A 137534-nucleotide genomic window follows, 5' to 3' on the forward strand; every position below is an offset into this window, starting at 1 on the left:
GTCCTTCTACATGTCTTCTGGTCCCCTTACTGCTCCTCTTCCTCTGCCAAGCAAATCTCATAGCTCTCTACAGCCTGTCAGCTGTGGCAAGTTTCCATATATTTGTCTACATATCTATACATTCTTTCTAGGTAATTTTATCCATTCTGGCCATTTTCAATCATGAGTCCCAATTCATATACCTAGATTCAGATTCGAGTCCAACTGCCAGTATGGTCTCTTGACCCTACCTTTGTGCACACCTCGCAGGCTAGCTTACACCCAGGCCTATTTCATATGTTTCTCTTTCCACCAGCCAATATTCCTGGCTGAGTGACACAGGTATCCCTATTCGCTGTTCCCCATCATCTTCCCTCTCTCTACATGTAATGTTACTACCTTCTTCTCTAGTATGTTCCCATCCTAGGTAAGTTTCTTGATATCTGGTTACCGATGATAGGCATAACACACAGGTTGCTGAATAAGTGAATTTATTCAACTTATAATTTTTTAAATCTGCATGGGTATACTTAACAAGTCATTAATTCTAAACTAGTTTGTCTTCAGAACAAAAATATGGGTATATTCGGGTTCACTAACTTTTATCATTTATTACTTTATTCTTGTTACAAATAGAATTGCAGATGCCCTGTAACTAGTAAAATAGCCACTGGAAATGTTTTCTTGGTTTGCTATGATAAGTCACAGGATTGGTAGAATATGTGTTTGTTTCCGTAGGTCCCATAAGTACTGTTACACACTCCAGATCCAGTTTCACATAGAAATAAGAATAGTTACTATTCACTGACATATTTTTACACAGAAAATTTAGTGTCCTCCTTCATATTATCTCATTGATTCCTCCCCAAAACCTGAGGTAAACTATTACTATGCCCGTTTTATAGATGAAATTGAGGATGAAAGACACTGAGTTGTTCCCAAAAATGAGACTAGTAAGGAGCAGAGCAAATTTAAATCTAGGTGGAAGTTCAGAGAACTTGAGTTCTTCAATACTGTGGTATATGACCTTTTCATCCTTGAAAGAGGATTTGCAGAGAATTTGCATTCAGTATGCCAGGCATCACCAGTTATGGAGTGGAATAAACCTTTTGATTCCAGGCAGACAAAACTAAACAGACCAGTTCTCAGGGATACAAAGTCTAGACTGGCTGTACAGGAAAAACGAGGATCAAACAAATCCTGGCCAAATCATTACAGCTAGCCACACTGAATGGCTTATCTCTGTAGGAAAGAGCATGTGAGCAAATAAAACTATGCAGTGGAAATCCATTAAAAACCTGAATTCAGTCTACACTACTTTGTGTCCTGTCTTCTTTTCATATGGCCTCATAACCTTTTAAATTAACCTCAAGAACTACTGTCTGTTCATCAATGCTCTTAGGCTAGAATGATATTGCTGGCTATATGACTTTTAAATGCCAATAAATTGTTCAGTTTAAAAAAAAATCTCATGAACAGAGTGGCAAGGGGTTAGAAGTATTTGAGAGGATCCTAAAAACCCCTTGGATGATAGTGGTGAAGGATGGGTGGACATGGGGTAGTTTCTGTATCTCGCCCATCTTGTTCCTCTAGTACAGGATTAGGTAGACAACTGTGAATCATCAGAGGGAAAGGCAGAAGTGCGTTTTTTTGGTTGTTTTTTTTTTTATATAAATGTCTTGAGGGCCTTGTTCTTATTTCATCGCTTTGGTAATAATCTTTCAAATGCCTCATATCTTTAGGAAGTAAGACTTAAATGTTAAAACATCAGCAGTCGATACATGTCATAAATGTATAGTTATCTCATCCTTCAATATCTATGGTGGATTGGTTCCAGGACCCCCTTGGCTATCAAATTCTGTAGAACTTCATGGGCCTTTATATATACACATCCTCCTACACACCTTAAATCAACTCTGGATCACTTATAAAATTTACCAGTGTAAATGCCATGTAGTTGTTATACTGTATTTAGGAAATTCTGACAAGAAAAAAATCTATACATGTTCAGTTATAGATGTCATATTTTTCTCCCAAATATTTCTTATCCTCAGCTGAATTCATAGATGTGGAACCCATAGATACAGAGGGCTATGTGTGATACCCCAAATGGTATCACTGAGACTAATTCTAACAATTCAATAATACTTACAACTTCTATTAGCATGCTTACCTATAACTTAACTTATAAAGGTAAACTCATATGCTTCTGGAAACGGTACTCATTTCAGTTTAAGTACCTCATATGTGGTATATGGTAAGTGTATCTCAAAACAGGTACTAGGACTATTCTGCATATGAAGAAATATGAATGGAAGGGGTCAATCACTGGACATCTTGAAACTGTGCTGTTGAGGTCTGTTCCCCTCAGGCATTTGGAGGCAATAATCTTCCTAACAGAGGCACATGTGGACTGACCTTTGTATACCTCAAAGGAGACCACAGGGAAGAAGTAATGCCAACAAACATTCAACAAACAGCAGAGAGACACAAATACTAACAGAAACCGATTTATAATATTATTTATTTGTTCCTTATCCTGTCTTCAGAAACCAAGGGAAAAAAAACTGAGTTTCAAGAGTGTGGAAATCTAGTTGGCCTCACCCATAGCACAGTCTCCTCACTACAGAGCACCATGGATGTTCAGTAAACACTGGGATAAAACAAATCCATTGTGGGGAAATGGGCCAGTCACTGCTAAAGATGTATGTGCCCCACCACACCCAGCCCAGGAAGACCTCAACTCTGACACACAGGTAAGATGAATCCAAAGAGGTAAAATCTACACTGATTTTTTTTTTTTTTTGGAAGGGGGGAGGATAAAACTTGCTTAGGCTGGATGGAAAAAAAGGTTACCAGTGCTGAACTTTTAAATGTGGACTCCTGACCTGAAATGTATTTCTCCCTATACTTAAAACATGTGGCTTTACCTTTCCTTACATTTATTAAAACAACACTGTGCCATCAAGCAAAATAACTCCTACAGGTATTACTGGAATGGGGTCATATTGCTTCAGCCTTAGTGACAGAACATACGGGATTCCAAAGAAGTTACCTGTTGAATAAAAGTAACTCCTAAAAGCAGTGGTTTTGTTATAAAGCAAAGTCAAGAAAATTGCCACACTCTGATGGAGACAAGACCATTGTGAAGCTAAGACTTAAGAAAATAATTTTAAAAGCTCGAAAACACGTGTAACTCAGGACTGAAGGTTTCACGTTACGCAACACGAGTGTCAAGGGAAGGATTTCCACCCTCATGACTCATACTTCTGTTACACAAAGTTTACTGGATGTTTCCTTCATTTTAAACACATATGAACCTAAACGTATTCGGTGACGATGCATGGTATCCACAACATAAAAACACAAGAGCTACCTAAAGCTAAGCAGAATCACTTCAATTGACACCACCCTTCAAAAACGGTAAGTTACTCCACCTTTTCGAAAGCATAGCCACGAAGAACACTTCTTGCCCCAAACTATCTGGACCCGTACTTCTCTTCCTCGAACTGCACCCTGACTGCCCACACCCGGAATGGCAGCAAAATCCCGGGGAAGAGGTGGCAGAAATCATTCCAGAGTGGGCCCTGCACCGCACTCACTCGCCTCGCCTCTGCCCCATTGAGTGCTGATGAGACCCCCCATCCCAGGCCACCGGGTCCCTCCAGGTGTCCCTCCTTTTCCCAGATCGTCTCCGGGATGATCGAGCAGTCCAGGGGGGGCTCAGGCTGACCCACCAGACGCTTCCGCCGCGCCCCCACCCAGCACCCCGACACCCGCAGGTCCCAAACTACACAGCTCTCTGGACTACAAGGTTTTCACCGACTTTATTGGCTCCCGACTCCGACGGGCCTCTCAACGCCCAGGTCCCAGCTGGATCCAAGACCCCCAGCGCGTTCTCAAACACTGCGGGACGGCGATGGAAGGAGGCCTTCCTGGGGACGTCAGCTCCTCGGTGGTGGCGGCGGCGGCCTCGGGGGTCACTTGCTCTTCACCTTCTGACTCTCCGTCTTCTTGGGGAGCAGCACGGCCTGGATGTTGGGCAGGACGCCGCCCTGAGCGATGGTCACTTTCCCCAGCAGCTTGTTGAGCTCCTCGTCGTTGCGGATGGCCAGCTGCAGGTGGCGAGGGATGATCCGCGTCTTCTTGTTGTCACGCGCGGCATTGCCCGCCAGCTCCAGGATCTCGGCGGTCAGGTACTCCAGCACGGCCGCCAGGTACACCGGCGCGCCGGCGCCCACGCGCTCCGCGTAGTTTCCTTTGCGCAGCAGTCGGTGTACTCGGCCCACCGGGAACTGCAGGCCTGCGCGCGACGAGCGGGACTTGGCCTTGGCCCGCACTTTGCCGCCCTGCTTTCCACGACCCGACATGCTCGCCTTGACTAAAACTCCAGCGACGGTGGAATCAAAACCAATCAAAGCCCAAAACACAGCGACTGAACTCCCTCCAGGAACGCAGCGTACCACACCGGAACTGCCTGGACAAACTCTTTGCTGCCACTAGGCAGCGCCTTCCCATTGGGCGCCGCAATTTCCTCGTCTCCGGTAGCCAATGACAGGCAGGCTCCGCTCCCAATTAGCTCGCTAGCAAAGGGCCCGCCTTCCTAAACCGTCTCCAATGAAAAGCGCAAATTCCTACTCTTCATTTACATATTTTCTCCTATGAATACCCCCGGGCTGACTGCGCTTAATGGATGGTGTGGTTACAAAGTTCATTCTGGTTGCCATGGGAAAAAACTTTCAAGAATTAAGGAAATCCAACCACGCACTCCAGAGGCTGAGGCAAGAAGATCTAGAGTTCGAGGCCAGCCAGGGCTACTGGACGAAACTGTCTGAAAAAAACACCAACAACAAATTAAGAGCTACTCAGTATGCAAGTGGGACGCAGTGGAGGTGCCCCAAGCAATTCAGGTTGCTGTGTACTCCAGGTGGGATTTCTCATCTACTACAGCATTCTAACCAGGCAGTTCACTGACTTCAGAACCTGTGCTTGTAAACAACACTCCTCCAGCAAAATCACAGAATTCTGAGTTCTGCCTAGCACGGGCCGCGTCACCTGCTCCTTTATATCTTGCCTACCAAGCTTACAGTCTGGGGACCTGACTGTAGCTGGCCACATGTACTGTCAACTAGACCAGATGACCATAGTCTCTGCAAAGTTCTGCTGCTGACTGAGGGCTGGTTGTTTTCTTGTCAGGCTCTCAAAACTGGAGTGATGGGCCAGACAGGAATGCTTTCAGTACTGATGAAATGGCCAAGCTTGCTTAATCATAACATCACTTGGCTTTGAGGCTAAACTAGTTAACACAGGAAAGGCCACACACACAGTTCAGTCCTTGAGGCTGCTCTGGCTGTCTCCTTGTGAGGCAGGATAGATGAGACAGGGAAATTATATTATTTTAATAAATATGAAATGGGCTAGGCACAAACATTGGAACCAGAAAGTAAAAAATAAAAAACCAGACAACTAGCCTCCTCCCATCTCCTTTTAAAGTTACAAGAATAGGGAGCCTTAAAGGGGCTTCCTGCATCTGTCTTTCCTCTTTGAGATGTTAAGCTGAAAGGCCCCTTGGATGAGTAGAGGGCCAGAAACAATGAAAGGCATTTCTGGATAAGGAAAGTTTGAAACACCTATGTCCCTGTGTTTTGGGTAGGCCTATATGACATCTCCATGTTTTGCCATCCAGATCAATTATCTGAATGATAGTTGTAAGACTAGAGGGACGGGCCACCATTTTGAGTTTATACATCCATTTCCTGCTTGGGAAGCAGGAAATACTGTTCCCTTTTTTCTCATTTCTCCCTGCTTTTATCCTGTTATACTAAATTCCCTTCCTAACAAACTTTACTATCACTTTCACTACATTTTTGCATCTTGTCTGACTTCTTCTCTTACCCAAACACAAAGCAAAGAGCTGTGCTGACTTTCCAGTACACCTGTAGTTGCAGGATCAAAGCTCAAGTTCTCAGGAATGTCAGGAGAGCAAACAGAAGAAGTGACTTTTGTCTTGGATCAGGGAGACAGGAAGGCATCCTTACAAGTAAGCATCTAAGAAGACATGAGGAGCAGGCTCCTCAAAGAAGTAAAACAACAGAACTCTCACCAAGATGATAAAATGCAACTGCCTTTATCTTAGATAAGGGAGACAGGAAGGCATCTTTGAAAATGAACATCTAAAGAGACATGAAAAGCAGGCTTCTCAGAAAAGTAAAACAGCAAACCTCTCACCAAGATAACAAAAGGTAGCTATAAAATGTAAATGGTGGGCCTCAAGGCCACAAGGAGCTAACCAGACCCTCCTGGTATGTCCAGTTTGATGAGGAGGGGGATGACCAGGCGATGGGGGTTCAGCAGGATTCAACTAGATGACATCCAATCACACTCACAAATGTAGTTTCAAGGTAGGATAGGTGAACCTAAGCCAGCAGAGCCCTATATCATCTCCTAGACTCCAGCTGTACTACTGCTTAGCTTTCCTAAGCTCCTCCATGCTGGGAGCTTTTGCTGTCCTTTCAATAAATCTTCAGCTTTCTTTACTCTGGGTATGACATCTTCAATCCTCCACTTTGCCCAAAAACAAACTTGGGATCAAAATTCTTCTTTCAGGTATCAGGAAGACTTCTGAGGAACCCCTGGGTCTCCTTGTAGATAAACCCAGAGTCTAAAGGAAACTTTTTCTATATATCCAAGTTGCAAACCCATAACATTTGAAACAAAATAAGAAGTTTTTAAAATTATTATTAATTAGAAATTGCTTTCTGCTAATTCAATGAGGCACTTTCATTTACCTCAACATTTCTCACAATTATACAATTGCATGGCAAGGTGATATAAGACTAAATATTTACTTATTAGCATAAATACTTAGGGCTGGCAGAGTGGCTCAAGTGGTAGAGTGCATGTCTAGCAAGTGTGAGGCCCTGAGTTCAAACCCCGGTACCAAAAATAAAATAAAATAAAAACTCTATGTGGATTTAAGTAAGGATTTAAATTAAAAGTGAAGTAAAGCACCCTCTCGCTGAGGTTTTATGTCATCAGAATAACACGTCTGTGTCCTTACTGTCTAGCACACTGATTAGCCAGCAGTGAGGACTCAATAAATGTCTTTGGAGTTGGAGCGGTACATTGCCACAGTTAAGTTGGTCATCCTGGTGCCAGACTACCTGCTCCAAATCCTGGCTTACCATTTACCGGTGACTTTCAATAAATTATTTAACTTCTATACCTGTTTTAAAGTGTTTTGAAGATTGAATATACCAGCAAGCATCCAGTAACTCTTAAACAGAATAAATGAACATAAAATCTCGTTTGCAGTTTCTGGCAAGAAATTCCTTGATAAGTTCTGTACACTAGCTTATATTTGTCCCTATATCACGGAAAATTCTTCACAGAGTTTGAAAACTTATTATTCTTGGATAAGGCTCTTTTTTTATAATTGTTAAATAAGAATTCTAACTGAAGGCAAGGATTTAAACATCACGTAGTAAAGTTTGTTTATTCAGGATTTTTACCCCCAATCATTCAGTTTTCTTAGGGCTCTTTTAATTGATCTTTAAGAGAGAGAAGAAAGAAAAAGAAAGGAAAGAAAGAACCTTTATGGAGATGGGCAAGGATTGAAACAAGTATTTTTGTTTGTTTGGTGGGACTGGGGTTTGAACTCAGGGCTTCACACTTGCAAAGCAGGTGCTCTACCATTTGAGCCACACTTCCAGTCCTGAAACAAGTATTTTAAGAAGCATCTGCAAGTATAATAAATTTTTGCCATAAAGTCAAGACTGGGGTCAAAATGGCCAATTAACTAAAATATTCATTCCTCGAGATGCTAATTAAGTATCTGGGAAATAATTATGAACCATCCTGTAGATACTGCTGCCCTTTAACAAAATAAAACGTCTTGGGAAGACAGAGTCCTGTCTATGAGGACACTTCTAATCGGTTCCTTTTCTGTGCATTGATTCATGCGAGGAAGGCAGGCCCTGAGAGCCTCTGGCTTGGGTTTTTGCAGTATCAGTTATCAAAGCCACAGTTAGGGGATCCACTACTTTACAATACTTTGAATTTTCAAATCAAAGTTGTGAGAATGATAGAAGGATTCAAATGATAGAAGGAATTTGCAGTAATTCAACTAAGTATCTAGGAAGAATTATTTGGTTGAAAAGCAAATACAGTAATGCACATTCCGGGCAGGAGAAAGGGAGCCAGGAAAGTCTGCAAACTGCACAGAAGCAGATGAAAGCAAAAAAGGAGGTGGTCAAGTGCCAGGCAGGAAAGCTAGACTTAAAATAATTTTAATTTTTCTCTCTCCTTGGCCACAAAAGAAAGGGGGGGGAAAAGAATCACTAAAATATTTCCTCTTCACCCAGTAGTTACTTAAAAAGAACCACATCTAAAATTCTGTAAAATAACTGCTCTAACGTAAGATCTAACAAGGTGTAAAGTATTTCTATTGACTTTCACATTAGTTCAGAAGTATTAAGAGATTAAGCATTTCGTTTGGCAAAATAAAATAATTAGCATGTGCGAAGAAGGCAGAGGTTCAAGGAGCAAGCATAGGGCAAGGCTATTTTTAAAAATTAAAAAAGAAAAGCAAACAAAAAAACTGGCCTTGCTTTGCCTACTTCTTTGGAAAGACTTTGTAGGCAGGAAAATCTCTCCAGAGGTGGGGCTTATAGCTCCGCCCACTTCCTTGTTTTCAAACAGGTCCGCTCCAAGAGAATATAACCCCTGCTCTCTGCCTCACCGACCAGGGTGCTTTGTCTGGGTTTGTGGTTGTCTGAGGGTGAAGATGTCCGGACGAGGCAAAGGCGGTAAAGGACTCGGGAAGGGAGGTGCTAAGCGCCACCGCAAAGTCCTTCGCGATAACATCCAGGGCATCACGAAGCCTGCGATCCGCCGCCTCGCCCGCCGCGGGGGCGTGAAGCGCATCTCGGGGCTCATCTACGAAGAAACGCGGGGAGTCCTCAAGGTCTTCCTGGAGAACGTGATCCGGGACGCGGTGACCTACACGGAGCACGCCAAGCGCAAGACGGTCACGGCCATGGACGTGGTGTACGCACTGAAGCGCCAGGGCCGCACTCTGTACGGCTTCGGCGGCTGAGCGTGAGCGCGCAGCGCCCTCCATATCTCAAAACGGCCCTTTTCAGGGCCCCAAAGCGTCTAGAGAAGAGCTGTGATCAGTCAAGGCTCGGCGATCAGCACGGTGTCACCTTGCTGGTCTGCTTCGGGCTCCGTGATAGGCAGGGAATGAAAGGTAGTAGGTTTCTGGGAGGGAACCTGTAGAGGTGCAGGGCTGAGCCTTAAAGCCCTCACTGTAAGTGTACAAAAGCGTATTTGCCTTAACAGACAATCCTGGGCGTCCTGTCTCAGATGCTTGTATGTAAATTAGGGTGGCCGGGTTGCTGCTTCCCATTGGATGAAAGCACCTGACGTCGGAGGGGGCGGGCCTTCGCCGTGAGTCTGGTGGATCCTGGCGCCCGAGAGTCCGCGCCATCCTGCGGTCACCCCGTGCACGTGGGCGACGCCCGGGTTCCCCTGCAAGCTCCGGGTCAGCCCTTTGCCGGGCTCGGTCCTAGTAATTTTGGTGAGAATGCTGGCTAGTAGTCTATGGAGGAGCGCGATGGCGCCCAACGGCCACGCGGTGTGGCAGGTGGGCTTGGCCTCTCTTCTGTTAAGGTTTTAGGTGCAGCTAGACTTGTGAAATGCTAACAGTGTTTCACTTCCTAAGTAACCCATAATGTCATTTTTATTTTACCCCAATTATAAAGAACTTAAAGTTTTAGGTAGTTGGGATGTTTTCCTGTTTTAGTTTGTCAACATTAATTTTCAGTCTTAAATTTAGACTGGAGGATGAGAACTGTGCAGTTTCTTTTTCTTTCTTTTGTTTTGGACATTGTTGAAGTCCTGTGTGTGACCAATATTTGAAAATGTTCCTGGTCAAGGAAGGCTACTATGTTTGAAAATTTGTCAATTAATACCTATAACTAGTATTGTTAATTTTATGTAAATATATATGGCTTTTTGGGGGTGTTTTTGTTTTTGTTTTTGTTTTTGCGGTACTGGGGCTTGCTCAGGGCCTACACCTGGAACCAGTCCACCAGCCCTTTTTTGTAATGGGTTTTTCCTTAGCGCCACTTGAATATTTGCCTGGGGCTGGCTTTGAACCACCACCTTCCTTATCTCTGCCTCCTGAGTAGCTAGGGTTACAGCCGTGAGGCTTGTTAATTATGGTTTTTAAAGCAACTATAATTTTTCTACTTGATGTATGTTGCACCTCATAGTATCACTTCTGTAATTTAAATTCTGTCCACTTATCCTTATATATTAAATAATGTTTTTATGAGTTTGTGCCTAAGTTTTAATATTTTAGTAGCTTGGGGATGTAACTTTGTGATTGTTTGGCTTAGCATGTGTGAGGCTCTGAGTTCCATCCCCAGTACCACAAAGAGAAAAAAAAAAAAACAATTTTAGCACCTTCACAATATTGTACTTTTATAGGTTGTTCACATTGATAAGTTTTTGACTTTTTTTTTCCTTTGGGTATCAATTAACTTGAATTCCTATTTAAAAATATTTTAATCTTAACCACAGCTGCTGATGATCTAATTAGCGTGTTTATCACCCAAAAATTTTAACAAGTTATTTTGATTATTTGGGATTAATGTATAAAATACCTATTAAAATCAAGGGGAATAACAGTTTAAGAACTTTTTTTTTTCCTTTGGTGGAACTGCGGTTTGAACTCAGGGCCAAGCGCTCTACCACTTGAGCTCCTCCACCAGTCCTCAGTCATTTAGTATCAGATTTTGAACTGAGTTTATACTTAGTAGGATGTGGGGAGATTGTAAATCTAGCAGAGGTCAGAACGTCCATAGTCCCACTAAGGAGGCTGTCTTGTTTCTCTCCACTGTAAACTGCAGCTTGACACAGGCTCCTTTCCCTGCAGGGCCTATCTTTGTTTAAAAGCATTCTTTCACAGGTGTGAGGGCCCCAGCTAAGTGATCCCCTTCAAATTTCTAGTTGCTCACTAGGTGAGGTCATTAGGGGCAAAAGTACCTGTCTACTCAAACCGCACACATTCCACCCCTTAACTACCTCACTTTCCCTGCCGGGATCTGAGCCTCTGGATCTTAAAATTTTTCTAGCAGGAAGCCCCAATTGCTTCTCATTCACTACTTACCCTCAAGTGAGTTCATTCCGTTTGGGTTAATTTGTCACCAATTCAAAGATGACTCTCAAGGTTGGTGTCTCTCACTTAAACCTCTTTTGTAAAATTCCAGACTCATATATTCAGTTACCAGCTTTTTTTGATTATTTGGTTTTTAGGTCCCCTCCCCTAAACCCACTGGCAATCAAATTCAGAACCTTGCACATGCTAGGCAAGTGCTCTACCACTGAGCTGCACCCCTAGTCTTTTTACTTATTTTGAGACATGGTGTCCCTATGTAGCCCAGGCTGGCCTCCAACTTGTGCTGCTCCTGCCTCAGCCTCTGGGTGTGCCACCATGCCTTCCTTTAGCTCTTTCAAAATTGCCCTTTTTTTTTTTTTTTTTCTCTTTTGGTGGAACTGGGATTTGAACTCAGTATTTGCAAAGCGGTGCTCTACAGCTTGAGCCACACCTCTAGTCCTAAAATTGCCATTTATTTTTACTTTTATTGTTTATCCTTATTAGGAGTCTTGGAGATTAATGAGAATATGTGAATTCACAGCACACTTTCACTTTCTCCTTTTAGTGTTTCTTTGTGTAATTTAATTTTAATTTTTTTTATCAAACATTTATTTAGGCTTTAAAATGCTGTTGTTCTACAAAACATATGAGAATTCCCTGCTGCACCTCTCCTTACCCAAACTTCTGCTCTCAAGAAATCAATAATTTTTCCTTCTGTTGGTGATCCTTGTATTTCTGAATAACACTCTTGGCCTGCTAGGTCTAAACATTTTAGTTTCAAATAATATCATCTGTTAACTTCCTACCATGGAGAAGAAGAATTTATCTCTCCTTCACAGCTTTCCCCCCTGCCTACCTAGGAACTTTTCAAACCCTCACCCATCAAGCATAATCATTCTGAATATTTAGCTATGTCAATATTCAAATGTTTACGTCACAGATGTCATGATTAAATTTCTCATGTAAAATTTTGCTTAATAGTTACTGTTCATGATTGGTCTTTAAATTCCCCAGTAGAAGTGAAAATCTGCCTTCGTGCATTTAAACATATTATGTAATCTAAAGATTTAATTTTTTTCTGAAGCTCTCAGTGTTCTTGGTTCAATCTGGATGGGCTGGTCTTAGGTCTTTTAATAACTTGCGTATTCAAAAGGCTTTCCTTCTCTCCTCGTTGATGACATGATTTGGCCAAGTATGGGAAAATCATTTTCCCTTGGAATTTGAAGGTCTTTTTCTGTTGTCTGATAACTTCCACTAAGCTATTACAAAATTCAAATTTTGTTGGGGGCCAGTGGCTCCTGCCTGTAATCCTAGCTACTCAGGAGACAGAGATCAGGAGGATCATGGTTCAAAGCCAGACCCAGCAGATAGTTCCATGAGACCCTGTCTCGGAAAAACCCATCACAAAACAGGGCTGGTAGAGTTGCTCAAGGTGTAGTTCCTGAGTTCAAATCCCAGTACCACAAAAATAAATAAAATCTCTAATTCTTTGCATGTGATTTTTGTTGTCTGATTGTAGTTCATAGGATTGTATTTTTCCTCTGTGCTTTGAGCTTTCTTTTTTTTTAAAATTCATTTATTCATATGTGCATACATTGTTTGGGCCATCTCTCCCCCCTGCCGCCCACCCCCTCCCTTTCCCCCCTGAACTGTCTTAATTTTTTGTTGTGGGTCTTCATTTATTGTGCAGGTTACTTGGTGGGCCTATTTCTGATTGATAATTTTTTGTTTTCTGTACTCCCTCTTAATGGAAGTTTGTTATTTATTATATTTTCATCTTTTTTGTCTGTCTTTTCCCTAATTGTAGTTTCAAAAAATATAGCTTTCATCTTCCTAATTAAATATTTTAATTTCTATTGTTTTTCTTCAAGAACTATTGTTTTGGTTTTTGAATATTGCTTTTCAAGTAAAAAGGTATTTTTCCCTTATTTTACACTTGCCACAATATCACTTTGAGGTTCTGAGATTTTATTTAAATGCTTTCTTTTGCTCCCTACACTTCTGTTTTTTTTCTGAGTACTTTTTCTGCTTTGACCAGTACATTTCATGATGGAGTCTCCCCTTCCACTGCCAGGCAACATTTAAGATTCCTGCTCTTTTTTAGTGGTGAGGTTCTGAAAAGCTGATTACCAGCTTTGTGCTTAAGTGACTACTTACTAACCAGTTTTACAGGGTAAGGGGTAGGCACCTGTGCCCTCAGTGGTCAGTATCATCAGCTATCAGTATTTACAGAATTGTTTTGTTTTGGTTTTGATACATCATTTTCCTTTGAAAAGAATACTCCAATCTTCTGTCTGTAGAATAATAAGGCTAGATGTAAACAAGCCCACATTGATCTGTCAAATGGAGCTCAGGGTCTCATTTTTCAGTGTGTAAACTTACCTTCTGCCTTTCAGTTCAACTCCTCGCCCTCTGCTACACTGTTTGGAGCCCTCTGATTCAGCCTCTGCACAAAGTAAACCACCAGTCTCTGGTTGGAGTATAGCTGGGGGTGGGCATAGCAGGCTTGCTTCTCAAGCCAACTTTAAATCAAAGCTGATTTTCAGCCCTATCCACATCACCACTTCAGAAGCACTGTGCACTTCCTTATTCTGACTTTTTTGTTTTTAACTTTGTTAACTGAGTTCCTCAATGCAAATTGATTTTTTTGTTTTTGTTTTTAACTTTGACTTGCCCCTGAGCTTTCAGGATGCATAGCTTTCATCTTTTTTTTTTTTTTTTTTTGGCCATTCTGGGGCTTGAACTCAGGACCTTGAACTTGCTAGGCAGGTACTCTACCACTTGAGCCACTCTGCCAGCCCACCTTTCATCTTTATTCAGTTTTCTAAGTAATCTCCTTGTGTCCTTTTTTTCTCCAATTTTGTTAACCCCTCTGGTCTGCTGTTGCTTCCTTCCTGTTTTTTATTTTTTTCTTTGCTAGTTTGTGCTTTTTCTTTTTTAACCCATGCACTGTTATTTTAGAGATGAAGGAGAAGTAACCTTAGACATTTAACTCACAGCATGTAACTAGTAATTTATATTTAATCTTCAATTCGCTTTAATCAGAGTAACAGACTTCTGCCTAACATTTTATCAGATTTTTACTGTCTACCATTATCAATAACCTCCTTACTGTGGAGATTTTTCTGTTCCTGTATCTACCTTTATTTCACCCTTTGGCTTCCTTATCATCATAATTTAGGGCCCTCTGACACAGCTCAGGGCTTTTATCATTCCCCTTCTGTTGCACTGGGCACAGCTCCTATTACTGTCCTGATTACATAGGACGTAGAGTGTATATTTGGATAGCTGGCTCTGTCTTGCTTCTCTAGGCAGGGGATTTAGCTATACCCAGAGTTTAACACTATATGCCTGCTACTTATTAATGTTCCTTAAGCTTGTTGAATGAAAACTTGCCTCAGGAAGTATGACGGGATACAGTGCAAATCCCAAATGTCCGTGAACCACACTGTGTTTAGAATCAATTCAGAAGCTTCAGAGACCATCCTGATAGGTAGCAAATAGAAAGATAAAGACCCTGGCCCAAGTACTGCACCCAAGGCAACAGGTAGACCAGAGGCTGAGAATGTCACACAGGTTATTTAATTTTATTTGCTAAAGACCCATCCTAGGATCAGATGGAGCTGGGGCTGAGACTTCCTCAACAGATATTACAGCTCCAAATGCTGATACTGTCCATGTCATGCTAGAGATGACCTGCTTTCAGTCTATTGAGTGTGTACTCCTTTCCTAATGATCTTCACTGTCATTTTCACTGTATTTTTGTGTCTTGCCTGAAGTCTGGCTAGAGGAAAGAACCAAGATTTTGTATCATACTTTTGCAGCATAATTGGACTTTTTTTCCATGGAAACTGTGAGAAATATGCTCACCTGTCCAAACTCAAAGAATGGACTCAGAGGCATATGGAGTACAGTGCAAGTGAGACTAATGGAGATCTTGCAAGTTGGGGTGCCTGGCAGAGCAGAGACACAGGAAAGCGTTACAATAAGCATTATATTGCCCAGTGCACAAGTCCCTCCCCAAGTTCCTCATTGGCTGGGTAATATGGGGTTTACATTCTTTTTACTTATGTTGCCTAATTCCTATTGGGTTATTTTAAAATATGCCTCTTGGGACTGGTCAAATTTTAGAGGTGGTATTTGCCTCCCTTTGTGGTGGGAAGGTCTCCATGTGATAGGTGCCTTCTGGCACATACATACTTACTACCCATTCCCTCTATCATGATTTACCCCTCCCCGTTTAAGTTCTCATATCAGTTGCCCCTCCCCCAACATCCACAAGCTGATGCACAAGCAAGCCCAGAGTTAAATGCCTTGCCTTGAAAATGGATCACCACTGACTTTATTTCCAACAAAAACACAAACACTGTTTTTTGGTTTGTTCTCTGATTAAAAATAAAATAGTAACAATGAAACTTGAGCACTTCACTTGGTTAAAATGTTTCCTAGAAGAAATGGCCTTTTGAAAAGGAGGAGTCTGATGGTCACTGTGGGCTCTGTTCTATCTCTTTCATCCTCTTGATAATCTGTTTCTATCAGATGTGCTGTTTTGTCTGCCTTGGGCCATTTAGCTGGAAGATGTTAATAAAATTGACAAAGACACAAAGCTAGTAAGAGGAGCCTCAGTTTAAACTCATATTAGTTTTGTAATTCATTTAGTTTTAGCTCTTCTTTGTAACAGAAGAAAATGGGTTTTTTAAAGTAAACAACTGTTAAAATTAAGTGAACCAATAGTCTTTCAAAATTTCTGTTTTTGTGGAGCCAGCCCTAAACTAAGGCACAGCAGAGCTGCTTAACAGAAATAAAATGCTAATATGTGAGCCACACATATAATTTTAAAACTTTCTGTGACCCATTTTTAAAAAGTAAAAGATAAAGATTAAAAAGAAACAGATGAAATTAATCTTATTAATATATTTTACTTAGTCTAATATGCCAAAAATATCAACATTTCAACACCTAAACATTTGAAAAATCATTAAGGCACTGCATTTTGCATTCTATCTTTGCACTAAATTTTACAAATCTGGTGTGTATCTACAGCATATCTCTAATATTTGCCAAGCATTTCTTTTCTTTGAAGACAATATTGGAGCTAAAAGTATAGTAAATCTTTGCACAGTTCTTCCACAAGTTGACTAACAAGCAGAGGCAACACAAGATAGAATTCATTGCTTTCTGATTCTTTCAACAATTTCAGTCTTCCATGAGTGATAACATTTGCATGTGTGTCCTGAAAGATTTTGTTATGTACTGGTGTCAAGGGTCTTTGCCTTCACAGGCCAGGGAACTGGCTCATGAGGCAGCTGAATGATGAGCTAAAGCCAGTATATGAAGTAGGATTTATTAGAGAGAAAGGAAAGGCTACAGCTAGAGCACCACAGCAGAGCCTGGAAACTGATAACTTGCTGCTCAGGTGAAGGCTGGGGTTTTTATGGATGTTTAACTCTGGGTTAGGTGGGGTTTTCTCATTGGCCGTGGATTCGTGGGCTTTCTCAGGTGAGCTGGTTTGGTTTGTACCTTCATTGGGGGAGGGGAAACAAACTTGGGAGCATTTTGCTCATCAGCCCTGTGGCAGATCTATCAGACCCTATATTTTTTCTTTAGGATGCGAGAAATGCAGTTTACCACTTCCTCTCAGAGTGCAGGAATGCAGGCCTCTAACTCCTTGGGATGCAGGAATGATATGGCTCTTGGGGGTGGAGAATGGGATACTCATCTGCCTTAGGTCTCCAGACCCAACAAATCCCCTCTCTGAGACAAGTACCCAACTGCTGTTGGGGATAGGGAAGATGACTCATCTACCTGCTTCGTGCTGACAATGGGGCTCTGTGGCTCTGCACAGAAGTAATCATCAACATATTGATGAGGGGTGGCCTCTGGGTAGTGCCAACCTAATAAGTCTCTGGTTAGGGCCTGTCCAAAAAGATGAGGGCTATCTCTAAACCCTTGTGGCAAAACTGACCAGGTTAGTTGCTGTGAAGGGTTAGTGGAATCTTCAAAGGCAAACAGAGGCTGACTGTCAGGATGCAGAAGAATGCAAAAGAAAGTGTCCTTTCAGTCTAGTACAGAGTATATTGGGCTTTTGAGGATATTTGAGCCAACAGAGTTATAGGAATTGGGAACAATTGGGTGGAGGGGATGACTGCTTCATTAATGAACCAGAGGTCTTGAACCAACCTCCATTTATTTGGCCCCTTGTGGGTAGCAAGAATAGAAGTATTGTAGGGGCTGGAGCAACTAATTAGTAGCCCTTGTTTTTTTAAGGAATTTGTTAGGTAAAAGGCCTTGTCATTCCTCAGGCTTGAGGGGGTATTGTTTTGGTGTGGAAACTGTGAGGGATCTTTGAGTTTTATTTGAATAGGAAGGGCCATTTTGGCTCACCCTACAGTCATTCCATCAGTCCACACTGTGGGATCTATTTGTTCCTGAAGGAGAGGGCAGCAGAGATAGTCGCTGGGGGTGGGGAGAGGGGTATTTGAGCCTTTAGTTGAGATAGTAAATCCTGTCCCAGCAGGGGCACTGGAGTTTCAAGAACTATGAGGAAAGAGTGACAGAAGTGGAGGTCTTTCCAAAAGCAGGCCAGAGGCTGGGTAAAATACCACTCTAGGTATTGCCACTTATGCCCTGAATGATTACCTTGTCATTGGACTGGGGACCAGGGAGAATGGTAAGACAGAGAAATGGGTTCCACTGTCTAGCAGGAAGATGACTTTTCGATTCTCTACCATCATGGTTACCCGAGGCTCCTCAACATTGATGTTAAGAAGTGGAGCCTTCACAGGAGGCCCCAGAACCCATCAATCCATAGGAGGTGGCACCCCGCCTTCCATCTGGAGATGGGAGCACTTAGACCTCTAGTGGTTACCTTTGCAGAGAAGGCAGGGTCCCAGTTGGGGGCAGAGCTGTCTCCCAGGCTGTCCCCTTTTAGGGCATTCTCTGCAGAAGTGCCCCTCCTGTCCACAGTTGTAGACCCCAGTCAGGTGGGGCCCTTCCTGAGAGCTGCAGTGAGGTCATGGTGTCTCTTATCTGTTTCTCTCCTTTTAGTAAGGTCCCGATGATAGTATACACAATAATAGTATACAGACGTGGCTAGCTGCATTAGTTGGTCCACTGACTTTTCCCCTTCAGCCACAGACTTTTGGAGTTTTCTACAAGTATCTGGGGCTGACTGTGTTAGAAATTTATCTTTGAGGGGAACCTCTCCCACCTGTGACTCTGGGTCCACTGTGGTATGCTTTCTGATAGCTTCCCTAAGACACTGTAGAAAGGTAAGGGGGTTTTCTTCAGGGTTTTGTTGTACTGCTGTCACCTGGGAATAGTTTAGAAGTTTGACTTTGGCCCTTTTTAGCCCTTCCACTATAAGATGGATGAAGTGGTGTCAACACCATTCATCTTCCTCATCATTTTGATTCCATTGTGTGTCTGCCAAGGGGACTGCCTGTGCCCCTGTGGGTATAGGCATATTTATTTCCTCATTTTCAGGTGCCACGGGTATTTGGGCTCATAAATGAGGAAAGTCTGATCTAGTAGAAGCATAATATCCTTCCATGCCAATTTAGAGGTTTGGATCACAGAGAGAAAGGCTTGGGTGTATTGCTCTGGGCATCAGTATAGCTGCTCAGATCTTTTCTAATCTCCCTTAGATCTGATAACTGGAAGGAGACATAGACTTGCCCTCTTCCTACCATTGCCAGTTGAAGGGGAAAGCACCCATTAGGAGGTTCTGAATATTGGGGTGGCTTAGAAGGTATGGCAAAGGGTGGATCATTGGTAAGGGGCTTTTCTGGTCCTCCTTCCCCATGTTCATCCTGTGGCTTACAAAGAATGGCCAGCATTTGAGTATCTAGATAGCAATTATGGAGCCATTCTGGGTGGCCTCAGATGAAGGAAAAGTTGTATGTAGGGTACAACCCACTTTTTTCCCTTTTTACAGAAAAGGTCTAATTGGAGTATGGTATTGCAATTTAAGGAACATGACTTCTCTTGGTCATGTATGGGATACTGAGGCCGAGCCTCAGTTCAAAGAAAGATGAGGGGTTTTTTTGTTTGATTTTTGTTTTTGTTTTTTTTGAGGTTAGGGTTAACGGCCTTCCAATGTTTCAGTAGACAGACCAGCAGGGACCGCTTGGGTACTGAGGCCAGAAGACTGGAAGGGGCAGGTCCCATCTAGAAAAACAATAACAACAACAATAACAATGCAGTGAGAAAAACTCCAACACCCTGCCTTTTAGCTAACAGCAGGCAGCCTTGTTAATAAAGGCTACCTTTTTAACAAAGGAATACATTGTCTGTAAAGTTAGAGAAGGGCATTCAGAGGGTGTCCCAGGGCAATCACAGTGCCACAAGGGACGACTAGTGCTAATATTTGAAGGGAAAAACATTTTTATGCTGAGGCCAAAGTATAGGAAATATTAAGTAAGAAGTTTAGAGACCATTTTGCTGTGCCCAGGAGGTTACATTAGTGCTTTTTGGGACCATAACCCTGAGATAACAATTGGCTTCCAAGGGGTGGGTCCGGCCGAGGTGTGTGGTGGGGCTAGGAGCAGGGCTTATGAATGGTGCCATCACTCTCCCCCACACCCAGGACAAGGCTCCCTGTCTGCCTAGGCTTGATCCTGCAGCTCATCACCCCATCCCACTTTCCATGTACTCAAGCCTGCATGTGTTTATTTTTCCTCTCATCCCGTTTAGAGGGAGTGGAGGTGTGTTGCAGCCACTGCCATGTGTGGCTGGTGGCTTTGGATATGTGCCAGGCCCTCTCTATGGATTCTCTTAGCTGTGGCAGGTGTTGCCATTGTGCCCAGTGGCCAGCATCCCTGTGCACGAGTGTGCCTGTTTTCCCTCATCCCCTTGTTGGGGAAGAGTTAAGGCAAGTGTGGCAGCTGCAGTGTTTTGTAAGTGCCTCTGCCTCTGCTGATGCCTAGCAGCTGATTTAAAGTTGCTTTGGACCGGGGTCTGACAAACTAGGTGTGGGAATAACTTAAAGTTCTAAGGTATCATGGTATGGGTTTTTCGTGGGAGGCCAGGGTCCCAGTAAGCCCAGGGAGGGGAAGGCAGCACAGAGATAAAGAACAAGGCATGGGACTGGGAAGGGAGAAAAATGGCTGTAAGGTTTTTTTTTTCTGGTGTCTGTCACAGGGGATGCAGGGATTTTTTCCAAACTCACTGAAGAAAGAACCCCACTGCTGTTTAGAACAAAGGGGTGAGGCCACTCATCCTGAACTACTCCAGAAAGAGGAAGGAGAGGCTGAGGATTGTGGGAAAGAGAGTTTCCAGGCTCAACGCATGAGGGATTATTGGTCACCACGGCTGCCCAGGTCAATCCTGCCGGAGGCAGTACTGGAGCACTGGAAGCGAGGGGTGACCTCCGCTCTCAGGCCATGGGAACTGTGAAGGAAGTGTAGAGATCTGATTGTCTGTTTTCCACAGACATGGCTGGAGGGGTCCGAGACTTAGCTGCCTTTGGAGGCTCAGGGCAGGTCAGGAAGTTGTATCTCCAGCCTTCGGGTGACACTAGGGAGTGCCCCCACCAGAACACCTTCATAGCTTGAAGAGAAATTTTCCTTTCCACTAGCTGTTTTCAGACCTCCTCTTAAGTGGGTCAGATCTTGAAAGGGAGAGAGTGTAAGGAGGGAGGGAGATGAGAGTTGAGAGGAAAACGCCTCGGTGCACTGAAGTCTGGCTCCGCCCACATAGCATTGGCAGTCTGGTGTAAACCCTGGCCGATCCCCAAGTTCCCGGGTTTTGCCTGCCTTACAGCTGGAATGGGCTTGGAGCTTTTCCTCAGGTTCCTGAGGGAGAGACCCTCCTTAACAGAGAGAGAGAGAGAGAGAGAGAGAGAGAGAGAAGAGAGAGAGAAGGTCAGCCTGGGAGGTCCACCATAGCTAAGCCGAGAGGGAGGGTTCTCCTGGAAAATAGACTCCACTGGAGTGCTGGACAGTCATGGTCACATTCCTAGGCAGCCTTTTCCAGTTTGGCACAACCTATACTGACCTCAGGTGAAAAGTTGTCCCTTTGTGCATTGCCAAAATGTTACGTGCTGGTGTCAAGGGTCCTTGCCTTCACAGGCCAGGGAACTGGCTCATGAGGCAGCTGAATGATGAGCTAAAGCCAGTATATGAAGTAGGATTTATTAGAGAGAAAGGAAAGGCTACAGCTAGAGCACCACAGCAGAGCCTGGAAACTGATAACTTGCTGCTCAGGTGAAGGCTGGGGTTTTTATGGATGTTTAACTCTGGGTTAGGTGGGTTTTTCTCATTGGCCGTGGATTCGTGGGCTTTCTCAGGTGAGCTGGTTTGGTTTGCACCTTTATTGGGGGAGGGGAAACAAGCTTGGGAGCATTTTGCTCATCAGCCCTGTGGCAGATCTATCAGACCCTATATTTTTTCTTTAGGATGCAGAAATGCAGTTTACCACTTCCTCTCAGGGTGCAGGAATGCAGGCCTCTAACTCCTTGGGATGCAGGAATGATATGGCTCTGGGGGCGGGGGATGGGATACTCATCTGCCTTAGGTCTCCAGACCCAACAATTTTAACTGCATTTATGACAATTTTCATGGTTTGCTTCAGTGAACTGGGCATACATAGTTCCAATATGTAAAATAGATATAAGGGAATTGTGTTTAAAATTCCAGTAAATCCAAGCTTTTGATTAACATAGCTGGAGCATCTTCTGTTGTGACACAAACTAAATTTTTGAAGCACAAAAAAATTAAAAATAATTTTTAAATATCTGTACCACAAGTTCCATTTTTAGACTATGTACTGACTAAATTTCTTCATAAATTTGGATGTCCTTTGAGACAACAGACACTCAGATGACAATTTGGTGATGATTTTTGTCACATGACTTGTCTAAACATAAGAAGCCAAAGAAAACTACTTGCAAGCCTTTGAAATTTGAATTAACTGATCTTTGGTGTGAAAGAATGGGTTTTCTCCCTATGGACAATTGTGGCTTAATTGGAATTTTTTTTCCTGGTCATCACATTTCTTTTTAAGTCAGTGTTGATCTCAGCTATAGTAAGCCTCTTGAATCCTGACTGGCATCCCGGGCCCAGAGGCCTAGGGGTGCCTGGTGCTGTGCTTCTCCAGTCCCCACCCTCAACCCCCATTTTGTCACTAGACACCTCCCTGTGAGTCCCTTCCAGTAGTCACAGGGGCTGAGCTGGCAGCATCCCGCTTGCCCCACCCACTTCTGCAGCTCAGAGACACATGTCATCGGCAGGAGCCTGTGTTCAGCTCAAGGTGCCTGGTGACCCTACGTGGTGATGTCACTCCAGTCCAAAGAAAGGAGCTGGTTGTTTTTGTTAGCTTGGGTGGTCTTAGCTGGGGAATGGTTTCTGGTATGTTTTAGAAAAGTGAGTCCCCAACTATTCCCTTCTGAGGCCTGTGGAGTCCCCTGTCTAATGACCTGAGAACCTCAGGGCTCCCTTCCCCATAAATGGGGCAGGGCTTGGGACCCCCCAACCCATCCTGGGGCAGAATGGAGTGGTAGTGCCTCCCAAGCCCCCATAGGCTGGGAAAAGATCGTCTCCCCAACATGGCTCCATGGTTCATTCTGGAGGCACTGGGTCAACTGTGGGCCTGGCAGTAGGGCATCTGTCTGTCTGCCCACAAAGGCCTTTGGCCCCACCCACCCGCAGATGCTGTGTCTTCCCAGGAAGGCAGCAGGGAGGTCATTACTGGGGTCTGATTAACAAAGAAAAAGCAGAGGTAATTAAGTAGAGAACATGTTGCTGGCGTTGCAGTGGTGATGGCTTTAGAAGCTCCAGGAAGGACAGTTTTATTTTTTATTTTGAGCTCTCAAGCATGTGACAGAGTTGGAGGGGTGGGGAGGACTGACAGAGGGAAGCAGGAGCCAGAAGAGGGAGGGAGTGTGTGACTGGGGGCAGGGAAATGATCCTCAGAAGGGAGAAAGGCAGGAGGGACCATGGAGGGGGTCTCTGTTTCATGGAATCTTGAGGAAATGAGGCCCAGATATAGTAAGTTAACTTATCTAAGATCAGAGACAGTAGGTCAACTTATCCAAGATCACAAATAAAAACTGAATTTACCCAAGATCAGAGACAGTAAACTAACTTATCTAAGATCACAGGTCATAGTAAGTTAACTCATTCAAGAAAACAGGTCATAGTAAACTTATTCAAGATCACAGGTTATAGTAAGTTAACTCATCCAAAATCAATGGTCATATTAAGTTAACTTATCCAAGATCACAGCTAGTAAGTTAACTTATCTAAGACCAGAGACAATAGGTTAACTTTTTCCAAGATGAGAGATAGTAGGTTAACTTATCTAAGATCAGTGACAGTAGGTTAACTTATTCATGATCACAGATAATAGCTGTATTTAGCCAAGGTCAGAGATAATATATTAACTTATCTAAGATCACAGGTCGTAGTTAACTTATCCAAGATCACAGGTCATTGTAAATTAACTTATCCAAGATCACAGGTCATAGTAAGTTAACTCATCCAAGATCACAGGTCATATTAAGTTAACTTATCCAAGATCACAGGTCAAAGGTGACAGAATTAGAAAGAATGGGAACTCCTGCTCCATGTCCTGTCAATGTCATCCCCACACTGGTGTCCAGCAGCAGTTCAGGCCCCCCTCTCCAGAAAGCCCACCCTGGAGGGTGAAAGAAGACCCCACTGAGAGCTGGTCAGCAACACTACTAGTACCTTTTCCCACCTGTACCCCCACAGATGGAATCACAGTCCTTCTCCACAGCCAAGCTTCTCAAACTGGGCCTCAGACAACACTGGGGCATGAGGTGAGTGAGCCAGGATTAGCCACCTTTCTTGGGAGCACTGACCTACTTCCTTAAAATGGAAGTGAACCAGGAAGTTTGCAGAGTACACTATAGGGACTAGTGAGAGCTAGCTGGGACCTTTTGAAGACTCAGGCCCTGAGTCTTCAGTTCCCACCATTTGCTCAGGCTTTTTGTTGGCAGTGTTTTTTGAGGCAGGGTCCTGCTATGTAGCCCAGGCTGACCTTGAACTCATGACCCTATTGCCTCTTGAGTGCTGGGATTGCAGACATGCACCATCATGCCTGGCCTTTAATTGCAGATTTTTTCACTTTCTATGAAATTTCTTGTTAATGTCTTTTTCTCATAATTTGCTAGCAAAATTTCTAGAATGGAAATAATTTATTTCTCTTTCTCTCCATCTGAATATTAATTTGCCTTTTATTGTGCAAGACTATTGATTAAACTTAAACACTCAGGTTCTTTAAAATTTTTTAAATATCATTTTCAAATTTAATTCTGATTTTATCTGACAGGTTATTAATCGATTCTTTTTTGACTTTTCGAGAGAAGACATTTTATCAAGTTCACCATTTGTTCAAATGGCCTTCATTGTCCACTTGGTTATCTTGACATTTTTTACATAGAGGGTTTTTTTTTTGGTTACAGCAAAATGCAATTGCTTTTTATTAGGAATTTGTGATATTTCCGTCCAGTCTGTTTTATTCTTTACTGTTTCTGTTTTAGATTCTGCATCTCCACTCTATCCTATGTCAATCATTATTTCTTAATTCTCTCAAAATAATTAATATTTCAATTTATCAAATAAGATTTAAATAAAAATGAATGTAACTCCTGTTCCCTGTGTAAGATACCCAAATAATTAAACAACATATGTAGAGAAACACTCTAGAATTATCATTTTCTTAACAGCAACTGGATTAGTGGTATTTGTGTGTAACCTACAATCAAGGCATATATCCTACAAGAAAACTACAGCATAACAATAATATTTTCTGTCAGAATTGGCAAGCTCTTTTGCTGTGAAAATCCATTTAGTAAATATTCCAGTGGGTCAGATATCTTTTTAGTACAGATCCCCTGAAGAGAAGAATGGAATTCAGCAGCAGGGAATATAACCTTTTGCTGGAACATATATTATGACCATTTTTGTGGCTGTTCTCTTAGTTGTGAGGCAACATGTGACATTATGGATAGCTCTTGTTATTGAATTTTTTTCTTTGTGACAATCTAAAATTTCAAATCTGTGTATGACATCTTTCCTAATTCTGCCACGTTGACTTCCTGTACTTCCACCAAAAGATACTGCCTCAGTTTATTTGGATAGAGGTCTGAGTTCAAGCCTGTCTTTTCATTGTGCCGAGTGAGTGAACTGAAAATATAAACATTAAGAATGATATTTGAACTGGCAGAGGAGAAACAGTGATTAACTTTGACACCCAGCACAGACACATAACTCGGGTCAAAACAACCACTTAGGACTTACCTATAGTAAGAACAGGGTCTCTCAGAGGTCCAACCATTTCTTCCCAGGGTCGTGGCGAAACAGGCTTTCAACTATGGAGGAGATAAAGGGAGACAAATGACTGTGGCCATTAAAGGAAGAAGATTTCTGATATTTTCTGAATGCCAGAGGCTGGTCACAGAGCAGAAAAGGTGCTGGAAGCCCTTTGGAACTCAGTTCTGAGGATGCTATTGTTTTTCTCAGGGAGCCACTGAGGAGGAAGTCCCTTTGGTTAGCATGCTGTTTTTTTCAGTAAAAATGTTTTCAATTTATTTCTGTCTCCAAAGCAATTGAAGTTTACCAAAATGTTACTCGAGTGGTCTAATTTAACATCATACTTTCTGAAAATGAAGCTAAGTATTTCACGTAGCCTTCTATTTTGAGAGTGCTAGTTTGATCTTCCTTAGCTAATGCTTTTAACTTTCACAAGGACATGGTACATAGAACTCAAAATACTGTTTTACCTCTTCTTTCTTGAGTTTCACATTCATTCAAAAATCTTTTATGAGCCGGGTGCTGGCAGCTCATGCCTGTAATCTTAGCTGTTGGGAGGCTGAGATCGGGAGGATTTTGTCTTCAGTCCAGATTGGGCGAAAAGTTCAAGAGACCCCATTCAACCAGTGGGCATGGTCATACACATCTGTCATCTTAAGGTATGGCAGAAATGTAAAATAGGAGGATGGTGGTCAGGGCTGGTTTAGGCAAAAAGTGAGACCCTATCTCCAAAAAAACCAGACCAAAAGGGATGGAGGTATGGGTCAAGAGGTAAAGCAGCTGTCTAGCAAGCATGAAACCTAGAGTTCTAACCCCATTACACACACACACACACACACACACACACACACACACACAGAGGAAAGTCTTTTATGCCTAAAAAAACACCTGGCTTGATGTTGAAAAATTTTAAAGCTTTGCTCTACATATATTGTTGAAGTTCATAAAAGAAACAGATTGGACCACTATAGAATGGGAACATTATAAAGACAGAGCAGTTAGATATCCAGAGAGCCCAAAGAGAGCTGTCTGGGTCTAGTAACCGCTTCAGCCATTATGCACGCTGCGTAGCCGAGTGTGTTAAGGCTGGAGTGCATGTTGTACTACAAGCAAGTGCATATAAGAAAAAGAATATGCTGAGCACCTTGCAAAATACCTTAACCATGGTGTGAGCTTCTTCCTTCCTGTGAGGGCAGAGTTATTGTGGAAATATAGAAACTTGGGATAAGACATATGAAGTGACATGTTTAAAACTTGATCCTACCAAATGTTTCATATTTAACGAACCCCCACTGATGGGATTTGCAACATCTTTCCCCTGACAAGCCCTTGCATGGCCTGTCACTGACTGCTTTACTCCAACTGCACTCACAGCTCTCAACCCTAATGCCATCCCAAGAGCGGTAGCCTCACATTTAGTGGAACCTTGACAAAGCCACAGACAATTTATGGCAGGTGACTTCTGTGAAGGCTCTGAATTCAAATCCCAGTATCAGTAACAAAAAAATATAAAAATATTGCTGCCATAATCAGTAGATTATCTAAAATGTAAGTTTAGTGATCAACAGATGAATGGATAAAGAAAATAAGGCCTGCATATACCATGGAATACTAGTCAGCCTTAAAAACAGGGGAATACTAGAATACTATTACTTACAACAACACAGATGAACTTGTGGGATATAAATAAATAAGCTAAAAAAAATAAACTGGGCACTGAAAAACAAAAACCAAGAACATACATGAAGAATTTTAAAAAGCTGAATTCATAGAATCAGAGTAGAGTGATGGTTACCAGGGGTTAGGGAGGAGGGGTTGGGGAGATGTTGGTTAAAAGATACAAATTTCAGTTGGGAGGAGTAAATTCAAGAGCTCTATTGCAGAACATGGCAACTATAATTAATAACTTTTCAAATTGACTTATAGCCTCATAATGTATTATCGAAAATTGCTAAGAGTAGATGTTAGGTGTTCTCACCACATTAAAAAATGGTACATATGTGAGATAATGCATGCGTTAATTAGCTCCATTTAGCCTTTCTGCAATGTTTACATATTTCAAAACATTACATAGCGCCCCAAAAACATACACAATTTTTGTTTCTCACTTTAAGATAGTAAAATATTTAGCTGAGAATGGTGGTGCACACCTGTAATCCCAGCACTCGGGTGGTAGAGGCAGGAGGATTATGAGTTTGAGGCCATCCTGGGCTACATAGTGAGACCCTGTGTCAAAACAAGACACCAAAAGTAAAATAAAATGTGATTATGAGAAAAAAAAATTTTTAAAAGATAATGTGATGTTGGGATCACTGGTCTGGGTGTCTCAGCAGCACCTTTATGCTGGCTTCATCTCAGGGTGGTCTAAGATGGCTACAGCAGCTCCAGACATTTCATCTGGACACACATACCCAGAGACCATCTCTTCCCTTATAACCTTTTCCAGAAGTCTCTAGAAGATGTTCCCTTATGTCTCATAGATCATAATTGTCACATGACCATCCCTAAACTGATGGCTGCAAAGAGGGGGGCTGACCACAGCTGGATCAGTGGATCAGGGCCCCTCCTTGAGCTGGAGTGAGGCCATGCCTCAGAGAAGCCCCTGCTCAGAGATAGCAGATACCTGAATAGACTGTGGTTCTGCCAGGAAAAAGGAGGGGTGGGCCTTAGGGTTGTTGCAGTTATCTTCAGCAGTAAAGAAATCACATTTAAATGGCTGCTTTAAAAAGTCTGGCCAACTTTCTCCTTCTCCAGTAATTTGGGGATCTTCCCAGCTGGCGTTTTCCCTGTATCATTTATAGTTTTATTGTGAACACCTTCCCTGAAGCTTTCTCCTGCTGCCAGCAGAAAGTGGAAGGGAGAAGAGCAGGTAGGGTCTGGGCCCCACTTGCCCTCATTCAGTGCTGAGGAAAACCCCGTCAGATCACCAAGAAGCAGCAGCAGAAAGGAAAACAGGTGTCTTCATCCCCCACCAAACTTGCCTGTCTTGTACCTGCCCCACTTTTTCTGGGATCCTTGCTTGATTAGAACATCTTATCAGAATGAAGCTTCTCATATCTATTAGTGGCTTTCTCCTCATAACTAATAACTGTACTATGAGAAATATAAAACCCCAGCGTCTTGTACTTCAACTTGAAGAAATATTTAAGGCCATGTTTTGGAGCAGTGGACTTTTCATGTCCCACAAGATGCCTGTCTCTCCTGCATATAGTGCTTACATAGCATACTGTTACTCTCCATATATTGTTTTTATTGTTAGCATTATTATTAACTGTCAAAACAAATCAAAGCAAAGATAAATCTACCTTAGTTTACATCAGAACTGATAAAATCAAAGTTAACAAAATGTACTCAATTGCAATGGGATTTCTGCTAGAGGTTAATGCATGAAAATATTTAATACAGAAAAAGCAGCTACACAGGTCAAACACATCTTATTTTTCATTGCAATATGTCACATTTAACAAAAAAAAGTGAAGGAACAAGAGTTTCCATCATAGTTATATTAGTTAATATTATTGACATTATATTAGCCCAAAATTGTTTAGTTTCCCACAAAATACTTGGTCATGAATAAAAACTTCCATTACTAGCTGGGCACCAGTAGTTCATACCTATAATCCTAGCTACTCAGGAGGCAGAGATCAGGAGGATCATGGTTCAAAGCCAGCCCAAGAGAGCTGGTGGAATGGCCTTGAGTTCAAGCCCCAATACCACATAAAAAACAAAACCTTCCCCTACCTTAATTTGATCCTGAAAAAGCTTACATAATCTTAAATACCTAAGTTGTGTGATTAATAAAACATTCATTTTGTATGTCAAAATAATTTCCTGTGCCACATATAAATCAAAGGTGATATAACATAAATTCTTGATACAATAAGAGACATAATGTATTGTTCACAATTTAGGTATTGCTCCAATATGGTAGAGAAGACATACAAATAGTTTTGCCCACATTCCTTATTACCCTGCTCATTCCCTCAGAACAGTTTTGCACTGGGTCATCAGTGACACATACAGGTTAACCTCCTCTCCTCTTCTCTTCCATAATTAGACACTAGCTTCTGCCATCTCTCGTCTCTAACTGTTTGTGTCTCAGTTAACTAAATTCCATATAAAGATCATGAGCCCTTCCCATTTATGAAAGTTACAGACAAAGTATCTGGAAGCCAAACTAGTATGGAAAAAAATTAAAGATAAAATTCAATGGCATACTTCCTCTTCTAGGAAAAAGATGTATGTTTCTCTGTTCTTCCTAAGTCTACCCCAAATCTTGGACACTATATAGAAAACAAACTCAGAAAGTTGAAGAGAAAAAGATCAACAAAGGGACTTGGAATCCACTGAACAATGTGGTGGTGAGTTCCCTCAGTTTTCTTTTTGCCTCATATATCCCAAACTTTGAGCCAAAGAAGTTGGCCATCTGGAGACACTAACAGGTGCAGACAAAGTGAGCCCCAACAAAAACCCACTCTCCTCTCCAGAGAACCAGGAAAGAGCAGCTTAGGAAGACAGAAATCTGTTAGACAATAACAACTCAACTCAAATACTATCGGGAAAAAAATAAGTGCAGCCCTACCATCAACACTCAGCAAAGGCTGAGCAGAGAGCCCAGATTTCCACCCTTTCCTGATTGTAACAAGGTGCCCAAAGTCTCCTACCCCTAAATGGTATATCAGAAAAGGCCATGTAGGGAGCCAGAAATGTTATCTTTGCTGAGGTAATGAGCTTCCCACCACTGGCCAGGGGTGGTGACAAAGGAGCCCAACTGGAGAATCACAACATTCACAACCACTCAGTGAAGCCATGAGAACATACTTTCACCACAGTGTCAGGAGAGATCACAGAAATAGCTCCAGTTCCAGCCATCCAAGGAGTTACCAGCGACAACCTAGTGAGCAGATAGAATTCCCACCCTTGCACAGGAGGAATGAGGAACTCCCACACTGGTGTCCACAGAGACCAAGTAGTAAATAAAGCTAGACTTCTACCTCTGCCTGGCAGTAATGAGGCAGTGCCCCCTCCCTGTGCCTACCAGAATGGTGTTCCAGGAAACCAAGCAAAATATTAAAATAATACCCAGAATCTCATAACATAATCTAAGCTCTCATCTCAAAAACATAGGAAAGAACAAAGTAAACCTTAAACTGCACGTGGAAAGAAATAATAAGAACAAAAGCAGACATCAATGAAGTTGAAAACAGAAAGGCCATATAGAAAACCCATATAACAATGGGGTTTTTTTAGAAGATCAGTAAAATTAACAAACTTCTAGCAAAACTGATAAAAAGAGAAAAGACACAAATTACCAATGTCAAGAATAAAATAGGAGGTGGCACTTCAGACTGTACAGGAAAAGATAATAAGGATATCAACTCTTTACACAGAAATTTGACAACTTAGAAGAAACAGAACAATTCTTTGAAGAGCACAAACTACCACCACTCATCCAAAATGAAATGTATGTTGATAGATCAATAACTAGTAAGAATATTAACTTCATAATTTAAAAAAAGTCCAGAAAAAGTTTCATTCAAGAATTCTACTAAACATCAAAGAAAAATCAGTGTCAATCTAGTCAATCTTTTCCAGAAAATAGAAGAAAGATTTCACAACTAATTTACTCTGATATTACACCAAAAACAACAGGAGGGAGGGACGAAGGAAGGAAGGAAGGAAGGAAGGAAAGAGAAGAGAGGGAGGGAGGGAAGGAGGAAGGAAGGGAGAGAAAGTTATTCCCCTACTTTCCTTTACCTCAATTTTTTTCTTCCTCATCTCTTTCCGTCTTCTCCTGCTTCCTTTCTCTACCTAAACAATCATTATCCCCATTCTCCATGGATTGTAGATAATGTCACCAAGGAGCTTGCTACATATTGTGTAAATAATTGGACCAGCATTGAATCAGTGAATTTGTTATTACTAATTTATACCACCTAGGCAGGGAACAGAAATAGCACATCAACCTAGCTAATGACTAAGCCAGTCATAGCACAGTAATTGAGTCAAGGAGAAGATATCAGTTGATTAAAATCCCTCAACTTGCCACTAAGTGCCAGGAGCCTGCCACCACACACCTAAGTGAATCCTAGGCTCCAGCTCCAGCCTCCAGGTGGCACCAGGAGGCTTCTTTCCCCACAGAGCACAGAAGCCACCACTACACCACTACACCACTATCTCTGACAGCAAGAAAAGCCTTGCTCCCTCTTCAAAGAGCAAGAATGACAGATTCTCCACTGAGGGGAGGAAAGCTACAACCTGCTACTCTTCAGGCAGCACCAGAAGCCCTGTTCCCCCAAGGTGTGCAGAAGCCAAGCACTTTGCACTGCACCTCCCTGCAGGAGAGTCACGTCTCTTCTGTCCAGAAGCTGGAATCCTAGCTCTCCACTAAGTGACAATCCGCTATGCTGGTGCTAGGAGGCCTGCCCCCTACAGTGCACAGAGACCCAGCGCTCCCCACTGTGACTGCAGGAGAGCCCCTGCACCCCTACCAAAGAGTGGGGACTACAGCCCTCTTGATGAGGGAAGAAAAAGAGATAATTGGCACCATCACAAGGATCCTGCAAGAGGTAACACTGATGGAGCTCCAGGAGCAAAACAAGCCTCAAAACACCAAGTATAGGGGCACAAGAGATTAAAACCATAACCAAAAACAACTCCAGATGCATAAATCTCAACACAGAATGAAACAGCAAGACAACCACTCTCCATCAAAAGCCAATTTCACCACAAAGTATCCAAACACCTACATAGAGGAAAAGTCATTAAATAAATAATTCCAAAAAACAATAGTAAAAATGATTAACGACCTCAAAGAAGAAACACAAAAGATAGTACTTGACCTCAAAAAGGATGTGAATAAACAATTAAATGAACTCAAAGAGAATACAAATAAATAGATGAGTGAAATTAAGACTATTCAGGATATGAAAGAGGAAATCAATAAAGATATGGAAACCCTGAAAAATAATCAAGGTGAAATAAACAACTCAATATCCCAAATAAATATTGCAATGGAAAGCTTGGAGAACAAAGTGGAGCAAGTTGAAAATAGAGTATCAGGAACAGAAGACAAAGTATAGGAATTAGACAAAACAGTAAAAAATCATGAAAACATGCTAAGAAAATACAAATGGAACATGCAAGATATCTGGAATACCATGAAAAGACAAAACTTATGAATCATGGGTGTAGAAGAAGAAGTGGAGATACAAACTAAAGATATTGAGAATATATTCAATAACATAATAGCAGAAAAATTCCCAAACCTAGAGAAAGAGAGAGTCATCCAGGTTCAGGAAGCTTACAGAACACCAAAGCATCAAGATCAAAAATCATAATCAAAGATTTTGATTATTGCCACTAAGTGTCAGGCACATTATAATCAAAACACTCAGCACACAGACCAAAGAAGGAATTCTGAAAGCTGCAAAAGAGAAAAGACAAGTCACAAATAAAGACAAACCCTTTAGAATAACAGCAGACTTCTCAACTCAAACTCTAAATGCAAAAAGGTCATGGAAAGACATAATTCAGGCCCTGAAAGAAAGCAACTGTCAACCTAGACTAATCTACCCAACCTAAACTAATCTTCCTAATTGAAGGAGAAATTAAAACCTTCCAAAACAAGGAAAAAAGTAAAGGAATTTGCAACCACCAAGCCAGCACTGCAGAAGATACTTAAAAGACTTTTACATATAGAAGAAACTGGAGTGAGACAGTAAGACTCAAGAAAGAATAAATCCTTTTGAGAAGCAGACAAGTAAATAAGGAATAGGTAAAACTAAACAATAGGGGAACAAAAATGACTGGAAATAACAGGCCCCTCTCAATATTAACACTGAATGTAAATGGCCTCAATGCCCAATCAAAAGACATAGAATAGCTTATTGGATTAAAAAACAGGACCCAACCATATGTTGCTTACAAGAGACTCATCTCACTGAAAAAAATAAACACTGGCTTAGAGTCAAAGGGTGGAAAAAAGTTTTCCAACCAAATGGACCCCACAAACAAGCAGGAGTAGCTGTACTCATACCTGAAAAAGTATATGTCAGACTAAAATCAATCAGAAAAGACAATGAAGGTCACTTCATATTAGTGAAAGGAACAATTCATCAAGAGGAAATATCAATCCTTAACATATATGCACCAAACACAGGGGCACCCATCTACATAAAAAAAAAATTCTAATGGCCTTAAGAGCACAGATAGATGCTAATATGTGATAGTGGAAGACCTGAATACCCCACTGTCACCAATAGATAGGTCATCCAGACAAAAGATCAACAAACTTCAGAGCTACTCCATGCATTGGACCAAATAGACATGGTTGATATCTACAGAGTATTTCACCCAACAACTAGGCAATACACATTCTTTTCTTCAGCTCATGGAACTTTCTCCAAAATAGATCATGTTTTAGGATACAAAGCAAGTCTCAACAAATTCAAGAAACTGAAATAACCCCTGCATCCTATCAGATCACAACAGAATAAAACTAGACCTCAACAACAAAAGAAACCCCAGAAAATATTCAAACACATGGAGACTGAACAACACACTGCTGAAAAACCAATGAGTAACTGAAGTAATAAACAAAGAAATCAAAAAGTTCCTAGAACCCAATGAAAATGAAAATGCAACCTACCAGAATCTGTGGGACACAGCACAGGTTGTGCTAAGAGGAAAGTTTATAGCAATCAGTGCCTATACTAAAAAAAACAGAGACCCCTCAAACAATCTAATGATGCACCTTAAGCTCATAGAAAAACAAGAACAAACCAAACCCAAAATCAGCAGACAGAAATGATAAAGATCAGGGCCAAGATTAATGAAATCGAAACCAAACAAATCATACAAAGAATCAATGAAACAAAAAGTTTCTTTGAAAAGATCAATAAACCCTTAGCCAACGTGACAAAACGGAGGAGGGAGAACTCCCAAATTAATAAAATCAGAGATGAAAAAGGGGACATAACCACAAATACCAACAAAAATTCAGAGAATCATTAGATAGTACTTTGAAAACTTATATTCAAGTAAACTGGAAAATCTAAATGAAATGGATAAGTTCTTAGACACATATAGCCAACCAAAATTGAACCAAGAAGATATTAATTACCCAAATAGCCCTATTACAGTGAACTCGAAGGAGTAATAAAGAGTCTCCCTACAAAGAAGAGCCCAGGACCTGATGGATTAATGGCTGAATTTTACCAAAACTTTAAAGAAGAACTAACACCAATACTCTTCAAATTTTTCCAGGAAATAAAAAGGGAAGGAACACTACCAAACTCATTCTATGATGCCAGCATTATACTCATTTTGAAACACAATAAAGATGTAACCAGAAAAGAGAATTATAGACTGATGTCATTAATGAATACAGATGCACAGATTCTCAACAAAATACTGGCAAACAGAATCCAACAACACATCAAAAAGATCATACACCATGACCAAGTTGGTTTCATTCCAGGGGTGCAAGGATGGTTCAACATACATATAAATCCATAAACATAATACAGCATATAAACAGAAGCAAGGACAAAAACCACATAATCCTCTCAATAGATGCAGAAAAAGCCTTTGATGAAATCCAACACTCCTTCATGACAAAAGCTCTGAAGAAACTAAGAATAGGAGGAATGTTCCTCAATATAATAAAGGCTATATATGACAAACCTAGAGCCAACATCATACTAAATGGAAAACAACTGAAACCATTCCCCTTAATGTCAGGAATGAGACAGGGCTATCCGCTTTCTCCACTCCTATTCAATATAGTTTTGGAATTCCTAGCCAGAGCAAACAAGAGAAAGAAATAAAAGGGATTCAAATAGGGAAGGAAGAAGTCAAACTATCCCTATTTGCAGATGACATGATCCTGTACCTAAAAGACCCCAAAAACTCTACCAAAAAAAACTACTAGAAATCATAAACTCTTCCAGCAAAGTAGCAGGATACAAAATTAACATGCAGAATTTACAATATCTTCAAAAACAATAAAGTACCTTGGAATAAATCTAACAAAAGAAACCAAAGACCTTTTCAATGAAAACTATAAACCGCTGAAGAGAGAAATCGAAAAAGATGTCAAAAGATGGAAAGATCTTCCATGTTCGTGGATCGGTAGAATCAACATTGTAAAAATGGCCATACTACCAAAAGCAATCTACATGTTCAATGCAATCCCTATCAAAATTCCAGTGACATTCTGCACAGAAATACAAAAAACAATCATGAAATACATATGGAAACACAAAAGACCTTGAATAGCCAAAGCAATTCTAAGCAAAAAGTCCAAAGCTGGAGGCATCACAATACCCAACTTCAACTATACTATAAAGCCATAACAATAAAAACAGCATGGTATTGGCACAAAAACAGACAGGAAGACCAATGGGTCAGAATAGAAGATCCAGATACAGACCTATGCATCTATAGCTGACTGATCTTCGACAAAGGAGCCCAAAACACACGATGGGGAAAAGACGGCCTCTTCAACAAATTCTGCTGGGAAAACGGATACTCACATGCAGAAGACTGAAACTAGATCCCTGTCTTTCACCCTGCACCAAAATCAACTCAAAGTGGATTTGAAACAACTCCATGAAGCAGTAGGAAATACACTGGAGCTGATAGGTATAGGGAATGACTTCATAAACAGAACTCAAAAGGCACAACATTTAAGAGGAACAATGAACAAATGTGACTGCATCAAACTAAAGAACTTCTGCACACAAAGGAAACAGTCACCAGACTCAAGAGATAGCCCACAGAATGGGAGAAAATCTTTGCCAGTTACTCATCTGATAAGGGACCAATATCCAGAATCTATGGGGAACTCAAAAAACTCAGCCCCCAAAGAATTAACACCCTAATGAAGAAATGGGCACATGAATTAAACAGGGAATTCTCAAAGGAAGAGGTACAAATGGCCAGTAAATACATGAAGAAGTGTTCAACTTCCCTGGTTATAAAAGGGATGCAAATCAAAACAGCACTTAGATTTCATCTCACCCCAGTTAAAATGGCCATAATGAAGGTTAATAACAACAAATGCTAGCAAGGATGTGGCAAAACAGGAACCCTTATACACTGCTGGTGGGAATGCAAATTAGTATAACCTCTATGGAAAGCAATATGGAGATTCCTCAAAAAACTAGAGATAGAACTGCCATATGATCCAGTGATACTGTTCCTCAGCATGTACCCAAAAGAATGTAAGACAGGATACAGAAGAGACACCTGTACACCCATGTTCATCACAGCACTATACACAATAGCCAAGCTCTGGAAACAACCCAGATGCCCTACAACTGACGAATGGATCATGAAATTGTAGTATATATACACAATGGAGTTTTACTCAGCCACAAGAAATAATGACATGGGATTGATTTGAAGCTAAATGGATGCAATTGGAGGACATAATGTTAAGTGAAGTTAGGATCAGAAACACAAAAGACACATGTTTTCTCTCATATGTGGAAGATAGAACCAAAGATAAACATATACACAAAAAAAGCATAATCATATACAAACTCAATCATAGAACATATTTGTAACAGTGGAGCTACTCTATGGAACTTGGGAAAATAGAGAAAGGAAAAGACAATGATAGAACATCAGTAATAGTGTATTCCATAAGATGTGAGGGTAGAGGATATGAGGATATGTATTGAAAACTGTTGAAAAATGGGGTCGGAGGTAAAGGGGTAAGGGAGAATATTCAAAGGGATTGAACAGACCAAAGTAAAGCACACCCACAGTGAGCATACATTGAGACACCCCATTAAATGTCAACTCAAACATTAATAATGAAAACTAGGACTATAAAATAGGCACAGTGTGTGCAGATGGAGGAGAGATACTAGTGAGGGGGAGGGTGAAGGAAGAAGATTAAGGTGACAGTATATGGTTGATGGACTTCATACACCTATATGAAACAGAATTAAAAACCTCTTGCAATTGCATTAAGTGGGGTGGGGGCGGGACTCATGGGGAGAGATGATGGGGGCAATGTAAATAACATACAATATAAGACTAATTGGAATTGTTACTACAAATCCCCCATGTGTAGTGAATATGTTCTAATAAAAATTTATTTAAAAAAAGAAAAATCAGTGTCAATCTAGTCAACCTCTTCTAGAAAAATGAAGAAAGATTTCACAATTAACTTCATAAATTAATTTACTTTGATACTACACCAAAGACAACAAGAGGGAAGGAGGGAAGGAAGGAAGGAAGGGAGGGAAGGAAGGAAGGAAAGAAGGATGGAAGAGGGAGGAAAAATTAGGAAGGAAGGAGAGAGGTAAGGAAGAGAGGAAGAAAGAAATGAGAGAAAAGGGAAAAGGAAGAGGAGGGATGGAAGGAAGGAACAGGGAGAGGAAGGAAGAAAGAAGAAAAAAGGTGAATGAATGGAGAAAGGAAAGAAAAAGGGGAAGGAAGGAAGGAGGGAGGGAGGGAAGAAAAAGAACAGAGAAAGGAAAGGAAGGGAAAGAATGAATGAAAGAAACTGTAGTCTAAAATCTCTAGTGAACTAGATGCAAAACTCTTTAACAAAATATTAGCAAATAGAGAAATAATACAAAATACACAAAAAAATAGAGAAATACACAAAAAGAATTGTATACAATTACCAAGTGAGACTTATACCAGAGTTGAATAAATGATCATTTTTAAAAATAATTAATGTAATCTATCACACCAATAGAAAAATATATAATATCAATTGTTGCAGAAAAAGCATTTGACTATAATCAATACCCATTAATAATAAAAATAATTTTCATGAAATAAGAAATAAGGGGGAATTTCTTTAACTTGATCAATGTTACATTCCAAAAATCAACAGCTAACATTATACTCAATGGGAAAAGACTGAATCTCCACCCCCTACAATTCAAAGCAAGGCAAGAGTATCTGTTCTCAACTCTTTTGTTCAACAAACTTCTTCTTTTTTTTATTCATATATGCATACAATTCAACAAACTTCTAATCAGTGTCATAAGGAAAGAAAAGGCATGCATATCAGAAAGAAAGGTATTAATTTGCTCCTACTTACAAATAACATGATTATTTAGGTAGAAAATACTAAAGAATGTACTCTTTATTTTCCGAACTAATAAGTGAGTTCAGTAAAGTTATGTGATCCAAGATCAACACGTGAAAATTCTAAATACCAGCAACTGGTATGTGGACACAAAACCCAAAACACAGTATCATTTATGATCATTCAAAAAAATCAGTATAAATTGAATAAAATATGTATTTTGTATGCTGAAAAATCATAAAATTGTAATGAAAGAAATCAAATAAGATCTAAATAAATGAGAGATATACCATGTTCATGGGATAGAAGATCCAACATACTAAAGATATCAAGTCTCCCCAAATTGATACCCTAGTTAAAAGTAATTTATTTCAGAATGTCAGTAAGTTTTTTTAAATGATAAAATTCTAAAATTTATGTGGAACTACAATGGAACTGGGATAGCTAAAATGATTTTGACAAAAAATAAAAGAATCAGTCTACCTGACTTCAAAACTTCTTATATAAGTAGAGTAACAAAATTTATAATTTGTTTGTTAAAGGCAGAAAGATAGATACATATATCACCATAATAGAGTAGAGAACCCAGAAATAAACATACACAAATAAGTCCAATAGATTTTCAATAAAGATGTAAAAGGAATGCAATGGAAGACAGTCTTTTCCACAAATGCTACCAAAACAATTTAATTAATAAATTATGATCCTCTCTCACTCCTTACCCAGAATTAAGTCAAGAGGTACCAATGTCAATTAATAGTTTGATGTTTACTATAGTTTTGCAAGATGTTACTATTGGATAAAATGAGTAAAAGAGCTGGGCACATTACAGGTATCTGTGATCCTAACTACTTGGGAGGTGGAGATCTGGAGGAGTATGCTTGAAGCCAGACTGGGCAAAAAGTTTGGGAGACCCCATCTCAAACAATAAAAGCTGGGTATGGTGATTGTACACCTATCATCCCAGCTACACAGGAGACATAGGTAGGAGAATCGCAGTCCAAGGCCGGTCCCAGCAAAACCTTAAGACCCTATCTGAAAAATAACTAAAGTAACAAAGGACAGGGGTTGTGGCTCAAGGGGTAGAGCACCTGCCTTACAAGTACACCAGCCCTCAGTTCAAACTCCAGTACCAAAAAAAAAAAAAGAGGACAATATTTGAAAAAATAGTAGTTGGCCCTAGCCAGAAATAATGAAATAAAGTAATTCTCATAATCAGAATTACTAGTGAATAATAATTATTTTTAATAATAAAAATAAGTGTATGTTCACCTAGACACTTTGTGGTAGAACTACAGAGCCCGACAAAGAGGAACGATCTGAAAAGCCTGAAAGAAAAGGTAGGAATCAGGTATACAAATGGCTTTTCCCCACATCCTGTGTTGGGACTTGAAGCCAGGGCACTGTGCTTGCTGAGCAAGTGCTCTACCACTTGAGCTACACTCCCAGCACTCACAAATGGCGTCTTGACAGGAAGAGGAGCAAAGTACCTAGGGTGCTCTTTAAACAAGCTAATCACAAGAAGTGTGTCTCTGTGAGGTGCCTTTGAGCTGAGATCTGATGATGGCCAGGACAGCAGGGGGCGAGTTCCAGTACTTAAGTGGACCACAGTGAGCGAGGCAGAGTGGCAGGAGATGAGACTGCAACGTGGCAGGATAGTTGTCATGTTCTCAAAGTGTGACTCACCCTTGGGTGAGATCCAGAGAACACTCAAAGGAGCTGACAGGGTCAAACTGTACCCTATGACTGTAAGAATGTGATTGGCCTTTCTCTCCATTGACAGTAGTGATAACAGGATCGAAACGATGGGTAAAACTTCTGTAACCTCAACACAAATCAAGACCAGTGTACCAGGCTCTACTAGTGGTCACGATATTCTTCACCTGCCACATGCATGATTTTGAGTCAAAACTGTATTAATTGCCTTTTTATGGAGACCATTTTTCCTTGAGAGACAAATTGTGATTATTCAGACTTGACTCTGGCATTTTCTTAAAAATAAACCAAGGGAGCCTGTTACTTCAAGGAACTAAACCTACAGTGTTTGTTGCCAAACTTCAAGCTTGCAGGGGAAAATCAAATTTCAGAAACCTTGGATCTGCTGCCATGAGTTTCGTGTCATCCTGATTCTTAAAGAGACTTTTCTAATGAGATAATAGTGAAATAACAAATGCGGTATTTTGACAGTGTCTAAGAAAAAGTGTCAGAATTTGAAAGATCAGCATAATTTAGTGGAACAAATTAATAAATGCGTGATATTAAAATCATGCAAGATTCATTCAAATGCAAGACAGCCCAGCAGATTTTAATGCATCAGAGTCTTGATAGGATTCCAGATTTAAAATCGCAGCAAATCTTTAAGACACTGTCATTTGTCAAGTTGGGGTATAGTATCAAAAAATGTCTGCAGTTTCTGAAAGGACTTTTGTCAGCTTCATAGTTGTGGGAGGCCAGGTTTTCTTATATATTGCAATCTTCAATTACAGAAACATTAAAGAGATTTATAAAACTCCTGAACAATGTTACTCTTCCCATCATTGTTTTGTTTTAGAAAATTGTTATTTTTCATTAAAATATATTTGTTAACATAAATATCTTTGTTATTTAAAATAAATTAATATTTAAACATTTAAAATTTTCTTTTTCTTTTATTTATTTTTCCCTTGAGACTGGTCTGGCCATGCAATCAGGCTGGCCTCAAATTCATTATCCTCCTGCCTTAGCCTCCTGAGTGCCAGGATTCCACAAGCATGCACTATCATGCTTGGTGCTCTTTTTTTTTTCTTTTTTAGTAAAATAAATATTGATAGATCACACATAAAAGTTCTTGGGGTCCTCAGTAATATTTTCATCTTTTTCTCAGTAATTTTAAACAAGGTATTTTGAATTCAGAATTTTGAGAACTGCTGACGTAAAATTACAAGCACCAGTTCTACTGAAAGACAGCATAGTGCAGTGCTTCAGAGTATAGACTCTAGGGCCAGGGATGTACCTCAGTGGTGGAGTGCTTGCCTACCATGGACCAGATCCTGTGTTCAAGCCCCAGCACCACAAGAAAACAGAGTTTAGGCTCTAGAGCAGATTACTTAGCTTTGAATCCCAGAACCAGAACTCAATTCTTGTTTCAGTGCCTAAAAAATAGGAATCAGGAACCCACATCACAGATTTTTTTGTCATGATTGAGTTAATTTATATAAAGCATTTAGATTATGTTTGGCCTTTGATAAAACTCTGTGTTCTTATTACCACACTAGATAAAATGGGAAGGCACTGGGAGTTTTAGGAAAAAGTAGTGCATAAACTGACTTAGTATTTTAAAAATCTGTTGACTGCTGTGTAGGGGACAGAAGCTAAAGCATGGACACCAGTTAGGAGGCTCATCCGGCATCCCAGGCAAGAGATGGATGATGGCATGGGCTGGGGAGATAATGGAAAAGCAAAGGGTGGATTTTTTTTTTTTTTTTTAGAAATGTTGTGGCAGCGGGGGTGAGGGAAAGAAAACAATGTATGATGACTCCTGGGATTTTGTTGGAACAATAGGGTGGGATGAGGATTCCACTTCTTGGGACACTGAAACCTAGAAGAGGAGCAACTTACAGCAGGGTGCAGTCCTGAGCTCTGCCCTAGATGTGCTGGGTTTTGAACCTCTACTCCACATCCCCCTAGAGCTGTCAAGACACATTGGATTTTTCAATGCGAAGTTCAGGAAAGCATCGAGGTTCAAGATGTAAGCTTTAGTTCACTCACCACATAGAAATGAGATTGCCAAGAAAGAAAGTAGACACAGATACTGGAGTATCCCAGTAGCTTTTATTTTTTAATTTATTATTTTTTTCATTATTTTTCACAAAAGCTAGCTAAAGATCCCATATGTGGCACATCCTTATGAATTCAGCACTTAGGTTTTGGCTATTTTCTCTTCCCCTGTTTTACTCTCTTGTATGTCTCTTGTCCTTGTACAACTCTTATATGTATGTCACATTTCTTACTCCCTTCCAAACTTCCTCATTCCCCTTCGATGAACTTTTTTTGTTGTTCATTTGACCTAATGTCACACCCTCCTAAGCCAGTCCCTGCCCCCAATCTCAATTAATAGCTTTTGAGTAGAATGGCAGTTGATACTGGGATGTGCCAGAACTGATTCAAGTACGGGCTACACATGCACCACTCACGTGATCTTCAACCCAGAGACTTTTCTTCCTCTATAAAACAGGGGTAGGATAATAAAAACCTTCCAAAATACAGTTGAGATTACACTTGAATTGTCCTCCTTATGTAACTTATTTTGTTTAATCTTCTCAACTGTATTTTGGAGGCTCCCAATAGGTGCTCGAAACTACAGTTTAATAACTCTAGGTTTGACCTCAAGGGCCTCACCCTTGCTAAGCAGGTGCTCTGCCACTTGAGCCAATCCACCAGCCCAGCAGAGGCTAATTCTTATGGGGTTCCAACTTTTTCTCACTTTTACTTCAGTGGTGCTTTCATGATTTTCCATGCTCTTAAAAGTTACCATTAGATGCTTAATAAATGGCAGAGGTAATCTTTATGGCATTTGAACTTTCTCTCACTTTCACTTTTTGGACCTTTCATGAATTTCTAAGCTCTTATCTTCAAACCTAGTAATTTCTATTTTAAGTAGACATGCCGTTTGTTGTCTCCCTTAAATACAGACTTTTTTCTAATTTTATTTTATTTTTGCTTTAAAATAAAGGAGACATAGTCTGATGAAGTCAAACTCTGTCCCGTGCTCATTTGCTCTTCACCATTTCTGCCTTGCTTGAGTGTCCATATTGGATCCTCAGTGCTCCCCAGCCCCTCAGCCATCTTACCTGACTCTTTCCATGCTCTGAGTACATTTTTGTCTCTTGACCTGAGTATACCATTTCCATGACAGAGGGAATTTGAAACTTGTGTCTCAGGTGCTGTCATAGTCACCCTCCTTTACCCTCTTCATTTTCCCTTCCCTTCCCAGTTATACACTCCTCTTAATATGACCTGTTTTACATTCCTGCCCTAAATTAAGTGTCTGGTCATTGTTCAGCGGGGTTTTGTCTCACTATTTTACCTGTAAATATATTGTACTTTAATCAGTTTAACTCCCTCTAGTACTCTTCCTTACCCTTTTCCCCCTACCCTGTATTGTCCAAAGGTTTTTAGAGGGTTTCATTGTATCTTATTCTTACACACTCACTTATTCACTTACTATCATTCCTTTCTTCATTTCCTCCTCCCTTAGTCTCCTCTTGCAGTCCCACTATTGGAAAAAATTATATATATATATATATATATATATATATATATATACATGCATACACATATATATGTATTTATATATGATTATATTTGTATTTGGATCTATCTTCCACATATGAGAGAAAACATGCAACATTTGTCTTTCTGAACCTGACTTAGTTCACTTAACATGATGGTCTGTTTACCTGGGAGTAACATTTCATTCTTCTTTGTGGTTGAATAAGATATATATATAATATATATCTGTATATATCACATTTTCTTAATCTATTCATCAGTTTTAGGGCATCTGGGCTATTTCTATAGCTTGGGTATCATGAACAATGCTGTAATAAACATGGGTGTGCAGGTGTCTTTATTGTATTCTGACTTACATTGTGTCAGATATATGCCTAGGAGTGTTATCCCTGAATCATGTGATAGTTCTATTTTTAGTTTTTTGAGGAACCTCCATAGTAGTTATACTAAATTATATTCCCATCAACAGTGTATGAGGGTTCTTTTTTCCCCACATCCTCACCAACATTTGTTGGTGGTGTTCTTGACAGCCATTCTAACTGGAATGAGGTAGAATCTTCATGAGGTTTTGATTTGCGTTTTCTTTATGCTCAGAGATGTTGAGCATTTCTTCATGTGTTTTTTGACCATTTATATTTATTACTTTGAAAAATTTCTGTTCAGTTCATTTGCCGATTTCTTCACTTAGGTTGTTGATTCCTTAGAAGTTTACTTTTTTGAGCTCCCTGTATATTCTGGTTATTAATCCCTTATCTGATGTATAGCTGGCAAAGATTTTTCTCCCCTTCTGTGGGCTGCCTTCTTCAATCTGGTGACCAATTCTTTTGTTGTGCAGAAGCCTTTTAGTTTCTTGTAGTCGCATTTCTCAATCCTTTCTCTCAATTGCTGAGCTATAGGAGTTCTATTTAGGAAGTTATTGTCTATGCCTATGTGTTCCAGTGTTTTCCCTACTCTATCATGCACTAGTCTCAAAGTTTCAGGTCTTATATTAAGGTCTTTGAGCCACTCTGAATTGATACTTGTATAAGTTGAAAAACATGAATCTAGTTTCAGTTTTCTACATGCAGATAGTCAGTCTTCCAGAAACATTTGTTAAAAAGGCTATCTTTTCTCCAGCATATGTTTTGGGTTACATTGTAAAAAGCCAGGTAGTTGTAACTTCCTGGTGTTCTATTCTGTTCCATTAGTCTTCGTGTCTATTTTTGTGCCAGTACCATGCTGTTTTTATTGCTAAGTTCTGTAGCATAGTATTGTGATACCTCCACTATTGCTCATTTTGCTCAGTATTGCCTTGACTATTCAAGGATTTTTGTGCTTCCAAATGAAATGTAGGGTTGATCTTTTTCCATCTCTGTGAGGAATGTCATTGGAATTTTTTTGTAGTAAAAATAATAGCAAAGTTTATTAGGAAAGGAATTTAGTATAACAGGATAAAAGTGGAGAGAAATGGGGAAAAAAGAGAGAAACATCCCCCACATCCCCATGCAGGAAACAGAAGTAATTCATTGGAATTTTGATGGGGATTGCATTGAACATATACACAGCCAGGATTTCTTGCGTTTACATTTTCGATATTATTGCATATTGCTTCTACTCAGACCTACAACTTTGTACCTTATTTTGTTGAGTCTTAGCTTCCACTTCCACTTCTTTGGCAAACACTTTAATTTAAATTCTCCTTTTATTTCACCAGGATGTTGTATGTGTCAGCAGTAAGTGAACTTGGCTTCTTTCTCGCTATTTTCCATCATTAATCATCATGGTCATTCTATTACCAGCTAGCTCTCTGAGAATTTAGAAAGCTTATAAAAGGGCTGGGAACATGGCTCAAGTGGTAGAGCACCTGCCTAGCAGGCATGAGGCCCTGAGTTCAAGCCTCAGTATTGCCAAAAAAAAAAAAAAAAGTTATAAAGCTTATAAAAATGTTTGAGACCTGGGGAAAAAATCTTGGCTACAAAATGATAAAACTGATTTATTACACTAATAGCAAAACTGTACAGTTCTTCAATTTTTAACAGAAAAATAATGTTGGAATATAGATTCAGTTGATACAATGACTCTGAGCAACTGGCTTTGCAATCTTTGTTTCCCATGATCACTTTAAATCTGATCACATTCCATCAGACATTTGGTTACCCTTTTGATAATTGTGCCAAGTTTTGAGCATTACAGAAGTTATTTTTTCCTAATCTTATACATAATGCAAAATATGTTTATCAGCCTACATTTCAAACATTTTTCTTTCAATTATGTCCTGCCAGTTACTACTATAAACGTATTTAGATAACAAAGAAGTATATCTAAACAATGCAATTTAAAACTTTATTTCCTGTGGCTGATTCTGAATATTTGTTTTAGGGATAATTTGTTTATTCACATGTCACACTATCATCATTTCTTAAATATAACTGAATTTCTTCCCACTATCATTCTTTTGTATTAAAATAAAGCTGGCAAACACTTAAAACTTTCAATTAAATTAGTTTCAGTTAATATAATTTTCAATTAAAATTAAAATTAGAAAAATAAATATCTACAAAGAACAAAGTAGCACAAAGAAAGGAATAATCAATTCAGCTATTTAGACCAGGGCATCAGAGAATAGTAATAACATTTTTTGAGCATGTACTAGGTGCCAGGAACTTCAAAATACTGTTTTCTAATTTAATCAACCCAAACGTTCCTACACTGGGACTTGTAACAGTCATAACAACAGTAGTAACTTATTTCCATTCATTCTTGTGAGTGTTTCTAGAAGCTTCTGGGCATGTCTTGAATATTGCCCAGTAAGCCTTCTTGTGCTGGGTGCTACCATGAACCCACTAAGCTCAAGTGTCTCCAACAGGTGCTCCAGTAGGTAACAAATGGGAGAGCACTGTAGTCCCCTCTGGTGTGTTGACACAGCTCTTCTAGTTCCTGACTCCACCACGCAGGATCCTCAAAGTGCCAGAGTGTGCGGCAGTCCAAGAAGGAATCACAGGCTCTCCTATATGTGATAGTGCCAGTCACAACGACTCCTGAGCGATGATATTTATCTAGGGCCTCATAGTCACCAAGTGCTGGGTCAGGCTGTTCTTTCAGTTTTTATCCCAGGCTTTTTCTCCCTTGAATCCAGGCATCTATCTATGGGCTAGATAAGAGACGGTTTTGAGTAACATGGCAACCAAACTCCATTGTGTATTGTTTGATAGTTTCCCTGGGAATGAATTACCTCCCAGGTGGCTTTTCAACCGCAGGCAAGTGAATTTTCTTTGAACAAATCCCATCAGTCATTTGGCACACTTGCCCCAGTCCAAATTCCAAAAAGGCTGTGGTTTGGGTTTAAGTTGTAAAATGTGCTAGCATAGGAATTAAATTCTTTTTACAAAGCAGACTACTGAAGGTTGACAAATCTAGGTAACCTGCCCAAGTTCACATGCTTAATTCCAGTCCAGCCTGGGCTCCATAGAAAAACCTTGTCTCAAAAATAAACAAACAAAAACAAACTGCCTTCTAGAACTCAATAAAGCTCCTCGTTATCTCAAGGTGCATCATTCTTTTCTTGAAATGCTTTCCCTGACTTTCTAACCACCTGCCAAGGATGCATCAATAAACAAAACTTGCAATTTCTGAGTTTACTCTTCAGGGAACTTATCACTGTCTTCTTTCCTTCTTTCCCAAGTTATCACTTCGGCTTGTATAACTTGAGAAAGTAATCCTCCAACTGCCTCTGGGGACGAGAGGAAGGAATACTTGGTTTTTGTGCAAGAAAGCACAGAGATCCTTTATTGAAATTGAAATGTCAGCCCAGCTCACCATGTTCTGGATGCTTAGGGAGTAAATGCCCCTATTTTCTTCTGTTGTGTTTGAGGCACAAGAGAACAGAGAAGGTTATTTGAAAGAAGCAGGGAACTTTGTGACAGCAGAGATACATCACTCCTTCTCCAACACACATTTCTCATAGGATATTAACTCAGCCAGCTGGGCAGAAGAGCCAGTCCAGGAGTCAGGAGGAAACAATACCACCACGGCAGCTGAAGCAATTAACCTAACTCTTCCTGGGCGCGTGAATGCTGTTGCAGAATGGGCTTAGGAAGGAGGGACGGGAAGGCATCATTCACAGATTATATAATTTTTTTTTGGACCAGAAAGCGATAAATACAGGAAACAAGCCCACCAGGGAAGAGAGACAAGCCTGTCTGCCTGAAGCATCCCAGGCACGGTTGCCATGTTTAGATGCTCAGCACTGGCCTACAATAGTGTTTGGGATGTTGGTAGCGCTACCCTGCCTTGTGATCTAAATAAGACTACTCTGAGTTTCATTCCATACTTGGAGAAACTCCTTCCTGAGTCATCACACCACTTCTGGCTTTCAACTCTTGCTTCTGCTGACCATGTGTCACTCTGCTGCTATGTGTAGTCCATTAATCAGACACAGGTCTGAGCATCTTTCCGTAATTCCCACAAATTAGGCATGTGGTGTATGGCACAGATTTGAAGGTTTAGGAAAAGTTAACTGGTTTTGTCAGTTTTAAGTTCCTATTGGAATACAATTACCATGAAGGCAGCAATGTGTTCATTCATGCTGTAATGCCAACACTGAAAACAATTAATTAGAGGGCCCTTATGATCTGTTGTGTGAATGAAGTACATCCATTCTTTAAGGAGAACACAAGCAGCCTCATATTTATTTTGGACATCCTTGTTCTTAAAATTCACCAGTGCTGTGTTGAAGAGCATCTAAGTTCATTCAGGTTAGAACAAAATACCACGAGCTAGGTGACTCTTAAACTGAAGAAGTATATTCCTCACATTTCAAAAGGATTGGAAGTTCAAGATGATGGAGCTGGCAGATTGAATGACTGGAAAGGACTGCTTTCTGATTCATAGGTGGATAACTTTTTGGTGTCTTTTCACACAACGAAAGGGGGAGAGGTCTATCTGAGGCCTCTTTTATAAAGGTACCAGTCCACTCATGAGGCCCCACCCCATGTATTAATCATCTACCAAAGATTTCAACATATGAATTTTGGGGAGACATAAACATCCAGACCACACCAAACAATGCTCTTAAACCTGCCAACTCAAATGCTCCATTTTTTGGTTTTGACCCTTGAACTCTCTCAGCAGAAACTGCCTATCTTTAAGTATGACCTACATGTTAATAGCTTTACAACATAAAGTCACATATTTTTTGTCTTAAAAGTTTCCGAAAGACTGTTATCATGCTACTTCACATTTGAAATCCTTTTCCTGATAACATGCTATGATCAGAGGGTTCCCAGGACTGCAACTAATTCATCTCTTTGTACTTTAAAAAAATATTTTCCTTCTTTTTTTCTTTGTATTTGAATAAAAAGCACATGACAGTTTTTGTTCCTGAACCCCCTTGACATGGCTTTCTTTCATACTTGTAATTTCTGGACCAAATTTGATTTAAAAAAAAATCCACTGCCATTCCTTCTTCTACCCCAGAAAGGATACTGTAAAGCCATATTTGAGTCAAAACTTGGCCACCAATGTATGACATATAAAATCATTACCAACAGCAAAGGTTAACCATCCCTGGATGATCATGTGCTTTTCTACAACCTGGTGTTACATTCTTCCTGACATTCATTGAAAATCTCCAAGAAGCATCCATTTCTGTCACTATTGGCACAACCTACCTTGCCCCATAGAATAATTATAGCAGATTCCTCCTGGACCAAAGCTGAATTCTGTGAAGCCTGAGCATCTACGTCCTCCCTCCTGTCATATCAACTGTCTCTCAAAGAATGAGCCCTGGGCATTGCATCTCAAGGAAGGAAAACTTCCTTCTTTACCATATTGTTTCCCCTCCCCAGTCTCTCTTCCCATCCTTTATCCAAACATTTACCTGTGCTCTCTGGAGCACTCATGCCATGATGTAAAAATGCCTCAATATCCTTTATCTCTTTACAAACTATTCCCTATTCTTCTTGGCTATATTGACAGAAAAGAGAGAGAGAGAGAGAGAGACAGAGAGAGAGATAGCGTCTTAAGGATAGGGTCTACAGCGGTGCAAAACTCCCAGTAATATTCTACATCTTAGGCGTAACGTGGAACTTAAGCTTCAGTTTATTCTTTTAATCTTCACTTATTCATTAGATATATGCCTTTATTATTGATCTACTTTGCCATTTAAAATATTTACTTAGCCCCCTGGTACTTACCAAAAGCTGTGTTCTCATACTGACTGGGAAGTAAACCTGCTCCATATACACCTCAGCCCAGGCCCTGTGCCTTGTCTCTATTGTGAATGGGGAGACATGTGGTGAAAGAAAAACAAAACATTTACTTAAAAACAGCCTCTGTTCTTTTGAGTCATATACCCTGTAGCTACAACATTCTCTGTCCCATTTTGTCAGCCATTGTCAATTTCTGAAGTCCTGATTGTTCTCCTTCATCTACTGTTGTGTGGATTAATATTCCTCTCCAGTAAGGTCCTGCTATTAATTTAGCTGATGTTCATGCCCAGTACCTGACCTGCTCACTAAACTAGACTCTAAGTTCCTTGAGCTCCTTAGCTCAAAGGTATTTTCCTCCTTCACTGTCAAGTACTCTGCTGTTATGCAGAAAATCCACCCTCTAATTCAAATACTACCTGCCAGGTGTTTGTTTCAGTTATTCCATTCTTACCTGTTCTTCTGCTCCATTGGATCTTTCATTCCTTCAAATAGATCTCTTTATGATCCTTGCCTCCCTCCTTTCCTGTGTCTATTTCCCTCCTCGTTCAATTTCGATCTCACAGCCCACCTCTTCAATCACTTTTTTGACTTTTTTCCAATTTAAAACCATTTATCCTTTCATTACATCTACCTGAAAAATCTCCATACCTGAGTAAGCACAACCACTTACTTTCTAGAACTTCTGCCTGAGCAGATGACTCTTTCTGGAGAAAAATCATAAAACTGGGCTGAACGGGGCCACAATAAATTCACCTCACTGCTCACTATTGCCAAACAGTCTCATAGTCCCTTCTCTTACTCATCACAGACTCTTTTAAAGGTCCTCCTCTCTTCTCAAAACCTTTGGCAAATACTTTGGCTCTTTCTTCAGAAAGTATATTTAAACCATCATATATAAATTACCTCATCTTTCAGTTCACATGTCAAGCAATATGTATGTATATTAAAGCATCCTACAACACTTTCTTCTACCATGTTGGGAATTCCATTGCCTCCCACTTTCTTTTTGAGCCATCCTCACTTAATTCTCTCTCCTTGCCCATACCTTCCTTATTTCCTGTCTACCAGCTCCTTCTTACTAACATTTAAATAAACCAACTTCCAACCCGAAAATACCCATCCCCCCACCTCCCCTTCTGATTCTCCATTTCTCCCCTCTTGACTTCTGGTGAGTTTTAACAGCAGAGTAGATTTCTAGAACCACCCATTTCTTAGGCCCTTGTCTACTATGAAGTGATAAAAATCATGAGTATTATACAATTCAGTTTACTGATCCCATTCACTGATGTTTGATTTAGTTCTTTTTTTTTTTTTAACCTGGACTGACCCCTAGAACCACGTAGGCAAAGTTGATGGAGCTAGTGTTATTACCAAGCAATCCCTATCCTGTCCCAAGAGCAAAACAACATATAATCGCCCACAGGGTCTATTCTAAGCTATGTCCTGGGGAAGCCCATCCTCCTATAGACCCTCAGTAGAGGATATCATCAGCTGAGAAACAGAAATTCCTGAAGGGCCACACAAGTGACTTAATGAGTGGCTGCTGCAGATAGATTTTATAGATTTTTTTTTTTTTGGTGGCTCACTTCCATTTAGATTGGTTGAACTGACCAGTAATTCACAACTTTTTCTTGGTGAGACTGAAATTATAAATAAAATTACTTCTCTGAAAGAGGTGTAGTACTAATTAACACACTTATTTTTCACAACTTTATTTGGCAGTACTGGGGTTTGAACTCAGGGCTTTGCGCTTGCTAGGCAGACACTCTACCACTTGAGATATGTCCTGAGTCTTATTTTTCACAACTTTAGGTTTAAAATACAAATTTTGCCTTAAGTCATCATCAAGTCAATGTTGTAAACAGTGACATTATTTGATCCATCACATGCTATGCCTCTGATTTTATTTCCCACTTCCATTTAAATCCAGGCTCTATTCTCAAAATTGCATGGTGGGGACTATTCTCACACCTACCTGTAAGACAGGTGTAAAACCAACATGACCCAAGACAGAAGTCATAATCTTCTCTTTCAAACCTGCTCCCCTTCCAGAATATTCAACAGCTCTTGCAACGGCCTTACCAGCTACCCAGAGAAGCATATCAGGGGTCACCCTTGATTTTTCCTTCTCCCTGATGACTCAAATCCCACCAAATAGCAAGCCCATGCATTTTACTTTTTAGATATGTCTTGAATCCATCCCTGATGCCATCACCCTTGTCCAGGCCTTCTTTGAGTCTCACTTTGACTCCCACAGAAACAAGCTATTCATGATTTCCCTGCTTCCTTACTTGCTTCTCTCATGGAAACCTAGGTCTTTTCAAAATTCACCTGCTCCAAGTTCCTTTTCTGACTTTTAGGAGAAAATCCCAGATCCCCACTAGCTTGTAGGAAACCCCATGGCCTGCCCCGCCTACATTTCTGTCATCCGGCACTGCCACTTGACTTCTAGCTCTGTGAAATCCAGTTATGCTTCATCTTTTTCATATCAACAAACACACCTTGTCCTTTTCATCTTGGGCGGTTGCACAAGCTGCTCCCTACCTAGCATGCTCTCCCTTTCTTTCCATTCAGCCAATGCCTATTTATTCTTTGGAACTCAGAGGGCACTGCTACAAGTTAGCTTCTTTAACTTTCTACTTTCTAGAATAGGTTATGTTACTTTGTCACATGCCACTTTTTTTTTTTTTTGCAGTACTGGGACTTGAACTTGGGATCTACACCTTGAGCAACTCCACCAGCCCTTTTTTGTGATGGGCTTTTTTGATATAGGGTCTTGAGGAACTATTTGCCTGGACTGTCTTTGAACCATGATCCTCCTTATCTCTGCCTCCTGAGTTGCTAGGATTATAGACGTGAGCCACCGGCACCTGGCCACCCTGTAAGTTTTTCATTGTTGAATTTAACTATTCATAATTGTTCAATGTTTGGCTTGCCCGTTAGATTTCATGTCCCATGAGGACATTAATATAGCTACATCATTAACAGCTGTGTTTCCACGGCCTTGCCCAACACATAGTGAAGTCTCAATAAATGGTTGCTATGTAAGTGACTCAAACAAGCTGTTCCTAGCTGGGGAGTCCATTTTGATGCACAGCTAAAACCAAAGCACTAATAGACCATCATATCTGTGCTTTCTGTAAGCCCTTTGACCTGTATTTTCCATTTCACAAAGCTTGTTATATAAAATATTCTGCCCTCTTCCTCTTTTCCCTCTTCCCAGTAATGTGTCACAAATTGATGTATTTTTATTGGGTGAGGCTCATGTAATCTCTGTGTTTATAGCTCTGACCTTTCTGTGGGCAAACACACAAAGTGAACTTTGGTTTATCTCCTACCATAATGTGACTGTTAATTGCTGGTTCACAGGCTGGGTTCCCTGACCCATGTGACCAGTGGGGTACAACCAGAAAGGAGCGTGGGGAAGAGTGGACCAAGGGACTCCGTTAGAGGCTGTTTAGCTGGAGTTCCTGTGTCCCCAGAAGCCAGAGCAAAGCAAGTAAGAGCAGGGAGCATGGTTCTGAGGTGAGCAAGGTCATGGAGATATCCCTGCTGGGCTTGGTTGTGTGGTCACTGCTCTTCCAGCCCAGGCTGATGTTCTGGGCCTCCCATGTGAGACAGAACTGCCACAATGGCAGCTACGAGATCAGCGTCCTGATGATGAACAACTCAGCCTTCCCAGAATCTCTGGAGAACCTGAAAGAAGCAGTGAATGTGGGACTGGATGTAGTACGAATGCAGCTGCATGAAGCTGGTAAGAATATGGTAATAGAGTCCTTCTGTGTTACCATCCCTGGGGACAAACGTTGAGAAGATCTTGTGCACTTTGCCTGGTCACCCAAACTTCTCTAAGGTCCATATCTAACCCCTTTTTATTTTAAGCAGTAGATCCTGGGGGAAAAGGATTGTGGCCAAACTGTGGTGAGCTTTCTTACAATCCACTTTGCTCTGCTCTGAGAATGGTGTTAAGCCAGGGAAAATATAGTGTTCACAACAGTGAAACACCCAGTTAGAAACAGGTTTGAAGTTGCTAAGGGGCAAGATTTGGGTTGGATCTGAGATTTCACAGGGTTACTGTCAAGAAGCAGAAGTGAAGGACTAAAAGTCACAAGGGTGCCGAATTTTTCTCTAGGCCTGTCATCCAGAGGGACATTATTTTCTGAGTCTGTTGGCTTTTTGGATCGTCTCATGGCTGACACATCAACTGTAATATAATATAATATAATAAATATTTAAAAATTGCAATCAAATTTATTGTTGTAGTTCCTTGCCACATCTTTTGGTTATAAAAATATATTTTGTAATATCACATAAGCACATTAAAGAGAAAACAAATTATACATGACAATTTCCAGCCACCTGGATGGTTTCTACCTCTTTTTATATGCTTCTACTAAGTTTCTTGTTTTTAAGAACATGGTTGGTGATCAATATGTCATGGAAACAATTTTGCATCATTCTGTGTCATTTCATGTGACTCCACAAGTGACTTCCCTATTGCCTCATTCGTTCATAGTCACAATGTGAGTGGAAATATATTATCCCTTAGAATAGATATCACCCAAATTACCTAAAACTTTCCTGTAGTAGAATATCCTATTATTTGACATTTCTTGTGATTATTTTTACAATACCACAATAAGGATTTTCTTGTATATAGTTTTTCTTCATTGCCTGATCTTAGATTACCAGAAGTAGGATTGGATTACCGAGTCAATGAGTATTTGATTCATTCTTAATGGCTATTTATGGCTTTAAGGATGGTATGTCTTAATTTTATCTACTTAAAATCCAGTGGAAATGAGAGCAACAGCTTGTCTATGTATAATTACTTACTTCTGTGCATACACAACATAGCCGCAGTTCTGTCTGAAGCTAGACTCAGATGTAAATGAATGAATTCTGCTCCAGAGCTATAATGGAACTAGAGGTCATTTAATAAAATCCCCTCATTTACTAAGGCAGTGTGGTGAAATCTAGGATCTCTCTCTGTGACCTTGGGTGAGTTAGGTCCCTGTTTCTCTGAGCCTCAGTTTCCTTGTTTATTAAGCACTGTCTTGCGTGAGGTAAGTTCTAGTTACTTTATATAATCTTTTTAATCACCAGAGCTCTGTATTTTTGGCATGGTTGATTGGTTTCATAGCAGAGTTACTAATTCTGCTAAAGTCATGCAGGTTGTCTGATTGAAATGAGGTTCAAATCCACTTCTGTCTGATTCCAAAGGGTGTATATCATATTGCCGCTATAAAATCTTTACCCTGAATCCACTAACACAGCAATGGAACATAGCATAAGAAGCAAGGATTTTGAGTCTTACTGAATCTGGTTTAATTTCCTCATTAACCATTTACTGCCTGTATAACCTGAGCTTTGGTTTCTTCACTATAAAATTGGGGTAAATTGTAGTTAGCTCATGTGGACAGTGTGGATTCAATTAGAAAGTCCCTGTGAGTACCTCAGACACTGAAGCTTATTAAGGACTCAGCAGCAGTGGTGGTTGTTGTTGAAGATGTTGCTGAGGCTGTGCTTTTGCTGCTATTAGGAGAACACATTGCCTGGTGCATAAAATAAGTAGACAGTGCAGACTATTGGTTAAAGTCTTGGTGTCTGAATGCTTGCAACCCGAATTTGAATTCATGCCCCATCATTTACTAGACATTGGGTGAGTTAGTGTCTCTAAATTTCATTCATCTCATTTGTAGTGTGAAGGTTGTTGAACAGATTCTGTGGTGATTGAAGAATGAACAGTGGTGCTCAGATGTTTGCATTTGATAATTCAATTTGTTAGCTAGATGTTCACTTAGAATAAACATAAAAGGAACAGGTTTTGGAAAGAAAAATAGCTCATGTTCTAAACATGTTGAACATTGTTATTTGGGAAGCATTCCAAAACAATGTATCTGAGGGCTAAATGAAGAAGATTGAGAATATAAAGGTTGTGGGGAACATCCCTAAGAAAGTGAGCAATGTTTTTTCTAGGACTTAGGCAAGGTTTGTAGGTCTTGAAGAATAGAGAGAACTTGGTGGAAAACAATGTGAAAAGATTTCTTCAACTTCACTACCTTACCTCCTTGAGGCTATATGCTCCATGGCTAAATGCATGGTCATACCCAGGTGTGTTCCCATGTGCTGAGGGGTCCTTCTCCTAGACACCATCACCTCAACTCCAGCTTCACCTTGGTCCAACCCCATCCTCAAAGCCCTAGAGAGGAAGAAGGGTTCCAAAATCATCCTATATTGTTTAGCTTTCCACTCATCTTCCCAGGACTGAAATATCATGGTGGGATGAGCAGAGCAGGCAAGATAAGGATGGAAAGCAACACTTGGGTGAACTTCTTATTTCAAAAGTTAAGATTTGGCCAGGTACCAGTGGCTCATGCCTGTAATCCTAGCTACTCAAGAGGCAGAGTTAAGGAGGATCATGGTTTGAAGCCAGCCTGGGCAAATAGTTCACAAGAACTTATCTTGAAAATACCTAACATGAAAAGGGCTGGTGGAGTGGCTCAAGGCATAAGGCCCTGAGTTCAATCCCCACTACCACATGCACACACACACACACACACACACACACACACACAAAAGTTAAGATTTGATTTGAAGTCACATAGTGTCTGAAAAATCTTCAGTATTTTTGGAGGAAGAAATCATTTGAGATCTGAGGAGATAAAAGATAAACTATTCCCTGTACCAAATTTTTTAGAAAGTATGTATGACCATAAAATATGTAGAGATGGTGTTATAAAATGTTCCACAGGAGTGGATCACAAATATTTTGGTATCAAAACCCCTTTACAGTCTTAAAAATTTGGGGCCCAAAGAGTTTTGTTTACATATGTTGATATTTATTGGACTAGAAAATAAAATTGAGAAATATTTTAAACATTTTCTTCTAAACTTACTAAAAATAGTAAATACTTTACTTGTTAACATTTTTTGTTACTTATATCTGTATTTCTCAAGCCAAAAAAAAGTGAATGAAAAGAATGGTATTGATTTACAGAGTTTCTAATGTCTTTAGTGTCCAGGTTAATGGAAGATAGCTATATTCTCAAATTGGCTTCTGTATTCAATCTGTTAGCAATAATACATGTCATATAGTCTCTAGAGAATGCCACTGTGTGCTCGTGAAAAAGCAAAGAAAAATCTTAGTATAATTTTGGAAATAGCTTTGATCTCATAGGACCCCTGAAAGAGACAAAGTTTCCCTTGATGGCTCACATTTTGAGAAACACAGTTCTGTAGGATATCAAGTTCAGAATCAAACTGTCCTAGAATCACATCTCAGCTCCCCTACTTACTAGCTGTGTAATGTGTGGCAAGCTAATCTGCCTCTTGTTTAAAAATTAATACCACTTTCTCATTTTAAAATTAGGATAAATTTAATTGTTTTGTATGACTCAGAAGGGGATAGTGAATGATACATGTAAAAATTCACAGACCAATGCCAAGCATACAGTGGCAGAACTCCAGCTGTATTCTGCCAGTAAATGGATAAGGAACTGGGGCCCCATTGGTGAGGTCACTTGTCTAAAGTCACACTTAACACATGATGGTTCCTCTTTTCCCAGGCTCTGTGCTGACTTTACACTTGGGTTTTGCTGTGCCACTAAAGTCCAGAATTTTCAAATGGGTCATCATCAATGCCTTTCATGGTAACAAGAGAAAGCAGAGTTTTTATAGGGATAGGAGACACAGAAGGAGGAATTGGTGAATACCACCATCTTCCTGAAGCCCTGGTTCCATCATGTGCCTACACACTGGCCTCCCCATCACATCCTGACTTCTTCCAAAACCCTTGCTTACCCTGTTTGCTACTATCCCCACGTGCACTCTTCCAGTCCTCCAGGTCTCCTACAGCCCTATTCTTACTGTTCTCCTGGCTTCAAATGCCCTACATTCTCCCCATTATTGTGAGAAGCAAAAAGAATAAAGGTTATAAAGTGCTGTGGATGGTTTATGGCTACTCCCAAGTTACTGTTAAAGCCATTGTTTACCTCACCATTTCTATTGATTTTCTGTGAACAGTCTAATTACCTTGACCTCCCCTCTTCAACTAGTCCTACCAAAAAATTGAAATCTGTTATTTGGATCTCTTACTAAACTTCAGAATAAATATTCTTCAATTAAACAGGAAACAAAAGGCCACAAAATTATGCTTGTTAGTTGGTAGACACATCTCTGAATATCAAGAGTGGTGTTCTGGTCAGTAAGAAAATATTTCGAAGAGAAATATATTTTGAGTCCTTGTATTCCTTTCTAAGAGGAGATATCTGTGAGCCAGGGTGAAATCCAGTCTAAACTCTCATCTTATTTAGGACACTAGCCATCCAATTTTTTCCCCTTTACCTTTGGTGAGAAACATTTAAAATAAAATTTATTTTTTTTCAAGACAAAGAAGGGAATTTTTGGAGATTTTGCAATGCTACATCTACTGAGAAAGGAAACAGAACCTAGCAGCATTTTCTTCATGAAATAAGAGATAATATACTATCAACCACATTCATATCACTTGAGAAATTGGGCATGGTAACCCAGACCCACTTGGGGACTTCCTGAGGGTATTTGTGTGCTCTTCCCTGAGTAGTATATGCTTGAAAGAAGAAGGGGCTAAATTTTACAATACAGCAAGATTAGCTGAAACCCAGAAGTCTTACATTTTGTTAACAAAATGTCCAATTTTATTAACATTTTAATGTTAACTATTAATCTCATAAAAGACCATCCCTCATGCAAAAGTTTGGATCTAAGATATCAAAAGTGCACAGTAGGTTTTGGGTGAAACAATCACAGCTTCAATTTCATATCCCATCATTCACAACATGTGAGAGTATGGAATTACAACCCCAGTGAAGCTTTTGTCTCAGGCTCTGTTTTCTAGAAAACTAAGACATTCTTTTTGAGCCAATATTATAAATTTGAGACGCTGCTGTGGCAGCTTTTTATCAATAAGTGTACTGACTGATAACTATTCTTGACTGGTGTATTCATCTGTTTACTTGTGTTCTCCTTTAGGAAGTCTAATAGACATCTCACACCTGATGTGTACACCTGACTTCTCTTCCTTCCAGCACCACACCCCACTGACAAAGCTGCTCCTCCCACACTCCTTCCTGTCTAGGTTTATAGAACCTCCACCCATTTGCTCAGTCAAAATACCAGAGTTCTTTGAATCCTTTTATTCTTATACTTTTAAACCCATGTATCAGCATTTTCTTGTTGGTCCCCCCTTCGTATATCCAAAACTATCCTAGTTTATTAATAGTAGTAGTGTTGCAACTAAGTAGTGTTGCTTCTGTTTTTCTCCACCATAATATATTCTCTGTTTCAGGATCCAGAGAAATCCTTTAAAAATGAAGGTCAAGCAATATCATTTCTCTACTTAAAATTCTCCAAAGAATCATATCCACAATCAATTGAACGTCCTCAGTAGGGTCTCCAAGGTCATGCATGTTGTGACCTCTTCCAACCTTATCTCCTGCGCTTCTACCCCTTGCTCACTGTGTCATAACCACACAGTCCTCCTTGCTGTTCCTGAGACATACAAAATAATAACAATAATCCTGCACAAGAGTTTTGTCCTTGCTCTTCTCCCTGATGAGAAACCATCATCTGCATGTCTCCCTTTCTCACATAACTCAGGCCCCTATGAAGACCCAAGACCACCCCATAAGAAATATGATTCAGTATGATCCCCCAGAGAAAATGTAAGCCTCATGAAAGCAGGAAATTTTGTTCAAAGCTGTATCACGAGCACAAAGAAGAGTGCCTGGCACATGGTAAAAACTTAATATACCTGTTATGAAGATCAAAGACTAAACAAGATTGTATCCTTGTATGTATCAGTAGCAAACAGAACTAGCATCTTGGGAACATAAAAGAAAAGGATGTCATAATATCTAAGCCTTTGCTTTCCTAACACTCTCCAGTCTAGGGTAGGAAACCTGCTGAGTCTAGGGTTGTGAAAAGTAAAGCAGTGAACAAATGAAAATGTGCTTAAATTGGACTGTTGGTGATGGTTGCATGACTATATGTATTTACTAAAAATGGTTAAATTATACTCTTATACTAGATGATTTTATGTTGTGTATATTATACCTCAATAACACTGTTGAGAGAGAGATGGGAAGCCACAGCAATAACAGACAGAAAGATAGAGGAAAGAAGTGACTGGGAATGAAAGAAGGACTCAGAATTCATATTTCTAGGCCTGAAAATGGATATCCATTTTTCCCCCAGGATCAGTTGACAAGAAATAAATTTCAAAGCTGTCAACTTTGTAGAAAATAACAATAGTTTTCTATTTTTCCTCATTCTCTGGATAACAGGGATAAATGTGACCGTAAATGCCACCTTCATTTACTCAGATGGTCTGATTCATAATTCAGGTGACTGCCGGAGCAGCACCTGTGAAGGCCTTGATCTACTCAGGGAAATTACAGTAAGTATTTGCTCTTGGAGGTGTAGCTCTCACCCTCTTGGTTCGGATGGTGTGACACATGGTACATGTCCAGGAAGCATCTCTCCCAGCATCTACAGCCAGGCAGCTGTGTACAATAGGTACTCTTTCAATGATATAGAGAGGAATAATTTTGTCTTAATTTTATTTTTAAATATTTTTTAAAAAACTAAACATTGGTATAAGTAAATTTACCTTTGTGTCCCTCAATAAATACCCAAAGAGCCATGTTTAAAAACATATTCCAAGGCCCACAATAGAAATATGTTTCCTGTTGTTGCCATGTATCTGGTCACAGGTTAATTGCTTAAAGGTTAACTCTAAAACCTGAAATATCAAAGGATGGGGAGGGGAAGAAGAGATTCTTGCCTAATTCCTCTTCCCAATCTCTAACCCCAACCCAAACCAGAGCTTCAAGGAGCTGAAGAGCTTGACAAGCTCTCTAGAGCCAAGTAGGTGTGTAAGATGCCCTCACAACAGCAACTCAAGAAACAAAGCATGGGGAGTTGAGTCACAGTTCTAGAAGTTTAAAAAATAGCCTCACACTGATCAGAGAGTTCACACTCATGTCAGGATGAGTGGCTGTAAACTATAGTGATTCTCAGTTTGGAAAGGTGAGAAGTGGGCAAGAATACTTTGGAAAACTCCAAACAGGAGTATGTTTACAATTCCAAGAGTATGTGCTTCTTCCCTCTCCTCTACAGAGAGAGGTATGAGCTGATTCTCCAAATCAGAGATGGGCTGTTCTTAGCCAGGCTCTCCTGCATTAATAGGATATAAGAACAATAGCCACCCAATCGATTGCATTGCAATTTGTTCATTTGGTCCTAATTTGTAGCTCTCTCAAAAACTGAAACTTTCCTTCTCCGCTCACCACCAAATCTACTGTCCCCACAATCTGTCGTACAGATGCCATTGCAGTCACAGCCTGCCCTCTTCCATCTCTTCACATCCTCCTCTCCTGTGTTGATTACCTTTTTTCCTCCACCCCACAGCATTTTCTCTCCTTCAGACCTCATTTTCCCTAAGCCCAGCCCAAGGCACCAAATGTAACTTCTCTCTACTCTGCATTCAAACTCCTGAGAGGCCCATTTCTCTTAACCTTTCCCTTGCCACTTGTTTTCTGTCACTGATTAATTTGTTTAGTTTTAGTCATCAGTGTTTTTATTTTTCTCCTACAGAGGAAAAATCAGATGGGCTGTGTCCTCATGGGACCCTCATGTACATATTCTACCTTCCAGATGTAGTAAGTAGCTTGGTTTGCTTTTGTTTTAATATCACTGTGAATTGAAGTCAGGACATGACACCAAAATTTAAATGATTTAACGAACAACACCTGTAGTCAAGGCAACATAATGAGGGACATTGGGACCTCATATTTTGCCACCTCAATAATTGCCCTGTGTGTGCAAAGAAGAATTTTGCTTTTGTAAGTGTAGCAAAAATTCGTCAGCCAAACAGATAAGGCAACAAGGACACTGGTGACCAGTACATGGCAGAAGGACATAGATGCTATCCAAGAAGAGCAAATAAAAAGACAACAGATGCACAGAAGGCAGAAGCCACCCCTGGACGAGGGGTTTAAGCTTCAAGAGGGGAAAGACTTCAAGAAAGAAATGCTATCTGAATTTGGAGATGAAGACTGGATAAAATTTCAATGGGCAGAGATGTAGGGATAAGCTTCCCAGGCAGGCAGAGACGAAGTATATGAAAAAGCAAAGCATTCGGGTAGTAAAGAAAATCTATGAACATCTATATTAACTGGAGTTCAGGAAATTTATAGAAGACTAATAAAGATTAAAAAAATTAGGCAGAACCAAATTTGAAAGTCTGTGTGAGGGAAGACTAGCTGAAGGAAATTGTATTTAGTGAGATTTGCATTTCTGTTTTGAGTGTGGAGGACCACGAAAAGAAGCTTAACTTTGGAAAGAGTAATTGCAGCAGCACGTAAGTAAGACATGGCAGACACTAAAGACAGAAAAGTCCACAGGGCAAGGAGGAGGGCCTGAATTAGCAAACGACAACAAAGAGCCAGCAGGCAAGGAAAGCGAGGACAGCTTCCAACAGGTAAAAATCAGTAGAGTTTGATAACTGAATGTTTAGGTGATAGATGGAAACTAGTCAGAAAAGACTTTATCTCAAAACATTAAAAGAAATGGAAAAAAATCTAGATAAGGAGCACTTCTGAGGAACAAATCTGACATGACCATAGTGAATTTGAGGTGTAGGAGAGCACCCAGGAACCCTTTCAGTGGAGCATGGGAGATGGAAAGGAATGTTGTTTTCCTTCCTTCATTAAATACATGTCAAGATCCTATGTGTGAGTGGGCAGACTGAGGTGAACAAGCCAGACATGGTCCCTGCCTTCAGGAAACTTACAGTCTACTAGAGGAAACAGGTTCCATAGATACTCACCCAAATAATTACGTGGCCTTAGGTGTCAGGGAAAATTTCCCTGATAAGGAGAAAGTCAATCTAGGACCTTTGGAATGAGTAAAAGTCAGGAAGGCAAAGAAGGACATTAATCCCAGAATCTCTCCTGGTTGAGCCCCTGACTGAGTAGGAGGCTTGATATGTTTAAAGAACTACAAGAAGATCCCTGGGCTGAGCTTTGAGGAAAAGGTTCTCAAATCCTCAGCCAATGTCTACAGCAGAATGAGAAAGAAGACATGAAGAGTCTTCTCTTCATGAAGAAGAGAGCATCTTTCCCACTTTACAACAATTATGATGGCCATGGTGGCCCAGCCTGTATTTCTCCACCCTACTCCCCAAAGTCACATGACCCAACCCAGAAAGCATGACAACTCACTATGGAATAAGTTAAGTAACCAAGTCATGTGTTCATGAAATTTTCTAGAGCATACTCTGAACCTAGCATATGGTCAATAAACTTCATCCTGTGGAGGGGGACTCCTATATAAATAAAGAAACTGCTTTATTGGCCCCATACCATTTATAACACATGCTAAACAGGGGGAATGGGATCTTACTTGTGCTATCTAAGTTAACCCTGGTATTGGTTCCCTTCTCACCTTTGGCATAGCCTTGACACAGAATTGAACTATCCCATGATTTCCGCTGGAAGTTTTGGATTGTCTTGTGACTATAAAGAAACTTTAACCAGGCTGATGTCTCCAGCTAGGAAGTTGATGTACTTTTTGGTTGACTTTTGGAGGGCCAATGATCTGCCATTCAAAACTTTTTCCTGGAACTCTTCATATGTGTACAAAGATGGTACCGAGACCGAAGACTGTTTCTGGTAAGTAGGGCCATTAATATTCTGGTACTTGCCATAAAGAGATGCCATAGACTCGTGGCAACACACCTGGTTATTATCAGATACAGCTTCCATACAACGTTGGGATGGACACCAGCCCACTCTCCTACACACAAATAAAAACAAAGCGGTCAAAGTGAATAAAGTATTGTAAGAATAATCAGCATAGATTGCATTGGCAGTACTCTTACTGGCTTTGAAAGTGCATCCACATTTGTCTTACTGATTCTTCACAGTAAATCCTCTAAAGAAAGTGGATACTAAGATCCTCATTTTATGCATAAAAAATAGAAACCATAAGTTAATGCTTTCATACTTCTATGTAAGATACCTGTAACTAGTTAGAAATAATTTCTCCCACCCTTTTTCAGAGGAATAAGAGACAGGGAAGAGTAAGAATAAAGAGTGCAACTGTTAAAAAAATTTCACACGTGAGCTGGTTTAAGTGGTAGCATGCCCGCCTAGCAAGTAAGAGACCCTGAGTTCAAACCCTACCCCCTTACCTGAGGGGGGAAATACATATTGTTAAACAGCTCTAGCAAAAATGCAGAGGGAGTCTTTTGGTTGGGTTACTCTTTATGCTTCCAGGATGCTGCTTAGTTCTGCTGTCTCTCTCCACATAGGTAGGCAGAACACTAAGATGAGTCCAACTGAGGATGCACATCTTGGTAGCTATGGGAATCATCCCTAAGACCTCACCCTAGAAACATTAGGGTGAACTCAGAATACACAAAAGCCTATTTCAATACAGGAACAGAAATTATTCCTATCTACTCTAAATTTTTGTACTCTAAATTCAGAGGTTTCTGGTTTACAGAGCAGAGTAGAACCTCCTTTCTCCAAGCCAGCAGAAATGGCTTATCAAATATCTATTATTTGTATATTTGCATACAGAGCCCCTTCCCCATACTTTCACTAAATTAGATATCCACTAGTGGAAATAAATTTTAGATGATATCCTAAGACAGATCTGCAAATGATAAGAAAAAGCCATGAGACCAAATCTGGTCTCAATTTCTCTTTTTGCTGTTCCAGGTACCTCAATGCTCTGGAGGCTGGAGTCTCCTATTTTTCTCAGGTACTCAACTTCAAGGACACCCTCAGAAAAGAAGACCAGTTCCAGGATTTCTTAGCAAACCATCACAGAAAAAGCAACGGTAAGAAAAGAGGAAGGTAATATTTTTGCCAGCTTCTTCCTCGTGGTCACCACCTCCTTTGGCATCCTTTTAACAAATGTACTTCTGCAGAGCCACAATCATTACCTGTATATATGTTGTGTATTTGAGAGATCTGATTTGCATGAAACTTCGTTGTATTGTTCCTTTTGTTCACAAAACTCAGCCTATAAACAAATATTAAGTGTACATACTAAGATAATGAAAGTAAATGATAATGCTAACATCCAGCTTTTATAAACTGAAATATTATGACCCACCAACAGTAAGATGCTTTCTAAATTCATATCAATCCCATGTTATTAGATTTGTGACTAATCCTCATACATTCTGAACCATGATACCCATGGTGATCAAGAGGGTAAAATTATTGGTATATGACCTCAGACAAAATTATAAGGCAAACAAAGATCTCACCTTCTTAATCTTTCTGTATCTCATCTGTCCAATGAGCTAGAGGCCAAGTGTGAAAAGTAAATGGAATAAAAACATCCTCACTAAATTATTAAGTATTATACTTTTCAGAGAATTCTCTTTACAAACAAGAACACATTAGGAGCAAAGGAATCAACTGTGGGAATTTTCTACAAGGGAAGAGGCTTGCTTGGTGGATTGCCTTATATCATTCAAATATCTGTTTAATATCCTGATCAAGTATTATTATAGTAAGAACCTACCAGTTGAAAAACATTAACCAAGATCTGGAAAGAAAGTAGTACAGGCCTGTAAATTCAACTGGACAGCGAAGTGAATTGACAGATATAAAGGTGTCCCTGGACTCTTTTTTTATGCATCAGGAAATAACTGGCAACAGATTGGATCTGTCATTCAAATTTCTTAGACTGAGATCTGAGTTAAGATGCAATAGACAGCTAGGGATATAGCTCAGTGGCAGAGAGATTGCCTAGCATATGTGAGGCCCTGGATTCAATCCACACCATGATAGATAGATAGATAGATAGATAGATAGATAGATAGATAGATAGGTAAACAGATAGATAGATAGATAGATAGATAGATAGATAGATAGATAGAAGCTACAGACAAAAGGCAAGGATTGCTTACACTTACTTAGGAAGACTTTAGAAATTCTCACATTCACTTTTACTACTGCATATATTTTTTAACACTTTTACAAATGGTGAGGTACACTTCACTCATCTATTAAAATAGCTTTTGCAACCACTCCAACCCAGTATAATGGAATAAGCACTGAACCATGACTTATAAACTTGAGTCATAAGTAAAATAAGCCAGAATCAGATAGATAAATAATCACGTTTTCCTTCATATACAGAATCTAGATTTTTTAAAAAACATGAAAGTAGAAGGGAGGCTATTTGGGAAGACAAGGGGGAAAACAAGAAAGGGTAATGGGGGGGCAAATATGATCAAAGAACATTGTATACATGTATGAGAATGTCATAATGAAGCCCTTTTTTTTTTTTCTGGTAGTGGGCTTGAACTTAGGGCCTACTTGAGTCACCCCATCAGCCCTCTTTTTTTTTAAATGTTAAGTATTTTCAAGATAGGGTCTTGCAGAATTATTTGCCCGGGCTGGCTTCGAACCTCGATCCTCCTGATCTCTGCCTCCTGAGTTGCTAGGATTACAGGTGTGAACCACCAGCACCTGGCTATTTTTTATAATCAATATATGCTAATTAAAAAACTAAAACAAAAAAACACCTCGAGTCCTACTGAAGATCTGTCTCTGTCATCTGCTAGTTCTCGACCCCTTTGTCATTGACTGAAGCCTCTTTATAAGGTTAAGGACATGGGGTCTGGGGTGGGGCTCGAGTGGTAGAGTGTGAAGTTATAAAGGCTAAGGAAATGGATTAGGCGATCTTTGCAGTTCTGACTTTATATCTGTAAATAAAAAACAGGGTGGAGAGATTTGGGGGATTGGTATTAAAAAAGTAACATGGGCATACTGGGTTCAAATTTAGGGAAATGGATCCCTCCCTATTTATGTGCAGACTGTCATATGTTTCTTGCCTTGCTTGCTATCTCCCCTCCAGTGATCGTTACGTGTGGTACACCAGCCACCATCAAAGCCCTGACAGGTGACCAGGCAGTGGCTGATAACACTGTCATTATCCTGGTGGATCTATTCAAGTAGGTATCTCCCTAGGCTATGCAGGACAACTGTGGGGATATTGACAGTGCTATGGCCCTTCTGTGTACATGCATGGATACTAATAAATCCTGGGGCATCTATTGGAGTAAGGTTGCAGAAGACACATGCCTTTTCATTTGCTTTGTGCAGCTTCTTTTCTTCTTCATCACACTCTCATTTTAACATTATCTATTTATTTACTTGTTGGTTTGTTTATTTATTTATTTAGTGGTGCTGGGGATTGAGCCCAGGGCTAACTAAGCAAGCACGCTACCATTTAAGCCACACTCCCAGCCCTTGTGTCTTTATTTTGTTTTTGAGATAGGGTCTCTCTAACTTTCCCCAGACTGGCCTCAAACTCTCCATCCACCTGTCTTCACCTACTGAGTAGTAGAGATTATAGGTAGGTACCACATGCCTGGTCACATTCTCATTTTTATTTAAGCAATCTTGGTGTTAAGGCCTTTGTCCAGGAAATGATAAATCAACAGTTACTCAGTAATATTACTCCTTGGAATGCAGGTCTTATTTTTTTTTCACTTCCTTTGCTAATGGCCTTTAGTCCTAGGTTACATTTCCCAGCGAACTTCTGCAAAACTTCAGTAATTGGGGCTGATTTATCAAATTATTCTTTGCCTGTCATGGCATAGTCACTCAGTGGTGAGTTTATGGAACTAAGGAGAAAAAAATTCTGGAGAATAGAAATCACTTTTTATAACATCCTCTTTTATTTTATTATTTTATCTTTTCTGAACCCAGGTCTTCAAGAGCCAGTCTTTTTTTAGAAAAATTATTTACTTATTTATTTTTATTTATTAATTTTTTGAAATAGGGCCATACTCACGTTTCCTGGTCTGGCCTTGAACTGTTGATCCTCCTGCCTCTACCTCCTGAGTAGCTGGGATTACAGGCATGAATTACTAAGCCCAGCTCACATCCTATTTCTTTAACTGCTTACCTGCTAATATGGTTGGAGACCCCTAGAAAACCATACCAATGTAAAATTTGAGTTAGACTAAGCTTAAAGGAGGTACCACTGTGTGCCTGTGCCCCTTGTCCCATTAGCTGGGTCGTGTGACTTCACTTATCTGACTCGATCATTAATCATTACCTATCTGCATTCAGACCAGAGGTGATTACTGCTCTGGAAGTGCAGCACATTTGCTAGTCATTGCGCCACACTAAATGTACTTTTTACAGCAGAAGAAGAAATGAAGCATTAGGAAGGCCTGTTTGACAGCTTAGACATTCATGAAGATAAAGATAATCTATCAATTTAGCCTTTTCAGCTGCAGAAATGCAGGAAAGAGTCTATATTATCAACACTTGTCTTCCACCACCATGTTAATTTCAGTGGTCACAATGCTCTTATGAAAAGGCCTCAGTGGCCAAGTTGGTACAATGTTCCTTTCAGCAATCCCCCAGTCAGCTGTCAAAGGACTGGCTTTCCTTTATGACTGCCCAAAGACACCTGATTGTGTTTCAGAAGCACCATGAGATTCGAGCCTGATTCTATTTCTGACGCTGTGGTTCCATTGACCCTTAAGTACTTTTTAGCATTTTGAGGTTAATCTTACTTGTAAAATGAGAATTAAAATATCCACTTTATAGGTGTGCTTTTAGGATTAGGTTGATAACATGAGCAAAAAAGAGCTGACAGTCTTAGCACATAGCAGACATGTTTAAACATTAATTGATGGCCACCCAATTATAGCAGTTCCATCATCTTAGATGTTTTACATATTAAAACATCTGATGAGCTGGGTACTGGTGACTCATGCTTGTAATCTGAGCTATTTGGGAGACTGAGATTAGGAAGATCACAGTTTGAGGCCATCCTGGGCAAATAGTTTGTGAGACCCCATCTTATCCAATAACTGGGCACAGTAGTGCATGCCTGTCAGAACTATGAGAGAGGTTGAAATAGGGAGGATCATAGTTCTAGGCCAGCCCTGGCAAAAAAGTTTGTGACACCCCCATCTCAACAGAAAAATGCTGGCATGGTGGTATGTGGTTGTCATCTCAGCTACAGAGGAATTTTGAGAGCAATCTCAGTATTGAATGTCTACAAGCTTACAGTGTCAGAAAACATGTGTACCCTTTTTACAGCGTGTTTCACTATCTGAAAAGTTTAGCCATGAATTGTGAAAAATAAATTTAATGATAAATTTTCTGTCTACCATATCTTAATATCTCTAAATTGTTCAGAGCACTTAAGGGAAGGAAAGCTTCCTGTTATAAGCACTTGTGAGGCAGAGGCAGGAGTATAGTGAGTTTGAGGCCAGCTGGGTGACACAGTGAGACTCTATCTAATGAAGAAAAAAAAGAAAGTTTCTTGGTATAAATCAAGGATTATTAAGCCCTAAGTTTTAACATTAGCTCAAATATTTCCCCCAAAGAAGTATCCGTATTCTGGTTTTCCTTTCCATTTTCCTATGTTAATCAGGATTGCCTAAATTCTCTTATTTATTTGAGCAACTGTAGAAGAAAACAATAGCTGGGGAAAATAGAAAGTTTTTCAGATTATTGAAAAAAATTTTAAACTATTTTCAAGGTTGATATTAGTTACTGTTTGTGTGAATCGTAGAAGAAACATCTCTATTTTGGGAGGAACTTAATTTTTATGAGGAACCTGTGCTTTTTATTACAGTGACTACTACTTTGAGAACAATGCCATCGCCCCTGATTATATGAAAAATGTCCTTGTTCTGACCTTGCATCCTGGACATGCTGCCATAAATGCCTCTTTCGCCAAGAGGATTTTGTCAGTAAGCTCTCTCTCTCTCTCTCTCTCCCTCTCTCTCTCTCTCTCTCTCTCTCTCTCTCTCTCATGCACTCAAAGGTAGAATTAGTGTAAGATAATTGCTCTCTTACTTGGGATCCATATTCTTACATTTGCAACTATTTTTAATTGTTCAAATTCACTCAATAAATGTTAACTGAATACACATGTGCAGCATTTTGCATCCACGGAATCACTGTCAAACCTCTTACTACAAATCTCTATGTGAGACACCGGACCAGCACAGCAGTAAATGCTTCTGCAGAATTAGAATAAAAGTGACCATATGGGATGATGGGAAGAAGCCCTGCTATTGACAGTCAATCTCACTTAGAAACAGTAGAAATTAAAAGATGTAAAGGAAAGGTTACTGGAAAATTCCCTACATCCTATAGCAATTTTCTCCTGTCACTGGCACCAAATTTCTATTTTTAGAGATACATATTCCTAGATGAAGACATTGACCATCACGATTGTTGACCACTGTCCAAATGTGCCTGGGAAAGTCCTGGTTCATTCTTGTTATCCCAGGATCCCATCTGGCTTAACATTTGTCCCAGAAAAAACAGGGCCTCCGTTTACACAGTAAATTATGATCTCATTAGAATGCAGGACCCCAACTCTAACAGAATTTGGCTTTTTCAGTCACAGAACCTTTATGTGATTTGATTTGTGAGGTGTCTTCTCTTCTCACACAGTTGAGAAAGGCTTGTAGTGGGAAAAGGAGGAAGACAATCTTGGGACCCCTTAGCAACCTTGGGATGTCAAATCAAGGAAAGTCATCCCACCAAACTAAATACCTTGAGGAAAGGTAGAGTTTTTCCTAAACTAGCTATTCTAAGCCCTCCAATTTATGCACCTGCTAAAACTAGGAAATGTGATCTCTTCTGGGGTAAGATCTTAACTGAATTATTTTCATCCAATGATATCATGACTTCAGCAAAAGAAACTGAAACTAATAAAAAGGGTTTTGTTTTTCCTTTCTATATTTTCTGTAAAATATAATTCTAGGTGCATAGAATTTGCACTGCTTCTTGGAAAATGCCTAAGGTAACAGAATTAACTTGGTTTCAGTGGGGTAAGCGTTTTTAATTCACAGCCCAGTACTGTAAAGACCATCATGAAACAGCTGCAGAGGCAGAGGTGTTGTGACCCTCGCCACTGTTTTCCTTGGGGTGGACGTTCAGGGCCTGAAGTAAGACCCAATCAGAATTGTCTTCAAAACAAGTTCAATGGTATCATCCAACTAAGACTGCTCATGTCACATTCAGGATTACTGAAAAGCCAGAGTTGCATTTTGATTTTTGGTTTTTCTCTTTTGCACTTTAATGAGAACATTAAACTACAAGCAAATATCATTTCAACATAAAATCTTATAAGAAGCATGAAAATGCTTCATGTTAACATTTATGCATTTATGTATTTTATCACCATGGGAAAGAAGTATAAATGCTTGTGGGTATTTCCCTAAAGGCTGTGTTCTTGCTTTATTGATCCCAGGAGAAAGTAGAACTATAACATGGAATAGCAAAGAGCCCAAGGAAGGACTTTCTAGAAATTTCCTTTAATACTATCCTTTTAATCCTCCTAATATCCTTTTTACCTTTCTAATTACCTGCTGATCCCAAGAAAATTTTGTTACAGTCTCAAGACCAGAAACTTCTTTTGGGACCCATTTTAAGATCTTCTTTTCTCATTCAGGGAAAAAATGACTTTGCTCTTGCTTACTTGGATGGAACTTTACTGTTTGGACACATGCTGAAGATATTTCTTGAAAATAGAGAAACAGTTACCACTCCCAAATTTGCTCATGCTTTCAGGAATCTCACTTTTCAAGGTACTAGTCTTCTAAGACTAAACAACAACAAAGCCAATGAAATGAAGACATTGTGAATGGGCTTTGGGGAAAAAAAGAGGGGGGGTTGGCAATTGATGGTTCAATAGCTAAAGACCTTGGAACTCAGTGAGGGCAAACATCACTGCATAATCCTTGGGGATGCTATTGATTATGGATACCTGCTATGGACTTTCAGAATCTTTGGGTGTCATAGAATGAACCCTGTACTTTTGAACAAGCTCTTCATGGTGCATTTTCAGCAGTGGTATATTGGCTTGTGCTTGAAGTCTAAAAGGAGAACAATATTGTAGTCTGATTTTGGTCTCTTTACACCTCCCTTTTTCATCCTTCAAAGTTCTAGAATCTGTTAAACCTCTGATTACCAAAACTCCTTGTAATAATGCAATCCAAAACAGCATCCCCCTCTCAAAACTGCTGGGTCCACATTTTCTTTTCCCAGAAAACCCTATTAAAGTACCCATTTCTCATTTCCCAGATCTCATCCAGAGATTAGGAAGAAATTTTCTTTTAAATAATTGCCTTAAAGTCTTTCTCTGGGAAACCTTTGTCTGGCTACAGAGTAAGTCACTTACTTGCTTCAGACGACAAAAGTGATTAACATCAGATCGGAGGGCTGCATCAGTGGCAGTGGTTTATAAAAGTGGCAGGAAGCTTCCCCTAAGGAAGCAAGGAAAGACAGACAGCCATTCACTGATCATCCCATGTGTCCTACGTTCTGCCAGGCACTTCATGTGTATTACTTTTCCCACATCCATGATCATGGTCAAGCATCCTAACTGTCACAACATATGCTCAGAGCCAGGAGACATTTATTTGTGTCCTAGGTTAGCTGCCTCCAGCTCGACAACGCTGGATAAGTTACTTAATGCTCCTGTACTTCATAAATAAAACCATTTTTGTCAATAAAATAGAACTCATAGCTTCTATATTGTGATATTCTAGCAAGAATTAAATGATAAATGTGTATGAACCACTTAGCAGAGCATCTGGTATATAGTAAATATGAAATAAATGTTAGTTACTATGTTAAATCATGTGAAATTGCTGATTTTGTCATTTGTGACCTAAACAGCTATTTCAAAGGTTCATCCGGTACTGCTGTTATTTCACAGACAGAAAATTAAAACCCAGAGAACTTAAGTAACCTGTTCAATGTCTTCATCCAGCAAATGATAGTGAAGAGATTTTGGTCTTTTTACAGTAGTGGTCTATACACTGTAACTAGTTTAGTAAATATTCTTAATAAAAATGTATCACTAACAATGGAGAAATTTATTAACTTATTACATTTAGTGCCATCCTAAATATAATGTAAAAGGATTTTTCCTTCTGAATAAATAATACTTCCCATAAAATCTCAAGGTCAAAAACCAATTAAAATGCCCTCTTGATAAGAACATTAAAGTGAATAATTTTTCAGTAAATTTGAAACAAAGCAATTTGAACCCATTTTATACCATCTATCAGGATCAACTGTATTCAGGCAAGAAGTCACCAATAGCCTCTAATGCTCTCTGGTTTTGCCCTAGGCTATATGGGTCCTGTGACTTTGGACGACTGTGGGGATATTGACAATACTATGGTGCTTCTGTATACGTCTGTGGATACCAAGAAAGTACGTTTGACTGCTTGTCAGGAAATGCTGGGTGATGTGACTGGCTGAGGGAGGAGAACTTGGAAGAGGGGTAATAATGAAGGAATTAAAGAGATTATGTTTAGAATCTAAAGATAGATCATTTCAGCTATTTTTTTTTACAATTATACACCAAGTAAGTATTCCTTACTTGTGTTGTCTTATAGTAGTTCTTACTCAGAATATTCCCTTTATTATACATGCACACATTCATATACTTATATATTTAAAAACCATCCAAAATAAGTTCATATATGGACCAGGTTATGGATGGAATATCAACAAGAAGATAGGAAGACTTTCCTAAGACTTATTTGTTTCCACAGCTAATGATTTCAATGAAACATTTTCTGTTCGCTCATGAAAATCATGAACTGGGCAGTTGCACAGGCACACACGGCTTAGGATGTTACGCTTTTATTTACATTGCATAGCTCTTTTTTCCTCAATCATATGCTAGGTCCTTTAGAGAAAGGGAATGGGTTGTACTCATCGCTCATCTCTCCAGTGCTTAGTGTCTTATCTAGCACATAGTTGATAGCTGGTTGGCACTTAATTAAAAAAAAAAAGCCCATGTCTCTATATCATCCAATGTTGTGTCCATCAAAACTATGAAAGCCACAGTTCCAGCTAACCAAGTGGTCAGTAAAAAGCCTTATCCTTTAAGAAGTCGGATCCTGACATAACTAGGAATCTAAGAGATGAAGCTATTCTTTTTTTCATTTACCAGTGTGAACACACTTAGGCCATATGCTGAGTGCACATATTGACTCAGCTCTGTAAAAGATATCTGCAATGCAAATGCAAAAAACCTAGATAAAAGATGTCCAGAATGAGAAAGCTACACCAGAAACCTAGGGGCAGCATTTCAGAAAAGGAATCCGTAGTTTCTACTACTCTCCTGACCGTGAATGAACTGCGATATATGCTATAATTTCTATGAGAACAGCATCCCTCAATGCTTCCGTTAGTAACAGCATCCTACAAAAACACATTCGTCTCCTCCACGTTATTTGCACCTGGGACAATGTCTTCACCTCCCAAAGAACACGCAGGTACATGGATGGGATCCTAGCTCAGCCTCATGGCTGCCTTTCAAAGTGAAAAATATTCTTTGCACTCATTCTCTCTAAAAACAGATTTGGTGGAATTTTTCAATAACTTGATATCATCAGTTATGGAATATGATATGTATGTTGGGAAAACCAGGGATTCATTCTCACTACATCCAGCTGTAGGGATGATGGTGCATATCTAGAGAAGGTCTCAGTAGCGGTTCAGCATGCCATGTCCTAACATAGTGAGGATATTTTCCATCTTTAATAAATGCAATTACAGATTCTGCTCTCAAGTTGTAAAGTTTTAAAAAGGTATAACCTTTGCCAGAATATTTTGAAGGAATAGTAGTGAATTTAGAAGTATGGCCACGCTTCAGATGTCTCTTACAAAATGGTCTCAATATTTGCAACAGTAATTTAAGAATATACCATATTACTATTTCCATTAACAGATTACTTGAGAAAGAAATCTTTTATCATAGAAACCTAATTAGTGTCATGTACAAGGAATAAAGGGACAGAATGGACAACTGTGAAATTTATATAAAACTTGAAAAATGTAGAATAATTTCAGGACCTTTGATATTTATCAAAATGATATAATGCTTTTACAAGTGGAGCATTTTCTCAAGAGATGGTCTTCAAGAGCAATTTAATGTAGAAAATTTCAATGCTTCATGTGACTTGGAATTAGCCATTTAATTTTTCTTATCTTCCGTTTTAACATTGGTGAAATAACAGACTTGAACTAGTTCTCTAAAGACCCAAAGAGTCTATGTTGGTCAGGGTCTACTGGTATAGTACATGGTTATAAAGAAATATAAAACCGATTGGCCCCCTTGTAATTCAAATTCATGTTAATGCCACAAACCTAACTAGTTCCAAGGTGATTAACATCACCTTGTTCCACAGGAAAGTGTTATTGTTAAATTCAGGTATCATTGAGCAGGGCAGTCAATCTCATCAGAAGTTATTCTAAAATGTCTTTTGCTGTTCATCTTTTTTTTTTTTTTGTGCCCCAACACAGTATGAGATTCTTTTGACTTATGACACCCACACAAATAGTACTACCCCTGTGGATATGAGCCCCACATTCATCTGGAAGAACCATAAACTTCCTAATGATATTCCAGGCCTGGGTAAGATGTTCTTAGTGAATTTTTTCACTGAAATTGTTTTTCTGGCTAGATACATAGTTTATAAAATTAGCTTGCATTTATTATTTTATTTGTTGTCCCAACTAGTTTTCTAGGTTTGCAAATGTGTATTTTACTTTCCTGCACAATGATTTATATTATGGTTCTGATTAAACACTGAAAATATCCTTATTCCAGTTTAGCTAAACCTATCTTGTCTTACCCTTCTATCCCATAGAAAACTAGGTTTGACAGAACCTTAATTCTACAGCAGAAATGAGCTCAGAAACATGCACTTTTACTCCACTTACATTTTACTGCTGTAGGCTCCAAAAACACATATTTCACTAAATAATATTTGGTGCATTGGGCTGAGGGTGCTCAGTGGTCATGGCCTCTAAAATTTCCCCCATTTTTTCAGAGGACACACATTGGAATTACAGTGATGATTACTGCCACACAAGATGAAATTCTATCAGGCTATGGAAAGCCCTAATGTGGTAGATCTTTACCTGTGCAGGACACAATGCAACATTGACTATCAGAAGGTCAGGCTGGTTAGGTGCCTCCTGGGCCAGAGGGTCTCAGGACATTCTGCCCGGGACTAGTCTGGCTGGGACTCAGCATAATGATCAGTCATTCCATATTATGAATCTACTTTGAGAAAAAAATCTTAAATTTGGACAAGTATTTATACCCAAAGATGCAAAAAAAAAAAGTGACAATACCATTAATAAATTTTTAGAAAATTATGATATATTCATAAATAGAAAACCATGCAGCTAGCTAAAAATAATTATTAACAAAGAATTTTAAGCGATAGGAGCCTTATGATGTCAAATAATTGAAAATACAACTTTTTATTTAATGAAATTCTTTGTAAAACAATACATAGAAATAAGATGGGAAAGAAACATTTAACAGTGGTAACTACTGAGCAATAAAATCTTGGAAAAAATTTTTCACTTTTGTACTTTTCTGAATTTTCAAAATTTTTCCACAATGACTGTATTTATTACTTTTAGAAGTATTAAAAATTATAAGCTACAAATATTTCAATTCCAGCCCTGCTCTACAGCTAGAAACTGAAAGCTTGATCTGCCTTAAAAGGAATTGTTCTAGTCCAATGGGCTTGCTTGTGTCAAAGTTATAATTGTTTGACCTTGAATCAAACTGGATCCAAAAATGATTCCTGTGTTTTGATCTGAAAGTCATTAGCAATTGATTAAAGCAAAAAGGGAGGTGATGGTAGGGGTCACATTCTTTAAAGCAATAAGCAATTCAGAGCTGACTCCAAATTTACAGCAGATTTTTTAAATTTGTTTCTATTTTTGCCTTCTATTCTTTTATCTTGTAGAAAATCCCTTCCCCACTCTCTCAGCTTCCTCCTACTTTAAAGAAAGGTTTGTGCACCTTTCACTAGAATTTATCATTCCTTCACATAACTGATAAACTTCCACTCAGCTTCAAGATTTAACGTGAACCTTCCCTTCCCTAAGCTTTTTCTTAGCACCTCAGGTTGTTAGTCTTGCTTTTACCCTATCCAACTTCTAGCATAGTACTTACCTCATACTTATTTTCATACCGTATCCTTTATACGTGTAAGGTCCATTGTTTCTTCATATCCCTTTGCTGTAGCACAGCGCCTTGGAATAACTGAATAAATGACCACAAGAGTTAACTATGAATATATTTCTACTGTAGGCTCCAGCACTAACTAATCTACTGTGTATCAATTCAGTCAATTTATTTCTCTTTTCAAATGGGAGTTTCTTCCTGTGTTAAATTAAGAAATTTAACAAAGTCCTTCCAACTATAATGTCATGTGACCTGGTCATAATGTCACTGTAGTGTTAAATAGAATGTAATAACCATAGCAGCCACCAGACGGCAGCAGAAGCTTAACCTTAGAACTAACATGACATTGACTTAGTATGTTGAATTTAAAACCACTGTATTTAAATAGCATATGGTATATTTAAACATGACAGTGCAGTGTGATGGTGTATATGTGAGAGACAGGCAGGGATGGCAATGGGCTGAGTTGTCCTCACGTGCCCTCCAACTTATGCACTGTCTAGCTGCTGTGAATTTCTAGTAGGGTGGTGAGTTAAAATTGTACTTCTCCTTACTCACTGTGGTTATTTGTCTGGGGTTGGGGTGTGAAAGCTGTAGAGATGGCAACAGTAGTAGTAGTGTTGGTTATGGTGACAAACAGAATTCACCAAAGACAAATGTGCCCATAATACAGCTTCAATTCCAAGGTATGAGTTTGTTTCTGCCTAGCTGAAAGGAAACATCCACAGCTCACATTTTCATTATTGATATTTTCCTCTTAGCCTGAGGCTAGATAATAAGTAATCAGAGGCAAAGCCATATATTTGCAAAGAACAAACCACCACTTATGGAACAGCGTTGCAATATTTACCTGAGCCAAACCTCTTCTTCAGGAAAAAATGGTTAGTTTATTAAAAGGACATAGTGTGATGAAATAAAGATAGATGAAAAGTACAAGTGACACAAGTCTAATGGCACAAGAGTTGTTTATATGAATTTATGTATTTTAATGTTTGCTCCCCTTTCCCTTGCCTCTTTTTAGTAAGATGAGCAAGGCCAAACTTTTATTCAATTTTTTTAATTCCACCATTCTTAACTGTTCTTTACCATGTACTGGATCTTGTGCTGGGGGGCAGGTACAACCAAGTAGACCATGGACCGTGCCTTTGAGGAGTCTGTCATGGTGCTACGATAGAGGACATAGTGGGGGTGCAGGGTGGGTGCTGCTTTAACAAAGAGATCTTGACATGCCCTCTTCAGGGACGCCTTCCTTTTTTAAAGAGATCATCTCCTCTTTGTTAAGTGACCAGTTCTACATTTTACTTTGTTTCATTTTGGACTATGTCTTTCTTAAAACATGCTTCCCCCAAACTCACTCTCTCTTTCTCTCTCCCTCCGTCCCTGTAAGAAGAAACATGACTTCTTTTCCATATTTCTATTTTTTTCAGCTTCTTACACATTCTGTCTATGCTTGGAATACATTCATTTTGAAGTCACTTTCATACAGCAGGAATCCGCTGTGGCACATGAGTCATAGCAGTCCTGTACCATTTCGTTACTGTTGTTGGCCTTCTCAGTCTGGTCCCTACGCCTTTGCATTCTCTGACTCTGCTTCATTGCCTTCTGGGATTGGACCCACATTTTGCCAGATTCCACATACTCTTCCAAGAGTCTCACCTTTCTCTACTCCACTCACTATTGTTCCAACAAATAAAATTAGGTTCTTCATTGACGGTCCTCAATAACCTTGAGAGCCTGGGAAGAATGAGCATGCAGCAGGGCCATTTAATATCTACACTTCCTTTTCTTTCTTCCAATGTATGTTCTAAACTTTAAGGTAGTTGTCTCTCCCCCCTCAAACCTCCTTAGGTGCACTGGTTTCGAGGACAACAGATAGGTCTTATTATCTACAATTGTGTCCTGGGAAGTACTGTATGTCTTGTGACATTTGGTGATTCCTGTTGGAAATAAAAGAGATACATAAGTTATAAGGAAAGCTGAAATTAAACCACTTTCCCCAGGCATATGCCAGACAGCTTTCTTCAGAGATTAGAGACACAGGACATGCAATACCATGCAGAGATAAAGAAAAGATGAATATTTTTCCTGAAGTGTCTTCCCTTTACCCATCCCCAAATTGTATTATGCAACTAGAACCTTTGAGGTGCATTTGTTCTCTTCTCAGAGGCCCTGCTAACTCCTTGTGTACTGTCTTTCCTGCTGCAGGTCCTCAAGTCCTGTTGATCGCCGTCTTCACCCTCACAGGGACTGTGATCCTGCTGCTGATCATCGCCCTGCTTGTGCTAAGGTGAACTGCCCCACCCCACCCCACCCCATCCCCTCTTCCCACGTTTTCTTCTCCCAAAGAAGGAGTGGGAGTGGGAGAGGGAGAGGGCAAGGTCTGACATCTGTTCATCATGCCTGTCTTAAAGAGGTCACCTAGGATCATGACTATGATCCAAGACTATGTCAAGGGCAGAACATTAATGAGTAAATAGATCAGAAGAGTCAGAGACACCTGAATGCAAATCCGAGTTCTGTGATCTACCAGTTGAGAGGCCTTAACATGTTACTGGGCAACTTCAACAGTCACGTAGCTTCAGTTTCTTCCTCTGAGGTATTGTGAGGATTTGAAATGGGGCATATGCAGAGACTGTCATATGATGAGCACTATGGAAATGAAAATAGCTATTTTGAAGTTTTATTGGTATATTGTGAGAGATTTCAAAATCATTTACTACATGATATTTAGGCTGAAAGAGCCTTTAGTAAACATCTATTTTGCCAGATGTGCTGGTGCATGCCTATAATTCCAGCAGTCAGAAGGCTAAAGAAGGAGAATCCAGTTTAAGGCCAGCCTGAGACACATGGAGAGTTCTAAGACAGCCTGGGCTACAATAATGAGACCCTATCCTCCCTCCCCTCTCCCCCAAAAAAAGAAACCATGTATTCCAAATCTCCTATTTTAGTATGGAGAAAGAGAAACATAGTATCATACCATCAGGTAGAGTGTAGGGCTAGACTAGAACTCAGACCTTCTGATCATCAGTTCCACGATTTTTCTACCTGACTTGTATAGACCACATACCTAACTGGAGACAGTGTGTGCTGAGAAATACTTGTTAAATACATAAATCAGTGACTGAATACCACAACAGCTCCTAATCTGTGTATGTTTAAAAAAGAAACTCTATCCTAATTATATTATCGAGTTCACCTGCATGGCTTAACTAAGCCAGAAATCAGTTTTCTCAATACATCACACTCTTTGGCCACTATACTTCCTCAAAATGTGACTGCCCACCTGTCACATGAAGTGTTTTCTGGAAAGAAGTAGACAGCTCTCTTCACTCTGAAGGCAGAGCCCAGCTCCTGTCACTGTGTTGCTCAGAAATACAGAAGATGGTTTATATTTAGATGAGAGTGAGAAGAATGCTCTCTCTCCAGAAACCAAGTTCCAACAGGAATGAACCTAAGAGGGGCACATCGCAAAATAAAAGTAGCAGGTGTTTCCCATTGTCTCTAAGCATGGGAGACAGAAGTTGGGCTTCCTAGCTGCCAAGAAGACCTGGCAGATGGGCTACTCATGTAGTTTTCCACCTCAGTAGCCTGTGCAAGAAAAGCAGGGAATGATGCATACAATCTGCTAATTCAAAATGAAAGGCATTTGGCTCTGAGCCCCAAAAATCTCTTGGAGTATGGAGCCTGGCAGCTTCTCATGTCTTGATATCCATCCTACTTGCCTCCAGGTCTCAAGGCGATAGTGACTACTCAATAATAGGCTATTTTATATGTAGTTAGTAGAGGAACATCAGAGTCACATGGCGTCATCAAAGGAGAATAATCATTTCTGCTTAGGGAACATTAGCAGGGCATTATGAATGACCTTGAGAAAGTGAGTTGGAGTTTTAAGTGACCAGAAAGCAAAGATAAACTCAGGAACAGATAAATAAGTCAATGAAAAAGAAGACTGATTCCAAAATCAGATACAAGCAAGTATGGGAACTTGGAATATGACAGAGGTGACATTATGAACTAGTTAGGAAATGATGTCAGGACAGTTGACTTTTCACATGCAAAAACCTAAATAGTGCACAAAGATGCAGTCTCTTCCATAAGGAGGTTTTTGTTGGTTTGTTTTTTGCTTTTGGCAATATTAGAATTTGAACTCAGGGTCTCACACTTGCTAGGCACGCACCCTACCACTTGAGCCACTCCACCAGCCCTAAAGGAGTTTTAAATGGTGACAGCCTACATGTGAAAATCAAACCTCAAAATGTCTTTATGGTCCCAAGTTAAGAATGTATGTCTCAGTCAAGATAAAAAAGAAAAGCCATAGAAGAAAAAATATAAATATAGCCATAATAAAATCAAAACTTCCCACACAGAAAAGTTAAAAGAAGCAATGAACTAGAAAATATTTGCAATGCAAAAGAAGGAAGGATTTGTTTTTCAGAATATATAAAGAATTCATGTAGGATGATAAGAATAAAGAATAGATAAAAGTTACACAATAAGGAAACTGAGCAAAATGATAAATAAATAAGTCTATGTAATTCTGTGATTCTACATATCCTACAAAATAGCCAAGAAATATTTGAAAAGATCATCTCTCTAGAAATTAAGAAAATTCAAAGTGGAGCAATAATGAAATACCATTTTACACACCTAATGAACATAAGAAAATGTTTATCAGTACCAAATGTTTTCAAGAGTATAGGAAACAGGAATTCTCAAAAAAAGAATTCTCAATTGGCACCACCCCTTTGGGAAGCAATTTGGTATATCCATGAAGTTGAAAGTGCGTGCCTCCTCTGTCACCCAAGAATGTTTCATCTGTGCCATCTGAAGGAAATAATGACAAAACCCTAATATTTTATATGTTGGGTAAATGTTATTACTCTTTTCCTGTACTTTCCATTTATGGAAAAATATATATATATGTATTAGGGTTTGAATTCAGGGCTTCATGCTGACTTAACAGCTGCTCTACCATTTGAGCCATTCCTCCATTCCTTTTTGCTCTGATTATTTTGGAGATAGGGTCTCACTTTTTGCCTGGACCAGCCTAGGCTGCAATTCTCCCATTTACGCTTCCCACAGTCGCTGGTACAAGAGGTACGCACCACCACACTCAGCTTTTTCTGTTGGGACAAGGCCTTATGGACTTTTTGCCTGGGCTGGCCTGAAACTGTGATGCTCCCAATCTCAGCCTCCCAAGTAGCTAGGATTAAAGTTATGAGCGACTGGTGCCCAACAACAGATGTGTGAGAGGAACTGGCTAAATTAGGGATCTGGTGCTTTCGCTGGCATTTAAAAATGAACATTTTAGCCTTTCAAAAGTTGTCGGTTTTCATTTTTTCCCCTATCCTTTCCATGGCATCAGTTCAGATCCTTTATTATCATGAGGACTATCTTCGTGACCTGGGAAAGTGAAATTGAAAAAAAAAAAGAGCAGGAAAGTCCATCAGAAATCGTTAAGGTCACTGAAGGCCACCACTTACCAGTTTGGGGAACATGGAGTAACACCATTGGGTTACCCTCTCTCAACTCACGTCTACCTGAGAATACTAGGGTCCTAAATTTTCCCCAGTGTTCAAGAGCTGATGTGTGGGTACTAATAAACGCCACGTGACTGTCCTATTCCTTCCACAGAAAATATAAAAGGGATAATGAGCTTCGTCAGAAAAAATGGTCCCACATTCCTCCTGAAAACGTCTTTCCTCTGGAGACTAATGAAACCAACCACATCAGCCTGAAGGTAAGGCTCCCCTTACCAGTTGAAGTATGGTGCATTTTGCCAAGGATTTTAGAAGACTTTGGTGGTGTGGTAGGATTCTGCCAAGTAGCAATCCAAGACTGAGACTTTTTCTAGCTTTCAGTTTCCAAATGCCAACCTGTTAGTCCACTGAACACATCACAGGAGGCTGAAATGTGGTATGTCACTCTGTTTGCATCTGACCCAGAAGAGAAACGCACATGCTGGGAATTTGGCCTGGAAGGAATGTAGGAGTGGGTGGAGCATTTTAATTCCCCTAAACCTTGCATACTAATATCTACTCAGACTGACAACCCATCACTTACCCTGCTCATTGTTGAAGAAAGAAGCTTCTGCTGATGTTTGTTGATGTTCTCCCTTAGCTGGGAAATGCAGTCAGTAGCCAGGATTAACAACTCACCCCCACTACTGCACTCAATGCTGGAACTATACTGCTCATTTACTCCTCACAAGGAACCAGTGAGTTATGCTTTAGGATCATGGCTTTGCAGATGAGAACAAGGATTAAGAAAGGGCGCAGGGTCATGTGTAGATAGCAAGAAGACTACAAATAACAATAGCTAACACTTGCTGAGCACTTATTATGCACCAGGTACATAAGCGCATTTCATCTTCCCCTGAACCCCAGAAGGTAACAAGGCTAGAATTCCAGAAACATGGCAATGATTTGAGCCAAGAGTATCTAATTGTAAAGTCTAAGACTCTAACACCACATAATTGTTATGATTTTACACTGAAGCATTGTAAAAGGAGATGAGAGACACAGGACCTCCACATGAGGGAACTCATGGCTTCACTCAGAGTAGAGTAGGGTCAATAAGAGAGTGTGATTTGAGATGCCTCCTTGCACAAAATCAGAACAAATGGAATGTTAGCTATATGGGCCACATTTGCTTTTAGAACCCTTGACACTCCATCCCCTGACACTCCATCCCAAGTCCTGCATGCTTCTCTGTAATGGCTCAGATCCCCTCACAGCTGTACAAGGACTGGGTCTTTCTTTTCTCCAGAAATGCTCCATGTTCTAGAGTGCCCCTTCTGCTGCATTCTGAACCTCAACATAAAAATTCTATTCAACTGGTGGAGTGGGTCAAGTGGTACAGCGCCTGCCTAGCAAGCGTGAGGCCCTGAGTTCAAACCCTAGCACTGCCCCCCAAAAAAGTAATAAAAAAAATTCTATTCACAAAGACCAGTCTATATCAGACAAGTATCAGGATGAAATATGTCTTCAATAATTCTCAGTAAGGTGTAAATGACCATAAGACTATTGGATTTCCAAGGAGAGAATTTTTTGACATAAATTATTAACTTGAAGTATCTAGTGTTAAAAGAAAAGTTTTAGACAGATTAAACTTTACAGAGTTTATTTTAACAAAAGTTATTTATGAGGTAGGCAGCACTCAAAACCAAAACAGGCTCAGAGGGCACTCTGCACCAGGCAGTGACCTTTTTATAGCTTATGCAGAGGCAAAGTACAGAAAGAACTTCATTGGTTAGAGCTAAACCTGGCCTTATTTGGGAATGGTCTGATTTGTTGACTGCCTGTGAAACTGCCATTTGAATATAAGTTAAACTGTGGATTGTTACATAGGAACTCAAAAATGGAGTCAGCATCAGGCCAGTGGCCTCCTGCTTATTGAGTTTAACACTAGGAAAAGGAAGGAGACACAGACACCAGTACTCTGTCTCTGGATTGTCTGGATGGGCTCCCTCACATACCCCATTTGTATAAGTTCAGGTTTGGTACTCCTCAAATACTTTCTTCCCTCTTCAAAAATCCCACAGTTCGTATTTGATTCTTTGGATAAAGCCTAAGACATTGTTTTCTTAAAATCTAAATATTCCTGGAAGTATAACCCGTCTATCCCTTGTCAGTTCTGTTATGAGAGATTTATGTAGGACCAAAAGTCTCCCTGGCTTTAGGTGTTTAGGCAGAGGAAGGGCTGGCATTCTGGTTTCTTGTCTCAGAAAGCCAAAGAATGAACTTTGTGGACAGCAAAGGGGTGTGCATAGAGGTGGGAAAGTGTAGTAAGAGAAAGAGCAAAGTCCCCACTTGAGTGAGGAGGAGCTCCCCAGCAGGGGTGCCAGAGAAGGGAAGAGGTTAGAGGTTTTTATCCATTTTTTTCCAGGACCATTGCCTCATCTCTATGCTAATTAGGTATGTGAAAAGCAGTATTTTGGTTGGCTGTGCCTGCATCATTCTGATTGGTGGGTTGTAATCCTCACACCATCCTTATTTTGGTCTGTCCTGCTTTTCCTTATGTCCATCCTTTAAGGCCACAGGGAGGTGGCCAGGGTCCCTTTTAGCTCAGCTCTGTACAGAATTTATGAGTGTAGAATTTTTATTAGTACATATATCAGGTTAGTCACTAAGGTCAGAAAACTCAAAGGAGGGAAGTTAGAAATGAGTCCAAGCATGGGGATACTGTTGTTGCCCTGAGCTCAGGGAGACTGGGGAGCAGGTGGACTGGGAACTGGTTTGTACAGAGTGGTCATTGGGTGCTGCGAGTCAGGTAGAACAGGAGAAAAGCAAAGTCAAAAGGAATGGAAAACACCGTACAACCAGACAGGGAATGGTTCAAGTTCTGGAGACTCTCTGAAGACAGAAATAGGAAGCAAGCCTAAGGGATGAGATGATAAAAGATCAACTATACCAGGACCAAGGGTCCGGAAAGCCAGACCAGAGAATCAAGACAAAAAAGAGAAGTCAGGAAAAGCAAGGAACAGAGTAACACCTCAGAGAAAATGATAAAGATGATGATAACTCCTTTGAGAATAAGGAGAGAAGTCTGTTAGCTTGCAAGAAAAACTTCACAGATTGTTTCATTTGATCTCCAAGTCACCTATGAGCTATCGCAGCAGAGTGAAAGACCAAGGTTCCAATAGTTTAAATGACCTCATTAGGTCAGAAACAGCAAAAAGAACACTAACTAGACAAGCAGAAAAACAGCTGAGGCTCCGACACTCTTCCTATGTGACAAAGGTGTAATGCCATCTAAATCTTTGATGCCTCATTTGTAAATTGAGAAGAAGAAAAGATAACTATTGATATCAAGTGAGGGCGGCTGCTGACATGATAGATGCCAATAGTATGGTACCAGGTTTTGCAAAAAAGAAAAGACTCAGTAGTTTAGGGGCTGAGCTGCAAGGAAACCAAGAGCTCTGAGCTCAAATCTGCCTCCCCATCAGAGGTTAGCAGGGGAATTTGTGGCAATAGAGAGGGAGAAGCTGCTTGTTGGTTGTGGCAATAGAGAGCAAGAAGGTTCCTCTGTGCGGGAGTAAATGGACATCATGCCTCTTCTCACCTCTGTCTCCTGCTTCTTTTGGGATGGAGTGAGGTAATTATCATGCTCTATGTGTGGTAGTTGAGTCTGTGACATCAAAAGGTCATTGACTGAACAAACTAGCTGCTCATGTCCATTGCTGGAAAGCCAGTTCCAAACTGTCCTTGAGTAGATTCTAGAAGCTTTTTCTGAAAGACAAGGATTTTGATGTTTAATAAATTTATGTGCAAGTGTGTCCTGGCTTTAGCCGGACACATTTATTAATCTCCATGCTTAGAACTTGATATAATTTATTTCTCTCATATTTTAAGATGGCCTTGGAAGGTAGAATTTAACAAAGATAATTAAACCTATTAATTAACAACTATTTAACAAAGATAATAAAACCTATTCTCAGGTTTTTGTGAGAGTCAAATTGAAAAATGTATTAGCTTCTAACCTATTCTCTGTCTTTAGACCAGAAGTCATTAACTGGCAGGACAAAAGCACTACCTGGCCTACAGGGGTGTTTTTGTGAGTGTGTGTGTGTGTGTGTGTGTGTGTGTGTGTGTGTGTGTGTTGTTCAAAGTTTAACATCTTTTAAATCAATCGCCCACTTATAAATATCATGGACTAGAAAGCAAAAATCTGTATTATTAGCTTCGTTTGACAAATCAGCTGATCTGACTAAACCCAGACCTGATCGGACTGCTCCCCTTAGACACCTGGCCCAGTTTGTGTTGGTACATGGCCCTTTAGACATAAATTTGCAACTCAAATGCACAGCATCCTTCTCTGGCATCCTTCTGTAAGAGCATCTGACTATAGCTATAGGCAATGATTCTCAGAAGGAGGGAGCTAAAGGTGGAAGGAAGCAAAGAAAATCCCTGGATGAAGCAGGTGCAGAAGAGGGAGGGAGGAAAGAGGAAGGGAGGAAACCCCAGAGATGAGCATGAGAGTGGTAGATCTCTTGGAAGAAGAGATTGTTGGAAAGAGAAGGAGAGTAGTGGGCTGGAAAAGCAAGTTAATTACAAGTGTTTCTGGGAGCCTGCCCACATGCTGGGTGAGCACACAACAGATACAGCTCCCTTGGAGGAGTCTCTTGGCCTCTGCTGGCAGTGGTCAGGACAGATATGAAGGTGGGGAATAATTAGACTTTTCTTGTGCCAGATTGATGATGACAAGAGACGAGATCCAATCCAGAGACTACGACAATGCAAATATGACCAAAAGGTGACTATAGTCTTCTCTGCTTCTCTGAACTCTCAACTTGGGTATGTGCTATGTCTTCTGACCTGTCCTTACCCCAGTCTCTGACCTTGGCAGCACAATGGTAGGGGTGCCCAGGTTGCTTGAAGAGGCAGTTCCTGGAGCTTCACAGGGATGGGCAGGGCTCTGCCTCAAAGTTACAGAACTCACAGTCCACAGGCTGGAGGCACAGCTCAAGCAGTAGAGCACCTGCCTAGGAAGCACAAAGTCCTGAGTTCAAACCCCGGTTCCAATAAACAAACAATAACAAATCCAACTCACTATCCTGGGGAAACGGAAGGGCAAATGGAATATTTGGGAAGGGTGGACAATAGGAAGGAAAGGAAACATGAAAGAGACCCAGAGCACTCAGCACAACCCTTATATTATAGTTCATTCCTGAAAATCCCACATGGAGGTTTGCATATTTTTCCTTTTTTCCTCCCTCCCTTCCTCTCTCTCTCTCCCTCCCGCCTTCTCTCCCTCCCTCTTTTTCTCTCTCTTTACCTCCTTTATTCCTCCCTTCTTGTCTTCTATTTCCCCTAGTCATTCAACAAGAAGTATTCACACCCAAGCCTACTATATACCAAGTACTAGGCACCGTAGATGTAGACATTAATCAAATACTACTCTAAAAACTAACCATCTAATAGGACATGAAAACAAATTACTATACCATGCGTATAAGGAATTATACTACAACAATATCTCTTTAATCAATTGATCTTTACAGCGAGTGATTCTCAAAGATCTCAAGCACAGTGATGGAAATTTCACTGAGAAACAGAAGATAGAATTGAATAAGGTATGTGTCCTGGGCTTCAAACTCTTGAGAATTAGTTCCCATCCTTTTTCCCTAAACATGGAGGTACCTAGTGGTGTTCTTGCAGATACTGACAGAGAAGCCCCCAGACAAAGAAATGGACAGCTTTGCTTCTTGTTGAAAATTCTGCCAAGAAAATTCTACCAATGTTAGAGAGTAAAGTTTGATGGTGTAAAACATTTAAAAAATATGGTCCCAATATTGTGGAAAAGTAGCTAGAGTTTTTGTTCAAGTTCCTTTGCTGACAAAAGAAAGACATTAAGATAACAAGGTGTGTAGTAAGAAAGGCGTGTTGTGACTCTTTTTATTAAGAGCAATACTTCTTATGGAAGATCACAAATGAAACACGTTTTATTGTACATAAATCTTGACTATGGAACACTCCTCTCTGGCTCATATTCTAGTTGCTTCAGTCTGACTATTACAACCTGACCAAGTTCTATGGCACAGTCAAGCTGGACACCAGAATCTTTGGGGTGATTGAATACTGTGAGAGAGGATCGCTCCGGGTAAGAAACCATTGTCATTAACAGTTTCGTAAGTAGTCTACCATATGAAAAAAATATCCAGTAGACTGTTTAAAATATTTAGCAAGTGAAATGATATTAGAAAATTATGAGGAAAGTTGGTGGGTCCACATACTTCCCAAACTATATTCCTCAGATTTTTATTAGTCTTATATCTTTACAAACAAGCCACACAATATTCAAAAAAGGTGTGTAGATTTGAGGAAGGGGAGAATCAGAGAAAGTAAATGGAAAAGTGAAAGTGAGTGATTACTTCAAATGTATTTTCTTTTACTTGAGTATTCACCTTTGCATTAAAAGAGCAGTGGCATACTTACCTGGCAGGGGAGATACCATGATCACGAAGGTGGTTTTCCCAGGGCGAGGCTTATCCATTGCACTCCGGATGTGCTGACCCCTGCGATTTCCCCAAATGTGGGAAACTCGACTGCATAATTTGTGGTAGTGGGGGACTGCGTTCGCACTCTCCCCTAAAAAAAAAAGAGCAGTGGATGGTTGCTATGTCAACACCAAAAGGAACACCGGAAGACTGGTTCATAAGTCCTGGTTCTGCCCCTGTACTTTCTACCCCACTGTCTTACAAGAGGTTGCCAAATGGGGTCAAGTATTCTGGCTGAGCAGGTCCTAGAAGAAAGAGGAAGAACAATAGGACTGAGTCAAGGTCACGGGAAGAAGCAGCTTCAAGCTAGGCACATCAAGTCACAGTATAGCTTTGAAAGGCAAGCGTAGTCCACGCGCAGAGAGCAAAGGCAGGTGTCAAGCAGAAACACAACCTGAAAAAGGGCAAGAAACCTGGACAATGGCTGCAGAGAGCGCTGAAATATTTGCACCTCACCCGGAGAAGTGTCTGGGCATGTATTATGACAGCTTTCAGCCTTTCAGATATCTCTGGGTGACAGTGAAGGGGATACTGTAATAATTATGCTGGAATAACATGTACAGACTGTAACCAGCCCAAGCAAACCATATGTATGATCACTCTGCCTTTGGGTGACATTCGCAACCAATGCCTCCAATAACTTCACATCCTCATAACAAAGCCAGAACCCTAAGGCTATCACTGGCAGCTTCAAAGAGATCCAAATATTCATAATTCAATAAAATTTTTAAATCACCACTTGTTAAAACTAATATGGAAATTCTTAATTCTTCAATAAGCTTCAATTTTACAAAAGCAAGAGCACCAGCTCTCCAAATGTATTCTCAAAATTTAGAAGAATAACTATGACCTAAGGCAAAGAAACTTTTAAATATCAGTCATTATAAAGCAAAATAGACTCTTAACATGCACTTGTGAGTTTTAATAAAATATTAAAAACACGCAAGTCTCTCACTTCAAATTATGATTTAAAAAAATATTTCTAAAGACATGGCTCGAGTGAGAGACAGCCTGCATAGCAATCCCAGTACCACCAAAATTAAATAAATAAACAAGCAAATATACAAAATAGTGGGAATAAAAAAGCAGGTGGGCCAGGCACAGTGTCTCACACTTGTAATCCCAGTTATTCAGCAAGCAGAGATTAGGAGGATCTCCATTTGAGGCCAACCTGGGAAAAAAGTTAGCAAGATCCCATCTCCACAAATAAACCAAGTGTGGTGGCTCATACCTATCATCCCAGCTACATGGGAGGCATAGATAGGAGAATTATGGTTTGAAGCTGGTCCCAGGCAAAAAGACCCTATCTGAAAAATTACCTAAAGCAAAAAGAGATGGTGGTGTGGTTCAAGTGATAGAACACTTGCCTAGCAAGCATGAGGCCATGACTTCAAACCTTAGTACTGCCAAAAAAAAAAAAAAGAGAGAGAGAGAAAAAGCAGTGAGAAGAGGCTTCTAACTATGAAAGAATATTTCATCAGAATTAAATTATAATATCTTTAAAAAGGAAATTTTTCAAAAGCTATATAATCATGCAAACCTGACTTGGAAAGTAAAAATTTAAAACCCCAATTCTGAACCAGTTTCACCCACCCTTCAGACATCAGACATGGGGGGTCCTGCATCAACAACCAACTCTTCCATTCTCTGGACAGATCTGGGTGTTCAGGCAATTCTGACACTAGGAATCAGAATGCATAGGTTAAGGGTTCCATCCCACAAGATGTCCTCACCTCAGACACCAGTTGCAAGTTCCATGCCTCCTTTGTCCAACCAGCTATAAACCTGGAGCTCCCATGACTCCCTTCTTGAATCTGATAAGTTGCTAGAGTGACTCTCAGAACTCAGGGGAAACAGTTTATTTACTATAACTGGCTTATTTTAAAGGACACAGATGAAGAGATACACAGGGCAAGGTCCAAACAACTCTGTTCTTGGAAACCAGAACAATGAAGTTCCAATTTGTTCCCATGATTCCATGAAATCTCTATGTGGCTCATAATAGCATTCTCACACTTTCCTTGCAACAACTCATCTTCTTCCTCTTTTTCTCTTACTCAGGAAGTTTTAAATGACACAATTTCCTACCCTGATGGAACATTCATGGATTGGGAGTTTAAGATCTCTGTCTTGTATGATATTGCTAAGGTAAGAGACCTACAAACACAAAAGACATTCATGAAAATTAAACATAAAAAAACAGATCTAGCAGTTACTCAACTTCCCTGTGCACTGGTTTCTTCATCTGCAAAATGAGAGTAAGAGGAGCTATGTCTTATGTGAGGTTTTTTTAAAATGGAATAATGCATGTGCTTCCTACAAGGCCTGGTAAAAGCCAATGTTCAATACGTATTGGTTATATTAGTTTTTGTCATTATATCTTTGTATTCTGGGTGTAACACACACATTTTCATACATTTGTGAGAAATCAAAATCATATAAAACTGTAGAGAAGGCAACTTAATCCTCAATTAACTTAATCTTCAATTTTATATTAATTGCAGGCAGGCATTTTTCATGAGGCTGTAGAAATTTGAACATGATTACACACAGACATGGTAGACACCAGTAATCAGGGCCTCATTCAAGAATCAAGAAAAGTCTGTCCTAAATCATATGAAAGTCACATAGAATCAGAATCAGAACAAAACGTTATTATAACTGTTTGCCATCCACATTTCAGTCCTGTGATTCTGGCTGAAAACCACTTTCTGCTGTGACACCTCTGGCCACCAGAGAGCAGCATATGAGCCAAAAAATAGACTTCCACTTTCAAAACAGAAGGAATGAACTAGATTCAACTTTAGAATGTAATGCAGCCCAGCCTCTACCTTCTGAAAGGCAAGGGCTTTCAGAAATATTATTCATATTTTAAAATTAGCCAAGGACCAGAGACACAAACAGGGTCACAGACCAAATATGTGTTGAGTGGAAATACTTTAAAAATATCCACCTTGTACCTCAACTACTTAATCAGAATCTTTAGACATTTTCCTTTTTACTCTGTTACCTAAATATATGTCACAATGCACAGACAAATATTAGGACTTATAATATTTTTAAAGAAAAATTAATAGCACTAAATTTAAAAACTGATCACATGGCTGTCTGTATACTGAAATAGTTTCAAAATGTCACTTATTTCTTTAAAATAATCAAGCAGCCAAAGGATGTCATGTCTTTGTTTTCTTATCATCTGGAAAAAAATCAGGGGATGTCCTATTTGCACTCGAGTAAGATTGAAGTCCATGGTCGCCTGAAGTCCACTAACTGCGTGGTAGACAGCAGAATGGTCGTGAAGATCACTGATTTTGGCTGCAATTCCATTTTACCTCCCAAAAAAGGTCAGTAATGAATGGAATTTTTACTAGCATCCTACATTCATTTTCTCTTTACATTTTCTGCCAAGCCACGTAGAATGCCCAGGAAATGGTGAAACTGATCAGAAAATAAATACTTGGAGCCACAGGAGGCAACATTCTGGCTCAGTCTGCAGCACCTCACGTTTTTCTGTCAACAAGCGCTTCTTGAGTTAAACAAATGTCCTCTGTGCATGTTATCCTCAAGTTCAGCTGTGTGTCCCCTGATATCAACGAGAAATTGTGAAGAACTCATGGCTTGTGGAAGATTAGCACAGGGAGAAACCCTAGAAATGATCTGGTTTAACTCTCTTCCTTTGTTGAAGAGAATTGAGACAGAGTGGATGAGAGTTTTGCCAAGAAGACAGGGAACAAAGAAGAAGACCCATGTCTTATCCTAGACCTCATTTATTTATCTGTGGTTATAAGGTATGATTTAAAACAACTCTTATCAGTGTAGTCTTACTTATTTTCAGGATTGTGGTGAGGATCAGAAAAAGTAATATGAAGACATGTGACTTGTAAAGTATGAGGGGTTTTTCACGTTGGATATTTATCCTGTCTTTACTGTAAGTCACAATGAGACACCTTTAGAAATGTAGGACTCATGTTGCCTCAAAATATTACCTCGACACCAAATCTGAACTCTATTTTGATCCTCCTGCTGCTGCCTCCTGAGTACTGGGATTGCAGGCACGTGTCATCATGCCTGGCCCTACACTGCTTTTTGGCATGGTACTGGGGTTTAAACTCAGGACCTTACATTGCTATGCCAGTGCTCTACCATTGGAGCCAAACCTCCAGTTCTATATTGCCTTTTTAAATTCCTATCTTATGAGTATTTGTGATTCACATATAATTGATCCTAAAGATTTGAGGTCAGACTTTCTGTTGCTGTCACAAGCACCTGATAAGAACAATGTAAAAGGAGGAAAGATTTATTTGGACTCACTGTTTCAGAGGTTTCAGTTCTTGGTTCATTTGTTTGGGCCTAAGGCAAAGCTGAGCATCATGGCTGTGGGAGCCTGTGAAGGAGACTGTTCACGTCATGGAAGCCAGGAAACAGAGGAGAGAAGAAGGGGTCAGGGCAAGATCTAGCCCCCAATGACACGCCCTCAGTAGTCCTTTGGTTTTTCCTTAATAAAAACAGAATTACAATTCTGCTTGTACTTCTATGTCACGCCAAGTATATCAGGATATTAGACTCAACACAGTAAGTTCTTCTAAAAGAACTACTGTGTGCCAAGCATGGCTTATGAGGTAGTGAAACAAATATCCTTCCACATGACCCACTATGAACAAATTAGATGACCTTCGGGTCAAATCCCATCCTTCTGAACATTGCTCATTTGTACCTGCCTATCTGTGTTGCCAGTCACTTGAGGGTACGGCTTAAGTAGATTTATTTGCCTTTCAACAATCTCAAACCTTTAGGATCAATGATACACGAATCACAACTATTCATAAAACAGGAATTTAAGAATGCAATATAGAACTGGAGGCATGGCTCAAGTGGTAGAGCACTTGCCTAGCAAGTGCAAAGCCCTGAGTTCAAACCCCAGTACTGTCCAAAAAGACAATGTAGGGCCTGGTGTGGTGACATGTGCCTGCAATCCCAGTACTCAGGAGGCAGAGGAATCAAGCGTTCAAGGCCAGCCTGGGCTACATAGTAAGATCCTGTCTCAAGAAGAAATAAAAAAGCAATGTATATTTGGAAAACCAATTGGGGAAAGTATATGTCATCATAAACATATCAGCAGATATATTTGTGATGAGCACTGAACGTGTCATGTGAATCTATACATTGTCCATTGAAACTGCTAAAGAGAGAAATCTCAAAAGGTTTTCAAGGAGTTAGGTGATACTGAAACTTTCCAAGGGATGGTGAAGGAAAATTATTTGTATGTCCCTATCATTGCTAAATAAGATATGTAATGGGGGTCCAAAACACAAGTGCCCACAGAAACGAAACACAGGGCATACAGGCTTTTCACTTGTGTAGAATGAACTAGATGTAAGGCATGAGACTGTCAGGAATAGAGTAAAATGTGAGGAAATTACAAGCATCATATTTTTAAAGAATACTGTGGGACCTTCAGAGCTCTGGCTCTAGCTGACTTGGAGGCTGCCAGTACACTGCCACAGGAAAATGTCAATGACAGTGTTTGTTTAAATGTGTTATTTTTATCTTATCCTAGTAACAGTGCTAGTTAGCCTTTCTGTTGCTGTCACAAGCACCTGACATGAACAATGTAATAGGAGGAAAGATTTTCTTGGGCTCACCATTTCAGAGGTTTCAGCCCATGGTTCATTAGTTTGTGCCTGAGGCAAAGCCTGAGGCATCATGGCTGTGGGAACCTACGGAGAAGGAGGCTGTTCACCTCATGAAGACCTGGAAGCACAATAGGAGACAGGAAAGGGTCAGGGCAAGATCTAGCCCCAAAGACACACCCCCAGTGACCTACTTCCTCCTAAAGTTAAGTCCCACCTCCTAAAGTTTCCAGAACTTCCCACAACAGCACCATCAACTAGGCCTCAATACATAAGCCTTTTGGAAGGACATTTCATTTCCAAATCATAACAGTCACTATATATTTAAAACAAGAAATAATAAATTATAATAATTTAAATAATAGAATATAGATTGAAGATACATGTTTTTTGGCAGCACTGGGGTTTGAACTCAGGGCCTCACACTTGCTAGGCAGACACTCTTACTGCTTGAGCCATTTCTAAAAGCTTTCAGAGATTCATTCCATTTGCTCCATTAGCTGTTAAATACCGCAGCCTCAGGCTAGGTGTAGCTCACTGGTAGAGCACTTGCCTAGCATGCACAAGACCCTGAGTTCAATCCTCAGAACTGCAAAAATATTAAAAAATAAATTTGTCAGCCTCTCATAGTGTACTGCATTCATTCAACATATATTTACTGAGTACTTCCTGTCTGCCAGCCCCTCTTCTAAGTAAACCTTAAAAGTTTTCAGTATCATTAGCCTAGCAGTTGTAGAGAACATATTCCCATATAGCCTCACCCCAATTCTGGAATTTCATGGTTGGCTTAAAAAGTAAGTGTGTGTTGCACCTCCTTTCACTTGTGTTAGCAAGAACATCTCAAAAGTTTGGAACCTTATCAATTCAAAGACCCCTGTATTCAGGGTGGATTGTGTAGGGAGTTACAGAACAAAAGCAAGGGGCTGGGGATGCAGCTCAATGGTACAGGGCTTGCCTAGCATGCCCATGACCCTGGATTCCATCCTCAGCACTGCCTTAGGAAGGGAGGGAGGAGAGGGAGAGAGGGAGAAAGGGGGAGGAAGGAATGAAGGGAGGAAGAAAGGTAGGGAGAGAGGGAAGGAGGGAGGGAAAGGAAAAGCAGGTTGGAGATGCACAAGCCACTCCTCCCTCAACTTTCGCCATCTCAATATCTACACACACAGACTTGTGGACAGCCCCAGAGCACCTCCGCCAAGCCAATGTCTCTCAGAAAGGAGATGTGTACAGCTATGGGATCATCGCCCAGGAGATCATCCTGCGGAGAGAAACCTTCTACACTTTGAGCTGCCGGGACCACAATGGTAAGTCGGAACCTCCTCATCAGCTTCCACTGGTGAGAGGAGCCAGACCACCCCTCACCTACGAATGTAGTAACTTCTCATCTGGGCTGCAAATTGTCCATGGATTGGAAGGATCCAATGTGAGAGGGCTCTGAAAAGCATAGACAATGAACACTGCCAGATGTCATGGTCAGTATTATTGCTAAAGAACTTTTCCCTTACAATTTCTCCCTTTCCTTCTGATTCATTACAATAAGAATATGTCTGCTTAACAACTGACCTAGGCACTCCAGTCAGACAACACACATATTTTAGTTCTTACTAAGAGAGGAGTTTTGTTTATTTGGCTGGTTGGTTGGTTGGTTTTTTGTCACGTCCTCTCAAGAGGAACATGCTTCATCCATCCATCTGATCCTCACTGCTTGAGAATTTATTATGTGTCAACTCTTGGATGACTAAGGCATCTATGGAGCAGGAGCAGAGTGGTGGACAGAGGAAGACTAAGGCAGGTGAGATGAGTTTTAGAGCATCAGCAGCACCCATAAGGTTATCGCCACGTTATAAGTGGGATAAGACTCCACCTTTGTGTCATTCACCATCTATCTATAGAGAACCAACAGGTTCTATGACACTCCCACAAGTGCCATGGGGGAGGGGGGCGGAAACCAATTCAGAGTCTGCTGAAAAAGTCTTTATGCGTTTCTTATTATTTACTTATTCTCATCCAATCAGAGAAGATTTTCAGAGTAGAAAATGCTTATGGAATAAAACCCTTCCGCCCAGACCTATTCCTGGAAACAGCGGAGGAAAAGGAGCTGGAAGTAAGTACATACTCCCTGCATTCATTTATGTTCCTGTGTTACAATTGACCACAAACCTAGTGGGTGAAAACAATCAAAATTTGTTCAGTTATAATTCTGGAGGCTCGAAGTCTGAAATCAAGTTGTTGGCAAGGCTGTGCTACTTTAAGGACAGAATCCATTCTTTGTGTACTTTAGAAGCTTCTGGTGGCTGTTGACAGTCATTGGCTTGTGGTGCACACTCTGCCTCTTGCTCACATTCTCTTCTCTTCTATCTGTTCTACACCTACATTCTAACTATTAGGACACATGACTGCTTCTGGACCCACCCAGGTGAGATGGGGCATAATTGCCACATCTCAAGACTTTTAATTGTATCTGTAAGAACCTTTTTTTTTTCTTCCAAATACAACAGTCCCCTTATCTGTAGTTTTGCTTTTTGTGGTTTCAGTTACCCAAGTTATTGAGGTCCAAAACTACTAAATGGAAAATTCCAGAATAAACAATTCATGACTTTTAAATTGTGCACCATTCTGAGTAGCATGATGAAACTTCATGCTCTGTTGGAGATATAAATCACCCCTTTGTGTAACATATCCACACTGCACATGCTACCCTCCCATTAGTCACTCAGTAGGCACCTAGAGCATCAGATTTACTGTTGAGGTATTGAATGCTTATAGTCAAGCAATTATTTACTTAATAATGGTTTCCGAGTGCATATGTAGTAATGCTGGCAATTTTTTTTCAATATATCATTACAATTGTTTTATTTTGTCATTAGCTATTTTTGTTGATCTCTTACTATGCCTAATTTAGATTAAATTTAAGCATAGGTATGTAAGTACAGGGTTCTCCTCATAGGTTAAGTTCTCCATAAGGAGTCTTGGGATTATCCATCTCAGAACAATACCTTTTGTTCTTTGTGGATAAAAGTAGAAACATTTTCCTTCCATTTGTAAGAGGCTATAGAGGTTAGGACACAGATATACCTTTGGGACCTATTATCAGCCTATGTTTGCTCCCCATTCCCTTCCCCTTCTCTTCCAACTCAGGAAAGGGCTGGCTTTTAAAAGACACATCACAGTCTCAATTTTGATGAGCTAACAGAACAAGAGATTGCCAGGCATGGTTGGTCACGTCTATAATCTGAACTACTTGGGAAGCCATATGTAGGGTGATCACAGGCCAGCCCTAACTAAAAACAAAACAAACAAAAAAGAGACCCCATCTGAAAAATAACTAAAGAAAAGAAGGCTGGGGGCATGGCTCAAGTGGTAGAGCACCTCCCTAGTAACATAAGGCCCTAAATTCAAACTCCAGTACCCCCTCCAAAAAAAAAGAAAACAAAAAAAATAAGATGTCCATGTGATGTATGTGATGTACTTAATTAGATGTACAACCTACTAATTTAAAAATAAATACAACATCTAGAAAATATAGAGGAATGTGCTTTTGCTACTTCTCCCCTTCCTCTGAAGGAAAAGGAAATTTTCTTTCTGTATTTGCTTAACTTTTTAACAGTCTTTCAAAAAGGCCTTAAAGGGCTGAGAAAAGAAAATTTACTTAAAATTTTTATCTGAGTTTTAGAAATCCAAGAAGATAAGGAGTACTTTAAAATCTGTGGTGTTTATTTAAAAAAAATACAAACAATACCTTTTGTTCTTTGTGGATAAAAGTAGAAACATTTTCCTTCCATTTGTAAGATAAGTTTTTAGGACCAGAGGACCAGACCCTGCCTGGTATGAGTGGGCCACTCTTAGCTCTCTTCTGCTGTCTCTTTTTCAACAGCAAAGATACATCACAGCCCAGGACTCTAAGATACAACTGTTCCTATCACTACTCCCTTCCTTCAAACTTGTATGTCTTGAGCCCCATGTGAGCTCCTGTCCTACCGACCTAACTGGGGATGACTGGAGATGCAGAAAAGACAAAAGATAGGCACAAAGCCGGTGTCAGGTGTGCTGGGTGCTCAGATGGAGACGCACAACAGCATAACTTTTCACTTCTCTTTTTTTACTTTGCTTCTTTTCTCTATTCCTTAAAACCTTACTTTTCTCTATTCTTTAAAGCCTTACTTCTTTTCTATTCTTTAAAGTCTCAGTCCTCCAACTTGCACTGTCCCATGTTTCTTCCAATCTCTAGCATAACTCCTAAAGTTTAGGTCCTTAGACTCACAGACACACAGCAGCAGCCACCTGCAGTGTCAGCAGTAGCAGCCAGCCAAACCAAAACCAAATCCTCCTTCAGCAAGTCTTTTATATACAGGGGCAAACAAGGAGGTGGAGCAATAGTTCTCAGGGAGGGGAGTGACAGTGTAACAAGAGAAACCTTTGATGGCTACTCTCTGAATGTAGCTGTGCTGCTACATTTTGCTATGTCAAACTCTTATATTCTTCTCATACTCCACTCCCCACCATCTGGATCGTGGGATTCTCCCCACAATCAGCATATCTAGAGTCTAGTCTGAGCACAGTCATCCCTCAGTATCCAAAGGGAATTGGGTCCAGGATCTGCAGATACCAGGATCTTTGTATATATTAGTCCCTTACATAAGATGGTGTAGCATTTGCATAAAACCTATGCACCTCCTGTATGCTTGAAACCATGTCTAAAACACTTGTAATACCCACCACAATGTAAACTTTATGTGAATAATTGTCATACTGTATTGTTTAGGGAATGACAAGAAATAGTTTGTACATGTTCAATATGGACCCAAATGTTTTTCTGAATATTTTCAGTCTGCAGTAGGTTGAATCCATGGGTGTGGAAGCAGAACCTATGGATATGGTTAGAGAGCTGCATATATATTGAGATGATTAAAACCTTTCCCCCCAAAGCATTACCATCCTCAATTCATTTGTGTAGTTCCATGTTTCTGGAGTTGGAAATGAAAAAAGGTTTCATGTCTAGTATCTGGTTCCAACAGAATAAAGACCTAAAACTGGATCCCTCATTTCAGTCTTTGGAGCCAAATCTGCACGTTCAGCCACTTGGTTGGGTGTTTCTGTCCATTCTGCAAGGTAGCCAGCAGACCACTTATGAAGGCAAAACATCACCTTGTGGTGGAGCTGGGTAGACAGGGGCTCTGTCATGGCTCTAGTCTCTTCCCAGGGAATTGATCAGGCAAAGTACAGGGACAGAAATTGCATGTGGTACCATTTATTTATAAGCCTGTTCTTATCCAGACTGAAGAACAGACTTTACTCAGAATAAATGGCTTTTACCTCCCTTTTTGATCAAAATTTTTACAGCAAGAGCTGTAAATACATGGTGTCAGATGAAGTGAGGGTCCCATAGCCTCCTGCCTGTTTACTCTTCCTACACACCTCCCTTTTCTCTATGTTTCTTCTCCAAGGCACCTGTGCTTTACAATCATGAGGAGAACTTAAAAATATATATACTGATACTCTTTGCCCAAATTTTGGGATACACTTATATTAATGAATTATTCATTGTTTATCTGAAATTCTAACTTAACTGGCTGTCCTTTGTTGTTATTTGCTAACTCTGGGAGCCCTAGTAAGGTCACTTCACAAACCAGTGAAATCAGAATCCCTTGGGATAGCTCCTGGGACTAAGAAATTTCAAACCTGCTCCCCAGGCAATTCTACTGCTAGCTGCAGCTGAGAACCACTGAAGGTAGAGCTGTTTTTCTCATGTAGAGTCCCTCATCTAATCCTCACCAAGTCCTGTAATTTTTTGCCCTCCCTCAAGGTAAACTCTGCACACTCCTGTAAAGCATTTAGTCTCTTCCATCAATCAGCTTGTCTAAATTTTATCTAATTTTTCATTAACTTCACCCAAGGGAAAGGCTATCTAAGGTAGTGGAAGTGTTGATGCCCAAGACAGAAAACATAGAGCTGGAGACTCCTTCTCATTGTCAGAGTTGGAGATATTTTTAAATATTCCCTGACTTAATTACTCCCATCCAGGAAGAGAAGAGAACACATATCCATATCAATTTAGTTACCATCCCCTGAATGAATCCTTCCCTTTTTTCTTTCAGGTCTACCTACTGGTAAAAAACTGTTGGGAGGAAGATCCAGAGAAGAGACCAGATTTCAAGAAAATTGAGAACACTCTGGCCAAGATATTTGGGTATGGCAGAAATTTTTACTTTTCTTCACCAATTTTGGATTTTCCAGTAGTTGACATGCAGTAGCACCAACAAATAAAAATGCCTCTTCCAGTGAAAAATCTCGGACTGTGACCAACACCTGTCTCATAAAATTAAAATGATGGAGACTAACATTCCATTTTCTCAGGGACATAATCACTTGAAAAGTTAAATACTCAAGGTTCAAACTTGTCTGGTTAAAAAATAAGTTCTGACCAATCACAAATTTTTCTGTTCAAAATATGGTTTCCAGACCCTTCTGCAGGTAATTAGGATTTAGAAGTCTATCATGTGTCCTGATTATCAATAAAGCCTCTAGATATCTCTTAAGATTAGCACATTCTTAAGATCGTAAAAGTTACCAGCTTTAGTGTTACATACTGAAGATTTGTGTCATGAATCAGGTAATTCAAAGTCAAAGCAAAAGTAGCACACAAATTATCCAGTAAGATTGAATTCTACATGTCTCATGTTTTCAGCTAACACATTGCAGATGGGGAAAAGAACAGTGAATTAAGAGTTGGGAGCTCCAGTTTCCACACTAGAATCTGATAATAGCCTGCAGTGGGACATGGGACCAAACACTTCCCATCACTGGGTGTTGATGTTCTCATTAGTAAAATTGGACCGAACAAGATGATTTCTACATTCCTTCCAGTCCTAACGTTCTGTAGTTCTCATTGGGTCAAAAAAATCAGATACTTAATGAGGCTAAAAGCCCAGGGCTGGCTATGATAAAGTTAATGAGAGTGTGGTCATTGACTCGGAGAACTGAGCTGTCAGGTGTGCGAATGGGGCAGGAAGTAATAAAGGATTTAATTCTTGCCTCTTCTTCACAAACTTGTTACTAAGATCAGATGAGACTATACAATGACAGATGAAATTCATGAAGACAAACAGGGCCCCTGAACTTAGCCTTGGATGGGTTGGTGGCTCTCAAACCTGGCTACATGTTGGAGTGAACTGATGAGCTTCCAAAGTGCTGAACTCTGAGTTCTACCCCAGGGAGCCTGATATAAGGGTACAGGCAGGCATCAGTGGGGCTAATAGCTCCCCAGGTAATTAAGATGTGCAGCTGAGACTTTTTTAATTGAATCCAATGATACTAGAGTGAAACAATCCATCTTCATCCCTCCCACCTGCTCCTCACTTATTCTACCCAGCACTAGGTGGGGTCCAGAAAGAATCCTCTGACAGCTTATTAAAACTTGCAGTTTCTTTTTTTTTTAATTTTTATTGTTTTATTATTCATATGTGCATACAATGCTTGGGTCATTTCTCCCCCCTGCCCCCACCCCCTCCCTTACCACCCACTCTGCCCCCTCCCTCTCCCCCATACCCCCTCGATACCCAGCAGAAACTATTTTGCCCTTATCTCTAATTTTGTTGTAGAGAGAGTATAAGCAATAATAGGAAGGAACAAGGGTTTGTGCTGGTTGAGATAAGGATAGCTATACAGGGAGTTGACTCACATTAATTTCCTGTGAGTGTGTGTTACCTTCTAGGTTAATTCTTTTTGATCTAACCTTTTCTCTAGTTCCTGGTCCCCTTCTCCTATTGGCCTCAGTTGCTTTTAAGGTATCTGCTTTAGTTTCTCTGTGTTGAGGGCAACAAATGCTAACTAATTTTTTAGGTGTGTTACCTATCCTCACACCTCCCTTGTGTGCTCTCGCTTTTATCGTGTGCTCAAAGTCCAATCCCATTGTTGTGTTTGCCTTTGATCTAATGTCCACATATGAGGGAGAACATACAATTTTTGGTCTTTTGGGCCAGGCTAACCTCACTCAGAATGATGTTCTCCAATTCCATCCATTTACCAGCGAATGATAACATTTCATTCTTCTTCATGACTGCATAAAATTCCATTGTGTATAGATACCACATTTTCTTAATCCATTTGTCAGTGCTGGGGCATCTTGGCTGCTTCCATAACTTGGCTATTGTGAATAGTGCCGCAATAAACATGGGTGTGCAGGTGCCTCTGGAGTAACCTGTGTCACAGTCTTTTGGGTATATCCCCAAGAGTGGTATTGCTGAATCAAATGGTAGATCAATGTCTAGCTTTTTAAGTAGCCTCCAAATTTTTTTCCAGAGTGGTTGTACTAGTTTACATTCCCACCAACAGTGTAAGAGGGTTCCTTTTTCCCCCCATCCTCGCCAACACCTGTTGTTGGTGGTATTGCTGATGATGGCTATTCTAACAGGGGTGAGGTGGAATCTTAGTGTGGTTTTAATTTGCGTTTCCTTTATTGCTAGAGATGGTGAGCATTTTTTCATGTGTTTTTTGGCCATTTGAATTTCTTCTTTTGAGAAAATTCTGTTCAGTTCACTTGCCCATTTCTTTATTGGTTCACTAGTTTTAGGAGACTTTAGTTTTTTAAGTTCCCTATATATTCTGGTTATCAGTCTTTTGTCTGATGTGTAGCTGGCAAATATTTTCTCCCACTCTGTGGGTGTTCTCTTCAGTTTAGAGACCATTTCTTTTGAGGAACAGAAGCTTTTTAGTTTTATGAGTTCCCATATATCTATGCTACCTCTTAGTTGCTGTGGGCTGGGGTTCCACTGAGAAAGTTCTTACCTATACCTACTAACTCCAGAGTATTTCTTACTCTTTCCTGTATCAACTTTAGAGTTTGTGGTCTGATATTAAGATCCTTGATCCATTTTGAGTTAATATTGGTATAGGGTGATATACATGGATCTAGTTTCAGTTTTTTGCAGACTGCTAACCAAAAACTTGCAGTTTCTTAATCCTGTGCCTAGCAATGGGTCTGGGTAAGACTCAGAAATATACTGGATTTTTAACAAGTATCCCTCCTCACTCCAGGGGATTAGGATATAAGCCACTTTCTCCAGAAAGCAGAAGTGGCAACTTGTAAATGTTATTGTAGTGATGAAATGGCCGTGGTTTGTCAGCACCTGCCACTGTGCTCTCACACGTTAGGAACATCATCTCTGAGTCACAGGACGCCAAGAGAACTCAAGGTGTCTCTGCCCTGGGCTCTACACTGACTTACCTGTGTCACACAAAACTAGCATCTTATCTCTGCCTCCTGTTCTAACAAAATAATCCAGAGATAGGTTTTTGCTGTAGGACCCTGGCTCAAGGTTTTCCTTTACTGCAAATTGCATATTATTAAAATTTTAGAAAATGTGAATGAGTAAGCAAGAAAGTAAAAATATCTGTTTTATAGTCGATGATCACTAGGTGTTCAAAAAATAAAATGGGGCTTCTAATTTTTGCTATTTTTATAAACTGACTTTTTCATTGAATAATATAGAGGGAGCATCTTTCTGTGTATTCAACTATCCTAATTTGCATTAGTGTTCCATTAATGTTGCATTGCACATAATATTTACACTATGCTTTTATTGCACCTTTAGGTTATTTTTAAATGCTTGCTCTGTGAAGGATGTTGTGGCTTTCTATGTAGATAACTTTGAACTCATTAATGCTTGTTTCCTTAGGATAATTCATAGCTGATTTGATGAGCAGGTAGATATTAAGCATCTTTAAAGTTTGTGACACATTTTACAGTAATCTGGAGTATTCCCTCCTGTGTTGATAACCATGATTCTAACATTTGTTTTCTCTTTTTAAAAGACTTTCCCTATTTCTTTGATTTCTCCTAACAACAATTTTTTTTGTTTCCTGACCTTTTGATTTTTCTTTGTTTAATTCCCCATCCATCATTTTTTAAGTGTTCACGTTTTCTGAATAATGTGTAAGCACTCTTTGTCTATTACTACCTACAGCCTTTTTCATGACCAAAAAAATGAATCTTATATGGATACTTTGATCCGACGTCTACAGCTATATTCTCGAAACTTGGAACATCTGGTAGAGGAAAGGACACAGCTGTACAAGGCAGAGAGGGACAGGGCTGACAGACTCAACTTCATGTTGCTCCCACGGTAAGGCAACTTCTTCAAGGATGTGGAAACCCATGGTTCCACAGGTGGACTTCATGGCTTAAGACTGAAGGCATCAACCTTCCTATCTAGCATTGTTGTTGGTGTGTTGTATAGTATTGTGTTCTTTGGCATATTCTTTATTTTTTCCAGTTTTTCTTCCAACTCCAGACTTAAATAGACTCAGTGTAAGAATGTAAGGTTAATGAAAATCAAATTTATAAAATATACTTTAGTAAGATTGCATTATTTCTTTTTTTTTCCTTTACTGTTGTTCTGAGTGTAGGTACAATGTGCATTTACAAAGCTTCTTACAATGTATCAAATATATCATACTTGAATTCACCCTTCCACCACTCTCCTTCATCCCTCCTTTTCCCCCAATTCCTGGAACAGGTTCAACAGGTATCATTTTTGCATTTACGTAAATGTGTACACATTATTTGCACCTCATTCACCCTCCTATACTTTCCCCACCACCTGCCCCTCCCACTGGTGCCAAGCCCTCCCCCTCCCGGGCATATTCTTCACCAGATTATCGGATATAAAAATGCCTGTAGCTTGCTAAGTCTTATTCTCATTTGCACTCTGAATACCTAAAAGAAAGAGGTCATTTTCCAATGACCGTGTGGTGTCACAGGAGTGTGGACTCTGCATGGACCACCCTGGATTCTAACACCTCTGTACCACTTTTACAAAGTCTATGACTTTAGACCAGTCACTGTCTGTCTTGCCTCAATTCCTCAATCTCCAAAAGGAAATTAAAGTTTGCCAGTGGAATGCATGAGCTGTAAAATGCTTTCCAGGACTAAGTATTAGTTCTTTGCTTTCTTCTTTACACCACAAGTAGAATCCAAGTTACAAGAAGTAGGAGTTGTCTGCAGTAGAGGAGGTGGGGGAACACATCAGATGTCTTACTACCACGAAGGCATCTACAGGCTGACCTCTGCTTTGTGAAGCAATATCACAGCCATGACAGAGAGAAAGGAAGTAAGATTGAAATCCCCAAACAGCTTAATGTTTCCAAGTGTTGCACTCAGGTGATAACTAAGGAATATTAGGGTAAGCAAGGAATTAAAATGTGAAGAGTTGGCAAATCGGGTTGGTCCACCTGGAAGAGGCTAGAACCCTATATGTTCACTTCAGGGATGGTAGTTTTTAGCTGAGCTCCATAAATGTTTATTCTATCATGCACAATTCCTTGCCTGGCGTTCTATGCCTAGTTGAAAAACCACACACACAACATCCTGGCTGTCTGACTGCCTTCCCAGGTTTCAGTATCTGTGGTTTTAACCAATAATTTCATTCAGATGGTTCGAAACAGCTGGCTTAGCACCTCAGCCTCTTTCCTAGCTTTGGTCTCATAAGTCCCTTTGACCACTAGATGGTAAATGGTTTTGGACCACCAGAGGTTTTGAAAAGGCGCCAGTCTCTTCAATAGCTACATATACCATGACTCCAGGAAACACACTTTGATTACCTATGTGAAAATCCCTCATATTTGCAAAACAAAGTTAAAATATACATGAATAATAACTAGAAGTCAAAAGAAAGACTTGTAGCAAAAGAATAAATAAACCTCAGATGGTAATGTAGAAACCGGATATCATACATGTTTACGTTTATGTGACCAGTACCTTGGGGTTTTGAAATAGTAAAATAGAAGTTTTTCTTCTGTGACAAGCCTTTCTCTGTTTTCTGTGACAAGTCTTTCTCTGTTTTCTAACTCCATCTGTGTCGGCAACAATCTGTTCTCAAAGCTCACCATGTTAAGTTATACCCTTTCCTCCATTTTTACCAACATTAGCGTCTTTCTCTGGGTAATGTGCTGTTTTCCAAACTCACCTAACTTCCAATATAAGCAGTAAAAATCTAAGGACAAAAAAGGCAGAAAATCCAATGTAATCATGACATCCTTCTAACCTCCAAAATGCTCTGCACTTTATACCTGGCAAGCCAACAACTACTACCCCAGAACTACATCTGCCACAACAAATAGGTGTTTTTCTAAGTTGTGCAACTGCACCAATTGAGCCAAATAGAAAGTTCTCAAATGAATGTTTCACAGCCTTGTGGCTGATTGGCTGGCTGTGTGTTTTCTGGGAGGCCAGACATACTGCCTTTGCTATAGTCAGCACATCTCTCAATCTTCCCCAGCTCCCTGAATATCCATGGCCTGGCTTGTGGAAGAAGTGTGGGATAATGAAAAGACTGAAGGACAGGATATCACCAAGTTCTAATTCCAGCTCTGTCTTTAGTGGGCTGTATGTTCCTAGGAAATTCACACTTCCTCTGGAAGCCTTAGCTTTTTCATCTGTAAAAGGAATTATTCTCAATGGCTGCTGTGGCACCTCTGAACTTTGGGGTTCTGATTTTAATGGTTCTTTATTTAGGTTGACTCCAAAGTGTTCCCCAGGGTAGACAGAAAGCACCCACCCTCATGTCAGCCCCCACTCTTTTTTTCTCAAAGGAAGCCTGGAGTCCATTCTTGTGATTCTTTTAATCTTCAGTCTGATATGTTGCTCTTTAAATCTCTTCAACAAAGCTATTCTAAGTTGCTTCTCTTTGACATCTCCAGTTCTACCGTTGTAACTTGTTTACATAGTGATTGACTTGGTTTTCACAGGACCCAAATCCAGGTCAAAATGTACCAATGAAATTCTGGCTTAGAATATATATGTCAAAATTAATTTAAAATACATTATTCTTTCAAAGTGATATTAAGCAATACCATGTTAAACATGCCAAGGAAGCAAAACTATTGACTTTGATGAGAAAATCAAATTTGGCAGCAGCCATAGTGAGTCAAGCTCTCCATCTCTGCTTCTTGATTTGTAAGAAGCTGATTACCAATAAGAAGGTAAAAAATGAGCAGGCATGTATATGCATTAGAATTATATAGGTATTAAGTTTATGTGAATATATGTATTAGGGTTAATAACCAAATACTAAGTTAAGACTGAATCTTCTTATATTCTTCTCAGTTCAGATACATGCATTATATGTCCATGTGTGCAAAGTGTTCCTATGTACAGTGTATGTAACCTATTTTTGCTTCTTGGATACTTGCTGGCTTTCACTGAAAATGTCAAATTCTCAATAGTCCTGGTGGACAATCTAAATGTTTATGTAAGACAGGAAATACGTATGGAAGTTGAAGGCATTGTTTTTCCTTCCTCATCTAGGCTAGTGGTTAAGTCTCTGAAGGAGAAAGGCATCGTGGAGCCAGAATTATATGAGGAAGTTACAATCTACTTCAGTGACATTGTAGGTTTCACTACTATCTGCAAGTACAGCACCCCCATGGAAGTGGTGGACATGCTTAATGACATCTATAAGAGTTTTGACCATATTGTTGATCACCATGATGTCTACAAGGTAACTGCTTCACCTAACAGGCTGAAACAATTATATAGTTCAAGGTCACCCGAACCTGAAATGTTTGTTCCTTTTATTACTCTTGTCATCTCTAATTTAACATTTAATGAAATAGTAGTTGAATCTAAACTGAAAGGGAAGAGAAGTAGAAGGACTGGAAAGGTCAGATATCCAAATTACCACTTAACTTTAAGAAGCAGCACAAAAGAAACAAATTTCAGCAGGAATGGATTTTAAGTACTACATTTAGAGAAAATGACATGCTTTCAAATTCCCTCCAAAAAAAATGGACAGTGTTTAGGTTGATTACAAATGGAGCAGAGACACTGGAGTTATAAATTTAAAACAAAAAGAGCACCATACTTCAAGAGCATGTCTTATATGTCTTGGAGGAGGTTATAATTATTTTGGTTAAATAAAATATAGAAAATGATAAGTGCTAAATATTACTTTTCTGTTAATTAAGTTATTCTTAAAATTACATAGAACCAATCAGATTATTTAAACATTTACAGAATTACAATTCATATAATTATGAAGTACTTTAATATGACTAAAGACCTTTATAGCTGTTTTATCATCTATTTAACTACCCTATTAAAAAAAAAAACCCTAAAGAAATTGACAAAGAATTGGACTTAAACTGGCCCCAGAAAAAGATGTACAGGACTTTTTTCATACTAAGTTCCCAAACCTTTCTTATGTTTGACATATGATTAACACTTTTGTTTAATTTCTGTGTCTTTTTTTGGTTTATTTATTCATTTATTCATATGTGCATATATTGTTTGGGCCATCTCTCCCCGCTGCTCCCCGCCCCCTCTTTCTGTGCCTTTTGAAGGAGCAGACTCACTAATGAGAAAGTATTTCCACAGGTGGAAACCATTGGTGATGCCTACGTGGTGGCTAGTGGTTTGCCCAAGAGAAATGGCAATAGGCATGCAGTCGACATTTCCAAGATGGCCCTGGATATCCTCAGCTTCATAGGGACCTTTGAGCTGGAGCATCTTCCTGGCCTTCCAGTTTGGATTCGCATTGGAGTTCATTCTGGTACGGAGTTAAGCATCTTAGCAAATGGGGACCAACTAAATCAGAAAACATGGAAGTCTTCATATGTAGTTGATTTTCACATAAAATTTACTCTTCATTCTGTGTGCCAAGTGTGGGGTCCTGTTATACTTCTTGACACATTTAGACCCAGTCCTTAGAGAGCACCAGGAACAACACCTTACCAGCACTTTTCATGCCTGGGTGGATAAATACCAACAAAAAGCTCTGGACTTACCCTAAGTCATCATCTCTGCTTCTCTCCTCCCCATTTCTTCCCTCTTCACAGTCCCAACTTCTGTGTATTTTTTCCTTAAAATATTTATAGTATCTAATTGGATTTGATTATCTATTGGGCTAAAAATAGCTTGTCAAATTCCTATAATACTTATATGGCTCCACTATAGTGGTACAGAAAGTACATGGATCAGTTCAAAGACAATGACAGTTTCATAGCCTTGTTAAAAGAAAAATCTTTAGGCAGAATAACAGAATTTATTTGAGCAAAAAATGATTCACAAATTGTAGCCCTCAGAACCAGAAGGGATTTAGAGAGCCCCACTCATTAATTTGGGAAGGCAGTATCCATAGACAGAAAACTGAAGTGAGGCCAAGCGTGGTAGCATACAGCTGTGCTGAGGCAGGAGGATGGAAAATTTGAAGCCAGAAGGAGCTACGTAGTGAGATCCTGTTTCAAAAAAAGAAAAGAGCGAGGTCAGCCAACTTCAGAAGACCAAAAATCATATGTTCTCCCTCATATGCAGACTTTAGATCTAGGGCAAATGCAGCAATGTGGTTGGACTGGGACCACATGACAAGGGGAGAGCACATTTGGGTGATATAGAAATAGGTGGAAAACCAAAACATGAAAGCATTTGATGTCCCCACTCCAGAGGAACTAATACAGAAACCTTAAAACGACAGGTTATCATGAGAAGGGGATCAGTAACCAGGGTAAAGATCAGTTAGAGATGAATCAACTTGGGTCATAACATGTGTACATGAAAGCAATGCTAGGAATATTTCTGTATAGCTATCCTCAACTCAACTAGCAAAAACGCTTTGTCTTCCTTATTAGGCTTGTGTCTTTTCTTCAACAAAACTAGTGATAAAGGCAGAAAAGGACCTGCCTGGAACTGAGGGAGGAAGGGGGGAGAAGGTGGGGGAGGGGGGCAGGGGGGAGAAATGACCCAAACAATGTATGCACATGTGAATAAAAGAATAACAAAAATTTTTAAATTAAAAAAATAAATTTAAAATTTTTTTAAAAAAGAAAAGAGAGAGAGAGAAAGAGAAAGGAAGGAAAGAAAGAAGAAAAAAGAAAAAAAAGGAAAGAGATGTAAGATGAGCAAAAGAAAGGGAGGGAGAGAGGGTAAGGGAAGAAAGGAGAAAAGGATGTACAGAAAATACCTGATTGGCTACAGCTCCATGCTTGCCATATTTGGGCATGATATGATCCATTGGCAACCTGTGATTGGCTGATGCTCTGCTGCTATGAGTAGCTGAGACTCAGGTATTTGTTACAAAAGTATATTTCTAAATTAGGCTTTCAGTTTGTTTAGGACCCAAGCTAGGTTGTAGTTGGTTACATAGCGACTCAAGGTGGGAGGCAGTTTCTGGCCAAATTTACTTTAACAGCCTTGACACAGAGATTTGAGATTTGCTGCAGGTATTACAAAAAAACATAGTTGGAGAGGGGTTCAAATGTAATTTCTATGAACACTTTGCAAGGCACAACTGTCTTTGCGGTTTCCAAAACAAATAATAATATAGCCCCTTTTAGAAAAATCCTAGGACTCCCTGAAAATTCATTACTTCCCAAGCTGACTCACTCCAGTATTGTAAAGCTGTAATTGTTAAGACAGTTTTTTCTGTGTTAAATCACATCTATATAATTTTTTATCATTGCTCCTTTTTCTACCCTCTAAGCCTTTCAGAAGACCCAAAGTAAGAAAATCTAAAAGATCACCCAAGCTTTGTGGCAAGGGTCAGACAACTGCATTTGCTAAAGTCGTCCGGACCTATAGGGCCTGGCACAGAGCCTGACAGTAAATATCTGTTGATTAGAAGTGAATTGATGAGACTCTCAAAGTGACAATAACTAGAAGTTAAAAACTGCTACCGTATCTTTGATAGCCAGGAACGCAGCTGGGCCATCCTCAATCAGCCCAGCAAATGTCACAGATGTTCCCATAGCTACACGAGGGAACTTCAGGCCACTGAAGCACCAGATTGTTCCTTTTCTAGCCCATCCTAAGTTACCAGATGGGGAGGAAGGGTTAGCAGCAAGAATGACTGAACCAAGTTGGGAGAATGGCGCTCTGGGGTTCTGCTGGTCTCTTTTCCTCTGTGACTTGCTCAGTGTCTGGACTGAACACCAAGGCATGATCACACTGGGCTGGCATGAGAGGAGCTACTAGCCACCACTAGGTACCTTAGGAGTTTAGGCCTAAGAAATTGGGCAGCTGCAAAGTTACTGACAATTGAGAAGAAGATACACTATCTGGAGATTTGTCTACTATAGGCCCTTCCCAGCTGTAGCACTCATTTTTGAAGTAAGGAGTCACTAGTCAACAGACTTACCAGTCCTAATGTAGAGCCTGGTGTAGTTGGGGAGCTCAGAAAGCTGAAACTGCCTCTGTCAGGCACTAGTGACTCACACCTGTCACCCTAGCCCCTTGGGAGTCTGAGATCAGGAGGGTAGAGGCCACCTGGGCAAAATTTTGTAAGGCACCATCTCAGCAAATAGCTGGACACCTCTCATCCCAGGTATGGCAGGATATATAAAACAGAAGGATCACAGCCTAGGCAAAAAGTGAGACTGTATCTCCAAAATAATCTGGGCACAAAGGGCTGGAGGAGTGGCTCAAGCAGTGAAGAACCTGCCTAGCAAGCACAAAGCCCTGAGTTCAATCTCCAATACCACCCAGAAACTTTTGCAGTTTCTGAGTTAATCTTTAACTCCTTGCACTCAGTCATCCCACACAAATACCTGACTAAACAACCCTCCTTTCCTGCCTGATATGCTGCAGTGCAGTCTTGCCTTGGCTTTTGTCCTGCTTGTTAGAACATCCTTGTGCCACAGGCCTTCTCCAGCCAGTGGGATTCACACGGCCCATGCTTAGGGAAGATTATTCAATGTCCTTGTCTTCTGGGTCTTCCATTGTAATGCCACCAATTCCAGAAATGCCACCCTAAATAAATATAAAGCAAACCTGGGCCATTGTATTTTCAAGTCTATGACTCCAGGAGTCCAGAGTTCAGGGTTGTGTGGTTTGGTCCAGTGAGCAAGCAATGGGATCACCTTTACCTTTCCTGAGAACCTTGTCTTTAAAATATTGAGAACTTTCCATTTTCTCTGAAGGACTTTTTTCTTTCTTCTTAGGGAGGGGGGATTTAGACAGGGTTTCACTGTGTAGCCCAGATTGGCTTCAAATCTGAGATCCTCCCTCAGTCTCCTGAGCAGTGGGATTAGCTGGGATTATAGACACATCACCACACCCTGCTTCTGGATGCTTTCTTGTTCAGTGAAAATGTAACTTTTCCTTGCTAGATCAACAACTTTCTGAAAGCATGCATTGAGTAACCATGCTTCCCTTGGGTACATCCACTTCAAGCAAAAGTCGCAGCTCACATTTCTCCATGACGTGAAGGATTCAGCACAGTGACCCTGAGAAGATGCCTCCCCATCTTAGCTCCACTCTGCACTTTCCCCTGTGTCTACTTCCAGCTTTCTGTCCATTTCAGGTCCCTGTGCTGCTGGAGTTGTGGGAATCAAGATGCCTCGTTATTGCCTATTTGGCGATACTGTCAATACTGCCTCCAGGATGGAATCCACCGGCCTCCGTAAGAAGGACGATTATGGTTTTCCTTGGGGGACCAAGATTCTATCTTCAGCAGAGGGCAGTTGTAGAATTCAGCACACAACAAAATGCAAAGATGCAGAGCAATCCTTCACATTGGCTGGACATGATCCAGTGTCACTCATCTCCTTGTTACATTTGTTTTTTTGTTGTTGTCGAATATTGATAATTATTATAGTCTTCCTTATTGGCTCAGTTTTAGACTGTTTCTGTATTTTTGACTCTTCAAAAATGAATTCAGGCATGTTCTACCTAGAATAGTTATGAAGCTTAGCAGAGATCCATGTAAGCTAAAAATAATGCAGTGGGATAAATACAGACTGTAAATGCTGGTTCGAGTTCCTACTTCCCTTTGTTTTTGTTTGTTTGGTTGTTTGGGGGGTTTTGTTTGGTTTTTTGTTTTTTTGTATTTTTTTGTACATAGGGTCTTACTATGAAGCCCAGGCTGGCCTCCTACTCCTGATCCTCCTTCTTCTACCCCCTGAGTGATGGCATTACAGGCATGTACCACCATACCCCTAGCTAGGACTTCATTCATTTTAGTAAAGAAAAATATTTAGGTATTTATTTTATACAAAGATGTGTATTTCATTTGCTTGAAAAGATAAGAGGCAAATGTGCTTCATGTAGAAGATTCAATAAATACTGGTGATAGTGAAATACATGATAGAGAGGAAGAAGCATCAGCCAGTGACATGGTCGAAGGAGACAGGGTGGTATTTTGGTATGCAAGTATGTACTGGAAAAATTGTAGTACAAAGAAAAGAATAGGCTGGTCATAGTACACATGACTATGATTTTAACACTTAGATGGCTGAGGTGGGAGGATCACAGGTTTGAAGCCAGTCTGGGCTACAATGCAAGACCCTATCTCAAATAAGCAAATAAAATAAGCAACTAAAAAGAAAAGAATAAGGTGGGAGTCAGACAAAATTGAGATAAAATCATCACATTAATCACTGTCTGTATGAGTTGGGGGGAAGTTACTTGATCTTTCTAGGCCTCAGAAAGATGAAGATGTAAATTGAGGATCAGGTTCCAACCTTGCTGGGTCTATTTCTGGAAGGAATTGGGATGATGTTATGTTACTCATGTAGCAATCCTCTAGCACATGGCAGGTGACAGTTTGTGGCTGCCATAATTCTTACTATTGTTATTGTTATTATTGTATCAGGCACCCATAGTGAGAAAGGTGCTGTACAGCCATGGACCTGTGACTACAAATGCCCTTGCCACTTGTTTTTCAAAAGGATAAGAGTGTTCCAGAAGAGGAAAGTTTGAGAAAACCAAGACCCTGCATTTTTATCTTGTCCCCAGCACTTTAGCTATTGCCTTAAACTTTAGCATGGGAACCCCAAACCAAATTCCAACCCCCAAGCTTTGCACTACAAGCCCCGACCCAAAACTCAGCCCCAGTGACTTCACTCTGAGATGGAATGAGACTTGATGGACACACCCAGAAATCTCCATCACTCAGAACACTGAAACACAGCACCTTCCCTCCTTCTTCCCAGTGTGATAATATTCCTTATGACTGATGTTATCTTTAAGGAGTCTTTTGCTAAAATAGCCATATGTGGTTCTCTTTGATTTAGGATAGTTGCTTCATGTATTGTTGATATCTCGAATCAAAGGGAAACAAATTTGGCCACGTGACAGATTTTACAAAGGTGGAGATTTTCATTTCTCTGTTTTGTATCTCCAGCCCTAAGAATTCACATGAGTGGTTCCACTATTGCCACCCTGAAGAGAACGGAGTGCCAGTTCCTGTATGAAGTGAGAGGAGAAACTTACTTAAAGGTAAGGAATCCACAGAGGTAGTACACAGAACACACTCCCAGGCACACGTGGGCCCCTCCTGCGAGACTTGACCAGGAACGTAGAGGATGATGAACATAAGACATCCATTTCTGCACTCGCCTCTGTGACCTCCAAGTGATCCCTTTGGTGAAGAAATCTTCACCAAAGCACGTGAACTCAGAGCTTTCCTTTATTTCAAATTGCTCCTTGGATATTGAACCATGACTAATATGCTACAGATGGCTATGACCGTCTCCTCTACATATATCCAAACTTTTCCCCCATGTCCTCTCCAACCCCAAGAGCCCAGTCTAGTGCAGGACTTAGTGAACTTGATCAAAACCCCCGTCTCCTCACTTCTCTGTTCTTCCTGCAAGATGCTGCTCACTGAAGTCACCTCTATTGCTTTTATTTTTCTGAAGCTCTCCATCAGTGAGTTGTGAAGTGTGGCCCAAAACACCTGACCTGGCATTATTGTGTGCTTGTTAAAAACACAGGTACCTGGACACCCCGCCAGCCCTGCTATGACTATGGGTGTAGACCAGGAAGTCGTATTTTTCACAAGTATTCTATATACTTGTGATCACACTAAAGTTTGAAGATCACTGCTCTATGTTCCTCATATTTAAAGCAGCTGACCTCCAAAGTCACCTCACATTTAAAACAGCTGTCCTCCAACTGTCACAGTTGGCTTTCAGGCTGCTCTTCAAAAGTTAGTATTACAATCTTCTCACAATTGGTCTGAATCCAGCTACTGCCTATAAGATTTTCTGTTTCCTGGCCAGGCACCAGTGGCTCATGCCTATAAATCCTAGCTAGTCAGGAAGCAGAGATCAGGAGGATCAAGGTTCAAAGCAGCTCTGAGCAAAGAGTTCACGAGACCCTATCTCAAAAAAAACCAACACAAAACAGGGCTAATGGAGTGGTTCAAGTGGTAGAGCACCCACCCAGGAAGTGTGAGGCCCTGGGTTCAAACCCCATAACCACCCAAAAAAAGAAAAAAGATTTTGTTTCCAGTAGACATAGTACTCAGTCCTGTACTCTTTTGTTGCAATTTGAAAAAAGTGTCCTTTCAAGTAAAAGTGTTCTGATGTTACACTCAACTTTTTGAGTCTTCCATAAATGTTTTCTACCCAAGAACATTCCCCTCAAAACAGAAGTAGTTTACAGAGTACTGCATCTCAAACAGAGCCAGAAAATCATCATTTTAAAAAATGATTACATATTTTTAAATGATTTTATATATATATATATATATATATATATATATATATATATATATATATACCTTTTTTTGGTGGCACCAGGATTTGAATTTAGGGCCTCATGCTTGCTAAGCAGGCATTCTACCACTTGAGCCACTCCACCAGCCCATATCTTTTCAAAGATAAGCTGTAGCAAAAACAGTTCCCACCAAGTTTACATTCATTTGATAGCCTCTAGATGAGCCAAATTAATGTCATTTAAGGAGTGCTTATTACAATGTATGTATGTTTATAATTTTCACACTTAAGGTAGGGAAACTGTGGCAAAAGTTTTGTGACAAAACTTTGTTGCTTCTGGGTGGCTCACACATGTAATCCTAGCTATTCAGGAGGCAGAGATCAGGAGGATCAACGTAAGCCAGCCTGGACAAATAGTTCACGAGATGCTATCTTGAAAAAACCCATTACAAAAAAGAGTTGGTACAAGAGTAGGTCAAGGTATAGGCCCTGAATTCAAATCCCAGTACTGCAAAAAAAAAAAAAAAAAAGACTTTGTTGCCAAGGGGATAAAAGAAAATGTAGACAATGAAAACTGGTTGAATTTGTTGGCATAGCCAAATTACAAGTTTTCCTTTACAAGTCAGAATTCCTGTAACGTTGCTATAGTGATATTTTAAAGTATCTTTTTGGGGAAAAGGAAGATCTACTTTGAAAAAAAGCCTGCCTAGTGAGTGAGAGACTTATTTTTTTAAAGACATTTGGAAACAAAAGTTTGTTTAGAGATAACACAAGTCATACAGGAATGTGTGGTGTGGTGAGGTGAAATGCAGAGGTGATAAGCCTCTTGGAAACAGGTCACTGTAGGAACACTGGGTAGAGCTGCAGTGTCTTACAGCCTCCATGGCACCTACATCTTTTGTGTCACTAGGGAAGAGGGACAGAGATGACCTACTGGCTGACTGGGATGAAGGACCAGAAGTTCAACCTGCCAACTCCACCAACTGTGTAAGCTGCTGGGTGTAGTGGGGGGTGGGGGGCGATGGGAGGGAGGGAAGCTTTGTGCATTGTGCTGCCTACAGCCACTTAAGTTAGCTATAGCTTTGCAAGTGGTACTGACATGTTGAATATGACACAGAAGATAACACAGAGGAGAGGTTTCGAACCCTCCCTTCTCCAGCTGCTAGAGCTCAGTGTCCTGAAATCCCATTTCCCTGAGTCCCCAATGACACACGAAAGTCCTTACTTGATTGCCCTGACTGGAACATTGACCTTCCATGAATCAGATGTCTGTTCTCGGTGACATAACTTCCTTGGACTCTGGAGTCATTCTCCCACGGCCATCTCAGGGGCTTCACATGGGAAAGAGGGGAAAAGAGTATATTCTTTCTCAAGGAAAGAACTTGAGAGTTTTGGTTCTTTTTCCATTTATTTTGGTTTGGTTTTTCTGGCACTTTTTCCTTCTGCACACAAGACAGGATTTTTTTTTTTTAGTTGTCTATAGATAGATGATAGAATTCATATATATAAATATATATTATGTAATTCTTTTTGGAGACACTGTAGCCCAGGCTGGCCTCAAACTCTCAGATTTCCTGCCTCAGCCTCCCATGTACTGGGATTGCACCACCATACCTGGCCTAATTATATTTTAAATACCTTATCTCCATTAACATTTACTTAACATATAATATGCTATATAGTGACAAGAATAAAAGTTAAAAGTTAATGAGTCTAAATATGTGCTTCTACCTCTTCTGCCCATTTGCCTGGAATGCACCAGCCATCATCTCGTGCCTCCTGAAAAACTGACTAAAGTCATGCATAAAGTATGATTTAGCTAGGGTTGTGTTCCAGGCCAGCTCAGGAGAGTAGAAAGCAGTTGGAAGTTCATGTTATGCATGTCTGGTTCTTACAAGAGCAGAGTGCGCTGGGGTAAAGACGTTCCTGTCTACCTCTTTTCTGCGGAGGCACCTGATGACGAGGATTCCTCCCCCTGCCCCAAGACCATGGTTCTGGTCTAACATGGAGTCTGTGTTCTCCTTGAGATGAGGAAGACAAAGTGTCAGGTCTAACCAATAGGTCTCGGTTCTCCTAAAGTTGACCAGCTTGTCTTCCAGTGGCCCATTGATAGGTGCTGTGGCATTCAATCTTGCAGCCTTGGCTAAAGTACAGAACCTGTCTTGCAGACGCCTACGTATCAAACCAGAAGATGGCAAGCTACTAGAGATGCCAAGACAACCTAGACTTTTCCTCGGGCATAGAAAACCTGGCTCCTCACCAGGAGGGCCCCAGCCCATTTTAAACTTGGGATCCACCGCCATCCTGAGCAATCCCCAAGCAATAGCTACACCCCTAAGTATGTGTGATACTAATGAGTTTTCAGGGTGCAGGCATTTTAAAATTTTCCTCACTGGTATTAATGGCCTAGGGAGACCTAGGTCCTCTCACCAATGCCTCCAAATGCTAGCAACATGCTGTTTCACTCTGAAGTCGCGTTTCCTCCTGTCATACATTCTGCTCATTCTACAGCCACACATGGGGGATGGCAGGCCTTTAAGCTCATAACAGCAAGGTCATTCTGTATTCTTGGGACTTCCTGTGTCTAGCCTAGAACAGGCACTTAATGAGTAAAATTGGGGAACTGAACCAATGATTCTGGGATTAAGATACATTCTGTGTAAATTATTGAGGGGTTCCTTTTTTTCTCTCCCCTTCCCTCTCTTCCAGGGAGAATCAACAGCGTTTGCAAGCAGAATTCTCAGACATGATTGTCAACTCTTTACAGAAAAGACAGGCTTCAGGAATAAAAAGCCGAAAACCAACCCGGGTAGCCAGTTATAAGAAAGGCACTCTGGAGTACTTGCAACTGAACACCACAGACCAGGAAGACACCTATTTTTAGACCTAAATGAGGTGTCAGGACTTACACAGATTAAATCCAGCTGCACTTAGACAGCAAAAGTCTCCTGAAAGCTTGCATTTTCCTGAGACCTCAATGATTCAGAAGGATGTTTAGCCCACTGCTGTGTCTGGAACACAGCCTTTTTTCATGAGTCAGAGTCACATTCTCAGTGACTTAACTACCTTGTGCTCTGGAGCCACAGTCTCACCGCTGACCCAGGGGGCACCCACCTGGACAAGAGGAAGAAGGAATATGCTATCTAGAATTTGAGGAGACTTTGTTCTTATTCCATTTGTTTTGTTTTTGTTTTTGTTTATTGGCTCTTTTTCCTTCTGTACAAACGAGGATTTTTTAAATTGTCTCAATTATATTTTAGATATCTTATCTTATTAAAATATACTTAACTCATAATTTTTGTAGAAAATACACTGTATATTAAGTAAAAATAAAAGTTAAAAGTTTTCAGAGGCCAGGTATATGTTTCTACATCTTCTACCCATTTTCTTGGAAGGTAGCAGACATCATCTCACACTTGCTAAAAAACTGACTAACCTCCCTCCTCCAGTGAAGCATGAGAAAGCTACCATTGTTGCTCAGGGGTGAGAACTCTGAGGGTCAGGATCACCTACTGCACATGAAGGGATTTGGGGAGTTTAATCAGAGGCTTTAATTTGCAAGGAGAAGTAGTACATGTCTATAATCCCAGCTACTCTAGAGGATCCTGATTTGAGGCCATCTCAGGCAAAAAAAAATTTTGCAAGACCACATCTCTACCAATAAGCCAGGCATGGTGGCAGGCTTCTGTAATCCCAACTACATGGGAGGCCTAAGTAGGGGCATCACCGTCTGAGGCCTGGTCCGGGCAAAAATGCAAGCCCCTACCTGAAAAATAAAGCACAGAAGGGCTAGGGACATGGGAGAGCACCTGCCTAGCAAGCTCAAGGCCCTGAGTTCAAACCACAGTACCACCAAAAACAGAAAACCAAAACCAAACAAACAAACAAAAAAAATTCAGAGGCTTTGCCTTGGTTTGCCCATTTAGCTGTATGGACCTGAGACACAGGCAAGGGTCCAGTTCCTAGACTGCTCTTTTCTTACTGTGAAGTAATCGATGTCTCTAAGCACCTGACGTTTCTCAGATGCAGCCTCTTCATTAAGGGATGCTTGGTGCCATGTGTAACATATATATAACATCCACGTGGACATTAAATCATAGACATGTAGGCTACACCATGATTTTCCAGTATAGAATAACTGGAGTTCTGAAAGGGAAAACCAGATAATCAAACTTCTGGGGAGAAACACAAAGAAAAAATTGTGATGGCAGGCAGAGAGGGATAAAAAGGTATACTGCACATAGAAGAACAAATACTATGTAAGCTAAAAGACAATGGAATGGCATCTCTAGTATTCATAGGAAAAAATTCTATGCCAAGAAAAAAATATATTTCAAAATGATGAAAAAGACTTTCCCCAAAAAAAGAATGTGAGGGTTTATTGCTAATAAATCATTAAAGTTGATCTTTAGGCAGAAAGAATTTGATAGTAGATAGAAACTTGAATCCATACAAAGAAATGAATAATGATAGGCTGGGGATGTAGCTCAGTGGGAGAACACTTGCTTAGCATGCACAAAGTTGTAGGTTTGATACCCAGCACCACAAAAAAGAAGAGAATGGCTAACAGAGTGGCTCAAGTAGTAAGAGGGCCTTTCTAGCAAGTGTCAGGTCCTGAGTTCAAACTCCAATGCCACCAAAAAAAAAAAGAGAGAGAGAGAGAGAAAAGAAAAGAGGAATACTGGCAAAACATAATAGCAGGACTTGTGGTAGAGGAGACCGCTCACTTCATGGCAGACAGGAAGCATGAGGTGGGGCAGGGGGGACCAAAGGGCCAGGGACAAGATATAGTCCCCAAAGGCACACTTCCAAGGACCCACTCCTTTCAACTAGGTCCCACATCATAAGTTTCCATCACCTTCCAATAGCCCACCAAATTATGGACCCACTGATGAGGCCAAAGTCCTCATGATCCGGGCACTTCCCAAAAGCCCCACCTCTGAGCTTTGCTATGTAGGGGACCAAGCCTTCAACACATGAGCCTTTGAGGACATTTCACATCCAAACAATATTAGTCTAATGATAAGTTAGTTTCTCAGAAGATCATGGGTGAGAAATTCTGAAAACACTAAGCGTACACAAAAGTTGGTTAAGTAAATATATGACTGTGAGCAACAGGTTTTTCATTGTCAGAGAAGTAAGTTATAAGTAAGCAAAGGGGGAATGCTGGACTTAACCTTAACAGCTGGATGGATCAGAGGTATTACTGTGAATCGTGTGGACTTTTGAAAGTATACATGTGTGTATACTAATTGGCTGAGAGGACCTGAGAGTAGTGACACCCCAATAACAATGAACACAACTTAGTGCCTTGATTAAAGTTTCTAAATACCATTCTCCAAAAGAAACATGACGCATTAAAGGGCTTTCAAGGTTTTTAAAGAAGAAGCAAATAGCCAGGCACTGGAAGCTCACACCTATAAATCCTAGCTATTTGGGAAGCTGATATTGGAAGGATCATGGTTCAAGGCCAGCCAGGCTAATAGTTCATGAGACCCCCATCTCCAAAAAAACCACAGCAAAATGGACTGGTGGGTGGCTCAAATAGTAGAGCACCTGCTGTGCAAGCACAAAGTCCTGGTTTCAAATCCCAGTCCCACACACAAAAAAAAAAAGCAGGAATCATGTCACCAAACCAGTCTGAAAGAGCTCCCAAGGGTCAAAAATGGGAAAAAATAGTGATAGAATTAAAACATCAAAAATAAGATAAATATCCATGATTCCATACTGATGTAAATAGATAATTAAATATATAAATAAATGATGGGGAAAAGATAACTCTTCCTTACAGGAGAGCCCAATTAATAAACATAGATTAAAGGAAATAGAAAGTGACTGTCCAGATCCTACAGTAATCACTGTTATAAGCAAGACCCACCGGTCAATGCTAAAATTAGTTAATACAAGTATAAAGAGAAACAAGATATTTTTATATGTTCAGATATCTCCCTCAGATGTTTAATATTACAAAGGAACAAACAGTACCTTAAAGAGAAGAAACATGCAGGCAACACCTTAAGCAGATGACAAAGCTCCAGAACTACTAAAAAAGAAAGAATTATTCCTGTCTTTCTGACAGCATCTTTTTTGTAACTGAAGAAGGATCAACAGAATGTGCCTGAGTCTCATGAACTTTTATTCAACCAGCACACAACAGACCAGCTATGGAATGATGTGTTCTGAAAATGTCCTTGTTCGTAGAGTGGTGATAATGTGAATGTTATAGAAATGTAAGAATTTCTGGTCTAGAATTCTCCTAGAGATGGCTTTGTATTTGTAGCAATAGCACATTGTTTTCATGTGCACAAGAAATACCATTATCACCTTCTCCTGTGCCTTTGCAGAACATGTATGTGCTTGTATACAAGTAGATACCATATAACGCAATCCCAGCTAAAATATATCTTATTTTGCATCTTTAAATAATTGCAGTTTGGCATTATGTAGGTTACTACAGTGTCAAATCATGTAATATATTAACCTAACCCCATGGTAAGTAGAATTTGTAGCAAAGAAACCAGCAACATTGTTTTAGCTCAGATGGATACTAACATTTGGGCAAACTCATGACTTACAATTCATGTTTGTTACAAAAAAAACATGATTTACCACTTTCAGTTCTAGTTTTCTATGTAAACAAATCATGAGTTGTGACTTATAAAAGTACATATGTTTTCTAAGAATGGGGTTTACATAAGAGTTTTCTGCAGCTTCCACAGAGATCTTAAACTAACCAGTCATTTACTTACTCAGGAACAAAAACAATTTTCCTGAAAAAAATATATCATGTCCCCCAAACGTGGCCACCTCTTCACATTACTCTAAGGTTTCCAAGATAATCTGCTTGAGAGAAGCTAGATCATGTCTACAATCCTGGCTACAAAAGAGTCTGGGAAATGGTCCAAGGAGTCAAGCAAGAGAGTGATTGAAAAGGGAACCAGTTTTCAGTATCTGCCTCAAGTTGTGTTGTGGAAATCTACGGGCTCTCAGACCTTCTTCTGTAAGCTTTTTTGTCACCGTCCCCTTGCCCAAAGGGTAGAACTAACCCTATAACTGGTTGTACTCCTGCTCCCTTAGCCACAACTGTTTGGAATAAAGTAATCCACTAATCCCATCTGGGCCAATCTGATTTTCTAGGAAATGGAGCACCAAATCACAAGTCAATCAGAACTGAGTGATGAAGATGTAGGTCATACTCATTTAGGACTGGAACTGGAATTTTTCCATGTGCAAATGGGTGGGAAAATAAAAGAAGGAAACCAATCAGCAGTATGCAAGCATCATATAGGAAGTGCCCTGTATACAGCAGGAAGGAGAGAGCACACCACCTCTGAAAATCAGAGTTTATCCTCTGTCGCTAAATATCCAGCTCCTCTAAAAGTCTGCCTCTGCTTTGAAACCCATGAGCAAGCAGGCTATCATTCTGGGAAAGAACCTCTCCAATCAGAAACTAACTTGTTGCACATATGAATAAAATAAAAATTAAAAAAAAAAGAAAATAAACAATGAATGCTGGCAAAGATGGGAGGGGAGAAGGAACCCTTATACACTGTTGATGGGAATGTAAGTTAGTGGAGCTGCTATAGAAATCAGTGTGGAGGTTCCTCAAGAAACTAAAAATAGAACTCCCATATGATGTTGCTACACCATCTTGAGCATAAATCTGAAAGAATGTAAGTCAGCTTATAATCCCTGCACATCCATGTGTATTACAGCACTATTCACAATACTCAATCTATTGAATCAACCCAGGTACCCATCAATAAATGAACAGATAAAGAAAATATGGCATATGTATATGAACAATGGGGTATTATTCAGCTATAAAGAAAAATGAAATTATGCCATTTAAGGGAAAATAGATGGAACTAGAGATCATCATGTTAAGTGAAATGAGCCAGGCTCAGAAACACAAATATCACATGTTTTCTCTCAGATAAGGAATCAAGACCTAAAATAATGACATGAATGTATTAGTGGGACTGTTTGGGGAAGGGAGCCAGCAGAAGAGAAAGAGAAAGGAGAGGGTGATGGAGTGTGAATACATTAAAGCTATGTGTGAAAATGAAGCCCACAAAAAATACTAATAAAATTGGGTAGTATAGAGGGGAAATGAGGGGTATGAGAGGGGGTAAATTTGATCAAAGTATAACATATCCATGTATGCAAATACCACAATGAAACTTCTTGTATAATTAATAAATACTAATAAAATTTGTTTAAAGGGTGAAAAAAAAAAGAAACTAACTTGTTTATGTGTTTGAGGTTTTAATTCTTGCTGCTGCTGTCTTTTCTATGCTAGCAAAGAAATGTCAGAGTTATAACCAGCTTGGGAAGGTAGCAACACTAAGACAAGGAAGTATTTTCTCTCAAGGGGATTCAGTATAGGAAGAGACAGATTGAGAGGGATGGAATGGAATCGAGGAAGGAAAATAGTGTCAACTCTATGTAAATAAGTGATGAAAGTCATACCCCTATCCTAAGGGCTTGCTAACTAGTATGATAGGGTATTTTTAGGTTGTCAGGTGAGCAGGGCCTGTGGAGAGAGTGTGGGATTTCTTTGAGCAGCATATCAGTGCCCAGAGCTCTGCAAGGAATGATCAAAACTGCAGTTCCCCTGATGAGGCTCTCTGCCGCTGGATGCCTGCTAGGTCCATGCCTAAAGAGGATGGAGGGGATTTTCTGGAACATATTGCTGTCAGAAAGCATACCCCAGAAATGGACTGGGGCACAAAGAATAGGCCAAGGTGTGATCAAGAGGGAGCATTCAGCTGGGCACGGTGGTACATGCCTCTAATCCCAGATCATGGTCTAAGGCCAACCCTGGGCAAAAGAGAGACCTTATGTGAAAATTAACTATAAAGTAAAAGCGCACTGGGGGACATGGCTCAAGCGGTAGAGCACCTGCCTAGCAAGCATGAAGCCCTGAGTTCAAACCCTAGTACCACCAAAAAATGACAATAATAAAAAAAAAGAAAAGAAAAGGCATTCCATTCTGATACATCCAGGATATTCCCCTTTTAGGCTTGAGCTAGTTTGTGTGTGTCTCTATGCTTACCGTCCTCCCTCCTAACTGAATATGAATGCCTTCTTTTGGATTCAGCATGGATTGCACCTCCCCTAAGAGCCTCTCCAGACCAGAACTGTTTGTCCTCCTCCCCTGACCTCCTGGGCTACTTCCTGATTGGTATGAACCACTCATGAGGCACTTGTCATGAACCTGTTGAACCTGTTGAAGCTTTATTTTAATTTATCCCTGTCATATGCCACCAAGTAGTCTGTGAGTGTCCAGGTAGAAAGAAAGGAAAGAAGAAAGGATGGAGGAAGGGAAGAAGGAGGGAGGAAGCAGAGGGAGGAAGGAGAGAGGGAGGGAGGAAGAAGAGAAGGAAGGAAGAAGGAGAGAGGAAGGAAGGAAAGAAGGAAGAAAGGAAGGAAGGAAGGAAGACTAAACCAAAACAAAAATAAAGTTCATAACATGTCATTATTGGTATATATTCAAATCTGACTCACACTGGTTCAACTTAATGCATTTTTCATTTTACAATATTATAAAGAGATAACCCCATCAAAGTTGTGGAGCAGATGGGCACCATGGTTCACACATGTAATCCCAGCTACTCAAGAGGCTGAGATTGGGAGGATCAGGGTTCCAGTCAGCCCAGACAAAAAGTTCACAAGAACCTATTTCAACCAATAGCTAGCTGCAGTGGCTCACATCTTTCATCCCAAGCTATACGGGAGGCTGAGATCAGGAGGATCACAGTTCCAGGACAGCTGGAGCAAAAGAGTTTGCCAGACTCTATCTCAAAGGAAAAAAGCTGAGCATAGTGGTGCATGCCTGTCATTCCAGTTATGGCTGGAAGTGTACAAGGATCATGGGCCAAACTGGTCTGGGTAAATAGCATGACCCTATCTCCAAAATAACCACAGGAAAAAGGCTGCAGGTGTGGTGCAAGCAGTAGAAGGCCTGCCTTGCAAGCAAGAAGTCTTGAATTTAAACTTCAGTTAAAAGAAAAAAAAGTGAAGCATCTCACATGTATATATATACACACGTGTCTATATACACATACACACATATAACACATATGTGTGCATGTATGTGCCTATGTATGTATGTGTGTATTTTGTGTATATGGGCGTGTGTGTGTGTGTGCGTGTGTGTATACATGTGTGTATGTGTGTATACATGTGTGTATTTTGTGTATATGAGCATGTGTGTGTGTGTGTGTGTGTAGTTATGTGTGTATTTTGTATATATGGGTGTGTGTGTATGTGTGTGTATACATGTGTGTATGTGTGCGTGTGTAGTTATGTGTGTATTTTGTGTATATGGGTGCATGTGCACATAGGAGGTGAGATCAGTAACTGAAGCTGGTGATTCTGTTGTGACACTGGTCCCCTTCTGCTGCAGAATCTTCCCCACATTCTTCACTTGTGCTTTGAGATTCATCTCAGCTATCATCACCTCTTGCAGGAATTCTACCATCTCCCATCTCATATCTGTACTTAGGACCCATCCTATGAGACCCCTAAAGCAACCTACTTCTACCTCTGTCACAGCACTACCATACTGTAGAAATGAGCTGCCTATTTTCCAGGCCCCTTTGGACCATGAACTCTTCAAAGATAGGACCTATGATTCTTTCATTTCTAAATCCTCTAGAGCTTAGCAGTGACCAGAATATAGCAGGCACTTCACATATGTTTGTTGAAATAAAACTATGGTTTAATTTATTTGATTTTTTACTCACCCTTTGACTTAAGGGGAGCTTTGTTACTAGCTCAGCTGAGCTGGGAAAGAGCTGAGATGACAGTTATGATGAAAGGTGTAATTAAAGCAACAAGTCAAAAAATGAAAGTGTTAAGCCTCCAATTATTTACTGTAGTGGTAGAGAAAAGCGTGTAAAGCTAGAGAAAAACATTCTATTTCCTGGAAAGTTTTAAATCTACATTTTTTTATTTATTTAAGGACATCTCTGACTGGTATGTACTTGTGGATGTTAGGAGGACAGGAGTAGGAGGTATGAGACTCTTATGATCCCCCTATAGCCCAGGTGAGAGCTCAGCCTACCAGCTGAATAATGGTAACAGTGTGATGACAGTAGTCAGCTCTTGGGAGCATTCTGAAGTCAGATTCAACAGCATTGACTGATACCTTAGAGGTGGGGATGGACCATGTCAAGGCCAGCTCTAAGGCACTTGACCCAACCAACTGGATGAAAGGAACTACCATTTACAAAGATAAGGATGGAGCAGTTTACATCAGGGAAGGCATCAATACAGGGGAATAGTGGTACTCAACAATGAAAAACTAAGTCACATAATTGTCATAGGACTTCCAACTGAAATCTAAAACTAACATCAGTAATTGGTTCTTGGAAATACATTTTTAATTTCACAGAGTAACAGATACTAAGCTTCATTTCATACATAAGCATAAATAATATAGAAAATAAAAATGATATTGTCTAGGTTAAATCCCTGGCACACCTTGGAAGACCCTCCCTACAACTTCCCTGAGGAAGATATATATGAAGACAAGGAACATCTGTATCCCACAAGTTGTGAAGCGTAGTATTTTCAGTTCAATTTTTATTTTTTTAATCACCTATGAATTATTTACATGCATAAGCTTTTTAATTTTAAAATGTTTGGGGGAGGATCTAGGTATATTTTTGTCACTGATTCTGATTTAATTGTATTTTGAGCTGTATGAGGTTGATTCTCTGTAAATTTGGATAGCTACTCAATGTTCATGAATTATTTTAGTATGCCTTCTTTATGAAAGATAAACATTTTCAGTGCTGGCTGTGGCAATGGGAAGGGCATTTAAAACTCCTTTCCTAAAAATAGCCTCTTTCTGTTGAAAATAAATTCTTTTTTGTACAGTATCATTGCCCTTCTTATATTCCTGCTATGTACGCTATGCCTCCTGCACCGTCCTTATTTGTCTTGGTACAATATTTTACTATGTAGCCCAGGCTGGCCCCAAAGTCTCCATCTTCCTGCCTCAGTCTCCCAAATGCTGTGATTACAGATATTAGCCACCACACCTATCAGTCTTAATTTTGTTCATGTCCATCATTCAGACTAAATTACTAATAGGTATTCTAGTGAATGTGGGAGACAGTCAGGCTTTTTTCATCTTATGTTACTTTTTTCAAACTTTATCTTGAGTAGCAAATCCTTATTATATATAATTTTGAAATCACAGATAAATCAAAAGGAAATAAGGAAATTTTCTCCTTAGGAGAAAACTACTCTTGATAGTTTATATAAGTTTCCATACCTTTTTCTATGTATACACATGTAATTATTTTCCATAAATGAATAATATATGTGATATTTTGAATGGATATTAATTGACTTTATCTAGCTCTCAAAGGTTCACAGTTATCCCTTCTTTACAGCCTATATTGTGCTAGCTGTTTGGCAGTTCTATGTTCTCATGCTCATTTATTTCCCCAGATGATTTCATGTGACCCAGCATGTACTACTTGTGTCTATTCCAAAAGCCTTGATTTCAGACACCATCTTTCAATTAACCACAGCAATGGAAATTTTGAAACCTCGGAAATCACATAGATTGTGATTTTGAAGAATCACAACAGGAAATTGAGCCTGTCTTATTCAGCTCCTTATCTGAATCAGACAACTGCTAACTCCTCTTGTTATGATTTCAGGATCTCAAGGCCCAGTTAGGCATGTCTTATGCAATAAATACCAATCATGACAACATGAGTTTTATAATTATTTTAAGTTAATACATTGAACCTTATTCATCTTGTTTTTAAGTTGAACCAGTCTCAAGAGATCAGCCATCTCTCATTAGCTGACAGTCAACTTCCTGCACATTCAAATCTGAAAATTAAAATACTGGACCATGGTGACATCTCCTAGGCATTTCACCATTGATAATAGCCCTATCTGTGTTCCCAGCCACCAGATTCCTTAAAATGTATTGTGTTGCTTAACCTACAGCAATTCCTGCTATGTTCCACTCCCAATGAAGAAAGCTTTGCCTCATCCTTGTATTACCGTACAATGCCTTGTTCCTTACATATCATCCAAACAGCACAATGAGTTTCAAATATCTTTTTGATACTATAATTTTTTGAACTAAGCAAAGCATGGAATTCCAGTTCATTTCAGTTGAATTATGTGAAAAGAGGAACTTTAAAAATCTTTCCCTGCATGCCCTCTCTCTTCTGCTAACACTAAGCATCAGATCATCTCACCTCACCACACTCAGGAAGACTTCTCTGATGCACCTCGCACTAAGATATGTGCTTCCTTCTATGAACTCCCACAATATCCTGTGCTTTTCAATCGCTGTACTTACCAAACTGCATTGAATTGCATGGTAAATCCCTGACTGTCCTAAGACTGTGCAATCATAGAAAGCAAAGCTTTTGTCATATTTCTCTTTATAGCCATTGATGAATGAACCATGTCTAAAGCACTAGCCAGACTTGTCAGTCAGTTTGACAGTTTTATCACTTCATATACATTTACATTTTGAATATGTATGTTTTCATATTTGGTTGAGCATTACTGCCCATCTGACAACATAATTATGATTACAAAAATAATAATAAGTGGGCTGGGGGTGTGGGTCAGTAGTAGAGTGCTGGTCAAGCATTTGTGAATTCCTGAGATGATCATTAGGACCACAAAAATTAAGAAGAAAAAGAAGAAACATTCTACATATACCATGATATATGGCTTTATATGCATTATCATTTTAATCCTCAAGACAAGCCTGTGGTAATAACAGGTAACTATTTTCACTCCAAATTTTCACATAAACTAATTCCAGACCCACACTAAGGCCATACTGTTTATACGGCATCGACACCAAGCCACAGGCAAACATATCTTATGTGCCAGCTGTGGCGCCCTGCCCCTACAATTAAACTTGGCCCCGAAACCCAAGTACACTCTAGTAGTCTACAGTTACCCTCATGTTTCTTCAAACTCTCCCTCTTCTCAGTGACTGTGCACTTGTGCCTCCAGATGAGTTGTCTGTAGTTAGTCTCACAAAATCTAAGATCTATGACTTAAGAAATTAGATATAAAGAAAGGGAAAGAAATATGGCCATTCTAGGAGAAAAGGGGATTTGATTTTGTTTTGCTTTTAATGTTAGAATTCAGCAATTTTGTTTTGCAAAAGGAAAGAATAAAGACGAGACCAAAGATAGAAAAGATTAAAATAGACATTTGATAGCATAGACTTAAGTGGGAGTGGGAAAGGGAAAGAAGATATAAGGAACTAGATAATAGGCGGAGGAACTGGTTTTATATGATGAGAGGAACTGTGTTCTTGGAGAAAATGATTCAGTATCCTAAAGATGTTAGATCCAGGGGCTGAGATGTGGCTCAAGTAGTAGGAGTGTCCACCTAGCAAGTCTGAGGCCCAGAGTTTAAACCCCAGTACTGTCCCCTCCCTCCAAAAAAGCTAGACTCAATAAACTACATTATAAAATTAATATAATCATAGTAAAATACCAACACAAATTCTACAGTGTTAGACAAGAGTTCACTTCAAGGAGATAAGTGAAAATCCAGGGACTTGTATAAAGTTAGTAGGGGAAGGTGAGGGAGTTCCCACACCATAACTTCTGCTTTCTCTCTGTAGTAGGAGGTGGAGACATTTGCGCAGAACAAGAGCAATGATAAGGTAAATTTGAAGAGTGAAAACAGTTCGAAGTAGTCTTTGAGAAAGTGGAATCAAACTAGCTGGAAGAGTAGAAAGAATATTTGAGGTTGAGAAAAAGAATGCTTTAATGGCACCAAACTTCTCTGTCACCGATTTTCTCTATCAGAGCAGAGGCACAAAGCATCTAGCTAAATTCATCCAAGTATTTTGTTGGCTGGGTTAAACCGGTAATTATGATGCCATTACAAATGGCCTGAGGAGGCCTACTGTGATGCTCTAATGGTCCAGTTGAAGCTCCAGAAACTCAATGATTGCCATTATAATGCAATGAGGTTAGTATAGAAAAGTAAAAACGTAAAATAGAACAGAAGCAAAACATCACTAAATTAAACAACACAGATCAAAAAACCAAGTCATTTTGACATATATATTTTAACTTTAATGGAAACACATGTGCTTTTATTTATTCATAAATTATGTAAAAATCTAAACTTATTTTGCCTACCACCTTATCTTCAGTGATTAGCATTGTACCTGATACAAGTTACATGTATAAGTGTTTCATGAATGAATGTTACATTATGACTTGCTTTTGCAATAGTAAAGTATTCTTAAGAACTGTATTCTTAGAGAAGATGACAGCATTATAAAATTAGCATAATCTTAACAAAATACCATGAAAATTCTGTAGAATTAGATAAGAGTTCATTAAAGTTCACATAGAAAAATAAGTATATAAAATTAGACAGGAAAAAACTAAGACAAACAAATAAAAACAAGACAAATATTAAAATATATAATAAAGCTCCTATAAATCAAAACAGTGTGATAGAGGAGAAATAGAACAGAGCAGAAATAGTTCCAAATAACTATAGAAATTGGTATATGTTAAAGATGGTGTCTCAAATTATTTGGGGCAAAGATAGACTTTTATAATAAAATATGCTGGGACAACTGCTTAACCATTTGGAAAAAATAAAATTATATTCCTAATTTATGCCTTGCATGAGAATAAACTTCAGCTGGATGTAGTGGTACATTTCTATAATCCCAGTACTTAGGAGGCTGAGGCAGGATGACCATAAGTATGAGACCAGCCTATGCTATAGACCATGTCTCAAGAAAGAAAGAAGAAAAACAAAGGGGAGAAAGAATAAATAAAACCTGGTTAGACTCATCTTTGGCATTGGTGCAAGGGAAAGCTTTAAAGTTATAAATATTATCAAAACCTAGAAGCAATAAAATTAAAGAGTTATAGATGTGACTGTCTTAAATGCACAATTTTGGCTGGCAAAGAAACAAATCCAAAAGACAACTGCAAACTTCTAAGACATATTTGTATACATATCAAAAAACCTAACATCCCTAATGGATAAAGAACTAAACTTCAGCATCAAAAGACCAAAACCCAATAGAAAATGGAAAAAAGCTATGACCAGATAATTTTTTTAAAAAACTATATTCAAATGGTTCTCAAATATATGAAAGTACATTCAAACTCACTTATAGGGAAATACAAGTTAAAGCAATACTGAGATACCAATTTTCACCTATCAGATTGGCATATATTCTTGGGCAAGGCAATGAGAAAGCAAGCATTTGGTGATGGACATACAAACTAGTACAGCATTTTTGGAGAGGAATTTTGCAAACAAGTTAGAATACTATAAATGAAGAAGTTCGTATTAAAAAAAAGAAATATTTATTACTTATTTATCTATGTAAAATTATATAATACTTACATTTTATCCAGAAATATCAATTCTAGGAATTTATCTGGAAGATGCACTTCCAAAAATACAAAAATACACATGCATATTGCAGCATTGTTCTTAATCACAAGATTCGAAAAACAACATAAATGTTCGAAAAACAACATAAATGTTAAGAGCACGTTAATCTACAAAGTGTCGTAAAAAATAATTATCCCTGTAGATTTCTGTAGATATATTTTATGGGGAAAGTAACATGATACCTTTTAGTAAGAAAGAATGGCAAATAAAGAATGCACATATTCATTTGTGAAAAAGAAATAGAAGGAAAATTGCAGTTTGCAGATACACACCATATTCTTGTGTCTCCATGAACTGGTAATAAAACATTAAGTACTTGACCACATTAGCAAACTAGGGGAGGTTACCAGTAAAACTAGACAGATAGTGGCTAGAAAAAAATTAAAAATAATGATTAGAGTAAGAAAAGAAACAAAGAGAAAACTTGGCTCCAGTGGAACCTAGATCACTGCATCAAAGCAAAACAGGAGCAGCTCTACCCTCCAGCACACAGACACCTATGGAAGCCAATAAGCCCACTCAACTTCCCCCTTTCTGGCTACAGTGCTAAAAGCACCACATAACCCAGCATGTGTTTGTGATTACAGCTGCCCACAAAATCCAGAATTTCTCCATGAGGCTGTGGTCTGGTGGGTAGGGAAAGTCACTCAGAGACTACATCTCTGGAGATACTCCCAACTGTGACTCCACTGAACCCGGACATAGTAGCCTAACCGCAGGGATGTGGTCCTGCTCAGCCTCACTCTAGAAGCTGCTCCTGGTCCAGAGTTTACACTAACCATGGAACAATGCACTCTGACTGTGTCCAGAAGGAACATAGAGTAAACACAACAGGAAAACTGCTGAAAGAAAGCTGAAGACCAGAGATTGGAGGAAAGCAACCATGTACTGATAGAGCCCAGAAGACATAAAATCTTCTCCTCAACAAGGAAGAAATACTGGCTTTTAAATTTTTTAATATGTTTTTATTTTTAATTTGTTTATCCCTTTTATATATTATCATTTTTTCTTTACTTTTTCTTCTCATTTTCCCATGTCTTCTTTACAAACCATTCTACTGCATGGTTTATTTTACTTTCTACTATTATTATTCTTAGCCTTTCTATCCTTTTGCAATCCGACAATAGCACTCTTCTCTACAATAATTGAACTATATTCTCACACATCAGTATTTTGTTTACCTGCAGCCTTAACAATTTATCCCTTTCTCCCCATATTACTTCTCCCTTATATCTTCCCTCACTCCCCTTATTTTTACTACATTGTTTTGTTTGTTTGTTTGGTGGTACAGGGCCTACACCTTGAACCACTCCACCAGCCCTTTTATCCTTTTATGTAATGGATTTTTATGAGATAGGGTCTTGCTAACTGCTTGCCCGAGCTGGCTCCAAACCATGATCCTCCTGATTTCTGCCTCCTGAGTAGCTAGGATTATAAGTGTGAGCCACCAGTGCCCAACTACTACATAATTTTTAACTCCTATGCAAATAAGAACAGTAGTCCCCTTCATATATAATGTGATTGGTTGTACAGATAATGTTTCCAATGGCACTTTACTCCATGTAATTAATTATCTGGTTTGGTATTAAATTGGTAAATTTGTTATTGTTGAGTTATACCCCTAGGACAGTGATGAGAAATGGCATATCAACCTGCCACTACCCAGTCCTACCAGAACATCGATAACAATTCAAGGGAAAGATTTAACATGACTAAAACCCTCAACCAAGGAACTGACAACAGATGAATAAACCTCAACATAAAAGTACATTAAATATTTAAAAAGCAGGGTAATTTGACACCTCAAAAGGCCAACAATCATACAACTAAAGATCTGAATTATACTGAAAGGGATGAAATCTCAAATTCTGAGCTTAAAAGAATGATGATAAGAATGATTAATAAGAAGAAGGAGATGAACACCTCAACAAAGTCAAAGAGAATATGAATAAACAGTTAAATAAATTCAAAAAGAATACAATAAATAACTAAATGAACTCAGAGATGGTGCAAATAAATAGCTGAATGAACTCAAGAAGGATACAAATAAACAGATAAATGAAATAAGGAAAACAATGCAAGACACAAGAGGCAAATTCAATAAAGAAACAGAAAGTTGGGTTCAGTCTCTCTTAGACTCCCCCCAAGAGGGAGCTTCCCCTCTCTTTTCTCTCTGTTTAATAAAACTCTGATCTTCTGCTTGAAAAGAAATAGATATAGAAAACCTGAAAACAATGAAGTTGAAGCTCTGGAAATGAAAAGCTCATTAAGTCAAATGAAAAATTCAGTTGAAAGCCTGGCCAGCAAACTGAATGAAATAGAAGACAGACTACCAGGACTTGAAGACAAAGTAGTTGCAATAGAAAAATCAGGTTAAGATAAGGAAGAAAAGAATGGATAAATATGAATGGAATATGCAAGAATTCTGTGACTCTATTAAAAGACCAAGCCTATGAATCATGGGCATTGAAAAAGGAGAAGCTAAAGGCATAGAAGATGTACTCAACAAAGGAATAGCAGAAAACTTCCCAGATCATGAGAAAGTGATACACATCCAGGTACAGGTTTTATTTTAGAACTTCAAAATAAAAAATTTAAATTCTCTGTGGCATATTATAGTTAAAACATTAAACAAAGAAAACAGGAAAGAATACTGAAAGCTGGGAAGGAGATTACTGAAGCGGTGAAGAAAATAACTACCAACCTAGATTACTCTACCTAGTAAAATTATCATTCATAATTAAATAATAAATTAAAACCTTCCATGATAAACAAAAACTAGAGCAATTTATGGCCACTAAACCAACACTACAGAAAATACTCAAAGGAATCCTACACACAGAAGGGGAAGATAAACATAGCTATGAAGATATGGGGAAAAATCTCACCAGATGAGTAGATAAGCAAATTATGAGTAGGGAAGAATCAAATACTTAAAAAAATAGCAGGAAATACTACATATGCTTCAATATTAACATCAAACACTAATGACTTCAATCCTCCAATCAAAAAACACAGAATGGTAATTTGAACTAAAAAACAAGACCTGAGCCAGGCACTGGTGACTCATCCCACCTACTCAGAAGGCAGAGATCAGGAGGATCACATTTTGAGGCCATCCCAGGCAAATAGTTTGGGAGACCCTATCTCAAAAATATAAAAGCTGGTGGAATAGTTTGCCTAGAAAGCATGAGGCCCTGAGTTCAAACCCCATTACCGCCACCAAAAAAAAAAAAAAAAAAAGAAGCAAGACTTGGCCATTTGTTGCTTACAAGAGATGCATCTCACAGAGAAAAACAAACAACATTGGCTTAGGCTATAAGGGTGGGAAAATATTTTGTAAGCAAATGAACCCTGAAAGCAGAGACAAAAAAAAATCACTTCATATTAATGAAGGGGACAATCCATCAAGAATAAAAAACAATTGTTGCATACAAATATTGGTATATCTAACTTCATTAAACAAACACTACTGGACTTAAAAGCACTGATACACCCCCAACAAAATGATAGTTTGAGACTTCAATACCCCAATACTAGCAATAGATAAGTTGTTCAGACAAAAATATTAACAAAGAAACCTTAGAATTCAATAATACCATAGACCATATGGATTTAACAGACATTTACAGAGTATTGCATCAAGAAACTGCACAATACACATTCTTCTCAGCAGTCCATGGAGCTTTCTCCAAAATAGATCATATTTTAGGATATAAAGCAAATCTTAGAAAATACAAGAAAGTTCAAATAACTCCACATATTCCATCAGGCCATAGTGGAATAAAACTATAACTCAACAACAAAGGAAACCTCATAAAATATTCAAACACATGGAAACTGAACAACACATTGTTGAACGGACAATGGGTCATCAAAGAAATAAGGGAGGAAATCCAAAAGTTTCTGGAATTTATGAAAATAAAAACACAGCCTACCAGAACCTTTGGGATACAGCCAAGGCAGTGCTAAGAATAATATTTGTAACTGAGTATCTGCATAAAAAAAAAAACAGAGATCTCAAATAGTCTAATTATACAACTTAGGCTCCAAGAATAAAAAAAGAACAAGTCAAACTCAAAATTAGCAGATGGAAAGAAATAATAACAATTAGGACAGAAATCAATTAAATAGAAAGCAAAACAGCTAAACAAAGAGTCAATGAAACAAAAAATTGGTTCTTTGAAAAGATAAAGGAGATTGGTAAACTCTTAGCCAATCTGACTAGAAGGAGGAGAGAAAAGAACCAAATTAATAAAAGCAGAGATGAAAAAAGGGGTATCACAACAAGTACCAATGAACTCTAGAGGATCATAAGAGAAAACCTTTCAAAACCTATATTCAATTAAGTTAGAAAATATAGAAGAAATGGATCAATTTCTATATGCATTTGACCTACCAAAATTGAACCAAGAGTATAGAAAGCACATAAATAGATCTGTAACAAGCAATGAGATTGAAGTAGGAATAAAGAATCCCCCAAGAAAAGCCAAGGAGCTGATGGATTCACTGCCAAATTCTTTTAGACCTTTACAGAACTGATGCCAATACTCCTCAAACTTTTTGTGGAAAAACAAAAGGAAGGCACTACCAAACTCATTCTTTGAAGCCAGTATTACATCTATTCCAAAACTGGAGAAGGACAAGCAAACAAGAGAGAATTAGAGATCAATCGGTTTGATGAACATAGATGCAAAATTTCTCCACAAAATATTTGCAAACTGAATTCGACAGCACATCAAAAGGATCACATACCTTGATTATGTTGGTTTCACAACAGGTATGCAAGAATAGTTCAACATATATAAATCAAAAAATGTAATACAATATATAAACAGAATCGAAGACAAAAGTCACATGATCATCTCATGCAGGAGACACCTTTGACAAAATCTAACAACCCCTCATGAAAAAGCTTTGAAGAAAGTAGGAATAGAAGGAATATTCTTCAACATAATAAAGAGTGTCTATGACAAACCTATAGCCAACATCATACTAAAGCAGAAAAAAATGAAATTGTT

The 137534-nt window shown here is 39.7% G+C and overlaps 3 protein-coding genes, 1 long non-coding RNA gene, 1 other non-coding gene and 1 pseudogene across 5 annotated transcripts; 4 read left to right on the forward strand and 2 right to left on the reverse strand.

Moving 5' to 3' along the window:
* Positions 1-3787: 3787 nt before the first annotated feature.
* H2aj (H2A.J histone) lies at positions 3788-4501 on the reverse strand. The gene has a single exon (XM_074076007.1). It carries the CDS (start codon positions 4347-4349, stop codon positions 3960-3962), a length of 390 nt encoding a protein of 129 aa, XP_073932108.1. The 5' UTR covers positions 4350-4501; the 3' UTR covers positions 3788-3959.
* A 4208-nt stretch (positions 4502-8709) lies between these two features.
* On the forward strand, positions 8710-12736 carry H4c16 (H4 histone 16). Its single transcript, XM_074076006.1, has one exon. It carries the CDS (start codon positions 8765-8767, stop codon positions 9074-9076), a length of 312 nt encoding a protein of 103 aa, XP_073932107.1. The 5' UTR covers positions 8710-8764; the 3' UTR covers positions 9077-12736.
* Positions 12737-45783: 33047 nt separating this feature from the next.
* Positions 45784-77288, reverse strand: LOC141424032 (uncharacterized). The gene is made up of 5 exons (XR_012448829.1): positions 76996-77288; positions 72175-72259; positions 63427-63777; positions 49924-50000; positions 45784-46880 (listed from the first exon to the last, which is right to left on the reverse strand). It is a non-coding gene; the product is annotated as an uncharacterized lncRNA (long non-coding RNA).
* LOC141424533 (small nucleolar RNA SNORA51) lies at positions 49907-50023 on the forward strand (annotated as a pseudogene).
* On the forward strand, positions 53230-119413 carry Gucy2c (guanylate cyclase 2C). Its single transcript, XM_020180227.2, has 27 exons — positions 53230-53692; positions 60264-60376; positions 61576-61640; positions 63438-63653; positions 64707-64828; positions 66865-66961; positions 69613-69730; positions 71446-71581; positions 73132-73217; positions 75321-75432; positions 79213-79294; positions 82642-82747; positions 87199-87261; positions 88010-88081; positions 88504-88608; positions 91067-91153; positions 92217-92349; positions 95799-95936; positions 96648-96736; positions 100728-100819; positions 104595-104753; positions 107936-108128; positions 109004-109178; positions 112923-113021; positions 114744-114838; positions 116972-117048; positions 118771-119413. Exons 1-27 carry the CDS (start codon positions 53476-53478, stop codon positions 118943-118945), a joined length of 3222 nt encoding a protein of 1073 aa, XP_020035816.1. The 5' UTR covers positions 53230-53475; the 3' UTR covers positions 118946-119413.
* Positions 88936-89099, forward strand: LOC141424316 (U1 spliceosomal RNA). Its single transcript, XR_012449266.1, has one exon. It is a non-coding gene; the product is annotated as a U1 spliceosomal RNA (small nuclear RNA).
* Positions 119414-137534: the final 18121 nt, after the last annotated feature.

This window comes from Castor canadensis, chromosome 6 (genome assembly GCF_047511655.1).
Source record: "Castor canadensis chromosome 6, mCasCan1.hap1v2, whole genome shotgun sequence".
Taxonomy (NCBI): Eukaryota; Metazoa; Chordata; class Mammalia; order Rodentia; family Castoridae; genus Castor; species Castor canadensis.

Excerpts from the sequence above, each read along its gene's own strand:
- H4c16 (XM_074076006.1), top strand. The coding sequence starts at position 8,765 with ATGTCCGGACGAGGCAAAGGCGGTAAAGGACTCGGGAAGGGAGGTGCT.
- Gucy2c (XM_020180227.2), top strand. The coding sequence starts at position 53,476 with ATGGAGATATCCCTGCTGGGCTTGGTTGTGTGGTCACTGCTCTTCCAG. Across the intron at positions 100,820-104,594 it reads ACTCTGGCCAAGATATTTGG|CCTTTTTCATGACCAAAAAA; the intron begins GTATGGCAGAAA and ends TACTACCTACAG. Across the intron at positions 117,049-118,770 it reads CTGCCAACTCCACCAACTGT|GGAGAATCAACAGCGTTTGC; the intron begins GTAAGCTGCTGG and ends CCTCTCTTCCAG.
- H2aj (XM_074076007.1), bottom strand. The coding sequence starts at position 4,349 with ATGTCGGGTCGTGGAAAGCAGGGCGGCAAAGTGCGGGCCAAGGCCAAG.